Below are 144,179 nucleotides of genomic sequence, written 5' to 3'. Positions count from 1 at the left end.
ATATCTTTTATAGTTTCCGAGAAGTTTGTGGGCGTTAAAGTGGGCGTGGCAAACTATTTGAATCAATCGATAGGTATTGATGAGACCAATACATTTCAGTTAAAATTGTTATTCTAGCATAAAAACTGTAGGAGCCACAGTTTTGGGCGTTTTGTGGGCGTTAGAGTGGGCGTGGCACATTGTTGAAACAAACTTCCGCAGCGCAAGAAGCTCAGGAATCTGCATGTCAAATCCCAATAGCCTAGCTCCTATAGTTTCTGAGATATCAGCGTTCATACGGACAGACGGAAAGATGGCTAGTGATCCTGATCAAGAATATATATACTTCATGGAGTCGGAAACGTCTCCTTCACTGCGTTGCAAACTTCTGACTGAAATCATAATACTCTCTGCAAGGGTATACAAATATTAGTTTACCTCAGTAGTTTTTTTAGTTTAATGTAGTTTAATTCAACAGTTTGAATTATTATACCCGTTACTCGTAGAGTAAAAGGGTATACTAGATTCGTCCGAAAGTATGTAACAGGCAAAAGGAAGCGTTTCCGACCCCATAAAGTATATATATTCTTGATCAGGATCACTAGCCGAGTCGATCTAGCCATGTCCGTCTGTCCGTCTGTCCGTCTGTCCGGATGAACGCTGAGATCTCGGAAACTATGGGAACTAGGCTCCCAGCTATAGGATTTAGTGGTCCGATACGGCTCGTTCCGACTTATATACTATCTGCAATAGAAATACGACTTTTGTTGAAAGTTTCATCTCGATAGCTTTAAAACTAAGAGACTAGTTTGCGCAGAATCGGACAGACAGACATGGCTAGATCGACTCGTCTAATGATGCTGATCAATAACATACATATATACTTTAATGGGTCGGAAACGCCTCCTTCACTGCGATGCAAACTTTGACAGCGTTGCAACTTTTGACTGAAATTATTGTACCCTCTGCAAGGGTATAAACACATATGTTTTGCGTATGTGATGAAACATATTGTGCCTGAGGATGGCGGACAAGAAAAAATATAATTGAAATCTTGGAACAATGTTAAGGTCCATATTCTCGAGTGCAGAATAACACTTGTCGGACAGATATAGTACCTGCTAAGGTTTTCTCGAGCGTCAATGTGAAAGCTAGCTTGGACAGGAACTCAGGCTTCCTGCTAAGAATTTTTCGGCTTGATTTAATAACAGCTGATTTCTGAAAGCCTAATAAGGTGTTGTTTTCTAAAATCTGTTGCAATAATCAAAGCAAGTCCTGTATTGGCGCTATGCAGCTGAATATTGTGAGTAAAACATCACTCTGTCATTGTTTCTCGTTTTGAAAATGAAAGGAGTCGAGAAATCTGATTTGCTTTTACGACATGTTTAATTGCACTCAAAGAAAAAAACCACGACAATCTCCCTTGTTCTTGTTCTTGTTGGATCTCCCATTTGTCAATTTATTTTCCTCTCCTTTACCTTAACACGTGGATTATGATGTAAACACACTTTTAGTTTCAATTTGAAACCGAAATAATAACTGAAATTAATCTATAAGTTACAAAATGTAAATATAACAAGGAAAAACGCTATAGTCGAGTACCTCGAGTATGAGATACCCGTCACTCAGCTGAAGGGACCAAAGGGAAATGGAGGTATGCAAGCGAGATTGAAATGCGCCACCTACCCGCGATCTGAATATATGGTTATATGGGCGGTAGACAGACTTAGGCGTTATGAGCGCCACAGGCTTAGGCACTTTGTGGGCGTGGATCAATCGATAGGTAAAGACGAGACTAATACATTTCAACTAAAATTTTATATCTAGCATGAAAATTGTGGGCGCCACAGATTTGGGCGATTTTTGGCGTTAGAGTTCGTACAAGGCTACGAAATGTAAATCTGTAATCCCAACTCCCTATCTTTTATATATATCTTTTATAGTTTCCGAGAAGTTTGTGGGCGTTAAAGTGGGCGTGGCAAACTATTTGAATCAATCGATAGGTATTGATGAGACCAATACATTTCAGTTAAAATTGTTATTCTAGCATAAAAACTGTAGGAGCCACAGTTTTGGGCGTTTTGTGGGCGTTAGAGTGGGCGTGGCACATTGTTGAAACAAACTTCCGCAGCGCAAGAAGCTCAGGAATCTGCATGTCAAATCCCAATAGCCTAGCTCCTATAGTTTCTGAGATATCAGCGTTCATACGGACAGACGGAAAGATGGCTAGTGATCCTGATCAAGAATATATATACTTCATGGAGTCGGAAACGTCTCCTTCACTGCGTTGCAAACTTCTGACTGAAATCATAATACTCTCTGCAAGGGTATACAAATATTAGTTTACCTCAGTAGTTTTTTTAGTTTAATGTAGTTTAATTCAACAGTTTGAATTATTATACCCGTTACTCGTAGAGTAAAAGGGTATACTAGATTCGTCGGAAAGTATGTAACAGGCAAAAGGAAGCGTTTCCGACCCCATAAAGTATATATATTCTTGATCAGGATCACTAGCCGAGTCGATCTAGCCATGTCCGTCTGTCCGTCTGTCCGTCTGTCCGGATGAACGCTGAGATCTCGGAAACTATGGGAGCTAGGCTATTGAGATTTGGCGTGCAGATTCCTGAGCTTCCTACGCAGCGCAAGTTTGTTTCAGTAGACTGCCACGCCCACTCTAACGCCCACAAACCGCCCAAAACTGTGGCTCCTACAGTTTTGATGCTAGATAGAAAATTTTAACTGAAATGTAATGTTCTCATCAATACCTATCGATTGACCCAAAAAAAAGTTTGCCACGCCCACTTTAACGCCCACAAACAGCAAAACCCTGTGACGCCCACAATTTTTATGCTAGATAAAAAATTTTAACTGAAATGTATTGGTCTCGTCAATACCTATCGATTGATCCAAAAAAAATTTGCCACGCCCACTCTAACGCCCATAACGCTTAAATCTGTATACCGCCGGTAGGTGGCGCATTTTAATCTCGCTTTGCTGCTTGCATATCTCCATTTAGCTGAGTAACGGGTATCTGATAGTCGAGGTACTCGACTATAGCGTTCTCCCTTGTTTTTTCTTTAAATTCATATTTTTACCCGTTTGTATAATAGGTTTATAGTACTTATTTATGATTTGGATTCCTTATCTTTGTACGCAGTGCAAGTTTGTTACGCGAACTTCACCCTGAAGACCACAAACCGTCAAAAAGTTTATGAGCTAGAAAAAAATTTTAACTGTAATGTATTGTTCTCGTCAATACCTATCGACTGACCTAAAAAAGATTGCAAAGCCTACTCCAACGCCCACAAAACGTCAACAAACTTCAAGAAATCGTCCATATGAATTCTGATATCTCGGGAACTATCAAAGATAGAGAGTTGGGATTTCATTTTTAGATTCCTTAGCTTTGTGCGCAGCGCAAGTTGGACTTACTTTGCAGTGACTGGCAACTCCTGGCTGCATCACATCCACACTCTTTGTAAACAAATCTGACGTTCAGAGAATTCCGACGGATACGTCATCCAGCGAGCGGCAGCATAGGCGATAAAAATGGAAAGCTACGAGCCCATGGAGAATTTAATTCAAAACCAACGGTCACCGGAATGTCGGCATTTTTTACGTGTGCTAAGATATCATAACAAACATTATATTGAGTAAGTAAAACTCTGCTGCGTGCGTTGCTGTCGCAGTCGGCGTCGGCAACGCCGCCGCCGCCGCAGAAGCATCAACAACAATTGCGAATAATATAATACAAAAACTGCGAAGGCGGACCACCTTTAAAGAGTTCCTTGTGTAGTGTGTGTGCTTGAAACAGCTGCGTCAAATGCCGGTTCACGCATACACATACAGCAACTTTCATTCTGCGCCGACTGCGCAGTCGACGCTGCTCCCTCTGCCTCTGCGAGCTTTGTTCTCGTCGAATTTTTCAGTTCTCGTATTGTATTATTTGACGAGCTGACAACGCGGATGGACGTTCTCCGGGAACTTGGACCTCGAGTAGTTTTAGAAACTTAAATTTCAAGGAACACAATCGCTCTACCGAATTATCTTGATTGCCTTACGAAGACAAGTTTTTGAGCGGCTTAGGCTTAAAAATAATGATATTTTTGTATTTTCAAACGCAAGTGATATTTTAAAATCAATTATTTTATGTTGTGTGCACGTAACATCTAACGAAATTAAACAAGTTTTTGGAGAGTTGACAAAAGTAAAACCATGTAGGAAGTGCAAAGCATCAAATGGTTTAAGTGAAGCTGAATATCAAATCGTTCCTACGTTATAGGTACATATTTTACCACACATATGTATATACATAACAACCTAGGTCAATATTGCTTAAAGTGCCGTGTAAATGTACGCAGAGATAAAAACAACTATTGCTAGTTGCCCAGTAGATAATAAACAGCAATTACACGCACACACTCGCACATTGGTACCCACACTCGTGACTAGAAACATACATATTTATATACATATGTACATACATTCGCGGAAATCAAAAACAACGCTCAGCTTCAGAGAGGCAAAAGAAAAGCACGATTCTAAACTTGAATCTATTAAATTTATAATATCAAAGCGCGAAGGTTGTAAGCGAGTGGCTCGGCACTGCCAAAAACGAAAACGAAAACCGACTGCCCCCGAGTGCTTGACATCAAGATCGCATGCCTAGAGCTTTTCAGCAGCGCCAGCAATAACAATAACAACAACGAAACGGAAAATAAAAACAAAAGTGTTCCTCTTCTAACGGTCCCCGTGTATTTTGTAATTAAACATCGTCAAGTGAGAGAGAGAACTCTCGCAGCAATTGCGGGTACGGGAACAGGTCTAGTTGTCGAACGCGACGCAGTGAAAAAGTTTTGGCGGAAAACAATTGTCTATGGTAGATTTGCGTGCTCGGTCGCTACTTACAAAAGTCGGCGAAACTGCCACAGATATATATAAAAATAAATAACTTTTTACGGATTTTTCCCATCAATTATATGGTAAGTTGTTGTAAAATTTATGCAAATACTCACTTTTTATAACCGTTACTCGTAGAGTAAAAGGGTATACTAGATTCGTCGGAAAGTATGTAACAGGCAGATGAAAGCGTTTCCGACCCCATAAAGTATACATATATATTCTTGATCAGGATCAGTAGCCGAGTCGATCTAGCCATGTCCGTCTGTCCGTCCGTTGAGATCTCGGAAACTATAAGAGCTAGGCTATTGAGACTTGGCATGCAGATTCCTGAGCTTCTTACGCAGCGCAAGTTTGTTTCAGCAATGTACCACGCCCACTCTACCGCCCACAAACCGCCCAAAACTGTGGCTTCTGCAGTATAAAGAATAAACATTTTAACTGAAATCATCATAAATTCCTATCTATTGACCTAAAAACCACGCCCACAAATCGCCCACAAACCTAAAAAAATCGTAAAAATTAACGTTGATATCTTGGAAACTATCAAAGATAGAGAATTAGGATCTCATATTTAGATTCCGTAGCCTTGTACGCAGCGCAAGTTTGTTACGTGAATATGCAACGCCCACTCTAACGCCCACAATCCGCCCAAACCTGTGACGCCCACAGTTTTCATGCTAGATAAAAAATTTTAACTGAAATGTTTTGGTCCCGTCAGTACCTATCGATTGATCCACGCCCACTGTAAGGCCCATAACGCTTAAATCTGTCTACCGCCGGCAGGTGGCGCATTTCAATAGCGTTCTTCCTTGTTTTTTTATTATAAACAAACTATTTAACTAAATAGTAATATGATTATTAAAATGTTACTACACTCATAAAATTATTTTTAGAAACACTAGAAAAATCGCCCTAAAATTGAAATCGCCCTAACATTTAGAAAAATCGGCGTAAGTTAAGGAAAAATCGCCATAAAATATATATTTAAGCGATAATTTTTCTAAAAAGCCAATTTTGTTATATTTTTTAAGGCGAATTTTTTTGAGCATATGCTTTTAATATTTTCTCGTAGTTAGGGCAAAATGGGAATATTTTGTAGAACAAAAAGTCATTCAAAATCGCCCTTGAAACTAGAAAATTGACCTTCAAATTTGAAAATCCGTGGCCTGGCGGTCTAATGGGTTGACCTTTCAAAATATCTAAATGGTGTGAGTTCAAGCCCACAAAGAGTCAACATTTTTCTTTTTTTTTTTGCAAGTTCTTAGAATTTTATTGTTAAACAATTTTGTGTGCAAAAGCAAACAAAAATTTTAAAACACTTTAAAATAATTATTTAAAAACAAGGAAGAACGCTATAGTCGAGTACCTCGACTATCAGATACCCGTTACTCAACTAAATAGAGATATGCAAGTAGCAAAGCGAGATTAAAATGCGCCACCTACCGGCGGTATACAGATTTAAGCGTTATGGGCGTTAGAGTGGGCGTGGCAAATTTTTTTTTTGGACCAACCGATAGGTATTGACGAGACCAATACATTTCAGTTAAAATTTTTTATCTAGCATAAAAATTGTGGGCGTCACAGGTTTTCGCGGATTGTGGGCGTGGCATATTCGCGTAACAAACTTGCGCTACGGAATCTAAATCTGAAATCCCAATTCTCTATCTTTGATAGTTTCCGAGATATCCACGTTCATATTTACGATTTTTTGAAGTTTGTGGGCGGTTTGTTTGGGCGTCGCCTAGCGCGATGTGTCTGTGGTGTAGCGGAAGTGCTCTTGACTGCGATCCCAGCGGTCGTGAGTTCGATTCTAGCAGCATCCACAAATATTTTTCTTAAAAAGCAAGTTGTTTGATATTTATGTTTCTTTCCCTGATTCTCTTTAATGACTACTTTCAGTTTTTACGATTTCTAATTAGAGTATACCAACATTTAAGCGTTGAGCGGCCGAATAATAACCTTGCCTTGCCCACTTTCACCCTCTAAAATTATTAAAAAAAAGGCACTAAGTCAAATAATCCTAAAAAAAATTCCAGGAAAAGTACCCCGCAGAAAATGTTTGCCGACAACCAACAAACATGTCCAAACACTGTTTTCTTATTAAAATTTGTTTACATTTTAGGGCACTTGCTTTGTTTTTAAGGCGCTTTACCTTTGAAACAAAAAATCAAAATACATTTAAAAAAAATTTTGTTTTATTTGAGGCAATTTACCATTAAAATAAGAAAGTCAACATAAGTAAGTTAGGAAAAATTATTTTTTGTTTTAATCTCAGTCCACAGGAAATTGTAGACTAACGGCACAAAAACAAAAATACCTATAATAAAGAAAAACCAAAATGGTATGGTATTTTGGTATCGTTATCGCGAGTATTGGCAAGGTGATTTTATTCGTCTTTCTTTTTGGGTCGCGCTAGCATGACTTGTCGTAGATGCGTTCCACCTGCTGGCACTTATTGGAGTTTTCGACCGACGCCTTACCACAGTTCGATATTAAAATGTACGCATCTCCGCTGGATTTCTTTCCGATTATATGAAAGGCCCTGAATTTTGGACCGTCGCGGAAATAAAATTGAGTGATGACTTTCTACACGCATTTTAATTGGAATGGAATCTAACTTACCTACAGTATTTAAAAAGCCTCGGATATTTTTTCACCTAAACAGAAATACTTTAACTGATTTTACTACTACTGCATTTTAAAATTTTTTTCTTAACTTAAAAAAAATATTTCTAAAATTAAGAAAAATCTCCCTAAAAATAGGAAAAAACGACATGGGAAATATTTTGTAGGGTTAATTATTCTAAAATGCCAAATTGTTCTATTATTTAGAACAAAAAATCGTCTGAAACCACATTTTATATTTGAAAATCGGTGGTCTAGCAGTCTAGTGCGTTGAACTTTCAAAATCACATACAGTTGCGACATAAAATGGCACTTTTTTGCAATATTTCCAATCGTAATAAGTAGGGTTACATATGTAGTAACTAAAAAAAAGGTGGTTACGTCCACAATGCAAACGATTTTGCCACTAAGAAACATTTATAAAAAAAGTAGCAAAATTATGCGGCAACAAAAATAGCACTATTAACGGTTTTCGGTTTAAAACTTCATTTGTTCAAATTTTTTTGCTGTTTTTCGATTTGTTTTATTAAGAATAAATACTACTAAGTGAATTGGTAAAATAACGAATGAAGTAGTGTCAGTAGTAGGGTCATTAAGCGCACTGTATTGAGAAAATAGAAGGACATTCAAAAAGAGAATTTATAAAGGCAATGCAAAAGATAACTCGCGCTGCGTATAAGGCTACGGAATCTAAATCTGAAATCCCAATTCTCTATCTTTGATAGTTTCCGAGATATCCACGTTCATACTTACGATTTTTTGAAGTTTGTGGGCGGTTTATGGGCGTTAGGGTGGGCGTGGCAAACTTTTTTTGGGTCAATCGATAGGTATTGATGAGAACATTACATTTCAGTTAAAATTTTTATTTTATCATTAAAACTGTAGGAGCCACAGTTTTGGGCGGTTCAGGAATCTGCACGCCAAATCTCAATAGCCTAGCTCCCATAGTTTCCGAGATCTCAGCGTTCATCCGGACAGACAGACGGACATGGCTAGATCGACTCGGCTAGTGATCCTGATCAAGAATATATATACTTTATGGGGTCGGAAACGCTTCCTTCTGCCTGTTACATACTTTCCGACGAATCTAGTATACCCTATTACTCTACGAGTAACGGGCATAAAAATAAATGGAATGTTCAACGAATGTTTTTATTGATGTAAATTAGTTGTATGTTGCTTCCTTTTTTTCCCACGGATGCTTCGCCATCTTTCCAGCGCGGTTCCAGCGTGGTTCCCCAATGGAGAGCTCGGCGAAGATCGTTCTGGGGGTTGTGCTAAAAAGATAATTCTATTTGTACTGAACTTTGCGAGGACACGTCTGGTAGGTCCATGTAGAGAGCGAAATCCCACTGGGATCCTCCAGTGCATCTACTCCATCAGGATTTGCCCTGTTGTGGTATTGCTTCCTCCCGGTGAAGTCCCACAATAATGGCCAACACCTTGGATTAGGTGTCCTTTTTCATCTGCACTGACCTTCTGCAGGCGTTTTTGGTGTTTTCCTTCAATTTTTAATTTTTAGTTTCCACACCGCTTTTGCACGAACACCGCCAAAGATTACATTTCTTATTCTTTGGGTTGCGGCTAAAGGCGTTCATCGAAATTCACTCGCTAAATCAGGTATTTCCTCATCTGAGTACCGCGATGAAAAAAAACCCGACGAAAAACTATAGCCGCGTAATTGCCTCTCGCTCACTCCTATGGTTAGCTGGCGATTTTCGTCGATGTGAGTACTAGGTTTTATGTATAAAACTCGATTTCTTTTGCATGGCCACCACGGACACATTTTTTGACGATTTTCAAGCATAAATCGGCTGTTACTGCACCAATCGCGGCTTCAGTTCTTACGTCAATTTGTATAAAAAATGTAGGCCAAGATCTTTTCTCAAAATTCGTCACAGAGATTCGTCAACGCTTGAGAAAGACGTGTGAGAGACTAAAGTTGAGGTCACTGACTCCGAATTTCGGTAGTACATTTTAATAATTTCGACTCGTAAGGTGAATTTGTTTGTAAAATGAAAAATCTTTTTTATATAAATCAATTTCACCCGCTGTAAAGTAATCCCCTCCCGATAAAATACACTTATGCCAACGATTTTTCCAATCCTCGAAACATGCCAAATAGTCACTTTCCAGTATAGCCATCAGCGCTTTTTCGATTCTTTTTTACCTCCTCAATCGCGTACCCCGGAGTGGTCTTTTGGTCTTTTGGGCATAACCAGAAGCCACACGAAACCAAATCAGTCAAATACTGTGGTTGCGGAACGATATGTGTCGAATTTATGGTGAAACAGTCACGAAGAACGAGAGAAATTTGAGTTATGCAAAAACTAAACATTGTTGTTGTTGCCCGTAATTCTGATCCTTTAGACGACTTGCTTCACGCAAACGACGCATGACGCTCAAGTAATATTCCTTATTAAATGTTTGGCCGGATGGAAGGAATTTATAGTGACCCACACTACAAAAATCGAATAACAAACAAATTCACCTTACTTGCTGCCAACAGTAGTATATCTTTTCTTGATGAAATGGCAATCCATACTAATGAAAAATGGACACCATTAGCCAAGTCGAACGAGCCATTTCCATGTTGAAATCGGATCAGTCATTAAAAAGTTATAACCAAATAAGAATCAATATATGGCAATTTAATAGAGATTGCACACCACACGCAGCAAATAAGCTGTTTTTACTAATACGCCACCAAGCCGCTAGGGGCGCTATAGGCATGTTGGCACTGTAGGTCAAGTGACGCTATGGAAGAAGAAGATATGTGCTGCTATAAGCATAACACCATCCCTCTCTCATTGTCTTAAGCTGAGTAACGGGTATCTAATAGTCGAGGCCATCGACAATAACTATTTCTCTTCTTTTAATACCCGTTACTTGTAGAGTAAGGGCAAAGAAAATGAATACAAAGGAGGAACATGTCATACAAAAAATTCTGTCGTATGGAGGGCTCTAGCATTGATTGCTTGATTCTAGTTGGAATCTAGTCGGCCGTGGGCCTGCTTGCCATTTTGCCTAGAGACAGTGCTGCCGGGTTAGCCACTAAATGACTATTTCTGGAAAAATATTTGCATTTTTTGTATTTGCTAGCCAAAAACAAAGTCATTTTATTTTTTGTATCCAATTTTAAAATTGTCTGTAACTTTTATTTTTTCGACATTTTTGGATTGATTGAGCTAATTCCGATTAACAGTGGTTCACAAAGATATCGGAACTGAGTGCTTCGCATATGTGAACTATTTGAGATCGTTTGGTCCCTCTACATTTTTTGCGGTGTGCTTGGCTTGTTAAAATGATTAAGTGCTGTGTTAAAGATACCTAAAGTACAATATAAGCAAAGTTTTCGTGATGGCTGGCTGCAGGATGAAGAATTTAAAGACTGGAGTCGTAGGGCTTGTACAAATCCACAAAGAGCCTATTGCGCGTACTGCAAATCAACAATAAGCGCCAAAATTTATGATGTGCTCCACCAAGCCGGCTTAAAAAAACATGTTGGTGCGATGGGCGGAGTTACTCCAAAAAATAGATTGCCGTTTCTCAGACAGTCGACGAAAACCGTGAACCAGGAAGTCCAGCGAATATTCTCACAGATGAAAATTGTGAAGAGCAAACTACGCAACGCCATGAGCCTAAAAACATTAAAAGCGATTTTGTATATAAGGTTAGTTTAAAATATAATATATTTAATGGAAACACAAATTGATATAATAAACATCAGAATTTTTAACAGATATGGACTACGCGACACGAAAAATGCTGCGAAAATTATGCTCTTCCCTATAAGTATTTAACGCAAATTGCTGGAAAAGAGAAATACTCAGATGTTGATGCCGCTGATGAACTAGATCGAATAATAAGTATAATTAAAGTAATTAAACCTTGTTAACATTTATTTTTAATTTTAATTTTTGATTTTTATTTTATATTGAAACCAAGTTTTTTTTAAATTTATTTTTGATAAGAAATTAAACGAAGTTCCTTTTTAATTTATTTTTGATAAGAAATGAAACCAAGTTCCTTTTTAATTTATTTTTTATTAACTTATAAATTTGTTCCTTTTTAAATATAAGTAATCTTAGATTATTATTCTCAAATACATGGATATATCTGTTAAAAACGAACATTATATTGATTTATCCATTTTTTTTTGCCATTTTTAGCTTTTTTTTCTGGCCACTTTCAGAAAGTTTTTGGCCACTTTCGCTTTGGAAAATCTGGCAACACTGCCTAGAGGATAACACATGACTGCCAATCTAAGCTGTATGGGGATCGAATCCCGCTGTAGACATTAGATTTCTTTTTCAGGTTTCTTTATTTATTTGTTTGTATTTAAAAAATAAATCAAAAATTTGTATACTTCTTTTATATCATGATTCAATTGTTAGGTAATGTTTTGAGTTTTTAAAATATTTTTCAGGATGAGTTGTTGTTAAATTTGTTTATACTTTAAGTTTTTTGAGTTTTCTATAGTTTTTGAAGTCTTGCTTAATTATTTTCTTGTATTTCCATTTAATATTTTATTTTTCTTATATTTTGAAGAGTTTGTTACATTTTATGTACACTTTAACGGTTTTTTGTTTTTTTTTCACTTTTGCGATTTCATTGTTTTTAATTTTTTAAATGTGATTAATGTGATCATTATTTAAAGCCAAATACATTTGTGAACTGGAATTAAAAAAACATGAAAAATATATTTTTAATTCGAGTAGAAAGTTGTTGTTTTTTTAAACTTACCATTAGTTTTATTTGTGTGTGATTTGTGAAACTCAATTGACTTTCGCCCATGGTAAGATTTACATGAAGTGTTATTAAAAAATAAGCACAACAAAAATTTGGGAATGAGTGTACCACTGGCGGGTGCAGTCTTTTTTTCCTTCTTCTGTTCATAGGTCTGGAAAGTGCGATAGGACAGCCAGCAGGACCATTCACAAAGTTGAAGGGATGATACAACAAAACATCAATATATCGACATTTTTTGAATAAAAATAATATCTGTATCGTGATATTTCTATCCTCTGATATAACGAATATCAAATTATCAAAATACATTTTTGATATTTCGTAATAGGGCACACTGATCGGAAATGACGTTCAAAATGACCAAAATGCTTTTCATACCTAAATTCTTTTCTTTTGTGATTTCAAAAAGACAAATAGCTTAAACAGGGCAATACCGAAATTCCTGTGAAAAACGGTTAGGTTATGAACACCCCTGCAACACTTTTAAGTTAAAACTGTTGCAGAAAATCGTAGAAGGATTTGTCAAATATCTAAATGTCTCCGAAATGGCAAAAAAGTAAATTAATAAATTACAAAATGAATTACATTTTTTGCAAAAATACATACATAATACATTTTTAAAAAATGATATATCAATACGACATTTTTATACCCATGTAGAGGGTATAATGATTTCAGTCAGAAGCTTGCAACGTTTCCGACCCCATAAAGTATATATATTCTAGATCAGCATCTGTCCGTCTGTCCGTTTCTACGCAAACTAGTTTTTCAGTTTTGAAGTTACCGTAGTAGTGGTAATATATAATTCGGAACTAGTCGGATCGGACAACTATATCAAAAAACTATTTTTAAAAAATTGTAAGAAAAATGTTGACTTTGATGTTTTTTGCCATTTTAATTTCTAATACTCTTTTAATATTTCAGAATTTTAAACACCATTTTAGAAGTATCGAACAACTAGATCTTATGGCTCCCATAGGAATATTCGGAAAAGTAATGGAATTTTATGTTTAAACAAGAAAGGAAGTTAACTTCGGCAAGAAGTTTTTATACCCTTGCCGTTATAAGAAATAATCAGCTATATATTACAGTCGTCCGATTTTTATTAAATTTAATTTAAAATTCTTAAAAATACAAAAAAAGTTATTCCGAATAGTATAAGATAATATGTCAAAAAGCATATTATTTTCAGCTATGGCAGCAATATTATATAGTCGTCCGATTTTAATAAAATTAAATTCGAAATTCAAAACTAACTAAAAAATTGTATTTCCAAGGAGGTTTCCTATGGCAGCTATATGATATAGTCGTCCGATTTTGATAAAATTTAATACGAAATTCAAAACGAATTAAAAAATGTTATTTCCAAGCTTAGGAGGTTATATGTAAAAAAACACCAAAGATATAATTTTTTAATATTTTTTTTTCGATTATTAAGATATAGTTGTGCGATCCGGCTGGTTCCGATTTATACACTACCTGCAAAAGAAATAAGACTTTTGGGAAAGTTTTAGCCCGATAGCTTTAAAACTGAGAGACTAGTTTGCGTAGAAACGGACGGACAGACGGACATGGCTAGATCGACTCGTCTAGTCATACTGAACAAGAACATACAAGTATATACTTTATGTGGTCGGAAACGTCTCCTTCATTGCGTTGCAAACTTCTGACTGAAATCAATATAACCTCTGCAAGGGTATAATTAAATAGTTTTTCAACGATATTAGTAGTGATTTCACTATTAATTTGTCCAAGAAATAACACAACAAGATTCATAACAATTTTTGCAAATAGGAAATTACAATTTTTTCTAATATTTTAATTTTTTTGTAGACTTTTGGGAAGTCCTCCCAAAAGTTCACTTGAGTCGGAGTGTACGAATATTGCTTTTAAAGTTCCGTAAAGACCTACTTCGAATTCCTTCTCTTTAACAACGGGAACGACTGTGATCACCTTGATGCGGACAAAGAGCGAAGATATTGAGGTATTTACAAAGTGGTATGTATTGACAGTGCTGGATCTAGATACCCGCCCACAAAGAGCATTGTGATTTTAAGGAGCTACTTGCACAAACACTCGAACTCATTCAAAGATTTTTTTAGGATTTCTTTTCTCCACACTTTTCGAAAAAATATGTGAGCTATTTTTCAAAGTTCCTTAACCCCTGGCTGAAAACAATGGCAATTCTGTAAGGGTAATACACTCATTTCTCGATATCTCGAGTTATCTATGCACACAAAAAAATTTCGTTGGCTTTGTTTACAATGTAATAGTTAAGCCACAATTAACATAGTTACGTTCGTAACACACGTAGTGTGTATTTTGTCAATAGATGTCAATAGATGATTAACTATCAAAAATATTTATCCCAACCTAAAGTCTTCCATACAAAAGAATGCAACAACAACTTAACAAGTTTTCTCCAAACTAGCTAGGTCTAGCGTCTCATACACTTAGACTCCCAAGACTTTACTTAAACTCTTAAGTCTTCAACATACTTCCACACTAGCTGGAAGTCACTGTGCAAGTTTCAAGGTGCAACTAGAAATTAGTTTTTTTATTTTGTCTATAAGTTACCATGCTACTGTGACGTGTCTATGAATCTAATTAATAATTTGATCAATTTTATACTATAAAAAAATGTACTTGACTATAATTTATGGTTGGTTCCAGGTTGGCATTTTATAGCAACCTTTGTGTTTGCGTATTACGTAGGAGTAAATATTTGATTGGTTATATTGACAACTCGATTGTTAGGGATTAGGGTTAGGTTAGGGTTATACTATTATATTGTTAAATTTTACTTATCCATTTTTTGTGTGTGCTTTTATCAAACAAAAACTATTATATTGTTAAATTTTACTTATCCATTTTTTGTGTGTGCTTTTATCAAACAAAAACACCTCTTAACGAGGTAAAAATCCAGTGACGATCTACCCTTTGACAAACAAAAGTGTATGTAAGAAAATGTATTATACGATGTACTAAATAAGTATACTTTTTAAATTTTTTCATTCGGCACGCATCAATTCAATTGGGAAATTAGAAAAAAAATCTAAATAAAAAGAACGTTTGCCCATAATTCTTAAACGGTGGTATTTACACAAATTATGTTAGAAAGGCGTCAAAAGGCAAAAAAAAAATCAAATTTTATATATATGTATGTTTATTTTTGTTGGTTGCCAAGCATACTTCAAAAGTCAACTGAAATAAAAGTACATATGCAATGTAAAATTGGCTAGCGTAGAGAAACAGGTAGACTGCAGCGTCGACGCAAGCAGCGCAGCGACACAGATCGGCTGCACTCTCACACTCACATTGTGTGAAGCGGTCGCCACTCACACACACTCTCGCTAGCTCTCGTTGTTCTCTTGAACTTGAACTACACGTGGAGGGCGTGCATCGGATTTCAACTCGCTCGTTGAGTAGCAGAAACCCAACCTGTCGTAAGGAGGTCGTGCGCGAGTTATTGACAACACATAACCTATGCGCACACTGGCTCGTTCTCTCTACTCATAATCTCCCACCCCAACCTCACTAGATTTCGCTCTCTTCAATGAGTAATAACATTGCAATAGCACCAACAACAAAACCCAGTGGTTGGAGGACTAAGAGCCCAACAAAAGGGAAGGTTTCCTGGCTGGGACATTTATGCAGCAAACAAACCTGCAGTTCCACAATTCAGCACAAGCACCAAATCATCACGAAGTCATCACGAAATTATCATGCGAAGTCGGCAGAGCTGCCTTCGATGCCGACAGAGCCGAACGCAATGGTGGCGAAGCAGACGCCCTCGCAGTCGGGCACCGCAAAAAGAACGCACGTCTCCGCTGAAAAAATGCGGGTGAAGGTAAAGAGGCCCAACAATTAAAATAGCTAGATTTTTGTGAACCCTTGCACTTTAAACAATTCGACATTTTTTCGTAAATGTAAATACAAACAATTAAAGTATTTTGTGTGGGTTTTAAAATATTTGTATTTTTTACAAAATTGATAGTTTTATTATTATTATGCGAAGTTTTAAAAATATTTTTTATATAACGATTTGCATAGTTGGATTTGAAGTGCAACGGAACATGCATAGACTTATTGGGAAAACGGGACATCCCAAAAGGAACAGAACAACAACGGATTTGCGAGACCGTTGTTGTATTTGTTGCTCATTTTCTGGAAGGCACCCAGTCGTAAGTTGGGAAACGTGTCTTAAAAAAACATACATAGTTCTGGGTCGTATGTTTTTTACGCAAAGCAGCACGCATGCAAATTTACCGACGCAAATGTGCATGCTGGGTGCATTCTATTGCGGTGCCTTCTAGATGTGTTTCAGAATAATGCATCCAGAAGCATGCTCAAACGGGTATTCGGGAAAGTATTCCGAAACAAATAGTTCTGGGTCGTATCTTTTTTACGCAAAACAGCACGTATGCAAATTTACCTAGGAAATGTGCGTGCTGGGGGCAGTCTTTTGGGCACCGTCTGGGTGTATTTCAATATAGTGCATCCAGGTGTATTTTAGTGGGAATGTAAAAAAACCAAACTCAAAAAAAACTTTTTACAATCGTCTTTTTTCGGTACTGTTCTCTTGACAAACAAATAATAAAGACAAAAGGGAACATGCAAGGAAGCGAGCGGTTTTTCTTGTCTGTTGCATTTCTCGTCAGTTGCATTTTTAGTTCTGAAAAGTGAAGTTCGAGCCACGTGTTTTGAAAAAGATTGTTGCTTTCTGTCACCAATTTTACATCAATATTTTCACAGGTAAGTAAAGTGTAGATAATTTAGTTCAATATGAACACAATAAAATTACAAAGTACATGTACATTGAACATTCAAACTAAAAACATATTAAACAAATAAAATAATAATTATTTGTATGTAAATTGTACATACAACAGTGTTATTGTGCCAAAATAAATATATTTAGGGTATTCAATTGCGTTGCAAAAGTGTAAACTTTGTAAGTTTGCCAGACGAGAATTGTGAACGCCCTCTATTTTAAAACATCGTTGCAGGATATTGACGTACAAAAGAAAGCTAACTTTTAAATTTTTGTGAGAAGAAGGCTATGACCATCGCTTAGTTTCGACCTCCCTGGCTCTCTTCCTTGTGGGTTTTTCTTCCATTGAAATTGTTATTCAATTATTTTGTTTTACAGAAGACACATTTTTTTCTTTTGCATTTAAAATTCAAATTTGTTTCTTTCCTTTTACTGTCATTACCATGGATTTAAACCCAACTTTTCAGTATATTTTTAGTATTTTAGATAAAATTCCTACCCATTATTAACCCCCTATTTCTACACAAGTACAACAGATTTGTATACATAGGCTGGGGTGTTGTAGGCCTTGAAAACTATTTTGTATGGAAATTGTTGTTGGAACTGCTTACACTTTTACACTTTTCAAACGTTTGCAACGCAATTGAATACCCTAATTGTATATTTGTAATATATATACACATGTTTCAAAATATATAATATTCAATTTGCTTTATATTTTTCAAAATCGCAAAAAATGAATAGGCACACCAAGGACTGAACTGCGTAAATGACAAAAGTACATAAACAAGAAGGAAGCAGCGAAGCCCCGTACAGAAGGGAAGTTACTCCGATCAAAAATTAGTTGCGTTCTTGAATATTGAAATAAAAAATAAGTATGAAATTGAAATCCAGTTTTATGTATTCCTGGGGAAAACTTCCAGATATTTGGTTTTTGAATGCTTCTAGGTGCACCCCTGGGTACATGTTACAGGTGCATTAAAAAAGAGTACACCCAGAAGGAGTTTAGTATGTTGCTTCCAGGTGCATTAAAAAAGAGTGCACCCAGAATGTGTTTAGGTTGTTACTTCCTGGTTCATTCCAGGTATATGCTTCCAGAAGCATTCAACGGGTGCATTCTTTTTTGTCCCGCACCTGTGTAAAAAGAATGGACAGACTCATCACTTCCGGAACATCTTTTTGATGCCATTTCATAATGAAAGAACGCATGCTGGAATGCTGTCATTTACGACGTGGCACGCACCCTATTTTCGTCTTATACTTGCGTTTACTCGTTTCAGTTGGCTCTAAATTGACCAAAAAACAAAAACAAAACAAGTGTATTTTTAAGTCTCTAACAGACCAATATTTTTTTAAGCGATGAAACTAAAAAGATTTGAATGTACATATATCAACAATCCAAAAAAATACCTCTTAACGAGTTAAAAAGTAGTGGCGAACGCGCCTTTAACCAAAATTTCTGATATCAACAATTGTGACGAAAAATGATTACATTCGATAAAATATTTTAACTATATTAAATTTATGATTTCGGCTCGCAACATTAAATATTTATTTACCTACACGTAAATTTTCTGTTGTAGCGTGCCGAATACATTAATTTAATATAGTTTATTTATTTTATCGAATGTAATGTAATCAGAAATTTTTGTTAAAGGCGCGTTCGCCACCACTTTTTACCCCGTTAAGAGGTGTTTTTGTTTGATATCAGAAGTTTTTTTTTGCACAAGAGTTTAAGTACCCCAATACCATAACTAGAAGTCATCCAAAAACCAAACACACAGATTCGACCCCTAATCTTAGCTGAACGCCACCATAAATTAGACACTCTAGCGTAGAAAAGTTTTTCTTTCATTAGTTTTAAGTAAATAAATATATAATTCTAAAAAATGACTTTAATAAACTTTCACGTTTCACTTCGGCTTAACTTTATTCTAATAAGGTATGGGTTGTTTGCATTCACATTCTAATAAGAATGAAACATCTAATATGAATATTAAACTTTTTAATAACAAGTTTTATCACTTCAATTACCTATTTGGAATCTCAAGGGCTGTAAAGTTTCAGATTCCAAGAGAAATCTGTCGTTTCTTACATTTCCCGCCGAACTAGCGGGTTTTTTCAAAGTTGTAGAACAAATAGATCAAGTTTCCTATTTCGATTAGCTTCATGCAAGTAAGGGACCCTAAAACCATAACAGATTTTCCGTTTGAAAAAATCTAATAAGAATATTTTAAATCAAATGGGTTTTTTCTTGTTTATTCCAATAAGTATGATATATTTCGTATACGGAGCTTCCAAACGGTAATTTTTAGGGCAAAAAGTTAAGGAATCTCAAGGGCTATATGAGTTACAATTAAAAAAGAAATCGTTTGACTCAATTTTGAGAAAATAGTCAAAAAGAGGTTTTAAAAAATAACTTTTTATCATAGCTCTAAATCTATTATATTCAGACAATTTTACTATAGTATATAGTAAAATATATAGTATTTAGCAAATTAAATTATCTTTTCAGACATATATAGCACGTTTCTGTAGCATTAGTTGTTTAGATACTATAAGCATTTAAAATCTGTTTTTTTTATTTTCCGCTAAACTAGCGGGTTTTTCCAAAAGTCGTAAAACAAACGATTTCTATTTCAAGCTACTTTATACACCCATAGGGTTTCCAAAACCCTAAAACTAAGATGGGATGCATACAAACCCACAAAGAAAGGGACAAACATTTTCATTTTGGGAAGAAGAAGAAAATCTTGTTTTTTTAATTACTTTTGAACGGGACATTGGATTTCAACAAATGAGGTGTCATTCGACGCGTAAGAATAAAACTAGCTCCCCACCGTATCCAGCAGCTCCAATTTTCGAAATTTTTACTTTTACACTTTCACCGTCTTTTCTCCTTAGCAAATCTATATTTCGAAAGTCTTGGTATGCAATCTTCTTAGTTTTTGCGATACCTTCCGTCACTCACAATCCCTCGTTACGATCGGACCACAATGTCAGATTTTCAATTCTTCGGCTATATATAGTAGTTGTCTTCGCACGCTCTCTTGCGCGCTTCGCCACTACGTGTACTGCCGCCCACAGTGATAAGGGAAGTACATTGTTCCCAAAAAAACACAGTGGTTGGAAAAAAAAACAACACAAATATTAGTTTTTGAAGTAAGAAACAACAAAAGGTGAATATAAATGTTTAGTAATACAAATCTGTAAAAGAGCATAAAAATAAGAGATGTTTGTTGTTAAAATTCGTTCAAAAGGAACAATAACAATACGAAAGCACTATATTTACTTCTGTGTACAAAAACAAATTCATAATATATTTAAATAAAAGTCTCAAACATCTCAAATTATCAGTCGCTGAAAAAATGTTAATTTTTTTTTTTTTCCAACATAAGATGCAATGTTGAGCCCTTGGAGCCTCCGGAAAAGACGTTGCAGAAGCCAATTACATCCATAAAAACCTAAACTGCTCCAAGATAAAGCCAACGCAGACCCCTGATGCTGAAAATTGTTGGCGCCACAAGTTTGTGCGGTTTGTGGGCGTTAGAGTGGGCGTGGCATATTCGCGTAACAAACTTGCGCTGCGTAAAAGGCTACGGATTCTAAATCTGTTGGGCGGTTTGTTGGCGTTAAAGTGGGCGTGTTAAACTTTTTTTTTGGGTCAATCGATAGGTATTGATGAGATCATACACAGAGAAAATAAAATACTAAAACTGGTCATCAATCGGGTATTTTTGCATATCAATTTTGATCCGTTATGTTGCCATATCATATTCGTGAGTTCGAACATATGAAATTGATATTTTCGAACATGTCAATTTGGTATTTTTCATACCAGATTGATATGCGCACATATCAAAGTTGTGACCAAATTGTGGTATTTTTTAATATCTAACTGATGTGCTTTAATTTCAAACTGATATGCTTTCATATCAATCTGATATGCATTTATATCAAACTGATATGCTTTCATATCAAACTTATATACTTTCATATCAAATTGATATGTTTGTAATATCAATATTAATAAGTTTTGTTTTTACTTTATTGCATCTTATAAACAAATAAATATTGAAAACCCATAAGATCGCTGTAAATATTTATTTTTTATATATTTCGGATCAATTAGCACAGTCATACTTGTTTTTCGAAGACTTTTCGATGTTACGTTTGATATGAAAAACATATCAAATTAATACGCATTTATATTAAAATGATGCAAAATCATATCAATTAAAAATGTTGATATGAATCCGTATCATATTGATATGAATTCGTATCAATTTGATATGTAAAGGGTGATATGTGAAAATTGAGGAGACAATATCAAACGGGTATTGTTCCGTTTTTTTCTCTGTGTACTTATATACATTCCGACGGATCTAGTAAACCCATTTACTCTACGAGTAACAGGTATAAATAGTGATGCTCGTTCTACGATTTTGGAAAAATGTTGTTGCTCTCTGCCGCCTATTTTACATCACGACATCTATAACGACTTTTTTTTAATGCGTTTCCGAAATTACGACTGGGCGTACAAATTACTCACACAGATGAAAGACAAAATGTCATTGTATTTCGTGCCGACCGCTGCAGCTTGGTTGACTTTCTAGTGGAATGCCCATATGTGTATGAAAATGTTAGAAAAATGAAAACACCCCAGCCCTAAGTTCGGAAACGCATTCCAAAAAAAATAGTTCTAGGTCGCAGTTATTTTTACACAAAACGGCACGCATTTAAATTTTTCAAGGCAAATGTGCGTGCTAGGTGCAGTCCATTGCTGGGTCGTCTGTATGTGTTAAAATATGATCATCCTGGATCATTTTGCTGAGAATGTAAATAACAGCAATGAAATCCGAAGGTTTGCAAAGGTGTTTTTTTACGATCGTTTTTCGGTAATGTTTTCTTGACAAACGAATAATAAAGACAAAAGGGAACATGTAAAAAAAGCACACGGTTTTGTTGCTTTCTGCCAACAATTTTACATCAACATTTTCACAGGTAAGTAGGTGTAGATAATGTTGTTCAATATGAACACAATAGAGTAAAAACAAAAAAACTTCCAAAGCATAAGTACATAAATGCGAGGTACACCTAATACATATGTACAATTGTAGATATGTACAAATTATATGTATATTTGTAATATATAAAAACATGTACATACATATAAATTTAAAATTTTCTTTATATCTTTCAGAATCTCAAAAAAGGGATGGGCACACCAAGGACTGGACTGAGTAATTAATAAATGTACAAAAATAAGAAGGAAGCAGCAACTCCCCGTACAGAGGAGGCGACATTCCGTTAAAAAATTAGTTGCGTTCTTAAATATTAAAATAAAAAAATATGAAATTAAAAACCTGTTGTATGTATTCCCTTAAAAAGCTTACAAACATACCTTTTTTGAAAGTTGTATAGGTGCATTCCTGGGTACAGTTTATAGGCGCATTCCAAATAAATGCATACGGAATGAACCTTTTTTGTGTATATAGGTGCAATCCTTTATATAAATAATGCGTACAGAACGTACCTTTTGGGTGCGTACAGACGGTCTTCAAATATATACAGGTGCAGGAAAGTTGTTTTGCGTAACTTTTTCTAAAAATTATTACCCCAACCCTATATTGATTCTTACCGTAAGAAATATAAATATTTCTGGTTTTTTGGTTAGAAATCTTTCGAGTCCCAATGACACCCTTATATTTATACCCGTTACTCGCAGAGTAAAAGGGTATTCTAGATTCGTCGGAAAGTATGTAACAGGCAGAAGGACCCCATAAAGTATATATATTCTTGATCAGGATCACTAGCCGAGTCCGACTGTCTGTCCGGATGAACGCTGAGATCTCGGAAACTATAAGAGCTAGGCTATTGAGATTTGGCGTGCAGATTACCACTCTAACGCCCACAAACCGCCCAAAACTGTGACTCTACAGTTTAGATGCTAGAATAAAAATTTTAACAGAAATCTATTGTTCTCATCAATACATATCGATTGACCCAAAAAAAAAGTTTGCTACGCGCACTTTAACGCCCACAAACCGCCCAAATCTGTGACGTCCACAATTTTCATGCTAGATAAAAAATTTTAACTGAAATAAATTGGTCTCGTCAATACCAATTGATTGATCCAAAAAAATTTGCCACGCCCTCTAACGCCCATAACGCTTAAATCTGTCTACCGCCGGTAGGTGGCGCATTTGAATCTCGCTTTGCTGCTTGCATATCTCCATTCCCCTTTGGTCCCTTTAGCTGAGTTACGGGTATCTGATAGTCGAGGTACTCGACTATAGCGTTCTTCCTTGTTAAATTTAATAATTATAACTGCAAGGGTATACAAACTTCGGCTTGCCGAAGTTAACTTCAGAACTAATTAAAAAATGATATTTCCAAGCTGTAGACATTAGATTTCTTTTTCAGGTTTCTTTATTTATTTGTTTGTATTTAAAAAATAAATCAAAAATTTGTATACTTCTTTTATATCATGATTCAATTGTTAGGTAATGTTTTGAGTTTTTAAAATATTTTTCAGGATGAGTTGTTGTTAAATTTGTTTATACTTTAAGTTTTTTGAGTTTTCTATAGTTTTTGAAGTCTTGCTTAATTATTTTCTTGTATTTCCATTTAATATTTTATTTTTCTTATATTTTGAAGAGTTTGTTAGATTTGATGTACACTTTAACGGTTTTTTGTTTTTTTTTCACTTTTGCGATTTCATTGTTTTTAATTTTTTAAATGTTATTAATGTGATCATTATTTAAAGCCAAATACATTTGTGAACAGAAATTAGAAAAACATGAAAAATATATTTTTAATTCGAGTAGAAAGTTGTTGTTTTTTTAAACTTACCATTAGTTTTATTTGTGTGTGATTTGTGAAACTCAATTGACTTTCGCCCATGGTAAGATTTACATGAAGTGTTATTAAAAAATAAGCACAACAAAAATTTGGGAATGAGTGTACCACTGGCGGGTGCAGTCTTTTTTTCCTTCTTCTGTTCATAGGTCTGGAAAGTGCGATAGGACAGCCAGCAGGACCATTCACAAAGTTGAAGGGATGATACAACAAAACATCAATATATCGACATTTTTTGAATAAAAATAATATCTGTATCGTGATATTTCTATCCTCTGATATAACGAATATCAAATTATCAAAATACATTTTTGATATTTCGTAATAGGGCACACTGATCGGAAATGACGTTCAAAATGACCAAAATGCTTTTCATACCTAAATTCTTTTCTTTTGTGATTTCAAAAAGACAAATAGCTTAAACAGGGCAATACCGAAATTCCTGTGAAAAACGGTTAGGTTATGAACACCCCTGCAACACTTTTAAGTTAAAACTGTTGCAGAAAATCGTAGAAGGATTTGTCAAATATCTAAATGTCTCCGAAATGGCAAAAAAGTAAATTAATAAATTACAAAATGAATTACATTTTTTGCAAAAATACATACATAATACATTTTTAAAAAATGATATATCAATACGACATTTTTATACCCATGTAGAGGGTATAATGATTTCAGTCAGAAGCTTGCAACGTTTCCGACCCCATAAAGTATATATATTCTAGATCAGCATCTGTCCGTCTGTCCGTTTCTACGCAAACTAGTTTTTCAGTTTTGAAGTTACCGTAATAGTGGTAATATATAATTCGGAACTAGTCGGATCGGACAACTATATCAAAAAACTATTTTTAAAAAATTGTAAGAAAAATGTTGACTTTGATGTTTTTTGCCATTTTAATTTCTAATACTCTTTTAATATTTCAGAATTTTAAACACCATTTTAGAAGTATCGAACAACTAGATCTTATGGCTCCCATAGGAATATTCGGAAAAGTAATGGAATTTTATGTTTAAACAAGAAAGGAAGTTAACTTCGGCAAGAAGTTTTTATACCCTTGCCGTTATAAGAAATAATCAATGTTAGTAGCACCACGTTAAATTTAAGGATTGTTGCTAGCTTCAGTTAAATTTGTGCAAAAGTAAATTCGTAATGCTGAAAAGTTAAAATATTCTATATCCCAAAATAAACGAAAATAGGATAAAAATCAACAAAGCACAATTTTTTTTAAAATATTTATTTCATTTATTCTTTGACCGTTTCTTTGACAGCTATATATTACAGTCGTCCGATTTTTATTAAATTTAATTTAAAATTCTTAAAAATACAAAAAAAGTTATTCCGAATAGTATAAGATAATATGTCAAAAAGCAGCGAAGCTATGATTTGTTTCATATTATTTTCAGCTATGGCAGCAATATTATATAGTCGTCTGATTTTAATAAAATTAAATTCGAAATTCAAAACTAACTAAAAAATGTTATTTCCAAGGAGGTTATATGTTAATAAACACCGAAGCTATAATTTGTTTCATATTATTGTCCAACCAATTTTCCGATCGTTCCTATGGCATCTATATGATATAGTCGTCCGATTTTGATAAAGTTAAATTCAAAATTCAGAACTAATTAAAAAATGTTATGTTCAAGCGTAGGAGGTTATATGTTAAAAAACACCGAAGCTATAATTTGCTTCATATTATTTTCCCACCAATTTTCCGATCGTTCCTATGGCAGCTAATATATGATATAGTCGTCAGATTTTGTTAAAATTTAATTTGAAATTCAAAACTAATTAAAAAATGTTATTTCCAAGCTTAGAAAACCTCCTCCTATGTTAAAAAACACCAAAGATATAATTTTTTTAAATTTTCTTTTCCGATTATTCCGAGACTAGCTTGCGTAGAAACGGACGGACAGGCGGACATCGAATCGTCTAGTCATGCTGATCAAGAATATATATACTTTATGGGGTCGGAAACGTCTTCTTCATTGCGTTGCAAACTTCTGACTGAAATCAATAACCCTCTACAAGGGTATTTTGAGTATACTCAAAGAAACATTAACAGTCTTAGGTGCTCCCTCTGATATTATGACTTTTAGAAGAACAGAAACATAAACTTTAGGCAGTAAAAAGTAAAAAATCGAACTAATTTAAAATTTATAAAAAATTCTGTACGTAGGGCACTTAATAGGCCAAAAGAAAACAAGGTCAGGTTTTTTGACATTTCTTCAGGAAAAATGTCGCCCCAAAAAGTATGCAGTCACTCCAATTATAAATTTTTCGTTTCTAACGTTAATCTACTCAAAGCTTCAAGGTGTTTACACAGTTTCATTCAGAAGGCTTCCACTGAATATGAAAACTGCAATCGTGGATCATCGATTTAAAGCGAAAACACCAAGGGTTTTTAAAGTTATGTAAAAATACATCGCAGTCCTACATCAGTAAAGAGTGGGGTAAAAATGGTAAGAAAAGTTTGGTTGGACAAAGAACTGTAAATATAAAGTCATCACCACGAAAGTAGTATTATTGGAAAGCTTGATATTTTGTATAATCCAACACCACTTTGAAGTCTATTGCAGTCCTCGCAAAATGTTGCAAAATGTCAAAATACCTTTTTTAATATCCTTGACCTAGTGTTGGCGTAAAAAAAGGTTAAAATTTACTTCTGCTAAAAATTTTTCTTTTTTAAATTTGATTGGACTCTTTTGGACACCAATCTTTTCATGTCAAATAGAAAACGTTTTTTTTTAACCTCTCTTAATGATATAATTTTGGGCTTTAGCTTTTAGACGAGGAGGATCCCACTTATGTAAATTTAATTTTTTGCTTTATTGATTTATCATATCATTATTCACTGAAAATTCGGAGGTGTCAACTAATTTTTCGGACGTTCCCAATCGCGTTTTGGACCGCTTAGTTTAATAATACTACATCGTGGGTCATCGAGTTCTCGTTGACAGGATCACTGGCACCATGGAAACTTAATATTTACTTCAACAAAATCCGTGTTATCAAATATTACCTAAAAAACTATCCTTGCAACACAGGGGGTGTTTTGAGTTGTTGCAAAGTACCACTAAGACAGAAAAGCAAAAAAATGGGTACGCGTTTGACACGCAATTTTGTTTGAGATATAAATTACATTAAAAAATCTCGTGAGCGACCAATAAAGTGTGTCGAACAGATTAATTATAATTTCTTAAATATGGCATTGAAAGTAATTAATTCATTTAGTTTAGCCGCTACGGTCACAAACTATCCTTGCCCCTTAAATACCGCGTATAGATATTTAATATATATATTTTAATTTTATATTGTTTCTTAAAGATAACTACGTCTAATAAGTTAAAGTCCCACGCAAATGCTTGTATTTAGTTTTTCTTCTACCCGATAACTAAGCAACTTAACTGGTCATTCAAACACGATAATTTCCCCCAAAGACCAGTTTTAACTCACTTTATTTCAGAGCTGTTCTAAAAAAGTAACGGCAGTTAAACTTTTCTAAGAAACAGCTGCCCCTCTCCTACTCTTTTCCTTACTCATAATAGATAAATATATTTTCCCCCGAAATATTTGGTCGGTTATACCTTCAGCATGGTACCGAAAAGAGTGCGAGCGACCGAAGCGAGGGATCGGTTATCATGCTCTTGACTCCAGCCAAACAAATTCAGAAATAGTTTTTGTGTCGAATGTTAATGAACTTTTACGCTAGTTCAACGCACAGCCGAATAAACATCAGCAACAAAAACCGAAAAAGTTTCTTGACCCTTCCCTCACTGAAACTTTTGTATTTCAACATTTGCTTCTCGTGTTTAATCTCTTTTCGGAAGGTTTCCTATAAACGTTTTGTCGTTGAAGGTTGAAATTGTTCGTCGGCTTTAATAATATGAACTTTCGGATATATCCCTGAAAGTCGTAATCGATTGTCCCTCCAATATTCATTTCCTTGATGCAAATTCTTTACATTTTAGGAATATTTTTTGGTAAATAATTGTATGTTTTCAAAACTAATATCTCAATAGTAACGATAAGAACTATGCACATAGAGAATTCTTACGTTCTCATCTATGTTAAAAATGTTCTTAAAAAGAGATGGAAATACTTATACCCTTTACTTTTGATGTAAAAGGGTATACTAAATTCGTCCGATAATATGTAACAGTTAGAAGGAAGCGTTTCCGACCTTATAAAGTGTATATTTTCTTGATCAGGATCCCTAGCCGAGTCGATCTAGCCATGTCCGTCTGCTTGTCCGTCCGTATGAACGATATGATCTCGGAAACTATAAAAGCTAGAAAGTTTGGATTTGGCATGCAGATTCTTGTAGCAGGGTGCCACGCCCACACTAACTCTAACGCTGACCTGTCTAGTGGCCACATTTATTTATTTTTTGTAAAAGTTTAAATGAAATTTTGTTTTAATTATCAATATCTATCTTCATGTCAAAAATTGTTAGAATCTGATCAATTTAATATTTATAAGCAAATAAAAAAATCGTCACTTGATGGGGCTGTTGGGGGGTGTTCATCTCCATCTCCGTCGACTATAGCGTTCTCCCTTGTTTAAGTTCAAAATGTTATTAATGTGCTACAATTTTTATCTCAACTGTCCTAGTTACGAACTAAATTATTAAGTCCAGTCAGTATGTAAAATCTTGAATTAAAACCAATATCATCATGAAAATGGAACGAAATCGACTTATTTTAAGTTTTTCTTTTCTAACCATTTCGTTCTGATATTAAGAACACGCTTATTAAAAACGAAGTTTCTCAGCTCAAGAACAATGTTCTTGGTTTTTGTAGACTAATTTGGGGTACCTATAAACAGTTTAAAACAGATTCAATGATAATAATACTTTTACTTTCTAAAAATGATACCGATAGCTTGGTTACCAATTGGACTTAGTTTGACTCGTTCCATAATCTAAATGAAATTTTGTTGTACCGAAAAATTTGAAGACTCAAAGTCACAAAGCACTCAAACAAAAAAACACTCGGAAATTTCCCCTAATTTTGCTCTCAAACATTTTCCTTTTGCGAGGAAACTCAGATCAAATGGAACTACTCTTGTTGGTGGTTGGTTTTTCCGTTTCGGGGTCTATCTTTGGTTTGAGGTAGATTTTTCGGGAACTCACCCACCAGTCTCCGTTACACCATAGAACAGAAAACCTCGTGAGCGGCGATGTAAACATTTTTCGATTCCCATTCTACTCTGTTTCGTGTTTGTTCGTGTGTTGTGAGTGTGTGACGGGTCCACACCTCTAAAATGACCGACTTCTTAATGAACGGTATTTTGAGATCATTTAGAAAAATGCGCATGAATAAGGGCTCGGGTCAAGACGGTCATCACCAACACCGTAACTATCAGCAGCAGCCTCTTCAAAATGTCCAGGCCTATCAACAAACCTACTCTGTGCAAAAATCGAAGTATTTGAAAAAAACTATTAGAATCATCAAAAAGAACATGATTAAGGAAAAAATCAATCGTCAAATGAAAATTCTTGTCTAAAAATATAATAAATATAACGAGTATATAATAATCTTAAGACTGCTATTAAAGTCTGATTTTGAGAACAAAATGAAGTATACCCATTTATAAACGAAATGATCTCTACAAAATTTACAAGATATCTTTAAAAAAGGTTTTACAACTTTGAACAAAATGATTTAACAATCAAATAGTAATATAAAGACGCACATGTATAAGACACAAGATGAATGAAATCAAGAATGATTCAACAACCTGGGCCACCAAACAAATTTGGATTAAAGATGTTCTTAAAAAATCGGACACTGAGTTGCTTGATATATCCAAAACTCCAAGGAATGCCATGAGAACGTCGACGGAAAAAGGTAACTAAGATTGTGGCGAACATTTCTTTCCGAAAAAGTTCAGACAAAATAAGTTTTTCGCGACGCCATTTTGTTTCGGTATACGCAATTTTCGTTTATGGGCAAGGTGTGGGGTTCGTTCTATCATAATAACAAGACTGAGTTAGAAGGTGAAAGACACCCTAGAGCTTAATATTATCTCCCAAATATTTCTCTTACTCTATATTTTTTTTGAAAACTTAGACTGAATGTAAAACAAAGTGCGTAGAATAAGTTCAAGGGGTGGGTTTTCCCCATTATTCCCACCCTATAATGCCTTTACGAGTGTTCCAATTTCTATGATTATTATGACCGTTACTCGTAGAGTAAAAGGGTATACTAGATTCGTCGGAAAGTATGTAACAGGCAGAACGAAGCGTTTCCGACCCCACAAAGTGTATACATTCTTGATCAGGACCACTAGCCGAATGGATCTAGCCATGTCCGTATGAACGGTGAGATCTCGCAAACTATAAGAGCTAGGCTATTGGGATTTGGCATGACGTTTCCTGAGTTTCTTGCGCAGCACAAGTTTGTTTCAGCAGGGTGCCACTCTAACGCCCACAAACGGCCCAAAATTGTAGTTCCTACAGTTTTGATGCAAGAATAAAAATTTTAACTGAAATGTATTGTTCTTACCAATACCTATTGACTTACCTACCACCGCCAAAGCCTGCGCCGCCTGAAAAAAAAAGTTTTAATTGATATGTATAAGTCTCTCAATACCTATTGATTGACCCAAAAAAAGTTTGCCACGCCCACTCTAACGCCCGTACAACTTAAATCTGTCTACCGCCCACATAACCATATATTGAGATCGCTGGTAGGTGGCACAAAATTTAATCTCGCTTTGCTGTTTGCATATCTCCATTTCCCTTTGGTCCCTTTAGCTGAGTAACGGGTATCTGATTGTCGAGGTACTCTACAATAGCGTTTTTCCTTGTTTCATATCAAAATAATACGAACTCATATCAATATGATAAAAAAAAACATATAAATTACAAATTTTGATATGAGTCTCCTTATCCAATTGATATGAATACTAGACAAACTTTAATGTTTTCCATATGAAACGTGTCTAAAATAAGAAATAAACGTGAAAATATTGCATATTTTCAACAACAAACCCGTGAGATTAAGTATATAACTTGATATAATATTCAGGTTATACCTATATAAGTTCTTTGTGAAACGTATCGAGATTTTCTTTATGGTCTCAAAACGGTTTCATATTTTTATCACGATATTATACCATTTATATAAGATTTAAAAAAAAAATAAAAAAATTTATCCATTTGACAGAAGCGAAGATATATCGATGCCTTTTTGTTAAGATTATGTATAACTTTAAATTACATGGTGAAAAAAAAAATACTCCCTAATTATTATTTTTGCCAACCTTTCAGAAAAAAGTAACTCCCATAACAGTTTCCAAGCAACTTATAGTTCAAACTTAAAAAAAAATTCAATCGCGGTTTTCTGCAAATCTGCATTTTTAATTTTTATAAAAAATTAGTATAATGTTCTGTACATAATCCTTGTTAAGCCCTACAAATTTTGACGTGGGACCTCCATGGGTTTTTCCAGAATTAAAACAGTTCATATTAAATAAAAATCAAAACATTCTTTTCTTGTTATTATTACACCCGTAGAGTAAAAGGGTATAATAGTTTCGTCGGAAAGTATGTAACAGGCAGAAGGAAGAGTTTCCGACCCAATACAGTATATATATTCTTGATCAGGATCACTAGCCAAGTCGATCTAGCCATGTCCATATCTCTCTCTGTCCGGATGAACGCTGAGATCTCGGAAACTATTAAAGCTAGGCTATTGAGATTTGGCGTGCAGATTCCTGAGCAGATCTAAGCTTAGACTTCGACTTCGACTTACCTATATATTTATATATACCTTTAGCTCTAAGTTTAGATTGAGTAACAAAAGTCAGTACAGTCAAAGAATTTTGTTCTCTCAAGATCTAGATTTTTCGAAGCGAGCTTTTGCTACTCAATAAGCTAAAGGTATACATAGGTATATATAGGTATGTATACCTTTAGCTCTAACTTATATATATAAAGGTATATATACCTTTATCTCTAAGTTTAGATTGAGTAGCCAAAGCTAGCACAGTCAAAGAATTTCCTCTTCTGACACCGCAAACAAATGGTATGACTTTATCCGGCCAAGCCGGATTCGCTATGAGAAATCGGTCTTTCACTCTATGTACTCAAGTCCACGAAGTTTTAAATTTTTTAAATATGGCTTTGTATAAGTTTTCTTAGTGTTTAAACTTTTCCTCAAGCAAATCATACTCAGACCTCTGTATATGCTAAACTGCTCTCGGCGAGTAAGTAAAACGTCAAAAGTTATGTTTTAAACAAGGAAGAACGCTATCGTCGAGTACCTCTACTATCAGATACCCGTTACTCAGCTAAAGGGACCAAAGGGAAATGGAAATATGCAAGCAGCAAAGCGAGATTGAAATGCGCCACCTACCGGCGGTAGACAGTTTAAAGCGTTATGGGTGTTAGAGTGTTTTTTTTTTGATCAATCGATAGGTGTTGTCGAGACCAATACATTTCAGTTAAAATTTGTTATCTAGCATGAAAATTGTGGGCGTCACAGGTTTGGGCGGATTGTGGGCGTTAGAGTGGGCGGGGCATACTCGCGTAACAAACTTGCGCTGCAAGGCTACGGAATCTAAATCTGAGATCCAAATTCTCTATCTTTGATAGTTTCCGAGATATCGACGTTCATACTTAAGATTTTTTGGAGTTTTTGGGCGTTAAAGTGGGCGTGGCAAACTTTTTTTAGGTCAATCGATAGGTATTTATGAGAACAAAACATTTCAGTTAAAATTTTTATTTTTTATACTGTAGGAGCTACAGTTTTGGGCGGCTTGTGGGCGTTAGAGTGGGCGTGGCACAACAAACTTGCGCTGCGTACAAGGCTCAGGAATCTGCATGCCAAGTCTCAATAGCCTAGCTTTTATAGTTTCCGAGATCTCAGCGACAGACGGACATGGCTAGATCGACTCGGCTACTGATCCTGATCAAGAATATACATACTTTATGGGGTCGGAAACGCTTCCTTCTGCCTGTTACATACTTTTCGACGAATCTAGTATACCCTTTCACTCTACGAGTAACGGGTATAAAAATATATAATTTAATTAAATTTTTGTTAGGCTTAAGACAACCCCTTAACATAACCCCTTTCTTAATATCACTATTTTTTCACATTTCTAAGACATCAAAATAGCTTCAAAGCACGAATACAGAACACAATTAACAAACGGCTTCAATTTCCATTATAACTGGATTAGTAAAATTATTTAAAACGCTTTCAATAAAAAAATTGCAAAATATTGATTACACCAGTTTAAAAAAAACCGATAAAGTACGCCTTCAAGGAAACCTTTGCTTTCCGGTAAGGTACATCTCCCCGATTAAGAAAAGGGCACTTAAAATTTTTTTTATAGTACCATTTTTTTAAAGTGTTAAAAACGTTTTTCGCACTTTTTTATTTTCTAACTCGAGTTTTGATAAACCGAGTTCGGCCATCAAAGATTCATTTTAAACGTATATACCCAAGTTCAGTATTCGGGATGAGCCACCGTTAAACACTATTTTAAATTTAAAGTGTTGGGGATCGTAAGAATTCGGTGCAAGTTGTTATGCATAACGTCAGATTCCTTGCTATTACTGCTAGGCAAGCTAAAAAGTATGCGATTGCAGTTACGAGGAAATCATTTTCATATACTTTTAGCAAGGAAACTGACGTTATGCATAACAACTTGCACCAAATTTTTACGTTCCCCAACACAGAAAATTTAAAATAGTGTTTAACGGATGCTGCTCGGTCAGACGGACATGACTAGGCTATTGAGATTTGGCTTGCAGCGCAATTTTGTTTCAGCAATGTTCCACGCCCACTTTAACGCCCACAAACCGCCCAAAACTGTGGCTCCTACAGTTTTGATACTAGAATAAAAATTTTAACTGAAATGTATTGTTCTCATCAATACCTATCGATTATCCCAAAAAAAAGTTTGCCACGCCCACTTGAACGCCCACAAACCGCCCACAAACTTCAAAAAATCGTAGGTATGAACACGGATTGCTCAGAAACTATAAAAGATAGAGAATTGGGATTTCAGATTTAGATTCCGTAGCCTTGTAGGCAGTGCAAGTTTGTTACGCAAAGATGCCACGCCCACTTTAACGCCCACAAACCGCCCAAATCTGTGGTGCCCACAATTTTAATGTAAATGGGTTGTATGTATTTGTCTTGTTAATATCTATCGATTGATCCAAAAAAAAAATTGCCACGTCCCAACATTCTTACTTTTATAGTTTCCGAGATATATATTGTTCTATGGATAAATATTGTTACAATGATGATTTAATGTTTCAAATGTAATCAAAATGTTTATCAAAAATAAAATATTTACGAGCTGGAAAAAAAGAAAGACGCAATAAATAATGGACTGAACCCACACGCGGCTATAAGCCATCATAACATATGTTTAATGCGCATGTTTTTGAACGCTACACTGCCACTAAGGGCTATTTTTACGATTAGAAGAACAATATCATACAAATGGCAATTATTAAAAATTCAGCTAGATTTTTGTTTGTGAGTGTTAAACAAAATGTCTAGACTAAAAAACTTTATTCTGTTTTTTAGAAACTCTATATTGCTACAATGCACAATGGACAGAAAGTTAATTTTCTGGCAAATAATTTCTTTCCTAGGATATTTAGAAAGACGCTGTTTTTGGCACTATTTTCTTAAAATATTAAAGTTTTATATAATCTTAAAAAAAATGTATTGGGTTTTTATATAAAATAGAACATCCAATCCCAAATCAACAAATTTTACGCACTTTTCAGTTTCTTATTAAAAAAAACAAGGAAGAACGCTACAGTCGAGTACCTCGACTATCAGATACCCGTTACTCAGCTAAATGGAGATATGCAAGCAGCAAAGCGAGATTAAAATGCGCCACCTACCGGCGGTATACAGATTTAAACGTTATGGGCGTTAGAGTGGGCGTGGCAAATTTTTTTTTGGACCAATCGATTGGTATTGTCGAGACCAATACATTTCAGTTAAAATTTTTTATCTAGCATACAAATTTTGGGCGTCACAGGTTTTCGCGGTTTGTGGGCGTTAGAGTGGGCGTGGCAAATTTCTTTTTGGATCAATCGATAGGTATTGACGAGACCAATACATTTCAGTTAAAATTCATGCCTAGCTTTTATAGTTTCCGAGATCTCAGCGACAGACGGACATGGCTAGATCGACTCGGCTACTGATCCTGATCAAGAATATACATACTTTATGGGGTCGGAAACGCTTCCTTCTGCCTGTTACATACTTTTCGACGAATCTAGTATACCCTTTCACTCTACGAGTAACGGGTATAAAAATATATAATTTAATTAAATTTTTGTTAGGCTTAAGACAACCCCTTAACATAACCCCTTTCTTAATATCACTATTTTTCACATTTCTAAGACATCAAAATAGCTTCAAAGCACGAATACAGAACACAATTAAGAAACGGCTTCAATTTCCATTACATTTCAGTTAAAATTTTTATTCTAGCATCAAAACTGTAGGAGCCACAGTTTTGGGCGGTTTGTGGGCGTTAGAGTGGGCGTGGCACTCTACTGAAACAAACTTGCGCTGCGCAGGAATCTCAGGAATCTGCGTGCCTAATCCCAGTATTGTAACTCTCATAGTTTCCGAGATCTCAGCGTTCATACGGACAGACGGACATGGCTAGATCGACTCGGCTAGTGATCCTGATCAAGAATATATATACTTTATGGGGTCGGAAACGCTTCCTTCTGCCTGTTACATACTTTCCGACGAATCTAATATACCCTTTCACTCTACGAGTAACGGGTATAAAAAGCCAGAAAACGCTTTTTAATTTTTGTATTGTTAGTTGCCATATGCTGAAGTAATGACAAAAGTATGCTAATTTTTTTTAAATATTTTTGACTTATCCGAGAAAATACAAGAAATGGAGCATACCTTTAGGTATACTTAATCGTGCGTGCTTTTAATGTTTTTTGTGAATTTTTCATAAGCAGCCATTAAATAAATGATTTCAAGAAAAACGCATTTGAAAGTCCAATTCCTTCCTAAAGCGCTCCGTAAGACTTTTCGTCTCAGCACTGTAATTCTCTGTTTAATAGTTTCCGCATATAAACTATAAAGATTTCGAAAGGAACGGCCGAGTTCCATACAGTTTTAAGCGTACCTTTCTGTACCAATCACTTGAAATCCCACATGTACGGTAAACGCGACGTTCACAACATTTGAGAACAAAAAAGTGATCCCAGCACGCAAACGATATTAAAACGGAAATAGTCTGAGTCGCTTACGTATAAATTTTTATTTGCGCTTAACGCAAACAATGCGTCTTTTAAAAAGTGCTGCTGTCGTATCTTGCTAATTTTTAAACGTAATGACGATATAACAGGGACTGAAAAGTCCACTGATCTTTAGAACATGTCGTTGATATGCAATCACATTTTCTGGTATGGTTTATTTAATCATTTTTGTAAAATTACCGTTTGTAAAGCATATTTTTTAAATTTTTGTTCATTTTATTATGTTTTTAGTTAATGGCTATTAAAATAATTTTTAATTTATAGAGGATTTATTACAATTGTCATCCGAAATTCCAGCTTAAGATGCAATAAAACTTGCAACTACTAAATCCACAATTTCCGCTTTTGTATAGTTAGCAATGGTGTGCTCGCTTTGAGTTCCAAAAAGCAAATGTCGAATAGAGCTGCATAAAATCGATGGTACTATCGATAATATCGATGGTTGGGCCCCGGTGACCGCCATCGATGTTTCTCAGATTATCGCGATTATTCCCATCACTTTCAAAGGAATACGAACGCACGCAGATTTTACATATTCATATATTAAATGTAAATTAAATTATGCGTGCCAGATTGGCTTCTTCGAAGCAGTCTCCGCGGTGTGTCGCCTCCAGCCTCCAACAGTTTACAAAAAAAAAACGACGAAATACGCCTTGAAGGCGACCTTGGTTTTCCGGTAAGGTACATCTCCCTAAGAAAAGGGCACTTAAAATTTTTTCTATGGTACTGCTAAAATTTTCGTGTAAAAGTCAAACAACTATATAACCATCTCTGATTTCTAATATTTTTTCCCTTCATTATTAGACGAATTTTTAACTTTCAAAATGTGGCAAAAGAAAACTACATGCCTAAATTTCTTGAAACTTTGGCAGAAATTAGTATAAAAGGCTCCCTATAATTCATTCGGTAGTTTTCTTTAAAAAACACTTTGGCCAAAAATCGGATTGGTTGGCCAAGTGTGCAATGTAAAAATTGTTGTGTCCTATGTAGATTTACAAAAGCTTAGTCTTTTTTTTCTAAAATCAAAAGCGACTTGAATAATAAAACCATACATTTATGGAAAAACCCGTTTCTATATTTAAGAAAATTAGGTGAATTTTTCTACAGTTCATTAATTTTTTCTGTATTTTATAATTTATTATGTTATTTCAGAAAAATCATTCCTTGAGTGTAGGTATACAAATAGATTTAAGCGTAATGGGCGTTAGAATAGGTGTGCCAAACTTTTTTTAGTGTCAATCGATAGGTATTGACGAAAGCAATTCATTTCAGCTAGAATTTTTATTCTAGCATGAAAACTATGAGCGGCATAGTTTTGGGTGGCTTGTGTATGTAAAAGTAGGTGTGGCATTCTGCCTGATAAAGATCCCGACCCTGATCAACAATATATATATATTTGGATAAAAAATTGTCTTAATTCTAAAAAGCTTTAAACTTTTTTTTGTGGAAATGCACCTTACATTTTGGACAATCCAACGTAGTAGCAACAAAATCTTTAAAACTCACCTTAAATATACAATGTTCGTACCCAAAGATATAACATGTCCACACCCAACAAATCAGGCGCACTCAACAAATCAAGCGCTCAGTAGCACTCACTGCAGATGAGAATTGCTGATCAGCATATTATATGTCTCACTAACTCACCGTGTCACCGACTCAACGGCTCACTGACCCGCCAATGCAGTCAGCAAATTTTGCAGTGTCAGCCGAGCCAACTACGCAAACTGCTACCATAATCATAATTCCCTGACCTACTTTAGAATACTTTACTACTACTACTTTAATACTACTTTAGAGCTGCAAGGGAAAATCCAACAGCTCATTAAGAATTATGGCATGGATTCTGCCGACCGAAGCCACCGAGACAGCTATTATTCCGGTAAGCTAAATCAGTTAAACGATCTCTGGCAGCAGTTTTGCGACCTAGATGAAGAAGTCCAGAAAGCGGCACTACCCACTGGAAGTGAGGTACTCGTCACGAGTAGTAGCACTTAAGGAGCTGGTCGAAAAATATCAGAATGTCTTTCTGGAGAACCTGCCGACTGGAAGCGGGCTTCCGAAGGTCCCGAGACGAACTTCAGCCAACATCAAGATCACATCAAGAGATCAAGTCAAAGGATATTCCGCAATTGACACGGTGATCCGACAGTTTAAGAGAAGATGCAACGAATTGCAGTCATGATTAACATTAGCCTCGATCGCCCCAACCATCACCCCAGCCCTACAAAGGCACCTCCATTGGGCGTTACTGCGGCAAGCCCAAGACGAATTAGACAGCACACCTGGGGACGCAGCCCTGGCACACATTATACGAGGAACACGAAATGAACCTGCTTCGAGAAAACGATGCGCCAATGAGCCTAAGCTTGGCACTTCCGCCAATTAGCATTCCGGAGTTCCACGGCGAGTATCTAGACTGGCCATGTTACATAATAAACCTTATTCGGCCAGTCAAAAACTACATATTCTACAGAGTTCGCTTCGTCGTGAAGCGAGGAACGTTTTGACAGACACAGCCTTCTCACAGGGTGGCTGGTTGCGTTTGAAGGCCAGGTACCAGAAAGGAAAAATACTAGAATTCGCCGCCATAGCAAAAATTATTGACTACAAGCCAACTAAGGGCCTTACATGACACTATAAAAAACTCAATGAGTACTCTTAAAAACCTTGATGTCAGCACAAAATCCTGGGATCCGAACCTGTGTTTTTTATCAGAAGAAAACTAGACTAGCAGTCTCTAGCTGCTCTAAGGAGTTAAGGAGTGTACTGACGTTTACGGAGCGGCGCGCTTGCATGCTGGAGACGATAAGCGCTCAACCTAAAGCAACACTCCGCCATCAGTCAGTTCACAACGAAGAGAGGTGTAATATTAGTCACCTAGGACAACATAATCTTAGAGCATGTAGCCGCGACCACCAAATGGACCCCAAGGCACGGCGCCAAGCCATTATTCAAGTAGGAGCATGCACAAATGGTTTGTCTACAGCTCATAAGGTTGAAAACTGTGGATCACCTACCACTTGTCGAGTCTGCCAGCAACGGCATCATTCACTGTTACACCAAGGACCGACTAGCAATCCAGTGGCCGACGCAGTAACCATTGCAGGCTACGACAACCCTAGAGGATATACTCTACTCACGACCGCCAAGGTATCATTACAAGGGCCAACGGGTCACCTACAAAAATGTCGCCCTGTAATAGATGGTGGATCACAGGTGAATCTTATCTCAAGGAGGATGGCAGATCTGCTATCTCTTAAGGAAATGTCACCGATTGAAATATCTGGAATCGAAGGGAAAATATCAACAGCAATCAGATCAAACCTAAAGCTCTCATCATGTACATCAAGGCTTGAAACATTATTAGAGGTATTTATTATGCCCACAGTCATTACAGACCAACCGTCAGTACCGATTGCAACCGATCTTAAGAGACTGCCGTTAGCAGATCCTGACTTTCGGCATCCAGGACCCATTGACCTAACCTTAGGGGTTGAAGTATTTTCTCGTGTAATAACTTCTTGAACTAGGACCTAATAGACCGTTGGCCCAAGGCACAAGGTTGGTTATGTAATCCCTGGTTTTCTCGATAAAGAAACCTCATCTGATACGGAAATCAACCTTATTTATTTATTTATTTCGCCAACAGTTGGTACCTAAACTGGCTACATGTCTGTTACTAAACTAAATACTAAGGGACGAAAAGTAATTGTAAAGGGTTTTCTTAATTAATTCCCTGGGGGAGCATGGGTCCAGCCGCATGTGAGATGGAAGTTTGTTCCAGTAGAACAAGGCTCATTAAAAGCATAGTTAGCTCTATAGGCCGGAATAAAAAAAAGGTTCAAATGACCTTAAAGACCTACCAGGTACGAAAAAGCCTATGCTACTCAGCAATGCAGGGCAGTCTATTTTGGAGGACAGCAGGTCACAAATAAAAACTAGTGCGCTAGTTGTTCTACGATCTTGTAGGGAAGAAAGGTGCACAAGACGACATTTCGCAGAGTAAGAGGGAACCGGGTCATTAAAGTTTAGAGAAAGAAGGGCGAAAGATAGGAACACGCTCAATACGATTAATGTGTGTAGTACCAGTCGGACTCCAGACAAACGAAGCATACTCCAATCTGGACCTAATGAACGAAGAAAATAGGCTTAGTTTCGTGTACGGATCTTTAAATTGCGTGGAATTTCGTTTTACAAAACCATACATAGCGTATACCTTTGGAATTATGTAATTTATGTGGTCAATGAAAGTAAATTTGGTATCAAACATAACTCCTAGGTCCAGTTATTCATTTCTTAAGGAAAGAACATGGGAACTAATGGAATACGAGCTAAGGACATTAATTAATCGTTTGCTGTGCCTAACGTAGAAACATTTTGACACGTTCAGAGGCAACTTGTTACGAGAACACCAATTTCCCACCTTTTCTAGGTCATTTTGAAGAAGTTCACTATCGGAGATTGAATTCACAGACCTAAATATTTTAAGATCGTCCGCAAACAACAGGAATTCAGAATTTGTTATGCAATAGCTTAAATCATTAATGAAGATGATGAATAGAAACGGACCCAATGCACTTCCCTGAGGAAGGCCAGAAGTAGCCACATACGGGCTTGAGAAAACACCATTGCACTCTACTCAATAAATCCGCCCATCTAAATAAGATTTAAACCAATTTAATTGATGAATGAAGTCCAAATTTCTGCAATTTTGCCAATAGAGCATTATGGGAGACTTTGTCAAATGCTTTGGCGAAGTCGGTGTAGACTACATCAGCTTGAAGATGACTGATGAACGAGTGGATGCAAAAAACCATGTTGGTTAGGACTGATGATCCGACCAGCAAGAAAAGTTAGCTGCTTAGCTACAATTCGTTCAAACATTTTTGAGACATTACTTAGCTTTGCAATTGGCCTATAATTTGAAACAATGTTTTTGTAACCAGACTTGAATATAGGAGAAACTGTGGCAAGTTTCCATCTATGCGCAAATACGCCAGTGGAAAGAGACTTGTTGAATATCATTTTTAGGGGCTCACAAAGAACATTTATACAGTTTTTCAAAATAAATGGAGAAAGGCCATCGCAGTCTAATTTTCCTGAGTCGTTAAAACTCTCAGCCGCCATATTACAGTCCAAATCAGTAACATCTAAGCACCCAATATTTAGCATCGTGGCAATGGCACTGAGTGAATCATCGTCATTCCACAGCGAGCTCGGTTCAAAGTTAGATGCAAAGTACTTAGCAAACAGATTAGCGACCCCCGTATCTGTAGAAGCTGAAAGACTTTCATATGACATATGGGAAGGAAAGTAGGAGGTTGTTCGTTTAGAATTGACAAAGTGCCAGAATGCTTTAGGATTGGTAGTTAGTTTACACTCTATATCAGCAATATATTGGCTGTATAGGAATTTATTGAGGAACTCAAACTCACGCTTATGTTGTTTGTACCGATCAAAGTCAGCAGCATCACCGCTTTCTATGTAGCGCTTATAGAATTTATTTCGGAGATTTTTGTATTTTTGTAGTCTTTTTTTGTACCATGGTAGTCTATAAGAACTTTGAACTCTAGTTTTAGCGTATCTGCCTATAATAGTAGTGAGAAAAGATATAAAAACTTCTGATATTAGAAATATCACTACAGATAGAATCTAAACTGCTAGAATTAATATAGGTAAGAGGCAAGCGAGAACTATTTGGTGAGAAAATATAACAAGTAATTAAGATTAATAGGGGCTTGTGATGAGCATCACACGCAACTAGAGGATTATCACTGCAACATAAAGTAAGGCATAAATCAGGGTGTACAAAAATTAGATCTAGAAGCTTATATAAGTTATTAAATACTTGGTTAATCTGGACTAATCCCATACTAAGAAGCTCATCGCTGGGATTTTATCATAATTAATAAAATTATTTGTAAGATTCTTCAGTAAAGTAGTGGTACGGATACGAATAGGCTGGTGATCGGCGCTCCAAATATTAGGTGGGCAGTCAACATTAGCATTCAAAATATAACTGCACGCAGGTGAATCCACTACTGGTAATAATGAGCGAGAACGTACTACAGCAGCCGCAGTCCATTGTTGTTGTTGTTGATGGCGAAAGCATCTCCAGAGAGCACCTTCAGAGAGAGCACTCTGAGAGGCTCGCCATCCAGCCAAATGTGTCGATAAAAGTTGTTGTAGAAAGTCGAACGTCAGAAAGGTTGAGACGGAGAGCGCATAACTATTAGGCGATGAAGAGTGAGAATCCAGCCGACTAACTAGGTACTTCGGGAGAGAGGCGCAAGATGATGAGAGCGCAACTCCGAGGAGCGCTCCGATATTATAGCCAGGCGGACGACGAAAGTCGCGCACAGCGGACAACAAAAGCTCCAGCTGATGTTGTTGATGGTGCAACGGGAGAGAGGCGCAAGATGATGAGAGCGCAACTCCGAGGAGCGCGCCGATATTAGAACTAGGTGGACAGCGAATGTCGCGCAAAGCAAACAACAAAAGCTCCGGCTGATGTTGTTGATGAAGCATCAGGAGAGCAACGGAAAATTATGTGAGCGCAACTCCGAGGAGCGCGCCGAAATCCGAGCCAAGCGGACGGCGAATGTCGCACAAAGTGGACAACAAAAGCTCCGGCTGATGTTGTCGATGGTGCGTTAGGAGAAAGTCAGAAGATGAAGAGAGGGCAGTGAGAAAGGTACGCAGCTGCCGATGTTGTTGCGAAAGCGACTCCGACAAATGAGGAAGGGCTTGCAGCCGATGTCCCGCAAAAGTATCGACGCCAGTGGCGTCGAACACTAGGGGTTTTTTGATGGCTGAGTTGGCGATGAAGTTTAACCAGGCTCCGGCAAATTAGATAAGATTCCATCCCCTACCACAATGGCCCGTTCTCTATGAATAAATCTTTTGACCTTAACTGAGTTCGGCCAGAAATCGTTTTTGAAGACTGTATCGTAAAGCTGATCGGGGATACCAAGCTTGAAATTTACAAACTTTAAGCTTGGTGGACACATATTTTAAAACAGTATTCGGCTCTGTATCAGTTGCAAACTTTCCGACTTGGGCTTGTTGTTGTTCCTTCTCCTCTTATTTCGAATTTGTGTGAAATTTCCTCTCTCAATATCCAGAGCATGATTAGAAGGGTCAACGACCGCGGAAGCCGTAGCAACAGCAGCCGCATATGACTGGGGAGCTGCAGCTACGTTGGTAGGTCTCGGTAGACGAGGCTTGGAATTTACATTCTGATTCAATGCAACATCTTTAGGGGGAACGCCTCCAAGAATTTATTATGAAGGCCCTGGTATAAGCGCTTCAGGGCTTTCAATTTATCATCGAATTCATCGATTTTAGAATGCGAATCATTCGCAACCACACAGCTATCACATTGCCACAGTATATTTGGATTTAATAAGAGTTTGAGCACATCGCCCGGTAGGGCTACGCAAAAAGTATGATAGGCGCGACGGCACAAAGAAGAGCAGCGAACAGCATCCGAAGCGCGAAGCTAGGCCAATGTAACATCGGTTTTGCACTCGGGACAGCGGGGAAGTAATATAGCGAAAATTTTAAGCACGTCTAAACGCAATGAAAGCTAGATGACTACTGATGACTGATGTCTACTTATTCTGGTAGAAGACAGAGGTGATTTTGCAGAACCGAACGCTGCTTATGAGCCAACGAAAGATAATAATCCGATGAATAATAATCAATTTGATATAATAGAAAGCCAACGGCAAAATGGGATTTCACTCGATGAAGAAGGGATTCATTTAACGAACGTAGCATTGATCGATCATAAAACAAAAGAGACTGAAGATATATGTCGCCAATCAAGAACTAGAATGTTCGTACCCAAAGATGACCACACCCAACAAATCAAGCAGTTGCCAAGTTGGGAACAGAACCAGGCGCTCAGTAGCACTCACTGCAGATGAGAATTGCTGATCAGCATATTATATGTCTCACTAACTCAACGACACACTGACCCGCCAATGCAGTCAGCACATTTTGCAGTGTCAGCCGAGCCAACTACGCAAACTGCTACCATAATCATAATTCCCTGACCTACTTTAGAATATAGCTTATTATACTAAACATTACACTAATCTTCCGTGTTCCAAGTAGTATATAAGCAGGTATCAAATGGAGAATAAATCAGTTATCAACACACCTCATAACTCCGCGGTTCTACTTCCTAAATCTGGGAATAGGGCTCGTAATACACTATCTCAACTAGCAGCTAACCACGTTAGCTCACCCTCAGCGCAGCTCCAGCATCGCCTGTGGTCCGACATCGCAGTAACCATCGTTACCATTGCCGCGACGCGATCGTCCTGCCATCAAAGCGTCCCCGTGCCAGCGACAAGTGCTCATTACCCCCTTGCCCCGCGGTGTGACCCAGAAGTGTCTACTTCGGTTAGGCACAAGCATACAATATAACCATTTTCTAAAAATTCGGACAAAAAGTCGGATTTAGGGCAAATTTAGAAAAACATGTTTATGAGTATATAGGCCGTTCTTTTACAAACCGAAAGTATTTCGCAAAACTAGTTTTAACATTTTTGAACTTTTTGGAATTTTATTTTCCGTGTACTATAAATGTAAAAAAAATGTTTTTGTAATTTAACTTTTAAAAAATTTGTAAATAAATGTTACATTTTAAGAAGTTTCTCTGTTTAAAACGCTAATAAGAACAAATTAAAACAAGGAAGAACGCTATAGTCGAGTACCTCGACTATCAGATACCCGTTACTCAGCTAAAGGGACCAAAGGGAAATGGTGATATGCAAGCAGCAAAGGGTTTAAAGTGCGCCACCTACCGGCGGTAGACAGATTTAAGCGTTATGGGCGTTAGAGTGGGCGTGGCACATTTTTTTTAGATCAATCGATAGGTATTGACGAGACCAATACATTTCAGTTAAAATTTTTATCTAGCATGAAAATTGTGGGCGTCACAGGCTTGGGCGGTTTGTGGGCGTTAGGTCAATCGATAGGTATTGATGATAACAATACATTTCAGTTAAAATTTTTATTTAGCATTAAAACTGTAGGAGCCACAGTTTTGGCCGGTTTGTGGGCGTAAGAGTGGGCGTGGCACTTTGCTGAAAAAAACTTGCGCTGCGTAAAAAGCTTAGGAATCTGCACGCCAAATCTTAAAAGCCTAGCTCTTATAGTTTCCGAGATCTCAGCGTTCATCCGGACGGACAGACAGACGGACAGACGGACATGGCTAGATCGACTCGGCTGGTGATCCTGATCAAGAATATATATACTTTATGGGGTCGGAAACGCTTCCTTCTGCCTGTTACATACTTTCCGACGAATCTAGTATACCCTTTTACTCTACGAGTAACGGGTATAAAAATCGAATTTTTGAACCCATTTCATAGAGTGCCCCCCTTAAACATTCTTTTATTTATTGTTCACTGTTACCAATCAAAAAATGAAATTTAATCATCTTACTATCTGCAGCTTCAACTAACATGGTCTACTATTCCGCTAACCAGCTGCTCATAAAAACGGAGCAATCTAATCAGACGCAGTTCTGTCTTCAAGTGCCGCCCCCGCTGACGTCGACGACTTCGAGTTTGGGAGTCGGAGTGTCATCAACCGGTGGCCAGCAAGAGCAATTTGAACTGCTGCAGACGCCACAACAGCGGCAACTGCAGCTACAGCTGCAGGAACATCATCACCAAGAGCAGCACCAGTTCTTCAGCTATCAACTGGGCATCCAACAGCAGCAAAAGCAGCAGCAACATGAATGCATTACTACCAAGACTCCAACAGCAGCCCCAACCTCTCAGCGGATTAAGACAGAGCCGACCGCCGTGTTTTCAGCATCTCCGATGGTGCCGCAGGTACGCAAGCCGGTCACGAACAAACCGCAGTTTAGGTGCGACCTGTGCGGCATGACCTTTGGCAGCAAGTCGGCCCACACCTCGCACACCAAGTCGCACTCTAAGAATGTCGATCTGTCTCTGAACGGCGGAGGGGGCACGGCGGTCGTTGCGACAGTAACATCGGCTGTCATCGAGCTAAATGAAGCGGGTCTGCCGGTGGGCATCCCCAAGAGTCCGACCATTGAGCCCCTGGCCAACGTCGCTGCTGGAGCTGATCCGTATCAGTGCAACGTATGCCAAAAAACATTCGCCGTTCCCGCCAGGCTGGTAAGTTTTGCTCTAAATTAAGGTCGTGTTTTGATGGATATGGCAAACAAATCAAATCAAAACAAGGGAGAACGCTATAGTCGAGTACCTCGACTATCAGATACCCGTTACTCAGCTAAATGGAGATATGCAAGCAGCAAAGCGAGATTAAAATGCTCCACCTACCGGCGGTATACAGATTTAAGCGTTATGGGCGTTAGAGTGGGCGTGGCAAATTTTTTTTGGATCAATCGATAGGTATTGACGAGACCAATACATTTCAGTTACAATTTTTTATCTAGCATGAAAATTGTGGGCGTCACAGGGTTTTGCGGTTTGTGGGCGTTAAAGTGGGCGTGGCAAACTTTTTTTTGTGTCAATCGATAGGTATTGTTGAGAACATTACATTTCAGTTAAAATTTTCTATCTAGCATGAAAACTGTAGGGGCCACAGTTTTGGGCGGTTTGTGGGCGTTAGAGTGGGCGTGGCAGTCTACTGAAACAAACTTGCGCTGCGTAGGAAGCTCAGGAATCTGCACGCCAAATCTCAATAGCCTAGCTCCCATAGTTTCCGAGATCTCAGCGTTCATCCGGACAGACGGACAGACGGACATGGCTAGATCGACTCGGCTAGTGATCCTGATCAAGAATATATATACTTTATGGGGTCGGAAACGCTTCCTTCTGCCTGTTACATACTTTCCGACGAATCTAGTATACCCTTTTACTCTACGAGTAACGGGTATAACAATCAAAAATTACTGGCGGAAAGTTTCATATACCAAATTTTGTATGGGGATTCTTCTTTTGTGGGCTTTTGAATTGATGTGAGTAGTCTAGTCTGGTATTAATGTTATTTCTTTTGTTATTGGAAGAACGTTCAGTTATACTTTTTACATTTTACCATTTTCGCTTTTATATACTAGTTGTGACGTCATCGACGATGTTCTTGCTAGATACGGGCGTAAAATCATTACTTACAATGGTTCGGACAAGCGCAATTTTAAAAAATTTGAATTTTAGCGCCACAGTATTGGTCGGCTTGATGGCCTTAAGTGGGCGCATGGCGATGCGCAAAAATCTCTAGAATCTATTTGCTTAATCTATTTTTTTTATGTTTGTGGGCTGTTTTAGGGCGTTAGAATGGTCGTTGGTCAATTGCTTGATCCACATAGTGACGAAGCGCACCAGGAGAGTGCGACTACTATATATACACTAATACTTAAACCTACATAGATCTACATAATTTCTATTTGTTTGGGACAAAGAGCGGTATAAGAGTACAAGTGAAAATTCAGAAAACTGGAGCTGTTGGGGCCGTTGTTAGCCCAGTTTTATTCTAATGAAAGTAAGCATCGTGTATACCTCATTTATTAAGATTCAAGGTTTCGTTTAAAAGTTACTCCAAAAACAAGAACCGGGGAACTTTCCAAAATGAAAACATTTGTCCCCTTTGTTTGTGGGTATTATGAACCTGTTTTGGGACTTTATTGGTGGGGAAATTGGAGATAGAAAACTATGTTTTACGATTTTTGAAAAAACTGCTAGTTTATTTATTTATTTATTTACTTATCGCCAATGGATACCTTACCTTAATCTGTTATTGAAAATTAATAAAAAAATATTCCCTAAGGGTTTGCCTTAGCGTATCTTTATTGGCCCCCAGCTGAATCTAATGCTAGAAGGCAAAGAATTAAACAATTTAAGAGCCCTAAGTAGTGGCTCATTGCGAGCATAATTATTCCTGACAGCACGGTCCAGGAATGGAACCATGGTACGGAGATTTCTGGCAGGAACATTAAAATTGATGCATCCCAACAGGCAAGGACAATCAATATTTCCTATTAGCAGATCGTTCAGAAAGAGAAGGCCAGCAGTTGCACGGCGGTCCTTCAAGGAACAAGTGTGAAGCAGGGTGACTATCATAGGGCGGAGCCGGTTCAGTAAAATCCAAGGATTGCAATGCAAACTTCAAAAACTTTTTCTGCAACCTCTCAATCCTATTGATCTGGACACTTCCCGAGGGATTCCAAGTAAAGGAAGCATATTCAACCCTAGAACGGACAAAGGCAGAGTATACAGACAATCTGGAATACGGATCTTTGAATAATAAAGTGTTTCGCTTAACAAAGCCGAACATTGCATAAGCCTTTGGTAATATAAAATTCAGGTGCTCATTAAACAGAAATTTGTCATCAAATAATACTCTCAGATCGACAATTTCATTCAAAACAGAGAGAGGGTGGTTATTGATGTGATTCGCATAACGAACGATGTGGCATTTGTTAAGGCCTAAAACGCAAACTATTCTTGAATTACCAACTACCGATACTATCTAGGTCAGACTGAAGCAATATCGAATCATTTATGTTACTGACAGTCCTATAAATCTTGTAGCAGCGCCTGAAGCGTTTGTGCGAGCACATATACATATAGTCAACCTTAAAGTAGGCTCTATAAATACATAGGTACATATTCACTTAGCTCTGCGTTGCCAAATTAGTGGACCTCAGCTGCAGCTGTATTAGATCAGCTGGCATAAATCAGCTGCAACAGAGTCGCAATACAAAGCTCGGCTTTTGCACCGCGGCCAACAGACCCACATCCGAATTCCGGACACGTTCTTTTCTTTTAAAGCTTTCAAAGCGATCACGAGTGCGGCACCCTAAGTCCAAAAAACATACAAACAAGTGTTCTGAAAATCGAGTTTAATATTTATTTATATTTGCGGTTGCCGAGGTAAGCTGATAAATGATAACCGAGCTTAAGCGGGTTTCTGATGGCGTTCGTCTCGCAGATTTTCTTTAATCCTAGTGGATTAGCGAGCCGCATTGTTCATCCGCAGCTGCCGCAAGTGCTGGGTAGCACGGGCATCGAGGGACGCGCCCAAAAAGACGCCGGGAGATCGACGGATCCCCACAGTGTCTACGGGAGCACCCCCTGGTAGCCGTGTTTGGAGCCACGCGGTCGCCCACCGTGTCCACAGGAGCACCCTCCGGCAGCCGTGCTAGCAGTCACGCGGTCGCCTACCGCGTCCACTGGAGCACCCTCAATAGTCAACCAAGCACCAACAGTTTCCCATAGCGATCTAAGGCCTAGAGTTTCCACAGCGTTCATCTAATCTTGGCGGACGGAAAAGCCGCTTCTTTTGTAACCGCTTCAGCGGCTCTCCCTCGGTAGTTAACTGAGCGGCAGCAATTAAATAGGCAACAACCGAGACCAGCATTAGCTCGATAGTTTGTACAGAACGAATATGTAGTCCCTCAGGATTCCAGACAAGTCGGCCAGTGTTTAAATTGGCCAATACGCGAATTTTAGGGCTCAATCACGTGCGCATTGTAAATTTTCCAACGGGGTTAGGGAGAGCCAGAAAGTAAATCCGCAGCTGACTTTTGTCCATCGTCGATACACTAGTAAATAGTAAACAGCCGCGCTTCAACGATTTATTCATTGATTCGTTTTTTCATAATTACTGTAAAGGCATATAAATTCGAACAATGTTAGAATTTCCTTTACATTTAACTCACCCCGAATAAGTGCTAGATCGGTCAGAGTCACTAAATATGCACAGAATGACGCACCGAGAGAAAAGTTGAAAATTTAATTAAATTAAATAATAAGTAAGATAAAATTATTTTTGGAACCGAAAATATAGGCGTAGGTAGAACCGAATGAAAGAATAAAAATATAATCATGTAACGGGTTCAGATTTAGGAATTATTAATTAAGAAAATAGTTGGTTGACTAAATCATATGAATGCTCTGTATTTATTTAACCCTTTGCGAACCAGAGTCGCTATTCTTTTACAGTCACCGCTCGGGAGATCGATCTTTCGCCGTGGAGAGTACACAAAGTGAGTTACTACAAAGTTTTATATGTTTTCGTTAATTTATACTCGGCATTCGAATTCAATGTTTATTAAAATGGTCAAACAAAAGTAAAAGAGAACATGCACACCAGCTAAAAGCTGATTAAATTAGAGATTTATATGAACATTAGTAAAACATTTGTCGTCCTAAAGCCGAACGCGATTCATTTGTAGAAGTACGGTAAAAAAAATATAAATAAATAAATAATAATACTAGTAAGAAAAATAAAATTAAGCTGTGAATACACTGAGAGAAAATAAGAACAACATTTAGAACCAAATAATGGAAGATATTTCCTTTGTAGAGTGAGAGCTTTTTAAAACATTAAGTAAAACTTATCTATGGAATCAACAATGAAATTTCTCTATGTTTTATATATATTAAGACCCCTTATTATACCCGTTACTCGTAGAGTAAAAGGGTATACTAAATTCGTCGGAAAGTATGTAACAGGCAGAAGGAAGCGTTTCCGACCCCATAAAGTATATATATTCTTGATCAGGATCACTAGCCGAGTCGATCTAGCCATGTCCGTCTGTCTGTCCGGATGAACGCTGAGATCTCGGAAACTATGGGAGCTAGGCTATTGAGATTTGGCGTGCAGATTCCTAAGCTTCTTACGCAGCGCAAGTTTGTTTCAGTAGAGTGCCACGCCCACTCTAACGCCCACAAACCGCCCAAAACTGTGGCTCATACAGTTTTGATGCTAGAATACAAATTTTAACTGAAATGTAATGTTCTTATCAATACCTATCGATTGACCCAAAAAAAAGTTTGCCACGCCCACCCTAACGCCCATAAACCGCCCACAAACTTCAAAAAATCGTAAATATGAACGTGGATATCTCGGAAACTATCAAAGTTAGTGAATTGGGACTTCAGATTTAGATTCCGTAGCCTTATACGCAGCGCAAGTTTGTTACGCGAATATGCCACGCCCACTGTAACACCCACAAACCGCGAAAACCTGTGACGCCCACAATTTTTATGCTAGATAAAAAATTTTAACTGAAAATGTGTTGGTCTCGACAATACCTATCGATTGGTCCAAATTTGCCACGCCCACTCTAACGCCCATAACGATTAAATCTGTATACCGCCGGTAGGTGGCGCATTTTAATCTCGCTTTGCTACTTGCATATCCCTATTTAGCTGAGTAACGCCTGATAGTCGAGGTACTCGACTATAGCGTTCTTCCTTGTTAAAATTTAAGATTACCTCATACTATCCGTACCTGGTGATTATATCATATCTGTTTATGGAGAACAAACTATTGACTTTTTTTGGGTCATTAGACATCGATAGTATACATAGCCTCTTCTTATTCCTTTCGGCTATTGACATTTGCAATTGTATTCCCTTATGTCTTTGCCCAATGTCAAAAGGGCAGTAACCCGCACTGGCAACATAGGCATGAAATTTAATTTGTATTACTAAAATGGATTTAAACGAAACCATGGAGTAATTATTTCGCTTAGTCTCTGCAGGTGATGATGCGGTCGTAAAGGTATCAAAAGGGATCACGCGAATCAACATTTGGATCCAGTAATCTTAGGTAGGGCGGGCCACAGGCATAACAACATCGGCGTCTCGTTTACCGAATTTTCCTTTTTCCTTTTCTTAGTTGAATCTATCTCTCTACTGGAATTAACTTACATTCTCCCGGTTTCTCCCCATCGTCTACGATCTAATTTCGTATGTCGTCGCAAACACGCTCAATTTCTTGATTAATAATAATAGACAAGTACCAGATCTCGATTAGCAAGACCTCCACCCCGAAAGCCGACAAGCTAGAGCCGGATACTATAGCGTGCCCTGCGATGACAGATCTCTGTTCAATACTCTGCTACATAAGGTTGCACGTTACAGTTATAATTAATTATTATTATTAAATTTAGTGGCGCCCAAAGTGTAGACCTTAATGGGTGTAACTTTTTGCACTCGGTAAGACTCATCGTAAATAGATTCCAGAATTTCCTTTATTTTCCTTATTTTCTTAATACCGTTATGTCGAATCAGTTGATTTTCACCGTGTAATCTGTTTATGTTTTGGAGCGCTAGAGGAGTACAATTTTAGTTGATCTTATTGACGAGAGCTAAAAACAGGCGGTAAAAGATCGACTGTCTTTTACCTACTTTGATAGAATTTTTTTTTGGACCTTAAATTGCTTGCGGAAAACAGTAAGGAACTTTTGTCGATCTACTGGCCACGAGCAAGTAACACACGGTTAGTCTAACACAACTTTTAGTAAATTTTTCCGAAAACTGAGAGATTTGAAAAATAAACGACCTGTCTTGCGAGGGTGTCATAACCACTCAAAGTTGAAGGAAGTTGTTATTTTTTTGCTTTTGTATGAAGTTTTCTTGATTTGAAGAAAGCCGGAATGCAGACAGTGTTTATTGTAGACAGCGTTCTGTTCGGAATAATTCAATAGATTATCTTCAAACTATCTTCAATCATCTTTTACTATCTTGCTTTAACCCCTCAAATCTAAATCTCAACGAAGAGAACTTCGGTAAACATAAAATATTAATACCTTTCGACACACTGGACATATAGTGCAGAGTTTAATCAGTATCTTTTGATTATTGATCAGTTATCTTTTTAGCTTTAGTTAAAATACGCGTTTAGCATCAATTTATAGTTTTGTCTTTACTCGATTGTCAGTTGCTCTTTTTTTAAATGATACATTCTCCAGGGGGAGCGGTGCAGCGGACTCGTATATTACTTCATGTCAACACGAGTATCACAAGAAATGTATTGAGAGTCATTTCAAGAAGAGCGAAAACTGTCCCGTGTGCCTAGTGCCTTGTAGGCCAGCTGGTCCACAAACGCGTGCTAAAGGTCTGATCTTGGAAGAGGTTTTGACAGAGAGAGAAGTGAGGCAAGCCAACGCCATCTTGAGGGGTCGAGTAGTTGGTAACATGTGGAGCGGAGATTGCTCACGACTTTTTCAGATAAGCTAGTAAAGATAGTGTTACGTACGCCCTCCACATAGAAAGATTCACATAGAGAAACAACGACGAATCTTTAGCCAGGGGGAGGGGTGCATGTGACTAACCAGACTCATACTGGTAAAGGCAGAAGAAAAAGCAATTCGGCAATTCTCGGGTGTCGCGTGGCCAGAACAACGGCCACTATCGACCTATTGGTAACCATACTCCGGTAGCTGGCAAAGGGCAACAGCCGGCCGTTGACTCACAAGATAGCAGATATCAAGAAACAGTAATTCTAGGTGGGAACACCTAGCTTATCCGATCCATACTCGCAGCCAAGTAAAAGCTCTAGTCTGGTATAAAAGACCTTAGACAAATAGAGAAAGAAGAGAATCCAATTGGGTGTCTTGCTGACGGAAGCCGGCAGCTTCGACGGAAGGCGACTTTCCCTGGGGCAGTCGTCCAGTCTTCTGCCACCAGGACCAGCCACCATATCCAACAATCCTTGAGGAGAACACAATTGCAGCTCGAAATAATCTTGTGTCGAACCAGCGCCGCTATTGCCATCAAAGAACGTGGAGAAGATCAACAAAAAGGACGACATCCGACATACTGCGATGTTTGTGGACGCAGTATCCGTGATCTCCATGCTCCTGAAATTTGCTCAGCTGTAGGAACCATCCGTTCAGAGCGTAGCGACTAATAGCATACGTCGGAGAAAGTAGTGATGCAATATAAATGTGTTAATCGAGCCAACCGAAGCTAAAGTGAACTCATGCATAACCAAGGACCAATATCCTCAAATAATACAATTGGATAACAAGTGAAAATCAAGCATTCAAACATGCATTGAAATATATTTAAACCAACCGAATCAATAGGCAAAGTGCGAATCATGATAAACAATTAGAGAGGACGAATCTCTCCACCAGCCGTTGAAGAAGTCGAATGCCTCTAGCATAATATATATATATTTTGTGTTTAAGTGAATTGATATACTTTAGAACAGCCGTATTTTGGTGCACGTATATTTATATATATATATCCAATATAATATTTTCCCAAAGCCCAGGATCCGGAGCGTCGAGATCTCATCGCCCAGGATTTAAAGAGGGGGTAAGTTTGTCGGGACACGGTTCCTTTCTTATAAACATACATATATAAATATTCGTGCAGTATCCTACAGTTTTATAGACTACTATAAACTTTTGCAGCGGCGAGTAGCAGCCTTGTAGTTATTTGATAATTGCAAGAGCCCTCTGAGCGACGTTTGTAGTCGTGAATAGTCAGTATTTTGCTGATGTGTGCACCTTCATAGGTGATAAATTCGATACTTTCCGCTAATACAATAATTGTCAATTAATTTAATCCCTATATGAATTAACCAATATTATGTTATTCAACACCGGCACACGCCGACGTAAATAATATTTAATAAATTTATAATGTGAAAAAGAATTGAAAACCATGTCGTGCTAGAACTCTAACAAAGGAGGTGTGCTGACGCGAGGAGTGAAGTAGGTCAAGAACAATGACATAACTTTCGACGGACAACCTTATCAATAGGGGATCGTATTGCGCGGCCCGCGACGATCCATTGGCACACGAATGCGTGAAGGGGAGGGAATGTGGCCAAAACACAGCCCGATCGTATTGCGATCAAGCGACAGCTAAGCTTGTTGGGCAGTGTGGACTGATGACTGACGAACTTTGTGACTAATATTATTTTCCAGGCACTTTTAATATTTATTCTCGTTATGTTGGAGAGGAGAGAGGCTTACCAAGATCCCACGACCCAAATACGACGTAGCTTATGCCGGCAAATGGTGCCTGAACATCGGACGCCTCTCCCTCGGCCCAAGTCCTTGTCAGGACTCGGGCACTAATATGCCCACGTAACAGAATTGGCGCCCAACGCTAGGACATTTCATATTCCTTAAGGAATTTTACCAGGGTCCACAATCTCGATGCCTGCGGTATCGGAGTGGATATACCTAGGGATGGCATAGCTTTCATCTTTATTTGCCATGAGTAATTTGACTGTTTGATAGAACAGGGAGCTTAAATAATTTGAAATATGCGCATACTTATTTTATCTTTAAATTAGTAACTTAAAAGTCCCCAACTTCTGTGACTGTCCGTGTTGAGAGGCCGCTCAATCAGAACTTTGTCGCAGAATAGAGGCCTGACTTTGAAATGTTTTTAACCTTAAAAATTCTCTGTTTTGTTCATGGACAAATTTACCAGAACTTCCTTAAATCAAGAACTATGAGTTATCCTTTTTATAATACTATACCTACAACTAAGTGTCGACGACTACTTGTTAAAATTAACGTAAATACAATTTATAGGTGCTTTCTGGCCGACGCCACACGACGTACTACGCATTTGCTCGGTCGTTTGAATTGGTTCGAGTCCAGAAAGAGCAGGAGCGCAAGCATTACGGTAACGCATTTAGCAGTTGCGGTGCGGGTCTACTGTTCGTTTGTCGATCCAGGACAGAATGGGGGTGGGGAAACTGACAGGAAACGCAAAGCCGACGCCCTACAACGTACTAGGCATTGGTCCGGTCGTTTGCTTGGTTCGAGTCTTTGTTGTTTCCCTTGACATATTTGGGCGGTGGACGATTTTTAGTTTCTCTGGCCGACGCCCCACAACGTATTAGGCTAGTTGGTCAGGTCGTTTGCTTGGTTCGAGTCCAGAGAAATAGGAGACGGTTGTGGAGCCCGAGAATGATCGGTCAAATAACTTGTTTTCCGACGACTGGCGGGAGGGGGTTTTTGGACAGATTCCTTATCTAAACACAGCCATTCCGTTTGGAACATTTGAGCTGAATAGAAAGGGAAAGTAAGGGCATGTTAGCTTAGCGGAACCGCGTTGTGTAGAAGCGGCTAACACCCCTAGTTAGGGAAATTTATTTGTTTTTGTTTGGGTCTTAAATATCGGACGGTTCTTGACCGAAGAGAAACTTGAGAAGCAGAGGGAAGCACCCCCAGTTGATAAACATTCTTATTGTCGACTTATTCAGCGTTTACGTCGCTGACCGGGTGTTTTGAAAAGAATCACGTAAAGCTTTTATACCAACCGTATAAATGAAGGGGGCCAAGAAGAAGGTCTTATTCCAACCCAGCACCGGAAGAGTGACCCGAGCAACAACGCGCGGAGACAATCACCAACCCCGGAGTGCGAGCGCGCCAAGGCTAGGAGACTCATCTGAAAGAGAGCCGTGGGAGCTCGCACAGAATCAGCCAGGACAGGTAGATACCCTGTCTGAAGAAAACAATTTGGACCAGTATACTGAAATGGAAGGAGCCGCCGGAGGGGAGAATCTACCCCTAGGACCGCCGAAAGGAAGATCAAGTATGCTTCCCCAATTTCAGAGGCACGAGGAGGACAACTTAGAGGCTGCCGAGCGACGTGAACAAAGATTGATGGAGCTCTTAAGGCAAAGCAACGAAATGCAGCGTGGAATGAGTGCCCAGATAGAGGCGCTGAAAGCACAGATAACAGAATTGCAGTCTCCGACAGCCAGGAGACCCGAACAGAAGGGACTGCCTTCGCCGCCCCGTACTGTTCCGAATCCAACGGACAGCTTTTTGAGATACCAAGAGACCCCGCCTCTGGAACCAGTAACACAGGACATGCTCAATAGCCAGATGCACCGGTTAAGAACACCCAGGCGGATGGACACTCCATCACACAGGCAATTTAGAACAAACGAGAGGGAGTCGAGTCACCAACTGCATCCAGAGATCGATCGGAACTCATCATTCCAAGGACCGCGACCAAAAGATGTCAGATTGGACAGTTGGAACCTAAAGTTCGATGGAAGCGGACGCGGCATGACAGTTGAGTGTTTTCTATTCCGCGTGGACCGACTACAAGAATTGTATGACCTCAGCCGTCAACAAGTCTTTCGTGAATTCCATCTTCTGCTGGCAGGTGCAGCCACGAAATGGTATTGGCAGCTTATGGAAGACAAGGCAGAGGATTACGACTTTGACTACTACTCATTGACCCAAGAAATGAGACGGCATTTTCCACTACCGGAAGTGACCTTATGAAAGTCAAGGAACTAATGGAACGCAAGCAAGGACAGCACGAAACCTTCAGCGATTATGTCTCCGATATGCACAACTTGCATTTCAAACTAAAGCATAAAATCGATGAAAATGAATTTGTTGAGCTTTTGAAAGACAACATGAACTCCCGGATGGGCGGCTTGTTGCTAACATCGCCATTAACTTCGTTAGCGGAGTTCAAAAAGGAGGGTCTCCGTGTGGATCGCTGGTTAAAAAAAACATGCCCAGCACTACAAAGCTTTTCTAATAATAAAAAAAAAATCTAACACCTTCTAAACATATAAATCAAAACGTTTCTAATAAATATGCTTTAATCGATCGTCAGTTAGACAAAAAAAGAGGAAACATCAAAACACAGATTCCATGCACCAAGTTTAAGAAAGATAATAATGTACAGAATAACCTTTAACATAAAGCAACAGCAGTGAAGATATCAGCCCGGACAGCTCCGCCGATAAAACATGAGACTCTTGATCACAGGAGTGGGTCGAAGCCACACGTGAATGGGCGCCTAAAAAGGAGAAGAAACACGGAACAGACAACGATGGTCGTACGCAGATTCCTTTTGCGAAGTCATTCCATGCGGTCCGCATCGATCACTTCGAGCCTGTTACGTACGCCCTCCACATAGAAAGATTCACATAGAGAAACAACGACGAATCTTTAGCCAGGGGGAGGGGTGCATGTGACTAACCAGACTCATACTGGTAAAGGCAGAAGAAAAAGCAATTCGGCAATTCTCGGGTGTTGCGTGGCCAGAACAACGGCCACTATCGACCTATTGGTAACCATACTCCGGTAGCTGGCAAAGGGCAACAGCCGGCCGTTGACTCACAAGATAGCAGATATCAAGAAACAGTAATTCTAGGTGGGAACACCTAGCTTATCCGATCCATACTCGCAGCCAAGTAAAAGCTCTAGTCTGGTATAAAAGACCTTAGACAAATAGAGAAAGAAGAGAATCCATTTGGGTGTCTTGCTGACGGAAGCCGGCAGCTTCGAGGGAAGGCGACTTTCCCTGGGGCAGTCGTCCAGTCTTCTGCCACCAGGACCAGCCACCATATCCAACAATCCTTGAGGAGAACACAATTGCAGCTCGAAATAATCTTGTGTCGAACCAGCGCCGCTATTGCCATCAAAGAACGTGGAGAAGATCAACAAAAAGGACGACATCCGACATACTGCGATGTTTGTGGACGCAGTATCCGTTATCTCCATGCTCCTGAAATTTGCTCAGCTGTAGGAACCATCCGTTCAGAGCGTAGCGACCAATAGCATACGTCGGAGAAAGTAGTGATGCAATATAAATGTGTTAATCGAGCCAACCAAAGCTAAAGTGAACTCATGCATAACCAAGGACCAATATCCTCAAATAATACAATTGGATAACAAGTGAAAATCAAGCATTCAAACATGCATTGAAATATATTTAAACCAACCGAATCAATAGACAAAGTGCGAATCATGATAAACAATTAGAGAGGACGAATCTCTCCACCAGCCGTTGAAGATGCCTCTAGCATAATATATATATATTTTGTGTTTAAGTGAATTGATATACTTAAGAACAGCCGTATTTTGGTGCACGTATATTTATATATATATATCCAATATAATATTTTCCCAAAGCCCAGGATCCGGAGCGTCGAGATCTCATCGCCCAGGATTTAAAGAGGGGGTAAGTTTGTCGGGACACGGTTCCTTTCTTATAAACATACATATATAAATATTTGTGCAGTATCCTACAGTTTTATAGACTACTATAAACTTTTGCAGCGGCGAGTAGCAGCCTTGTAGTTATTTGATAATTGCAAGAGCCCTCTGAGCGACGTTTGTAGTCGTGAATAGTCAGTATTTTGCTGATGTGTGCACCTTCATAGGTGATAAATTCGATACTTTCCGCTAATACAATAATTGTCAATTAATTAATCCCTATATGAATTAACCAATATTATGTTATTCAACACCGGCACACGCCGACGTAAATAATATTTAATAAATTTATAATGTGAAAAAGAATTGAAAACCATGTCGTGCTAGAACTCTAACAAAGGGGGTGTGCTAACGCGAGGAGTGAAGTAGGTCAAGAACAATGACATAACTTTCGACGGACAACCTTGACAATAGGGGATCGTATTGCGCGGCCCGCGACGATCCATTGGCACACGAATGTGTGAAGGGGAGGGAATATGGCCAAAACACAGCCCGATCGTATTGCGATCAAGCGACAGCTAAGCTTGCTGGGCAGTGTGGACTGATGACTGACGAACTTTGTGACTAATATTATTTTCCAGGCACTTTTAATATTTATTCTCGTTATGTTGGAGAGGAGAGAGGCTTACCAAGATCCCACGACCCAAATACGACGTAGCTTATGCCGGCAAATGGTGCCTGAACATCGGACGCCTCTCCCTCAGCCCAAGTCCTTGTCAGGACTCGGGCACTAATATGCCCACGTAGCAATAGTTCAGAGTTCGGTAGAAGAAAGCTTTCGACGATTGGCCGCAACCCCAGCCAATTAAAATGATAATAGCGAAATAAGACCTACTTCGCCTTCACGCGCTACGAAAGGTCAAAATAGACCTTAAGAGAGGAATTTAAACAACCGAAACGATAACGTAGCAGCAAACAATGCTGGATCACCCATTTCTCATAGGAGCATTGGATCTGACTTGAACAACCGGCCGGATAAGGTTGTTCAGATCCTGAATGGGTGGAAGTTAAAGTCGGAATGTCAGTGGACAACTTTATATATAGAGTTGAGGCACTTACACAACAGACATTAGAGGGAAACTTCGCAATACTGTGCAGAAATGCCAGTGTTCTTTTCGAAAATAAAGCCTATGAGTTCTATTGGCGCTAACACAAGCCCGTGAGCAGAGTACAATGGGATTGGTTGTGTTTCGCCTTAATTACACAATTTCGAGAGGAAAGGGACGATGTAGATGTAGAGCTCATAAGAATTAGGAAGCAGAAGAGCATATCGGGATTGGTGGATCAATAAGAAGTTCCTTATCTGCTCGTAAGCTTGTACGAGTCCTAAAGAATAATTTCCGCCCAGAGATTGGGCATGAAATTCTTAACGTAGAGATCAGAATGGTTCAAGAGCTGAGAGAAATTTGTAGAAGACGCGAGGTATTCTTGGATGAAGTCAAGAAGATACATGGGTATGCACAAGCCAGCCCATTCAGGCGAGAGATCTCAGAAATAGTTCAAGACTCTAAGGAGCGAAGCGAGCAAGAAGCAGAGACAGATTTAGAAATAGAGGCGTTTTCACTTGTGTGTTGGGACTGTCGGAAAGAGGGCCACAGATACCAGAACTGTTTGGCGGAGAGGAGAGTTTTCTGTTATGGTTGTGGAGCTCCCAACACGTCGAGGTCGCCGTTCAGACCGACGCCTTCGAGTGCCTTACGAAATCAAGTGACAACGATGGAGTAAGAAGGACGTTGCTTTAAGTCGATAATCCCATTTCTTTATGTGTATTAGTAAGTAATTACCAGCTTAGCAGTCGAAGTAGAGGCAGGGAATGTGCCTTTTAGGGCGATGGAAAGGAATGCTGTGACGGCTGATGGAAGTCCTCAGCGTATAGTAGGGTGGATCTAGGTTGAGATAGAATACGCAAATGTTAAGAAATGTTTACCTATTTACATTGCGCTCTCTCTGAAACACGACTTATACTTGGGGATAGACTTCTGGAAGCACCACGACCTTCTTCCCAAAAGTTTAGCGATAGAGGAAGTAGAGTTAGCTGGAGTTGAAGCCAGTGACAGCAGTAGTGCCGATACCCATGTTTTATCCGAAGACCAGAGAAAAAAACTTTCGGAAGTTATCAATTGTTTTCCATCTTTTACGCAGGAAGGTCTTGGGAAGACTAATTTAATCACACACTCAATAGACGTGGGTAGTGCATACATAAAACAACGTCATTTTCTGGTTTCGCCGGCCGCAGAAAAGGCTTTGTATACCGAAATAGACAGAATGTTACAGTTAGGCGTTATAGAGGAGTCGCAAAGTGCTTGGTCCTCGCCAATAGTTATGGTAAGCAAGCCTGGTAAAGTCCGAATTTGTCTTGACTGCCGAAAGAAAAATAGCTTCACAGAAAAGGACGCTTACCCCATGCCTCAGATAAACGGTATTTTGAGTCGACCCGTTCCCAATTTTGCAGCTCTGGCAGCCCCTTTAAAAGACCTGATGACGACAAAGCGTAAATTTAGTTTAACCCCTGAAGCAATAAAGGCTTTCCAAGTATTAAAGAGGTGTTTAACGGAAGCGCCTGTACTGTGTAATTCAGATTTTTCAAAGCCTTTCGAGACACATTGTGATGCCAGCAAGAGCGGGGTAGGAGCAGTTTTGGTTCAGGTTTCTGAAGAAGGAGACAAGCGTCCGATTGCTTTCGTGTCGAAAAAGTTGATCAAGGCTCAACGAAACTACATATACTGTCACGGAAGAAGAGTGTTTGGCAGCGATTGTTGCTCTTAAACATTTCCGAGCGTACGTCGAAGGTCACTGCTTCCAAATTGTCACCGATCACGCTTCTCTTAAGTGGCTTATGGCCCATCGCGACTTAAATTCTCGACTGGATCGATGGGCGATTGTTTTACAACCTTTCAAGTTTCGTATCGATCACCGCAAAAGTTCTTTGAACGTAGTTCCTGATTCACTTTCTAGAGTCAACGAAGACGAGCTTGCTGCTATAGATTTACAAGATGGGCTACTTGTCGATTTAAACTTTAGTCATTTCAAGTCTGCCGGTTACAAGGAATTAGTCGATAGTATTAGCGCTTACGAGGCCAATTTCCCTGACTTAAAAGTCGATAGTGGGTATTTATATAGAAAGGCAGAACATCTGAGGGGAGAAACCCTTCATGAGTATGCATGGAAGCTATGGGTACCCAAAGAAATGATCCAAGAAGTCCTTGTTCGCGCTCATGACAGTCCTTTATGCTCGCACGGTGTGATACATAAGACTATTGAGAGACTAAGGCGTTACTACTATTGGCCCGGATTAGTAAAAGATTTAAAAGCGTATGTCAATGCTTGCGAAGTGTGAAAATCCACCAAGTCGCCGAATTGTTCTCTGCGTTCGCCGTTAGGAAAAGCTCCGGAAACAAAGCGGTTCTTCCAGCGACTTTTTATTGATTTCCTCGGACCCTATCCGCGCTCTCGAAGCGGAAATGTTGGCATTTTTAGAGTGCTCGGTCACTTCTCGGAGTATGTATTCCTGAAGCCGGTAAAAAAGATAAATACCGCTGTAGTAGTAAACTATCTTGAGAGTGAACTTTTTATGACATACGGGGTGGCAGAGACCGTTGTTTCAGATAACGGCTTCCAGTTTCGTGTCGTAGGTTTTAAAAACCTAATGCAACGGTACGGAGTATCGCACGTATTAACAGCTGTGCATGCCCCTCAACGCGTTAATCGCTCTGTCATCTCAGGAATCAGGGCTTATGTACGTTCTGACCAAAAGGACTGGGACGAAAATTTGAGTAGGATGAGTTGCGCTTTGCGTTCCTCGGTGCATTCTAGTATCGGAACGTCACCTTACTACATGGTCTATGGTCAACATATGGTCACATCGGGTGCAACATATTCTCTGCTTAGAAAACTTAACTTGCTCGATGATCGTTTCGTATTGTTTAACCGTCCGGACTCTTTCGAGGTTGTTCATACTGAAGCTAAGAAACGTATGCAGAAGATGCATGTTGAAAATGAGAAGCGATACAACCTTCGGTCGAAGGTAGTATCTTTCAAAGCCGGTCAAGAGGTGTTTCGACGTAATTTTAAGCAGAGTTGCTTCCAATCTGGATACAATGCCAAGTTTGGCCCTTCATTTGTCAAGGACCGGGTGCGCAAGAAGTTGGGCTACTGCTATTACGAATTGGAAGATCCACAGGGTCGGTTGTTAGGCACTTATCATGCTAAGAATATCCGCCAGTGACCTAGCTTCAGGCGGTATCCATCTAGGGTATGTGTATCAGCGTTATAGAATAGCGCCTGAAGCGTTTGTGCGAGCACGTATACATAAAGTCAACCTTAAAGTAGACTATAAATACATACAAATCCACATCCAAATTCCGGACACGTTCTTTTCTTTTAAAGCTTTCAAAGCGATCACACGCGTTTAATTCGAGTGCGGCACCCTAAGTCCAAAAAAACATACAAACAAGTGTTCTGAAAATCGAGTTGAATATTTATTTATATTGGCGGTTGCCGAGGTAAGCTGAAAAATGATAACCGAGCTTAAGCGGGTTTCTGACGGCGTTCGTCTCGCAGATTTTCTTTAATCCTAGTGGATTAGCGAGCCGCATTGTTCATCCGCAGCTGCCGCAAGTGCTGGGTAGCACGGGCATCGAGGGACGCGCCCAAAAAGACGCCGGGAGATCGACGGATCCCCACAGTGTCTACGGGAGCACCCCCTGGCAGCCGTGTTTGGAGCCACGCGGTCGCCCACCGTGTCCACAGGAGCACCCTCCGGCAGCCGTGCTAGCAGTCACGCGGTCGCCAACCGCGTCCACTGGAGCACCCTCAGTAGTCAACCAAGCACCAAAAGTTTCCCATAGCGATCTAAGGCCTAGAGTTTCCACAGCGTTCATCTAATCTTGGCGGACGGCTTCTTTTGTAACCGCTTCAGCGGCTCTCCCTCGGTAGTTAACTGAGCGGCAGCAATTAAATAGGCAACAACCGAGACCAGCATTAGCTCGATAGTTTGTACAGAACGAATATGTAGTCCCTCAGGATTCCAGATAAGTCGGCCAGTGTTTAAATTGGCCAATACGCGAATTTTAGGGCTCGATCACGTGCACATGGTAAATTTTCCAACGGGGTTAGGGAGACCCAGAAAGTGAATCCGCAGCTGAGGTTTGCCCATCGTCGATACACTAGTAAATAGTGAACAGCCGCGCTTCAACGATTAATTCCTTGATTCGTTTTTTTCATAATTACTGTAAGGGCATATAAATGTGGAATGCGGTACTGGAGAGATAAGGACCACTAGAAGCGGTCTCACCTACTGATCTAATATCTTTCCCTTTCTGTAGACAATATTCCTAAGTTACTCGATATTCCTAAGTTGTACTCGATACCCAGTTGCAACGTGAGTGAAAAGTGGCAACGCACCGTCATACTCACTCGCTGCCAGAATCTCGCAAAGTACAGTTCATTAGCACACGTATATTTTTGTAAAACCTAAGTTAATCAGTCGAATGTGAATAAAGCATATCATCATACTATTTTAAGTCAGCGTCATCTTTTCTAAAAGAGGACCCTGCAATTTTTGGGGGCTCAACCGAGATATAGCCTACCATTCGACTGAACTTCCACCTTGGCACAAAAACACGTGGAGTGCGTGCAGAGAGCTGGGGAAATTGAGCAAATCGGCTAGATATCTTCAAATCTTCATAAGCAATTTGGCTGGAGTGTGACAAAGAAGGCTGGTGGCTTTTGCAAAGGCAAGAACTTGGAGAACTAGCGGACGAAGTGCTGGAAGGATTAAGAGGCAGCGGATCGTGGCTGGAGATCTAGGAGAAGCAGCAGACACGGGCTGGAAGCAGTGGAGATACAGCGAGCAAGACATTGGATCTGGCGTGGTCATCGGAGCGTGCGTGCAGGATTGTGCAGGCGGAAGGCTGGTGCACAGATCTTGGCAGCAGACGAAAGCATCCAGAAAGTTCCAGTTGAGTTTGGAAGTCTTCATTGTATGTGTGACGCTACAAAAGCGGGAAGCGTGGCAAAGAAATACGACGACGACCAAAAGCGACATCATTGAGCGAATGGCTGAACTTTTGGCAGAGTGTTGCCGGAAACTTTATTTCAAGTCGTTTGTAAAGTAGTGGGGTGACATTGAAAACAAGCAGTTCCAGAGACAGGGTGGTTAATCTATTTACAATTTGCTTTTGATACTAAATTTAAAAAACATTGTTTAATCTTAATAATCTACAGGACAAAGTTATAAAATGAAGAGAAACGAGATCTTGGCATTGCGTGTTGAAGAGTTGCGTCGGAAGTTGTCGGAGTTTCAGTTGGGTTCGACTGGATTGAAAGCGGAATTGCAAGAGAGGTTGTTGACCTACTACGGTCTAAACAACGATGGTGAGTCAGAAACGGAGGATAATGGTGAAGATGGTCTATCAGTAACGTCCGCAGAAACCACTATAAATCGGCCAAACGCAGCAGGTTGGCATCAAGGACTAGGAAATGAAAGGCAGGGTAGATCATGGTTCACATTGAAAGATGTAGAGGGCAGTGTGATGGTAACCAAGTCTGGCACTATATTTTCGCCAAGAGTTCTAAGTGTTCAGCAAATACCAACGACAGGATCAGACGACAACCAGGCAGGGCAAAGTACTTGTATGCAGCTAATTAGCGAGTTCGAAAGTCTGTGCATGATCAGCACGAAAGACTCTAAGACAGTTTCGGCAGTAGATTTGGAGCATTTGAGTCAGGAAGTAGCTTCTGAAGTGGAGTCGTTGATTGATAATTACAACCCAGAAAGAAATCTCACCTCCCCAGTCGAGATGAAGATCTTGTTGACAGACGAGTTGCCTGTTTACCAACATCCGAGACGATTAGCTTATTGCGATCAGAAAATTTTCGATGACCAGGTTCAAGAATGGCTAGAGGAAGGGATAATCAAGCCTAGTACATCCGAGTTGGCTTCGCCAGTGGTGCTTGTAGATAAGAAGAACGGGAAGAAGCGCTTGTGTTGCGATTATAGAAAGTTAAATGAAAAGATTGTCCGAGATAACTTCCCAACAGCTCAAATGGACTGTGTGATCGAAAAGCTACAAGGTGGACAAGTTTTTACAACTCTAGATTTGACAAATGGTTTCTTTCCCGTGCATGTTTCTCCAGAAGCCCAAAAGTATGCATCGTTCGTAACTCAGAGTGTGTTCCTATTTGTATGAGTTCCTATTTGTACCCTTCGGTATAACCAACTCTCCAGCAGTGTTTACCAGGCTTATCATGGCAGTTATGCGTGATTCGATTAAGAACGAGGATGCGGTTGTATACATGGACGATGTGATCATTTCGAGCAAGAGTATAGATGAGTGCGTGCAGAAGTTGAAGCGAGTTTTGAAAGTGGCACAAGGAAATGGCTTGCGCATTAATTGGAATAAGTGTCAGGTGTTGAAGCGCCAAGTTAACTTCTAAGGCTATGTCGTTGAAAGTGGTACCATCAAGCCAGGTAATGAGAAAACTCAAGCAGTTGCTGATTTTCTGATTCCGCGTGACAAGAAAGGAGTCCAAAGATTCTTAGGATTGACGTCGTACTTCCGCAGGTTTGTGGAAGGATACGCCGTAATTGCCAAACCGTTGTCCGACATGTTGCGCAAGGAGGTGAGGTTCGAGTTTCAAGACCAGCAGTTAGCAGCATTCAAAAAGCTTAAGGAAGCGTTGATCAGTGGACCAGTTTTGAAGCTCTATAATCATTCGCTTGACACAGAAATTCATACCGATGCATCCAAGTTCGGATTTGGAGCCGTTTTACTTCAACGAGATCCCTGTGATAACTTGTGGCATCCAGTTTTCTATATGAGCCGTAAAACCAAGCCATGTGAGGAAAGTATCATTCCTATGAATTAGAAGTACTTGCAGTTATTGGAGCCTTGGTAAAGTGGCGGGTGTACGTTCTAGGGAAAAAATTTAAAATTATTACGGACTGTAACGCCTTTACCATGACCATGAAGAAGAAATAGATTCCGCTCAGAGTGTCTAGATGGGCGATGTACCTACAAGATTTCGACTACGAAATAGAACACAGGTCGGGTTCGAAGATGAGACATGTCGATGCGTTGAGTAGGGTGTCATGTTATACGTTGACTGACAGTTTGTTTCATGGTTTGCGGGAAGCACAGCTATTAGATGATTGGACGAAGGTGCTCAAAAGTGTCGTTGAGACCAAAGGCTATGAGGACTTCTACATAGTGAACGAAGTTCTGTTCAAGGATCCTAACAAAGAGTTGCTAGTAGTTTATTCACTCATGGAAACCGAAATAATCCAGAGCAGTCACAAGCAAGGACACTTCTCATCCAAGAAAACTCAGGATTTGATTGAGAAGTCGTATTACATTCCGAAGCTAAAAGATAAAATAGCGCGAGTGGTCGATAGCTGCGTATAGTGCATCCTTGTGAAAGCGAAGGCTGGTAGGCAAGAAAGGTTCCTTACACCGATAGCCAAAGGAGACAAGCCGCTCGTCACATACCATGTAGATCATGTTGGTTCGATGGAGCTAACCAAAAAACGATATAATCACATCTTCGTGATTGTAGATGCCTTTTCCTAGTACGTATGGTTGTATCCTACAAAAAGCACAGGGGTTGATGAAGTGGTGAATTGTTTGGAGCGCAAGGCTGTTGGTTTTGGAAATCCGTATAGGGTAGTGTCAGATCGTGGAGCTGCATTCACATCACACCTGTGCAAGGAGTACTGCGATAAGGAGAAAATCCAACATTTGCTGATTGCAACAGGCGCACCAAGGGGAAACGGACAAGTAGAACGCATGCATAAAATCGTTGTTCCGATGCTCTCCAAACTAATCCTTGAAAGCCCAGGGCGCTGGTATAAGCATTTAGGTAAGGTACAGCAGATTATAAACAACACTGAGCCAAGGAGTACCAAAGTTTTACCATTCAAACTGCTAACAGGATTAGATATGCGGAGAACATTCAGAGTATCCAAGCGGAGAACAAGAAAGCTTTTTATGCAAAAAGAAAGGTCGAAAAGAAGTTCCAGGTAAACGATTTGGTAGCCATTAAACGCACCCAGTTGGTACTGGTTTAAAATTGAAAGGAAAGTACCTAGGGCCGTATAAAGTAGTCAAAGTAGGAAACCATGGAAGATACGAAGTTGAAAGGGTAGGAGAAGGTGAAGGGCCGTATAAGACATCAACCGTCGCAGAGTACATGAAGGCATTCGGGACGAATCCTGCGTCAGAAGGGCCGATTGTGGGATGCGGTACTGGAGAGACAAGGACCACTAGAAGCGGTCTCGCCTACTGATCTAATATCTTTCCCTTTCTGTACTCCATATTCCTAAGTAACAGTCGATATTCCTAAGTTGTATTCGATACCCTCGCAAAGTACAGTTCATTAGCACACGTATATTTTTGTAAAACCTAAGTTAATCAGTCGAATGTGAATAAAGCATATCATCATACTATTTTAAGTCAGCGTCATCTTTTCTAAAAGAGGACCCTGCATAAATTCAAACTATGTTAGAATTTCCTTAACATTTAACTCACCCCGAATAAGTGCTAGATCGGTCAGAGTCACTAAATATGCACAGAATGACGCACTGAGAGAAAAGTTGGAAATTTAATTAAATTAAATATTAAGTAAGATAAAATTACTTTTGGAACCGAAAATATAGGAGTGGGTAGAACCGAATGAAAGAATAAAAACATAATCATGTAACGGGTTCGATTTTAGGAATTATTAATGAAGAAACTAGTTGGTTGACTAAAACATATGTATACTCTGTATTTATTTAACCCTTTGCGAGCCAGAGTCGCTATTCTTTTACAGTCACCGCTCGGGAGATCGATCTTTCGCCGTGGAGAGTACACAACGTGAGTTACTACAGTTTTATATTTTACTGGTTAATTTATACCCGGCATTCCAATTCAATGTTTAATAAAATGGTCAAACAAAAGTAAAAGAGAACATGCACACCTGGTAAAAGCTGATTAAATTGGAGATTTTTATGAACATTAGTAAAACATTTGTCGTCCTAAAGCCGAAGGCGATTCATTTGTAGAAGTACGGTAAAAAAAAAATATAAATAAATTAATAATAATACTAGTAAGAATAATAAAATTATGCTGTGAATACACTGAGAGAAAATAAGAACAACATTTAGAACCAAATAATGGAAGGTATTTCCTTTGTAGAGTGAGAGCTTTTTAAAACATTAAGTAAAACTTATCTATTGAAACAACAATAAATTTCTTTATATTTTATATATTAAGACCCCTTCATAAAATTTAAGATTACCTCATAATATCCGCACCTAGTGATTATATCTGTTTATGGAGAACAAACTATTGGATTTTTTGGGTCATTAGACATCGATAGTATACATAGCCTCTTTTTATTCCCTTCGGCTATTGACATTTGCAATTGTATTCCACTTATATCTTTTCCCAATGTCAAAAGGGGAGTATCCCGCACTGACAACATAGGCATGAAATTTATTTTATATTATTAAAATGGATTTAAAGGAAACCATGGAGTAATTATTTCGCTGAGACTCTGCAGGTGATGATGCGGTCCTAAGGGTATCGAAAGGGATCACGCGAATCAACAATTGGATCCAGTGATCTTAGGTAGGGCGGGCCACAGGCGTTGAATCTAGTAGTTCAATCTATCTCTTTACTGAAATTAACTTACATTTTCCCGGTTTCTCCCCATCGTCTACGATCTAATTTCGTATGTCGCCGCAAGCACGCTCAATTTCTTGATTAATAATAATAGACAAGTACCAGATCTGGATTAGCAAGACCTCCATCCCCAAAGCTGACAAGCTAGAGCCGGATACTATAGCGTGCCCCGCGATGACAGATCTGTGTTTAATACTGTGCTGCATAAGGTTGCACGTTACAATCTTTAGGTCATCCGCATAAAGAAAGAAGCTAGAAAAGTGGATACAGGCACAAATGTCATTTTAAAAATAATGAAAAGTAAAGGGCCAAGGGAGCTACCCTGAGGAAGTCAAGATGTTGCTTTATAAGGATGGGATAATGCACCACCTACTTCAACATGATAGCGTCGGTTATCCAAATACGACGCTATCCAGTTAAGAAAAGAGGAGTGAAAGCCAAGTTTGGAAAGTTTAGCCTTTAGGGCAGAGTGACAAACCTTGTCAAAAGCTTTGGCAAAATGATGAAAATCCATCAAAGTCTAGTCTTGGGGAATCATCAAAATAACTTATTGCTTCAGAAATGTCATCATACGATATGTCCAGGCTTCCAATGTTGCAAATTTCTGCAATTGAATTTAAAGTTTCCAGGCCATACCAATAATCGGAAGGTTCCATGTTCGAGAAAAAAAAGGCAGCAAACAAATTGGCAATATCGGCCTCAGTGGAAGCAACAACATCACCATACGACATTGTTGAAGGTATAGACGAATGTGATTTTTTTGAGTTAACAAAGAGCCAAAGCGCCTTAGGGTTGGCCTTCAAACTATGCTCAACTTCGCAAATGTATTTGCGTACTTGTACTTTCACAATCGGCCAGGCTGTGTTTTATAACATTTTTTGTAGTATTTGTTTCTAAGATTTTTCAATTTTTGCAGTCCCTTAGAATACCAAGGAAGCCTGTAGGAAACCCGTACCTTGGAACGGACTATGCTGTCAAGAGAATTTCTAATCGTTAAAAGAAAGGTTTTAGAATTAGTTTCAATGCAAAGGTTCGATAGCTAGGCACCCCAATTTAAGGATAGCATGCAATCCCTTAGGGAACTCAAACTAGAGGGATCAAACATATATCTAGAATCATTGTAAAATTCGATGTTTAAGCACAAGGGTTTGTGATGTACAACACAATTGGAAATCGTAAATTCAGCCAGAGTTACGTTAGAATGAACAATATAATTAATGAAGATTAAATCAAGAAGCTTGCAAATCATTGAAAATATTATTAATTTGGCTGAGGCCCAAACTAAAACAGTCGTCAATGACAATTATTTCATGCGAGTAATGAACATTTCCGGACACCATAGCAGATGCTTGAGGGTCCCACGTCCAGAAAACTGAGCTGAGGTTGAAGTCTCCTGCCACACATATGCCATCAGAGTCCTCCAAGCTAGCATGGATGTTGGAGATGTTGTCTAAGTGAGCCTGGTAAAGCCCAGAATTACTGCCAGGTGAAACATAGGAATCTTCCCGGATGAGCCAAACACCGTAACCACCAATTGGTCCAGAAGGGAGTCATCATTAAGGACTCGAATTACAGTGCAACAGAATTTACGGCTAACAGCCACGATGACACCACCTCCTCTCTCGCACTGCATTCTTCCGAAGTCTCTAGGTTAGGTTAGGTTATGGCGACTGTCGGACTATAGTCCGACACACTTAGACCTCTATGGGTCTATTGTGATACCGCATGATCTCGTTTTTTCCTTCTCTAGGGTCCCGTTTCTAGTAGCTTCAACATGCGTTAGGCTGATCAGCATGACTTCCAACCGGAAGATTTAATAAAGGCACTTTTGTTTTTGAGATTAATCTCCGATACTTCGGTAAGATCGTCGATGAAAGGACTTCCTAAGTGTTCCAGTCGGAGTCTGCATAGGGCTGGACAGATGCAGAGTAGGTGTTCTACCTATTCCTCTTCTTCCTCATCCCTGCAGCTTCTGCAGAAATCATTTTGCGGGGCTTTAAGCCTGCCGGCATGTGTGCCAACAAGCCAGTGGCCTGTAAGAGCTCGAATCAACATGCCACACTCTGTGCGGCTGAGTTTGAGTAATTCCGACGTTTTTTTTTTGTTTATCACAGGCCATGTCTGGTGAGAGTTACGACACTGTGGTGCGTTTTGCCAATGGGTGTTGTTAGTAGTTTTTTATAGTTAGCTTGCAAGTTGCGATGGGCATACCGACATTCTCCTTTCCTGGGAGGAGAGGCTTGGTGGTGCCCTGCCTGGCTAACTCGTCCGCTATGCATTTGCCTACGATGTCCCGGTGACCCGGAACCCATATTATGCTGATGACAAACTGATTTGCCATCTCGTGGAGAGATCTGCGACAGTCTGATATTGTACGGGAGTTGGTGTTTGTCGAGTATATCGATTTAATAGCCGCTTGGCTGTCAATATATATGTTTAGGTGTCCTCTTTGGAGGCTTAAGTTCCCTAAACAGGTTAGTGCTTCTTTTATAGCGTGGACCTCCGCCTGAAAGACGCTACGGTGGTCCGGGAGTCTGAATGACTTCTGACATCTTTATGATTTATAATGCTGGAGAATTTTAGCATGGCCATAAAATTGGGCTTTCCACTGCCCTGTGTCCCTCAGTCGAATAGCTGCCGATTTGGCCCTTTCCATGCCTGCTAGATCGCATTCAGCGCTTCGCTCGGGGTGGTTCGAAGGGCTCCTCTAATACACAAAGCCGCCATTCGTTGTACTTTGTTTTAGGAGTCAGAATGCATTGTTTATGCAGGGCGGTCCACCACAGAGCCACTTAACACCTCCTCCATTCAGAATCCGAATGCTGCGATATTCCACAGGAGGGGTGATAGTACACCTCCTTGCGAGATGCCTCTGTTCACTAGTCTAGTCTGGGTTGAGGTCCCTAGTGTGGCTCTAACCATTCTGCTTATCAGCAATTTATGGATTAGCCTCACCATTGGCGGCTCAACCCCTAGTTCGGTGAGAGATTCTGTTATAGCAGGGGGGAGCACGTTATTGAAGGCTCCCTCTATATCCAGGAAGGCGATCAGTGTGTATTCCTTGATGCTGAGTGATTTCTCGATGCTGCTTACCACCAAGTGTTGACTTACGTTTGGTGTAAGCGTGCTGTGCATCTGATTTTTGTGTCGGGTCTACGGTGGCCTTTACGTGTAGGCTTATCATTCTTTCAAAGCCCTTAAGCAGGAATGATGTTAGGTTTATTGGCCTAAAATACTTTGCTGTGGTGTGAGTGGCTTCCCCTGCCTTGGAAATGATCACCACCTTTGTTTCTTGCCATGCTGTTGGTAGTTATCCTACCGCCAGGATGGATTGGAAGATTTTCTTCAACCAGTTTATGGCTATTTGTCCTGCTTGTTGGATGTGAGCCGGTGTTATCCCGTCCGGTCCCGGCGATTTGTATGGTTTGAAACTATGAATGGACAATTTCATGTTGCGGTCTGATAGGAGTGGATCTAATTCGATTCCCTCTACTGCTTCTCTTTCAGGAGGATGACCTGTTTGTTGGCTCCCCGGAAAGTGAGCGTCTAGGAGCAGGTCCACGGACTCTTTACTGGAGTCTGACCATGATCCATTTGCTTTTTGAAGATAGCCCAAAGGTGCGGCTGTCTTAGAGAGTATTTTCCTGAGCCTTGCGGCATCAGATGTTTTTCCTATGTCAGAGCAGAAGGTCTGCCATGCAGTTCGTATCGCTCTTCTAATGGCCTTTTTGTAAGAGGCCTGTTCATGCTTGTAGTTCTGCCAGTTAGTGTCCTCATTTCCCGCCTTTGCTCTGTTAAACAGGCATAAGAATAGGTTCGAATTTAGAATAAAATCAAAAAGAGACTCACCTCTGTCGTTGTTGTTTGGACAACCCCACTGGGTGTGATGGGCGTTGGCGTCACAGCCTTCTACCAAACCTTTCCTGAGCTTTTCGCATTCCTCTGCCAGTCCTCTGACCAGCGCATCTGGGGGGTTTTCCTTTTCAAAGGCCAAGTAGGCCGATAGGACCCATATAGAACCATTTTGCAGCTCCAGGCTTACTGCGCTGTTGTCTCCGTTGCTGTAATTGCGAAATAGAAATATACTAAGACGCCTTTTGGCTAATATGCAGGTTCGAATTTTACCTTATTTGGGTTTAAGCATAAGCTTGTATTCCTTTGTTCCTAGTCCAGCAACCTTGCCTCCTACTATCCAAAGTTCCTGAAAAGGACTAGGTCGGCTCCGCCTTCGGTCAGACGAAGCAGAAAATCAGCAAACGCTGCTTTACTGTGGTGAAGGTTTATTTGTAGAAGTCTTACTGACATCTACAGCTTCAACCTCCACCACAGTGACGTCGGCCTCCTCTGTATAGCTGGGGTCTACGTTCTCGAAAGCCGGTCCGAGCGCTCGCATCTCTCTGCTTAGCGACGAATCAGTAGAGTAGCCGTCCTCCGGCCCACCAGGTGCCTCCAACTTCTCAGCAAGCACCTGCTCGGCTGGGTTGCCGGCAGAGCTACTAGCGGCGTTGGAGTCGCCCTTATACACCTTGATGTGTATCGCACTGAACCCGAAGTTTAGCACTCCTCGGAGCAACTGACTCCTTGTTCAGGACCATCACCGCCTGGTTGACGTCCCCTTCATGCTCCTCCACCTTGACGAATTTCCAGTCGTTCGTGGGGAGGTGCGGGTTGCATTCTTGCAACATGAAGAGGATGTCCTCCGGCGCCTTGATCGCTGCTGGAAGCCAAATCCTGGATCGGGGCCTACTGGGGACATCGCGGCAGTCTAGCGCGACGATGTTCGCCCCTTCGTAGACCTCAACGAGCTTGCTCGTCGCCTTTTTGTACAAGTCGGCCGACCGCTGACTGTCGCAGGCCACCACCTTGACGCTGCCCTGGTACCAGCCCGCGTCCATGCAGCAGGGCGAGGTGCCTGGCTTCTCCCGTACCATGCGCAGGCAAATGAGGGAAAGGGACTCCACTACCTTCCACTTGTTCCTGGGGATCCTGCCCTCCGGATTTCCCCTGTCAATTAGGCCGAGTAGGACACGGTTTTTCGTGATTTCGGCGAACGAGACCGATGGCTGGATCTTAGATCTCTTCGCCGATGGTCAGGGTAGTTCGAGGGATCGCTGCCTTTTCGCCTGAGTCCCTTCTTGAGTGGGCTTATCCTGCCCGTAGTTAGGAAACACCTTCCTTGCCCACTCTACCTTTTTTCGCCATTCAGGCGAAGGTGTGGCAACGGTGCTCCTAGTATGAGAGCGCAGAGTCTGGGCGGCAGTCCGCCTTTCTGCGTATGTGTGTTTGTTTGTTCCAGCGGGTGGCCCGAGCGCCTTGGCAGTGCCTACCGCTGCTTTAGGCGCAGATGCACCCGTGGCGGAGGCGTTTGCGGCCCTTTCGGGAACGTGGTGGTGCGGATGGTGGAACCAGTGTTCAGCTTATCCGAAGGTTTTTTGAGAGTTTCCGTCTCTGTGTTTTGTGTTGTATTGTTAATTGACTTGGTTTGTTCCATAATTGGTCCCACGAGTTTCGGAGAAGGGGAAAAGTCCGTCCGGGCAGAGATCCGCGATGCCCGGGTAAGGCGATAGTTAGAACAGGGGGTCGCCATGTCCCTGAGCACACCGTTTGAGACTGGGCTAGTTTTTGGTCTGGGCCCCCAGCCAGGCTGACTCTTGGCACGTTCCGTATTACACCGTAGTTCGGCCCGGAGTGAGATGTTGTTTGGGAGGGGAGATGGGTAGATGTTGTGTTGGGAGTGGGTTTGTGTAAAGCAACTATTTAGATGCGGCTGAACAACTCGCATCGTCGGTATTGCTTCGTTGCAATATACCCGCTGGGTGTCCGGGACTGTTACTGTTTTTACTGGGGTTTCCGTTCACGATTCCGTGTTTGACTTCTCCCACCAGCTTATTCACAGTTGGCCTCGAGAGAGGTCGTCCGCTATCCGCAGCCTGCGACCCGCTCGGTTGCCCCAGCTAGGCGACTTTGGAACCATCTCACAAGTTCCTTAGCCGAGTCCGAAGTCTCTATCTTTACGAAAAACTTGGAATAATTTAGGATCGAAGAATTCATTCGAACTAAAGTTAGAATTTAGCCAAGTCTCAACCAGTATGATAATGTCATAGTCACTGTTGGAAGTATTCATAAAGACAGACTGCGTTTTAGTTCTCATGCCGGGTATATTTTGAAAGTATATTTTCAGGCCATTATTTCCTGAATGATGGCTGTTTGAGTTTACTGCAGACAAGCCCCCTGCAGGTTGCCAGTCAGCGCATATTGTTGAAGAGGAATTCTCAACATCCAAATTAGATGTCGGAAAATAATCGATGTTTACCTACAACGAAGTTTCGATGTTTTTCAGAAAAAAAAACATCGATGTATCGATACATCGAACTTTTTTTGGGTGTAATTTTGAAAAACGTTTTTAATCCATATAATATTATAAACGAATACCACAAGTAAACCCAATGTGTAAGTTCATTATAAAAAATTATGCTTTATTTGAGATCCATTGTTTTCTGTTTTTTATTCCTGCACATTCAAAGTGAAACTTAAGCTACTCGTTCAGCACAAAAATTAAAATTAAATCACAATTCAATTAAAAATAAAATAAAAAACAGTATAAAGTTCTTCTCGAAAAACAAGAAAAAAGTAACATAACTAAAAGATAAGACAAGTCAAGACAAGTTTGTCATATTGCCACTTGCTTGGTGGGGTTTACCACATTTTATGCATTAGGCTGTCTTGCCATCAGCCGATTTGTCAAAATAGTTCCATACAGCAGATTGCCCACATTTCTTCCTCTTATTTGGGACCGTACCTTCTTCCTCTTGACAGGCAACTATATTGTTCAAAAAAAACATTACAAATCATATACATTCATATTCAAATTACTCTAATTACCATTGCTGTTCTGCTCTTTCAAAGTCTTCTCCATATCGAAGCGCCGCCAACACAAATATTTGTCGAAATCTATACCAATTTGAACGTATATTTATACCCGTTACTCGTAGAGTAAAAGAGTAAACTAGATTCGTCGGAAAGTATGTAACAGGCAGAAGGAAGCGTTTCCGACCCCATAAAGTATATATATTCCTGATCAGGATTACTAGCCGAGTCGATCTAGCCATGTCCGTCTGTCTGTCCGGATGAACGCTAAGATCTTGGAAACTATAAGAGCTAGGCTATTGAGCTTCTTACGCAGCGCAAGTTTGTTTCAGCAGAGTGCCACGCCCATTTTAACGCCCACAAACCGCCCAAACCTGTGACGCCCACAATTTTCATGCTAGATAAAAAATTTTAACTGAAATGAATTGGTCTTGTCAATACCTATCGATTTATCCTACGCCCACTCTAACGCCCATAACGCTGAAATCTGTCTACCGCCGGTAGGTGGCGCATTTTAATCTCGCTTTGCTGCTTGCATATCTCCGTTTCCCTTTGGTCCCTTTAGCTGAGTAACGGGTATCTGATAGTCGGGGTACTCGACTATAGCGTTCTTCCTTGTTTAGTTTGTTTTACTTAATTAATCAAAAATGTGCTTAGCTTACCAAGATTCTATCCTGCCAAGTAGTCATGGGTAAAGAGGAAACATCGAACATCGACGTTGAAATCCTCGATGTTTCCTGAGTTTTGGAAAACATCGATGTATCGATACATCGCCGATGTTATTTCCAGCTCTACCATAAAGTGAATATATTCTTGATCAGGATCACTATCCGAGGCGATCTAGCCAAGTCCGTGTGTCCGTCCGGATGAACGCTAAGATCTCGGAAACTATAAGAGCTAGGGTATTGGGACTTGGCATGCAGATTCCTGAGCTTCTTGCGCAGCGCAAGTTTGTTTCCGCAGCGTGCCACGCCCTCTTTAACGGCCACAAACCGCTCAAAACTCTGGCTCCTTCAGTTTAGATGCCAACAAAAATGTCAAAGAAAATTTTCCACGCCAACTTTACCGCCTACAAACTTCAAAAAATCTTAAATATGAACGCGGATATTTCGGAAACTATCAAAGGTAGAGAATAGGGATTTCAGATTTAGAATTCCGTAGCTTTGTACGCAGTGCAAATTTGTTACGCGAATATACCAAGCCCACTCTAACGCCCACAAACCGACCAAACCTGTGGCGCCCACAATATTCATGCTAGATAAAAAGTTTTAACTGAAATGTATTAAGCTCGTCAATACCTATCGATTGACCAAAAAAATGTTTGCACGCCCACTGTAACGCCCATAACGCCTAAATCTGTCTACCGCCCACATAACCACATATTGAGATCACGGGTAAGTGGCGCATTTCAATCTCGCTTTGCTGCTTGCATATCTCCATATTCCTCGGCCCCATTTGCTGAGTAACGGGTATCTGATAGTCGAGGTACTCGACTATAGCGTTCTTCCTTGTTTAACATATCAACTTCTACTCTTGGGGATATCATTCTTTAAATTTCGAATAAATTAAAAAAAAAATTGGATGACTTTATCAGATAGCTGCCATAGGAACGATCGGATAATTAATGTGAAAATAATACAAGGACCGTTAGTAAATTGAAATGGAACATTGTCTTAATATTTCTGTAATTAGTTTTCCTTCTAGACTTTTGGGAACGTTTTATACCGATTGCCTTAAAACGGAGAGACTAGTTTCCTTAACAAAATAGGTCATCGGCCATGCCATGATTAAGATGCAAAAGCTATATTAAAATTCCGTCAAAAAGTTAATCAGTTTAAATATTACCCACAATTAATAATGAATATTATTATTTATCCTTCTCTTGCAGATCCGTCACTACCGCACCCATACTGGCGAGCGGCCGTTTGAGTGCGAGTTCTGCCACAAGCTGTTCAGCGTGAAGGAGAACCTGCAGGTGCACCGCCGTATCCACACGAAGGAGCGGCCGTACAAGTGCGACGTGTGCGGACGAGCCTTCGAGCACTCCGGGAAGCTGCACCGCCACATGCGCATTCACACCGGCGAGCGGCCGCATAAGTGCTCCGTGTGCGAGAAGACATTCATCCAGTCCGGCCAGTTGGTGATCCACATGCGCACCCACACTGGCGAGAAGCCGTATAAGTGCCCGGAGCCGGGCTGCGGAAAGGGCTTTACGTGCTCCAAGCAACTCAAAGTGCACTCACGAACGCATACGGGTGAGAAGCCCTACCACTGCGACATTTGCTTCCGAGATTTTGGATACAACCACGTGCTTAAGCTGCACCGTGTGCAGCACTATGGCTCTAAGTGCTACAAGTGCACCATCTGCGAAGAGACGTTTAAGAACAAGAAGGAGATGGAGGCGCACATCAAGGGGCATGGCAAGGAAATCCCCGAGGATGAGGCGGAGGCTTCGGCTTCGGCAGCATCAGTTTCAGCGGGCTCTTCTGGTGGATCGCCCTTGCAAGGAGACAGCTGTAACTCTGAGAGCAGCAACCACTCGCCGCCCAGCTCGCCGCTGACCACGAAGATGCCTCGACAGGCACGTCAGCCGTGTGAATCCAAAGCCGCGACATCTGCTCTTCCTGTCGCCTTTTCCTCGCCACTTTCGCCCAGTTCGCTAAGCTCCACGTACTCGCCATCGGTTAGCAGCCAGGCCTCACCTCCGCCCACATCGGGTCAATACCTGCCCGTCCAATTGGAGGCGGATGCCTTAAGCCGGGACAGTGGGGTTTCAAACGCCCAGCTTGCCCGCAGCAGCTATACGGACGAGGAGCCGACAGACCTGAGCATGCAACAGGGCCAGAACCAGGCCCCTGTACCGACTGCGTGCTTTTACCAGGTCCCTTCGAGTCTTCTGGACCTGCAACCCCAAGCCCCTAACCTCACAATTAATCCCGCCCTGCTCGAAGCAGCCAATATGGCGCGTCGCCATCACGACAACGATTACCTAGAGCAAGATGAGGACGTGCACGCTGCCGCCTGGCAAATGATGCAACTTCGTCGTGGGCACGGGTCCTTACCTTCAATTGAGATCCAGGCTCAAACGACCCAGCCACACGTCCCTACTTTGCACGACAGTGACCTTGCGGCCAACTATGATGACACCCATGAAGCCACCGTTCTGATCGAGCACTTTAAGAGGGGCGATCTTGCTCGCCACGGGCTGCACAAGGGCTATGCGCCGGTGCCCAAATATGAGTAAGTATGATTTCCACTCCTACGGTCTTAAACATTTTTTACCCGGCTCTTTGGTAGAAAATACTCTTTATAAAGCTTTACATGCCCGGCAATCGATTAAATATATTTGTATAACAAAAGATTTATATTTTAGTTAAGAGATATTCGTAATCCTTTCTGTAAACACCTCAATGATTTTAAAAATACCAATATTTATACGATTCAAAGATTAAAGAAAACTTGCTCAATTAGCATATGTAAATTCATATTATTTTATTATTATATTTTTTTTTACATTTATAATATTTTAGCGCTAAAATGAATATGTTGTTAAGTACCAACCATGAAATACTAAACGACTGTCAGCTATTAACTTGATGTTTACTTCCTTTAAGGTCCGCTTTACCTAATCCGGACATCGTGCGACGCGTGGAAGCGGCAATTGGACTCCGGTCCAGCACGGAGTCACCCGAACGAAGTTCTTCGCCGGAGAGCGACTCCCTAATGATGGCCGACCGGAACGTTATGACGCTACCGCTTCGCAAGCGCAAACACTACATGAATAAATTGGACGACGGTCAAGCAGATCCCAAAAAGACCGTAAAGGGAAAAGACCCTGCCGAGGATGGGTCTTCCACTACCAGTGAAGTCGTTTCTGTTAGCGCCGACGATGGAGCTGGGTCAAAAGTGATGAGATTGAGTTCGGTCATCCAATTTGCAAAGGCCTCATAGGGGTCTGAGGCCTCTACCCAATCAGCATTAAGACTGTCCAAACAAATTCTAACTGAAATAAGTTTAAGTTTTTTTTCTGAGGTTCGAGGTTAGGCCCAGAATAAATAAAAATATGTAGAGATAGGGCATTCGAATATTTTTCAAGCAGGAAAAATATAAATGCCAAAAGTATTATAAAATGCGAAAATTTGTTTTAAAATAATAATAACTCCCTGTTGCTTTTTATTGGCTTGATCCGATTTGTTTGATTTTAAAAAATTTGGCAATGCTGTAACATTTGTATTTTAATTTGGCATTTAGGTATAGGTTTTTTCTGTATTGTCACTTAGTCAAATTGCAACCATCGGAATCGGAATTATGCATACTAATCAGAAGCATTAATAAGTTTAATTTAAATGTGATCACTTAACAAGACACAACCCAAGATATGTGAGTAATTAAACAAATACTAATAAAAACGGTATAAGGCCATATTGGCACTTTATATTTATTAATACCGGTTATACGTATTTATTAGTGTAATAAACTCTGCTCGCCAAACCTCTTTCTTCCCCTCCACCATTAGTGTCAGCACCATCTTCGACATCCTTCATCATTTTATATGCATTTTTATATTTTATATATAACGGCACATAGGCACTAAATAAGATAATAATGAAACGGAACGGTAATTTTAATTTTACAAACGGAGAATATTGAACTGATACACAAGAACAAAGCAAGCATAACTAGGTTTATACAATTTCAAACATAACAAATTAAATTAAGTTCGTCAACATACTTTTTTGTAAACGCAGATTTAATATTTAGGTCTAAATTGTAAAATCAAAAATTGCATTAAAAACATACACAATTAGAAAGTCTATAACAAATGTGTAATAAAAAATTAATATTTGTATGGAATTTGTCTTTATACCAGTACGTTAACATAATAATACATATAGGAACTTATTAAATTCCTCATTTAGTAAAATTATTTAAGAATATTATAAGAGCTCTATCTCCCAAGAAATGACAAGACTTTTCAGATCAAGCTATATTTTTAATTTTTTGTAAATATTTCTTGAAACATATTGGAAATATGCATACAGCAATATCAATAGATGTCGAAAGTAAAAGGACCACAAAATACAATCGATGCCCAAGTCTGACAATGATTATTATTCTTATTTGTTTCTTCATATCCTTTTATATGTATAAGGATACTATATAAGGATATTGTAAGGATACTATAAGGACAATAGCCTTGAATATAAAAGCATATTAAACGACAGGTAATCTGGATTATTTGTTAATACGACAGGTTGTCGTATATGCACGACGAAACCTTTGTCGGGGATCCAGTTTATGAAAGCCGAGACTATTGGTGGTAGTAATTATTTGCTGCTAAATATCTCAGAATCTGTGCTTCCTGTGTGTATCGGAAATTCATTAGAGTTCATGACCTCTTTAAAAAGTACGTCTCCTTGCAGTTATTCATGCTTAAAGAACAATTAAGGTACCTTGAGGTAGAAGCCGGCCAGCAGAACATTCGCATCTGGTTTTGTTTTGACTTTGCCAGGATAATTTTTAGTGGCGTTCTGCTTTTCCTACCCCCTCCTGCAATACTGTCAAAACATCGACATCTAACGAACGACTTTCAGTCATGACATGGCGCCCTGTTAAAATAAACTTTCGCTGCGCAAGAAGCTCAAGAATCTACTTACTAAATGACCACTTTCTAGCTTTCATCGGACGGACAGACAGACGGACAGTCGGACAAACGGAGATGGCTAGATCGACTCGGCTAGTGATCCTGATCAAGAATATATATACTTTATAGGTCGGAAACGCTTCCTTCTACCCGTTATATATTTTCGACGAATTTAGTACACCCTTTTACTCAATGAGTGACGGACATAATAAGGGTTTCTTTAAGGAGGCAACAGATTACTATTTGGCAGTGTTGTGTCTTTCAGCATTATCATTACATTTTAAATAATTTTGAAAATGCAAAACTTAATAATTAATTGCTATTGACAAAGTAATGTTAATGAAAAATAATATTATTACTTTTGAAAATGTAATGTCAATGAAAAACCAATTCATTACTTTGAAAAAAGTAATGCTAATGGAAAATCGTTGCAATACTTTTCAATAATATAATAATAGTAGCAATGCATTGCATTACTTTAAAAAAAAATAATGCCAATGGAAGCAAGTATTGTGAAGTATTGTGAAAGCAAAAGGAATGTCGCGTTTTTGCAGAGCTCCCGAAACAGTTGCTCAAAAAGTCTATTAAGTCCATAAACATAAATTATTTCTATCGGACTATAAGCCGCCTGTGGTCTGCGATCTTTTAGCGGTCAAAACGTGCGTGTAATCTCCATATTTTTGTATAAAAACACTTAAAACACATTTCTTTTGGTCGAAAGTGGAAAGATAAAAGAAAGGAAACATACACACACCTATACTGCAGTGCACATTTACACAAGTCACTCAAACTCAAAATTTATCAAAACAACGACATAATGAATGCACCAAAGCGGCTAAGGAGTGAAAGGTAGAATGCCGAAATCAAGGTAGCTCGCACATAAGACACACAATTGCTGCAACAAATTGATGCAAAATTCACGAGTCAACGAAAGGAAATCAACATGGAACTGTTGCAGCTGATCGACGACAAATTTGCAGAGCAATGGGAGTCACTGGGTAGAGAGTATCGAGAGAGCGAGGCAGGCTTTCTCAACACTCTACAGGCAAAATTCGATGCAATGAACACAGAAATACACAACCTTACGAAACGAGTGCGAGAGCTGGAAACCGAGCCAAAAGAGGTGAATACACTGAAACAACAAGTGTGTGAACTGGATGCTCAACAGGCAGCAAAGTGCAATGCACAGGAGGTCGCGGATGTTGCATGCAACATCAGTTACAACCGCAAGTCGAGGGCGAAAATTTGACCACCGTTTTCAATCGACTTTGTTTCTCCGCGAGCTAGGTCTGTTTTTTGAGTCCGACCGCGCCAAAGAAACTCACTTGTCGACCCAGTAATAATAATAAAAATGGATCACGTGCGCGAAAAAGCTGCGCTGCTGCGGGCGATTGGAGTGCACCGACAAACAACCAAATCGCAGCTGAGCTTACAGCTGATCGGTTTTGACTCACCGGCACTTATATACTTACAATTAACGAAAACAAATTACGAAATTTTTAAGCATGCCATGCGACTCAAAAAACAAAACCGCGTAGCGGCCGTCTTTACTCGCCGTGGAGACGTATTTGTTAAGCCCATAGACGGAGGAGAGGCTTACTACGTGCAAAGCTCTAATGAGCTTTCTGATCTGAGTAGTGATGTGGGCGAAATCAACACAAGCAGAGATGCCGTTTTAGAGCATAATTCATTTCGTAATTAAAATATTTTCTATCTCTATATTAGGATTTTAAATTAGTTTAATATCTTTAACTCCTGTTAGTCATTTGTTTAGGATCAGTCGCATTGTTAATTTAGTAGTTTGCCTAATTTATTGTCCTTGTTTTTTTACTTTGAAATTTAGAACTATTCACAATGGAAGAAAACCTGAATAATTTAACAGCAAATATATATTAGCGAATATATTTTTCTTGAAATACAAAACCCGATTATGGAGAAAAATCTGTTAATTGGCTGCACTTATCGTCCGCATTACAACACAAATTATGATGATCTAATCAATATTCTGACAGACATTACAGTAAACTTCACAGATGTAATCCTTGCAGGCGATTTTAATAATCTCATCTTACCAGCAACATGGAATCGCTAGGTCTGAAACCAGTAAATCTTTCATTTCCAACACACTTCAGCACAACACGTAACACATTATTAGATTTGTTTTTTGTAAGTGATGTTAATAAAATATGTTTGTATGATCAGCTAATCGTTCTGTCCTTTTCAAAACATGACCTTATATACCTGACCTATAACTTTGACCTTAACTACACGGACCATACAATATCTTATCGTGATTTTAAGAATATTAACTATATTAATTATATATATATTAATTATATAATGTTGAACGAAGCATTCGACCAGTGTGTATGGAACAATATTTACAGTCTTCCAACAGTTGATCGTCAACTTAACTTTCTACAACTTAATATTAGCCACTTATACGATAGTTTTGTTCCAGTTAAAAGTAAAACAATTCGACCGTCCGAAAAACCATGGTTTACCAATAATATAAAATTGGCAAATATAAAACGTAATGAAGCATACCAGAAGTGGAAAAGATACAAAACACCGCAACACCACAGCATGTTTGTATCTCTGACGAAAACGGTTACCAAACTAATCGACTCTGCAAAATCAAACTTTTTTAGCCAAAAATTTAAAAACTCAACCTCTTCGAGACATACATGGAAACAGATTAAAGCTCTAGGGATAGGTAAACAAAAGACATTACAGGAACTAGACGTTGACATAGATGAACTCAACCTTAAATTAGCAGAATGCCAAGTTCCTAAGGTCACAACCAACACATACCTAAATTCAGTACCTGAAAACATCTGTGATACTAGGTTTAGATTTATGTGTGTTGACCAATGTGATGTTTTAGATAATATTCTTAAAATTAAGTCTAACGCAATTGGACCTGACGATATTCATCCTAAATTTATAAAAATTCGACTTCCCAAACGTATCCCTTACCTTACGCACACATTTAACACGGCTCTTACCACGTCTACGTTCCCGGATTGCTGGAAAACTGCCAAAATTATCCCAATACCTAAATAAAACAAAGAATACCGGCCGATATCTGTTCCTCCGTACCTCTCAAAGGTGTTTGAAAATATTGTCGCATCACAAATAAATAATTTTATATCTGTCAATAGCCTCTTAAATGACCATCAATCTGGATTTAGAAAAAATCGAAGCTGCACTTCAGCCATCTTAAAAATAACTGAAGATATTCGTCAACAGACGGACAACTCGTATGTCACCTTCTTACTATTGCTGGACTACCAATATGTTGTATCGTCAAATATTTGTTCTTCGTTTGCCTATCTGAAGCGTGGTGTACCCCGGTGGTTCGGTTCTTGGACCACTATTATTCACACTATATATAAATGATCTTCCGTCTGTGCTGTCGACATGTAATGTCCATTTATATGCTGATGTTCAAGTGTATGTAAGTCGTCCCTTAAACAGAATTAGTGAGTGTTTAGATATTTGTAGGATGGAGCTTGCAAAAGTAAATGAATGGGCAAAAAACAACGGTCTTGCCATCAGTCCGTTAAAGTCAAAGTGCTTAATGATTTTTAAGAAGAAATTATGCAATATTGAACTGTTCCCCCTGATGATTAACGAAACACCAATTGAGTACGTGGAAATTGCCAATACTTTGGGTATCACATTTAATAGAACCTTGAACTGGAATGACCACGTAAACAAAGCTGTAGGCAAAACATACGGACTAATAAGATCCTTGTCACTAGTTAAATGTTCCTTACCTGTTCGTTCGTTCTTATTGCGAAGTCTTGTATAATACCCACACTCTTCTATGGTCTAGAGATCTATGCAAATTGTGATGTCACAAGTCAACATAAGCTGAAAATAGCATACAATAGTATTGCGCGTTTTATATTTAATTTGCATAGATCTGGCCATGTAACTCAATTTGCTTACAAGATATTTGATATAAGCTTGGCAGATTATATTAAAAGTAGAACAATAATCTTTTTACACAAAGTTATATACACCAGAGAGCCATCATACTTGTTTAAAAAATTACAATTCTCCACATCTACAAGAACAAAGAATATTATCTGCCTCCAACACAGGTTTCTGCTTTCAAATAGACAATTTTTTATAAATACGATTAGAACGTGGAACGAGCTTCCCAACTACATAAAAAAACTAGGTGCGCAACACTATTTAAGACAAAACTTCTCTCACACCTAAAAAATAGCAGTTATAGTCTGCTATAAGGTATCACATCCTATCTTAACATTGCAACTTATCCCCAAAACCTTTTCCTCAGTTTTTTTTAATTTTTACTTAATTTTATTTGTCATTCTAAATGTTCAACAATAAATGGAACAATGTATGTCATTAGATTTAAGAACTAATTTTGTCCAAAACTAATGCTAATGAAAAAATATTTCCTTACAGTTGAAAAATATAATGCTAGTGACTGTTTTCCATTAGAAATTATAAGGGTAATAAGAAAAGTTTTATAATTTAAAATAAAATTAATTGAACGTTGCTTGGGGTGAATTAAATTTGAAGCTAAGGCTACTTTAATCCAATCCAATTTAAATTAAATGCACCTTCGCCATTTACAGAGCTCGTGGTTTTTCGTTATTCACCACTAAAGTGCCCCATAAAGCATTGGATCAGCATTTAAAATTACATAAGCCCTTGTAGCAGTCTTTTCTGAAAAATTCGCGGTTATTCGATATTCACGTCTAGGGTTTAAACTTGCGTAATTCAATTGGTATCATAAGTAAGACTTGTAAAGCTCAAACTTGCGGAATTCCATATAAGACACCAGAGATACATATGGCCCTCTTAAGAACAAAATGTCTCATTATGTGTATAACCCTCTGTTTGATGGCCATTGGTATCACAAGGTGTACAAATTGAGGTACAAACTGAGTTACTCAAGTTGAAGCTTTACAGGTGATTTCTGAAAAACCTCGATTTCTTAAGATGGCCATATGTATTTGTGGGTTAGGTACCCCTGTGCTAGAAAATGTAATATTAATCGTTTTAAAAGAGGCGAAGAGTCAGATTTGAGGATAATAGGATAGTCTATTATAGTCGGAACATAATACCCTGAAAGCTTCATGCAAGTCATATAATGATTTAAAATTCGGGGAATGTAGTTTTTTCTTAGTCTGCATGGCTATCAAGTTCACCTCGAATAAGGTTATAAATAAAGACTGCTCCAAGCATCGTTCTGCGGTTGGCTAGGGAGGGAAAGTTAATTAGAAGTAATCTACTAGAATAAGAAGGTAAGATGAGGTTTGCATCCCAGCTTAGGCGCCTTAAAGAGAATAGCAAAAAGTTTTTCTGTAAAGATTCGATACGATCAACATGAATTCCGTATTGGGGACTCATGGCGGACAAGCGAAAAAATAAAAAAATTTCTTAGGCCACCTTTTAATAAAGCCAAGCGCACCCCTAGCTTTATTCACTAAGGACGAAATATGATCATCAAATTTTAGTCTTGGGCCCAAAAGAACGCCAAAATCGTTTACTAGAGATATTCTATCCAATGAGCCATCACTCAACGTGTATGTCGCATATTGAAGATTGACTCGACAAAATGACATTACCTTACACTTAGAGTCATTTAAAATCAGTAAATTGTCAGAGCACATGTCTGAAAATTATTTAAATCGGATTGCAAGTCGGACTAGCAAGAAGTATCCTTGTACTGCAGGCATAATTTAACATCATCTTCGTACATTTGTTATATTAGTTATAACTGAGGGAAGGTCGTTTATAACCAAAGTAAAAAGTAGCTGCCCCAGGTGGCTCCCTTGTGGGACACCAGAGGTATCGTGCAGTTACAAGAAAGACAATTTTTAAAAAGTACTCTTTGTGTTCTGCAATTTAAATAACTTAAGATCCATCTTAAAAGATCAACAAGGAACCCTAATAAATCCATTTTTCTAACCAGAAGAACGTGATTAACAGAGACAAATGCTTTACTAAATATTATATATAAGGCTTTCAAAAGATAACGAGGAAGGATGATTGGTGGATTTACGCTTAGCGTTAACAAGATTAAAAAACTTTCTCGGATTCTGAGAGAACTGAATTTTACAACGATTCAAAAAGACTTTTTAACACAGAGAGTTATGCACGGTAAAACTAGACCGAGCACTGAAGTATCTAGAACAAGTAGATTGAGAACTGGACTTCTTATTTCTTAGGTGGCTTGTTGGAGACTGACGGATAGTATAACGGAACACAAGAATTGAAAAACGAATTTACTGTACTGCAGAAAATATATATAGCATCATTCATATTTTGGGATTAGTAGAGATCGGACCAATCAAAGAATGATTCATAAAGATTTAGCAGCTGAAAGTCAACCTTGCGAAAACAATGTAATCGCTTAGTTGACTTCTCTAATTTTTCTTTTTACAAAGCACCGGTGTCAATTGAGACCTCGAAAGCAGGATGATATGGATCTTCGGGTTGAGTAAAAGGTCCTACTTTGGACAGAAAGACGCAGTCAGGATAAGTTACAAAGCACAGGTCCAGTAAACGGCCTAAGGAATTTGAGATAAAGATATATCAAGCTTACCTTCAGTGAAATCATTACGAGCTAAAAGAAGTAAGACTTTCGGTTTTTAATCTGTGGACCACGTGATTCCAGGTATATTAAAGTCTCCCAGAACTACAAGATGGTCTCTATTGGACAGCTTATTTGAGAGTATAGCAAAAGGATGATTTAAATACTCCGGGAACTCAGATGCAGGCGGTATGTAGGAGCAGGTGATATATATAAAACTACCAGCCTTACACATAACAAATTCAGTGTTATGGAGTTTTTCAACACGAATCTTTTCCAACCTGATTCGAATTCATTTACAACCATAAGTGCAGCCCAGAAATTTGCAGAACATATGGTTGAAAAGAGCTCGTTTGGAACAGAGATCAAAAAAGACAACGTGTCCCTGGCATGGGTAAAATTAAATTTATCCACAGTAATATTTTTGGCCTTTGTCTTATGTTGTATATAGTCCAACACCTCGGATGCCTTTTGGTCAGGGGAAAGCCGAGAAACAAATATTTGATGTTTTGGCAGAACCACTGATAGGGGTTTTGGTGCGGTAGATAGTGTTTCTGGAGAGCCAACTTGTGCCGGTGGAATAGGCTCAGTATTAAATGACTGTGCCATGATATTTAGTGGAGGAGGGACTGGTGAGTCAATTTCAGACGATTCCGATTACAGTTTGTCGATATCTTTTTTAGCTGCTAGTTCTAGCAACATTTGCGGATTTGCTGTGGTCGACCGTCCTTTCGTCACTTTTCGGGGGTTGCGGGGTGTTCTCACTAGACTGCCTACCACCGGTGGCATTTTTACGCTTTGGAGACTCATCCAATAGCTTGAGACCATTAAATTGTGAGTCCTGCGCTGAGAGTAACTCATCTGCACGGCGAAAACTATCTCTACACCCTTTAAGTCACCTTCAGTATGGCGCATAAAAGATCTCATCTCGTGCGCAATTTCTAGACAAGGGTGTGTAGCATATCACGAATGATTCTAACAGCAACGGAAAATGGTGGTTGTAGCTTCAAGTGGGGCACGCGCTGGTTCCGGGCCTTGTTTCGTCGGTAAAGGGAGTGGGTTTCCAACATTTCTATGTAAATTCGCGTGCGAGTTGACTGAGGTTAATTGTTCGGGGACAGAACCAAGATAGGGGTAAAGAGGGAGAGAATGCCTGAAAAGAAGGGTGCTGCCTATATGCAATGGCAGCAGCTGATGTGAGAGTGTCGGTGTCAGCAGCAAGGATGTTGTTTGCCGCTGAAATTGCCCACCCTACCATGATCACCGAAGCCATATAACCTGACACAGGTTGGTGATCCCTTCGACACACGCCTAGCTCCTAATCATTATCCTTGATGCAAGCTTCCATAAAAAAATTTAGCTTTTCATGTTTATAATAGGTTTAATATGAGAAAAGTTATACTAACAAAGGTAATCATTAAATTTTCAAAGTTGGGTATCATATAAAGTTTACGTTAAATTCATATTGAAAGGGTATATTTAAATCAAATCAAAAAATGAGAATTTAAAAATTAATTTAGAATATTAAATTTAAATTTATCACTGAGCAAGAATTTATGTCATGGGGGAATTTGTTTTATATCAAGATCATTTGAATATGTATACATTCCATCAAAATATAGAATAACGACCGGGGCCGATTACTTACCAACCATATCCGATGTTGAAAGCGCTTTTAATATGTTGTATTATTGGCTGTAATTTTTGTTTATAAATCAAGAAACTTAATTTCAATTGACTGTGGTTTGACATAGATTGGGGAAAAACACTTCCAAGGGCTTAATGGTCAAAATGGTTTTACACTAGGTTTTGGATAATTTACGTTAACTTGTTATTATAATTTTATATTTTAATTAATTAACTGATAGGACTTTAATTTAAATTAGATAAATGAATACAGATGATAAAATAATTTAATTAGTTAAGTAGTTTTTGTGTTGCTTTTTTCCGAATCACAAATCAAAACCGGGTGTTGCAGATTGGGGCCTGCTCACTTGCGCACTTTCAATAACAGGTGCACTGTGTTGCTTGTGTGTATGTCAGGGGGCGAGCTGTATTGCTTGAGTGTACTGTGCACTGTGTTGCGTGTGTATTTGCGACGAATCGTGCACTGAGAATTTCCACTCTGATTGAAACTTTCATTGCTTTATATGCACTCTCATGATTAGGTATGTAGATTGACGCCATATGGTGTATGTTGAAAAGCTGATGATAATTCTGGCGCTGATCTGGGCAGAAATTTCCTCGACATAGGGATTGGGCCGTAAGCCACGTGAAGGAGACCACTCGACTTCCAAGAATTTACATATGAAGCGCAATATTTTACGAAAACCGGGGTTTTTCCACGAAATAATAGTTAATCTTACTTTTATTTATCAATAGCAACCTAATGGTAACAGAAAACCTAAGCAAAGGCCGAGGATGACTGATATTTTGCCAGTTTAGTTTGGGCAGATCACTGAGCTTGAGTTTAATCACTGAAGAAAATTTGTTTAGGTGAGAACGATCCTCACACGGCCGCGGTCCAAAACTGAACAGAACGGATAATCGATATGCTTTAGTAGTCAGGGCTCGTTTATCATAAATTGTTGGACCAGAGTTGCTCATGAAACTCTATCGAATGCCTCTTTTCAGTGTTGTAAAGACGAAACATGGTTGCCTTTTGTTCGCCATTTTAATTCTTGGCGGCAAGTTTAAGCCCTGGCGGCAATTTTGAATTCCGGCTGACGTTGTGTGTTGCAAATTTCTTCAACAATCGCCCTACAAATCAAAGTTAATCAATCATATGTAAATGATGCTTTTTAATTTAATGATTTTATTTCCTCTCTTTTAATGTTCCGCGTGTTCTCTCTTCTACTTCAATTACAAGTGGCCTATATATCTCGACAATCAAGTTCACCATGTAATCGATATCTGTCATCTTATCGATGCTTAATATAAAGTTACATTATAGAAAGTACACACTAAAATACAATGCAAAATATAACATTATGTTCACACTTAATCGATTTAGCGTCGCTTGTGACCGGTTGTGTTTATCTTGTGCTCTGTGATTTTTGTCAATTTGTCATTAATATCTGTGATACTGGTGCCTTGCTTTGTGACTTAGTCCAACATAACCAACCGTGCTTGTGTTTTAAATCGTCTGTTTATGTTTAATTGTCTATTTTATTGTAGAAATTTTAACAAAACCTAACTCTGTTTTTAGCCTTTGCATTTTGTTATTGTAACTTCTGTACGCTGTGGTGCATTTGTTTCAATAGCTTTTGTTGTTGTTTCCCATAACTTTCTTGTAATCTCTCTCCCGTTTCTTGTCGTCTAAACTGTTGTCGTGTATATTTTGTTTGTGTTTCGCAAGCCACGCTCAGTCGACAGCCACTCTGTCGCGCTCTCTCGCTCTCGCAGTCTCTACTCGCTCTTATACTTTTGTGTTCTTGTGTGTCTACATTTTTTTTGTTTGATCCCAGTGTCAAATTAAGTGAGGTACTTATATTTCTTTTGATCATTTGGTTTTATAAATAACGTTTTTTCTTAAATTTAAATACTAAAAAATGGCTCTTTTTTGTTCCAAAAAAGATTGTCAGTTTGGATCGTCACCTAATGACGTTTTTATTTACTGTCGTCTCTGCAAAATAGTCATCCATCCAAAATGTACTGGACTTGTTGGCAGAGTAAAAGATTATATTGATCTGCGTGTTGGTTTTTCGTGGACTTGTGCCTCATGCGTTGAAATAGATCGTGATTTAGATGGCTAAGTTGCGCTGACCAATGATCGTTTTATGAAACTGTTTGATAAACTTATGAGCGTAGTTGCAGATTTTAGAGAGTTTAAGACGGACCTTGATAATAAAAAAATGTCAGTAGGGTCACCTAAGCGCAAAAAGACCGCTCATTCAAAATCTGTTCAAGTCAAGGCATCAGTTCCAAATCCCAACTTAGCTTCAAATATTTTAACCCGATCGGTAACGGCAGCTATGTCGGCATCCACTGGGGCTGGGGGACCTAAAGTTTCACTGACAGCAGTACCTATAGGTACCATAGGTTCTTCTAGTCAGCCTAAGGGTTCAAAGCCTACGCAGCTTTCTGTGCCTACAGGTGAAGTTAGCTCTATAGGAGTCAATAGTCTCGATAATCAGACGAACGATGTTCAGATTGGAACAGGAATTTCAATCTAAAAACATCACAGTGGAGGAGTTTAAGTTTCCATATGTTCGTAGGATATCTTCATTCAAAAAATTTCTGCTCCTCCGGAAGTATTTAATGTACTAAACTCTAAAAGTTTTTGGCTTAATGATGAATTGGTCATTAAAGAATTTGTTCCAAACAGACGGAGAACTAATAATAGGCCTTCCACGACAGTACTTGCGCCAAAAAACTGAGCAGTTTATTTTTGGTCTATCAAAATGTTAGAGGACTAATATGAAGTTACATAAGCTTTATGCTGACTCCTCTGCCTTTTCTGAAGACATTCTGGCCTTTACTGAGACTCCAGACTCTTCTCTGAGAGATATCAGACTCTGAAGTTCTGTCCAAAAATTTTAATACGTATAGAACTGATCGCTCTCCTCGTAGGAGGCTGGGGTGCTGGTTGCCGTTACCTCTACTTTAACATCGGAGAGAATCTACTTTCTTAATCCCAATGAAATAGATTTCGTTGGTGTTACAGATTCTTTGAAATCTTTTTCTACTTATGTAACTTGTTCTTATATTCCACATGGATCCGACTTAACAATTTATGAGCATCATTTGTCTGCAATAAAAACTGTTTTATCTCATCTTTCCGAAAGGGATCTTTTGACTGTTTTGTGTGATTTCAATCTCCCTGACATTTCTTGGTACCTTTCCACTGACTCACTTGTCTCTACCACTTTATCTGACCATGACTTCGTTGACGGTCTGTACGAATTATCATTACAGCAAGTAAGCTTTATGCGTAATTCACTTAACAGACAATTAGATCTTGTATTTGTTTTTGGTCCGTCTTAAGTCACGGTATCAAGAATTGACCCACTAGGTGTGCCAGAAGACCGGTATCATCCCACGTTAGAACTTACAATTTGTCTTCCCTGCGTTGATACCCTCACTCCTTCTCTTTCTCCAATTAAAAGTAGATGCTTTCGTAAATGTGACTTTAGTTAAGTCAACAACTGGATTTCACAATATAACTGGACAATTTTATATAATTGCTTGGATATTGAAAGTGCTACGGAACTATTTTATAGTGTCCTAAACTCTTTTTTCTGTGAATGTGTTCCTGACAGTTTTCCTCCTAAGTTAGACAGGCCACCTTGGTTTACCAATCAGTTGCAAAGACTTAGAAACCTAAAAACAAACTTCTATAAAAAGTACAAAAAGTCGGGTAGGCCATCCGATTTTTCAAGATATGTGGTGGCTCGTACTAATTTTAATGTACTTAACACTCATTGCTATTCCATGTATTTGAACCAATGTAAATTTGAATTTTCAAAGGATCCGAGGAAATTTTATAACTTTGTCAATGCTAAGCGAAAGTCTTCAGCATTGCCATCATCCGTACGATTAAACTCTATTGAGGCATCTACGGATCCCGAAATTGCAGATTTATTTGCTGAATTCTAATTCTAATTCTAGCTACCTTAATCATTTAAACAGGGCAAATTGTATTTTTTCTCCTGTAATCACCGAAAGTGATTTAGAAACCATAACGCCAACCTATTCTCCGGGGCCAGATGGAGTCCCTGGGAGTGTTCTTAAGTTGTATGCCCACACTTTTTTAAACCCACTCTTAAACTTTTTCATTTGTCTACCTCATCATCTGTTTTTCCCACAAAAAGGGGGCTGAGGTTAATGGCCAGAACTATAGAGGAATCTCCAAATTGTCTGCAATTCGTAAAACATTTGAACGAATTATTACCTCTCAGTTGCAACATTTGTGCTCCTCTTTAATATCGCCATGTCAACATGGTTTTGTTAAGCGAAGATCGACCACCACTAACCTGCTCGAATTGACATCTATTGTAATAGATGGATTTATGAAAAAAATTGCAGACAGACGTTATATATACAGATTTAAGTAAAGCCTTTGACTCTGGAAACCACTCTCTTCTTTTATTCAAGTTAGATCAGCTCGGGTTTCCGAATAATATGTTAACTTGGATTTTAAGTTATTTTAATGGTAGATCTCGGAGGATTTTATTCAAAAACGCTGTTTCAAAGATGATCTACGTGACATCTGGAGTGCCTCAGGGCAGTCATTTAGGCCCTTTGCTGTTTACTCTGTTTATAAATGATCTTCTCTCTATAGTAACTCACTCTCGTGTACTAATGTATGCTGATGATGTTAAGCTTTGTTTTTCATATAATAATATTGAGTCTGGTTTCTGCTTGCAGTCAGACATTAATAGATTTCAGGAATGGTATCAGTACAACCTTTTGAATTTAAACTATCTTAAATGCAACGTTATGACTTTTTATAGAGGTAGGCCACCGTTCATAAGTTACTCTCTTCAGAACATGTCCTTACATGGTTTGAACTGGGATCAAACGTCAGGTTGTCTTCTTACTCGAGTAGATTGCTATTAATTAATTTGCCTAGTCTAGTAAGCCGTAGAACTATGCTTGGTACTATTTTTGTGAATAATCTTATCAGAGGCGATATTGATTCTGTAGATTTGTTAAGCCGCCTAACTTTCAATGTTCCTGTTAGACTTATGCGAAACTACTATCCTATCAACTACTATCTAATTTTAGTCAGCATGAGCCCTTTCGCGTTCTTTCTAATAATTATAACAACCTATATCATTTAATATGTTCCTCATCTTCAATCCCTGTATTAAAAACTAAAATCTTAGCTCATTTGCTTTAGTCTTGTTGATCTATGATTTGTCCTGTCTTTGTTTGTTCTATGTTTCTTCCTCGCGAACCGTACTTGCCCGAAATAAAAATGGGCCCGCGCGTAACAAGCACGTGCTTGGTGACGTTTGGGCCACTTGTTTGTACTGCTCTTAGTGCATCAACGTTCAACAAATATAATACTATTTTGAACGGGTGTTTCTGTCGATTAGGAGAAGCTGGACAGCTGTTTTCTGGCGACTCTGAGAAGCAGTGGACAACAGCAGTTTTAACAGCGAATGTTAGATTTCTGCTGCTAATGTTAGCAGCACGACACTACGAAGAAGACATAAGGAGAAGCTGGTCGCGTTTATAACCGAACTTTTATATTTCCTAATTTGTAAATCAAAAGTTAGCAATTAAGTCAAAGATTGAAAGTATACAAATGAATACAACTGGTGAAGTTCAACATATTTCCGAGTTTTTATTACAAAGTGTGTGAAAGACCCCCAGAGTAGACTTCTGCTCAACTTTGACGATCGGGTGCGAATCGTCACAACATTTTGGTGGCCCATGAGGGGAACATACACTCATAACTTCATCAGCTTCCAATATTTGTAAACATACTTCAATCTTTGTGCTTACTTGTTTGCAAATCTACTTTTAATTTAAACCAGCAAAGTTACGCAACCTTTGCCACGTACATCGCCATAACGGAGCCTCGAATAACGGAGGAATCAAGAAGTCGAGGAGAATAGCGGATTCAACCCATGCCTATTGCCATCTCATGCGACACACTAGTCCCGTGAAGTTTGCCGTCCCCTTCCTTCAAAGTTTAATCGCAACACGAGCGGAGCGACTGAAACAGGTGAGTGTGTTTGTGAGAGTATTTGTGCGTGGTTTTTCAAAGCAGAGTGCAATAGGAAAACATTAAAATGGGTAAAAATGAAAGTAATGGTAGTGATTTGGCACAACAGAGCTCGGCACCTTTGGCTGTGGTCGAGCCTTTTGCAGACATGTACGCAATGCAGATGGACTTATCTTCCAGGTTGACCCAACTAATTAAAAATGCTAAAAAGGACGGTCAAATAAAGAAAACCAAATCCTACTATGAGTTTCGCCTCAACAAGCTCAACGAGCTTTCAAAACAATTTTACACAAATCATCAAGCGCTCATTTTACAGCAATGTCCACGATCGCATCCATATTTTGCGGATGCTGTTGAAGACAATTTTGACCAAGCATACAGCCACATTTATTGTTCTTTCGCCGATGAATACGAAACCAAGTTTCCAGTCCCAATACAGGTATCAGGTGATCAATCCATAAACAACACCCTTGTGCCCATTCCTGTTCCCACAATTCAGCTGCCCAAATTGCCCGTACCCCACTTTTCAGGAAATTTTGCGGATTGGCCATCTTTTTATGACAGCTTTACGCAGCTAATACATGAAAATCAATCTCTTTCAAACATTCAAAAATGTCATTTCTTGAAGCAAGCAATACCGCACGGACGAGACCAGGATATAAACCATATGGCATTAACAGAAACCAACTATTCAGTGGCATGGAACCTTGTGGTAAAACGGTACAACAACCGAAACTGCTCGCAATGTGGTCAACGGCACCACACTTTGTTACATTTCCCGAATGCTCAACAAAGTCCTTCATTGACTCCTGGAGTATCCCGACAGCATACTTCAGACTCTGGTCGGAGCGCAGGCGCAATACAAAATGCACCATCAACGCAACTTTTCAGCGCAGTTGCCTCCCATCTGAACTCAACGACCCTTCTTGCTACTGCACTGGTTCGGATCGTAAATAACTCCACTGGGCAGTCAGCTTTAGTTCGAGCTTTCATCGACCATGGCTCGGAAGGCACCCTCATCACGGAAAACATCGTTCAAGCGCTTAGACTCAAACGGCATCCTGTTCGAGCTGAGATCACGGAAATTGGTAATACGTCGCATAATCAGTGCAGGCACAGCACCGACTTCACCATAATCTCATGTTCAGGATCGGATTTTAATGCCTACGTATCCTCAGCCTTCATCCTTCGGTCACTAACAGGTAAATGCCAAAACAAAATGTAAACATTAAGTCCTGTAAACATCTCCAAGGGTTATCCTTTGCAGATCCTAATTTCATCAAGTCGGGTCGCATTGACCTACTTATCGGTGTCGACATTATCCCGCAATTAATGCTTCCGGACATACGCAAAGGGACGGTTGCAGAACCAATTGCACAAAACACACAACTGGGCTGGATAGTTTTTGGACCAGCTGAAGCAGCCCAGACGACATCAATCTCCATTCGTTGTAACTTGGCAAACCTAAACAACATGGTACAGAGGTTTTTCGAATTGGATCAGGTCTCCACAACACGACAACTCAACGCAGAGGAAAAATGGTGTGAAGACCATTTTCAACAAACTCATATCCGTCAGCCGAATGGGAAATATCTAGTTCGTTTGCCTTTAAAAACGTTGTTTGACCCCACACAGGTGATCGGCCGGTCAAGGCAAATCGCATTAAACCGTTTCCACGCTCTGGAAAGGAAACTTAATCATCGGCCAGATTTCAGTCAACAGTATGCCAGCACTATTCAAGAGTACTTTGATCTAAAGCAGATAAAAGAGGTAAAAGGTAGTGAGGAAGAACACACTAGGATCAACGCTCAAAGGCAACTCTCAATCTCTGCGTGCACCGTTCCACATCATGCGGTGATCAAAGACGACAGTTTAACTACAAGGATGCGCGTCGTATACGACGCTTCGTGCAAAACGTCTAACGGGAGGTCTTTGAATGATATTTTATGCACGGGTCCCGCCCTACAAAACGATCTTGGAGGAGTTATACTCAACTGGCGTCTCCATCGGTATGTCTTCGTGGCCGATATAACGAAAATGTATCGCTGCATAGATATGCATGAAGAAGATGCCCAGTATCAGCGAATTTTCTGGCGCGATGAAAAGGGACTCATCAAGGAATATTTTTTGACTACAGTAACGTTTGGCACTGCCTCGGCACCCTTCACGGCGATTCGAGTCATACATCAGAATGCGTCCGACGAGCGCGAACGCTATCCTCTGGCCGGGCATGTCCTTAAAAAAGAAATCTATGTGGACGATGTTCAAACAGGACACGAGACCATCGACGGAGCTCTAAAAATTCGCAATGATGTCATCGCAGCTCTGCAATCAGCAGGCATGGAGCTCAAGAAGTGGGCATCCAACCATCCAGATATCTTAGAAAGCATCCCAACTACAGATCTCTCTAACAGTAGCATTTTTAAGATAAACAATAAGGACTCCATTAAAACTTTAGGGTTGTATTGGCATCCAAACAAAGATGGTTTTGGTTTTAATCTTAAGTTTTCTCTCAATCCTATATTCACCAAACGTTCTATACTATCCACAGTAGCACGCTTATTCGATCCGTTGGGATACCTGGCACCAGTGATCATCGCTGCGAAAATCCTGTTGAAGGAAGTTTGGAGTTTTCGTATCGAGCGCAAGGATGAGCCCCCCGCATCATTAGATTGGGACGACCCATTGCCAGATCAACTCGCCGAGCGGTGGCGACAGCTCATTCAAGAGCTCCCCGACATTGAAGAGATACACATCCCTCGGTGGTTAGGCCTCGATTTAAGGCATGTCTCGACGTTGCAACTACACATGTTTTGTGATGGATCATCCATGGCGTATGCAGCATGCGCTTATCTTCGAGCTAGTTGTACGGATGGTTCCGTGCAGGTTAACTTATTAGCCGCCCGCAGTCGAGTCACACCTGTTAAGCCGCTAACAATTCCGAGAGTGGAGTTATCCGGAGCCCTGCTGTGTACACAATTAGCCGATTGGATTGTCAATCAACTTCAAGCATCACATCACACCATATCCGTACACTACTGGTCGGATGCAATGATAGTGCTGTATTGGATGAGCGGTGACCCTAGGCGTTGGAAGACATTTGTGTCGAATAGAATTGGAGCAATCCTGGAGGCAAGCTCGCCATCGCAGTGGAGACATGTTCTTACGCAAGAAAACCCAGCAGATTGTGCTACACGCGGACTCACCCCTTCCCAGCTGAAACACCACACGCTTTGGTGGAACGGACCACATTGGCTGCATCTTTCAGAGGAGCATTGGCCAGTCAATCCAGTTCAGTCCCCAAAATCAGAACTTATTTCAGGAGAGCAATCCTTAAAGCACATCGGAGCCCACATTTGTATAGAAGTGCAACCATTTATCGAATCATATTCCTCCTATAATAACCTCTTATTCGTTACAGCCTACGTCAAACGATTCATTTATAATACTCGTCACAAAAAAGCGGATAGACTCACCGGCCCTATTCAGGTATCTGAATTTCAACAGGCTTTGTTCGCACTGGTGCGGATGGTTCAACAAGAAGTCTATTCGGAAGAATTATCAAGACTATGATCCAACAAATTTCTATCCAAACACAACAAACTCAGCCAGCTATCACCGTTTCTCGACGATGAGGGGCTCATGAGAGTTAAAGGCAGACTTAAGAATGCTTTGCAGCTCTCCATGTCTCAACGCACACCAATAATCCTTCCAAAGGCCCACCACCTGACGATTTTGGTGATAAGGAACGCTCATCACAACACCTTACATGGCGGTGTGCAACTAACTTTATCTACAATTCATCAAGTTTTCTGGATCGTCAACGGTAAACAGGCAGTAAAAAGGATTCTGCGACAGTGCGTAACCTGTTTCAAACACCGGCCGTCACCATCAAGCCAACTGATGGGAGATTTACCAGCGCACCGTGTCAATCCGCCCAAACGGGCGTTCGAAGCAACTGGAGTTGATTACACTGGTGCGATTGAGATAAAGTCATCCAGATTCAGAGGTCACACTTGCTATCAAGCATACATTGCAGTATTTATTTGCTTAGCGAGCAAAGCGATTCATTTGGAAGCAGTCACGGGAATGTCGGCACAGCATTTTCTGTGGGCGCTGCAGCGCTTTATCGGACGTAGGGGTTTTTGTCAACATCTATACAGCGATTGTGGAACCAACTTTATCTCATCCGACAAGTCTCTAAAGCTGTGGACCAATGAATTCTATAAAGGAATTGAAGAGACAGTAGTTCCTGAACTTACTCGTCGAAACATTCAGTGGCATTTTAATCCTCCACATAGTCCAAACTTTGGAGGACTCTGGGAATCCAACGTAAAAGCTGTTAAAACCCATCTTTATCGATCGTTTAATGGGATTCGAATGACGTACGAGCAGCTGTCTACCATTCTTGTCCAGATATAAGCGTGCTTGAACTCTCGGCCATTATGCCCCTTAACGTCTGACTTAGATGATTTGCAAGCTCTCACCCCTGCACATTTTTTAATCGGGGACTCGATGATGTCACTTCCTGAGCCTAGTCTTAAGGATTCTTCATTAAACACAGAGTTCCTGAATGGTCAAAGGATGTTTCGCCTCTTTTGGAGAAAATGGAGTGCAGATTGGCTATCTCATCTGCAGGCGCGCCCCAAGTGGCGCCACGAAACTGACAATCTTCAGCGCACCGACATGATCATCATCAAGGATGATCGAACTGGTCCTTCTGACTGGAAATTAGGGCGAATCATCGACTTACATCCTGGGGCCGATGGGCTCGTTCGAGTAGCTACAATTAAGACCTCAACGGGTATTTACAAGAGGTCTGTGTCAAAGATTTGTCGTTTGCCCTTGCCAAGATTTACTGAAGAGTCTAGCCCAAGTACACAACCCATGCACCTTTGAATATACCCGCATTCACTCCATAACACACTTCAACCTTTTCAGAGTTTAAGCATGGTCTAAGGCTTTGAATACTGGGTCCAGTATTGGGGGCGGCATGAACGGGTGTTTCTGTCGATTAGGAGAAGCTGGACAGCTGTTTTCTGGCGACTCAGAGAAGCAGTGGACAACAGCAGTTTTAACAGCGAATGTTAGATTTCTGCTGCTAATGTTAGCAGCACGACACTACGAAGAAGACATAAGGAGAAGCTGGTCGCGTTTATAACCGAACTTTTATATTTCCTAATTTGTAAATCAAAAGTTAGCAATTAAGTCAAAGATTGAAAGTATACAAATGAATACAACTGGTGAGGTTCAACAAATTTCTGAGTTTTTATTACAAAGTGTGTGAAAGACCCCCAGAGTAGACTTCTGCTCAACTTTGACGATCGGGTGCGAATCGTCACAACATATTTAGTATATGTTCAGGCCCACTGTCCGGCGAATCTGGACTGGCCCCGCTATCCAGCTGCACCAGCTGCACCGCTCTACCGCTCTCCCGCGCTCCCGCTCTCCTGCGCTGTTCCTAGCTCCCTCCATGAAGTCTCCGCTGCGCTTTGGAGCGCAGAGCGGAGCTTAGACTAAGTTAGTTCGATTTCTGGAGTTCAACTAAATAAACCGCGGTCGTACCCCCACCTACTTTCCAAGTTAACTTTGTGCGTACTTCTTTTCGATCAAGGGGCAAATACGCGTTCGAGTGGTTTCTCCCCTACAGCTTCCGCAGCACCAGCAGCAAAACGCACAAGCAGCAAGCCACCGAAAGCCAGCGAAGCAGCCCGCCGACGCCGCCAGTTTTTCCCGCCGTCGCCTCCCACGCCATTCCACCAGCGCCACCACGGTACCCCGCTACCCCCCGGCGTACATTTTTATCCATTCGAGCCGATAAGATAAGTAAAGCTTTTCGTCTTATTAATTGCCGGTCTGCAGTCAGCCACTCGAAAATATAATTCGTTTGACTTTCTGTACGATTTGTCCAAAATCCTAGTCCGATTAAATCCGACAACGGCAATTAAAAATTACTTCGCCACTTTTTTCTTCGATTTTCCTTTTGCTACGTGCGGCCATAGTGCCAATTTTTTCCGACTCCTTTTTTTAATTGCATTTGGCCGCTCATCCATATTTACATACACATATACAAAATCGAGAAAAAATTCCAAGCTTAGAAAAAATATTGTGCAAATATAAGCCAAGCATACAGTGAGAATTATTAAATTTCTATGTTCTGCCAATTCAGGCCCCCAAAACTTTTCAAGATTTTTCACTCTGTATATCCGCAGCCGCTAAAATACTTGCACATATTTTTTCGTTTTTCCAAATACAGTCCACACACAATAAATCGAAAACTTCCACAACAACACATACCCCGCCGGCAATAATTATTTAATAAATTTAAAAACGGCGAAAATTACATACATGCAAATATCTACATACATACAAATATCTACATCTATACAAATATCTACATCCATACAAATATCTACATACCATACAAATATCTACATATATACAAATATCTACATCCATACAAATATCTACATCCATACAAATATCTACATATATACAAATATCTACATATATACACATATCTACATACAGTCACATATAATTTTTTAGCTCCACCATCCCGTTCCGACTAATTAAAGTTTTCCGTCGGCCATCCGGTAAAAAATAATAAAATAAAAAATTACACCAACCGACGTGAAAATGTTTTGGTCATTGTGTTTTATTTACCATCAAACTTTTTAGTATTTTTTTGGTATTTACTCCGTAAAATTTATTTTATTTAAACGGGAAAAATACCAGCACTCCACTGCATGCATAGCATCCTCCGTCCACCAATTTTTTTGTATATATTTTTAGTATTTTTCCCTCGGAATGTTAAATCAAATTAAAGCAATACTCCAATATTAAATAATCAACCGATCGCATCCTCCGGCCAACAAATTTTGGTATTTTTTCTTCATTCAGAAGTTTAAATAAAGGCGAAAATATTACAATTACTCCACCGGGGACTATATATATACACATAGTTGGTATTTTTCCCCCTCAATTTATCCAAACGCAAAAAATACCAGCAAAAATATACCAAACTTGATCCCAACCATAATACATATACCAAAAGGGTTAAATATTATAGTATTACTTCTCAACGGGTGATATTCGAACTCATCACTCACTGTTCCTAATCCGTATTATTGGGTTTAATTCCGCAAAGTAACCAGGTCGGTACTTGCTTCCAATTTTTATTTCTCCGATCCACTACTTTTTTTTGTCGACACCTCGTTCCACTGTTCCAGAAGTGGGCCAGGTTTCCTATTTATCCGACATAAACAAAGGCGAACAGATTCAGACCCGAATAAAGGTCATTTCTCTTTAAATGTCCGCTGGAATTGATAACAACAAGTTGTCTATTCCACCTGCCGTAGTCCCAGGCATATCCGTAGATCCGCCCACACCCGAACTAACTGCCAAGACCTCGTCGCCCCGAAAAAGGGTCACCCGTGCAAACGTCAAAATGGCACTAACACCTTCCAGATCGCTCTAAGCAAATTTACTGAGGTCTCAGATCGGCTGAGTGAGTTTGAATCCAGAGCAAACACTCCTTCGCCGATCCCTCCTACTCTTTCCATGCTGAACATCCGCCGCGAAGAAATACGCGCGTTATGGGACCGCATCAGGGCAGAATACGATGAATGCACCGGGTGCATAGCAGAAGCCGGAGACAGTGCAGCTGATAGTTTGCCAGTTCTCAAGGCTAAATACGGCTACTGCTATTCCGTTTACGAGAGATGTGGGGCTCAGATCGCGGATATGATAGCCCAGGCTCCCCAAGTTCAAGCTGTTCCTACCCAGACTTACATTCCCTCTGGATGTCGGCTGCCTCCGTGCGATACCGAGGTTTTCACCGGAGATTATCTGCGGTGGCCGACCTTTAGGGATCTGTTTACGGCCATTTACATAAACAATCCAAGGCTGACGCCAGTCGAAAAATTGTTTCACCTAAATGCCAAAACAAGCGGCGATGCACACACGATAGTGTCAAACTCCCCCCTTACTAACGACAGCTTTCGCTCAGCTTGGGCTAACCTAACTGAGCGTTTCGAAAACAAGCGGTTGTTAGTAAATAGCCAATTGAAAATACTTTTCAATGTGCAGTCCGTTAATCAGGAATCTGGGTCAGCTATCCGTGAACTTCAACGTACCATCCAGGGTTGCCTTACGGCTTTAGAAATGTCCGGAATTGAAACCGAAAATTGGGATTGCCTCCTAGTGTACATGTGCTCCTCCAAACTTCCTAAGCTCACGCTATCCTTGTGGGAACAGTCCCTGCACAATAAGGCAGAGATTCCGACGTGGCAGGAACTGAACGCCTTCCTTAGAAGCCATAGACGACGTACGGCCGTCAGGCTCGAGTCAATCTCTGCCAAAAACATCCGCCCCCACTGCAGCGCCTCGAAGAATAAATTCTTACGAGACAAGGGTAGCACCCAAGCCAAAAGGATGTGACCTTTGTAAGAAGGAAAACCATCCTGTCCGCACATATGCACGGTTCCTCCAGATGACGGTCGACGAGCGTTCGACATACATAAAGAGGAAGCAGCTGTGTCTAAACTGCTTCTCACGAGGGCATCAGCTGCGTGATTGTGAGAGCACTCATAGTTGCTTTACGTGCCGCGGCCGCCATCACACCTTACTACACAGAGGCGACTCCTCCCAATCGCCTTCGAATCCCGCCCCAAGACCCAGATCAAGACCAAGTACACCAGTTGCCACCGCTTCCCGGTCCACGGACTCTACAGTACAAAATTACTTTGCGACGGGGTATAGATCCGTCTTGCTGGGCACCGCCATAATTGACATATGTCACCTGGGGTCGAATTTTAAAGCTTGTGCCTTGATAGATTCAGGATCAGAGGCAACCTTTATTTCTGAGCGGCTGTTCAAACTAATTAAGTTGCCTCACCAGGTAATCCGAGCCCAAGTATCAGGCTTAAACCAGACAGTATCCGCTGAATCCAAAAAGCTCTGTCAGTTTACCATCCGTTCTCCGACCAGGCCTGGCTTGCAAATAAACACGACGGCCTATGTTCTTCCTCAATTAGCTGGAAACCTTCCATCTTGTCCGATTCCGCAACAGTTTCTACGGGATCTTCCCGAACTGTCACTAGCGGATCCAAAGTTCTACGAGAGTGCACAGATAGATATTCTGGTCGGGGCCGACATACTGCCATCCATTCTCCTAAGCGGCACCCGGCCGAATATTTGTGGCTTGGTTTTCGTTTGTTTTTCTACAAAGGCCATCCATCTAGAGCCTACATCCGACTTAACGACTGAAAAGTTTCTTGCCGCTTTCGCTCGTTTCGTCTCTAGAAGAGGGTGTCCTCGCCAAGTCCAATCCGACAATGGAAAGACCTTCGTCGGCGCCTCCACCGTGCTTTCCCGAGACTTCCTGCAAGCCGTTAAGGAGTCTGTGACCGATGCGTATAGTCATCAGCAGCTCACCTGGCAATTCATTCCTCCTGGGGCACCCCATGTGGGAGGCCTATGGGAAGCTGGTGTCAAGAGCTTCAAGACCTTGTTTTACAAGTCCACCGCTACGCGGAAGTACACCTTTGAAGAGCTGTCCACCCTCCTAGCGAGAATCGAAGCTTGTCTGAATTCCAGACCGCTATCTCCCATGTCCGAGGATCCAACTGATCTCTTACCGTTGACACCAGGGCACTTTCTTGTTGGTGGACCTCTTCTATCCATAGTGGAACCTGAAGTAAAGGGCGAATCCAAGTCCATTCTGAACCGGTGGCAGCACTTAAAGTCTCTCCATCAACAATTCCGCACTCGATGGAAGGATGAGTACCTTAAGGAGCTCCACAAGCGCAACAAGTGGCAAGTCCCCACAGAAAATCTGCGTGTTGGCGATCTGGTCGTCATTAAGGATGAAGAATAGACTCCGTTTTTCCGGGAGCCGATGGCAATGTCCGCTAAGTCGGCATTCGTACGACACGCGGCATTGTCAAACGTCCAGTGACCAAGGTGGTTCTTCTTCCAAGAGAGCCGCCCAAAACTACCTCGTAATGAGCCGCGTTTCTTACACACCTTAGCCCGTAGCCATTATCCAAGTCAGTGTTAATCAGCCCTGTTTGTTTGTTCCTTATCCACACTCTAAACAGGAAAATGGCTCCCCGTCCACGTAGCGCTCAGGCTCTGGATAGCAGACGTACTCGAGGTACTCAGTCCTACCGATGCCGAGTCTGCCGCGGAATCCATCCTCTTCGGAAGTGTCAGAGGTTCCTAAAGCTGAGCGCAGAGAAGCGGCTGCGGGCAGTTCTTATTAACAAGTACTGCGCGAACTGTCTCGCACACGTGCACTCCACTGGGAGCTGTCGTAGCGGTGACCGGTGCAGAACGTGCAACCGGAACCATCACACGCTGCTGCACATGCACGACCTTGTTTCCCGGAAAAAGTCCGGCTCCAAGGAAAAGTCCCGCTCCAAGCAACAGCCCGCTTCTCCGCAGCGTTCGCGCCGGCAAGATCCGCCAACTCGCCAAACGCCTGCTCCTCCACCGCGCTCAGCATCCTCGACACCAGCTCCGTCGCTCGCCGCACTTCTCCAGCGTCATAGCGTTAATGTCCTCCCGACTGCTGTGGTGATCGTCGAGACCGGAGAGAAGAAGTTCGACACCGCCGCACTCATCGATCCGTGCACCCCGACAAGCTCCATCGATGCATCCCTGGCCGCCGCGTTGCGTTTGCCGACAACGAACGTGGACGATGAGAGCATATGCACGGCGACGATTCGTTCGAAGGTCGACGAGGCCGTCAAGCTGGAGGTGGTCCTCAAGATCGAGCCGAACGTGCGCATCCGCACTCCCATCCGTGCGCTCAGTGAGAGCGTCGTCCAAAAATTTAAGGAGCTACCGCTCGCGGATGAGGTTTTCCACCGCGGACGTCTACCCGAAGGTGATACAGCCGGGCTTCCACATGGTCGACGAGGGACTGCCAGTAGCCCAGAAGACGGTGTTCGGGTGGATCGTCTCCGGTGCCTGTACGCAGGCTTCAGGTGTAGGCGGCTGGCCGAAGTTCCGTCTCCTTTATTTTTTGCAATGCTAGCGATTGCAAGGGGGGCGGAACGTTCAGGCCCACTGTCCGGCGAATCTGGACTGGCCCCGCTATCCAGCTGCACCAGCTGCACCGCTCTACCGCTCTCCCGCGCTCCCGCTCTCTCGCGCTGCCGCTCTCCTGCGCTGTTCCTAGCTCCCTCCATGAAGTCTCCGCTGCGCTTTGGAGCGCAGAGCGGAGCTTAGACTAAGTTAGTTCGATTTCTGGAGTTCAACTAAATAAACCGCGGTCGTATCCCGCCGTCGCCTCCCACGCCATTCCACCAGCGCCACCACGGTACCCCGCTACCCCCGGCGTACAGTATATATTCACATATGCTTACATTAGTATATATTCACATATGTTTACAACAGAAAGTACACACTAAAATTCAATGTATAACATTATGTGTACACATAATACTATTTAGTATGTATTCACATATGTTTACAACTCGGTCAACCTGACATATTGATCGACCTCGATCAAAATAATGTACATAATGCTACAGTCTTCTTTTATATTTGTAGCCATGGTTTTAACCTCGCAGCTTCTAAAATCCCTTTATAAGGTAACTGAGTTAATTGACAGTTATCTATATCTGTTACTTCATACCTATCGTTGTCAAAAACTGTATTTATTTTATATGGACCTCTATATTTGCCAGGTGTTACGTCTATATTTTTTATTGCCACAAAATCTCATACGCTATATTCCAATGGCGATTTCTGTTTATCTGCTTTAATAATTTCATTTCTTTTCTGAGACTCTACAATCTTTAAATTTGCTTTATCCCTTATATCTTTTAAATCTATCTTTTTGTCTTTATTTATTTTATCATCTAAATACTCATATAATTTATCAACTATCGGACCTTTTTGATCTACTCCAAAGAGGATCATGCTTGGTGTTTTTAATGTACTAGAATGGACTGAATTGTTGATCGCGCGTTCAACCTTATTTATAAGTTTATACCAATCAGCTTGATTAATTGGATTAGACAGTTTTCCTAACATCGGTGTCAGCACTCGATTTACTCCCTCAACCTCGTATTTTACTTATAACTTCATCCCTCATTTGCTCCGTTTCCAACTAAATTAACCAATTCCACATGTTTAACTCTGCTACTTCTGATTCTGACTAATTCTGACTTTGCTGACGACTCTTACGATTCTACTAATTCTGACGGCTCTGATGATTCTACTAATTCTGACTTTTCTGACGATTCTATTAATTCCGACTTTTCTGATGATTCTAATAATTCTGACGACTCTGGAACTACACACGGTTCTTCCATTACCCTTTTTACCTTATTGCTTAACAATTCCATTTGCCTACTTAAAGCATCAACATGCGGCATACTTTCGCCAGGACGGTGCTCAATTTTATAATTGTAGTTTTCTTATTACAACGACCAACGAGCAATACGGGGATTGATAGACTTTTTGCTTAATGTTTGTACTAAAGAATGACAATCCGTCACAATTTTAAAGGGCATGTGTTCTAAATATACTCTAAAACGACGAAGAGCATAATTAATCGCAAGTGTCTCGAGCTCGAAACTATGGTACATTGATTCGGCTGTAATAAAAGACTGGATGCATTTTGCCATCGTTCTGTCTCCGTTTCACGATTAGGGTTAAGTATTGAAAGTATTGGCGGAGTTGATAAACGATTTCTTAAGTCCTTAAAAACTTTCATTTGTTCTTCATCCATCGGGAACAGTCCTCCTTTCTTTAATAGTTCAACTAATGGTCGGGCTATACTTGCATAACACGGAACAAATCTACGAAAATATGAGAGCATATCTAAACAAGAGTGAAGTTGTTTTGTATTATTCGGATCAGGATAATTTTTTATAACTTCTATATGCGAATCATTAGGCAAAATCCCTTTATTGCTGACACTGTACCCTAAATAATCTATTACCTTTCTTAAAAATAAGCTCTTCTTACAATTTATTTCTAAATGAAATTTTGCAATTGTACCAAGATTTCAAAGTGTTCCTCTACTGTTCTTGTAGCTACTACTATATCGTCCATGTAAACAACAATTTGGCGATTTCTAACCAAGTCCATCAGACTGTTAGAAATAAATCGCTGAAATACTAACGGCCCATTTTGCAATCCAAATGGCATTCGTATATACTCAAAGTGTCCTTGTGGCGTTACAAACGATGTTACTTTATATAACTTTCTTCAACACCGACTTGATAGTACCCACTTTTTAAAAAAATAACCGAAAAACAATTCTTTCCCTCTAAATACTCAAGACAATCTTCTATTAAAGGCAAAGGTAAATGATCACGAACTGTGCACTTATTTAGGCTTCTGTAATCAACGTATAATCTGATTTCACCGGTTTTTTTTAACTAATACAATTGGGGAGGCAAATGGTCAATTACTCGGACGTATTATGTTATCGTGTATCAACTCTTCAATTATTTTCGAATCATCAAGGAGTATCACTTATTAGTTTTATACTCATTTTGCAAACAGGTTCAATTAATTTCGTACTTAAAACATTTAAATAACTTTCACAGATCAACTTACAGCATTTTTCTCTATTCCCAAACCCGAATTCTCTACCGATATCTAGATTTGTATTCAACTCTGTTGTAACACCTGCACACAAATAATCCATGTCATTCGTCCACTGCTCAATTTGGGTATTCTCGGTATTTAGTTGACCTTCCTAGATTTGTATTCAACTCTGTTGTAACACCTGCACACAAATAATCCATGTCATTCGTCCACTGCTCAATTTGGGTATTCTCGGTATTTAGTTGACCTTCCTTTATGTCAATGTTTATCTTATTGTCTATTGTATTATAAAACAGAGATGCACAAGAAGGAGTTTAATCAAATTTATTATTATCAAGTACTGACATCAAATTAAACTTAATATAGCATTTAACTGTGCCGCATAGCAAAATATTTCTTCCGTAAATTCACGGTATTTACTCTCGAATGGGTTGGCTAACGTGACATCTTTTGGCAAACTGGTTTTGATTACGAAGCTAACCGGGCTACCGGTATCAAAAAGAACATTAATTACTATAAATTCTGTGCATCTAAGTTCATTTATATAAAAACTTGCTAAATGTTTACCAATTATGTCAGCAACAGCTTGTTGATCTTCCACACTGACCACTGTCTGCTGCTGCACTGTTCGGGCAGCTACGGAATTGGTGATCCACGCCTCAACAAGAAAAGCAGCTATTCGGTGGACATATGGGCTTGTTGCAATACTTTATCATATGTCCCGGCTGACGACAATTGTAACATTTCACATCATGAACGCTCGAAGTACCACGACCAGCGTAAGAATTTGGCAGTGATAAATGGATTTGATAATCTCTATCTCTATCAAACGCCGACGCAATTGATCAAGAATCTCGCAAAAATAAAGTGACGCAGTAATACCACTCGATTCGTTTAATCCGCCAACAATGTGCTTAATTAAATCACGATCTTCCAACGCAGCTTGGCGTGCAATACTGCACATGGATATAAAGTATTGACAGTTCACTCTCGACAGCCTAAGCCATCGGACGTGTTCTTCCGCGTATCATTAAAGTACCGCAGCATCCCAACGCATAATCAAAACAAACGCTAAGATTGCCCCCGCTTATCTACTTCCCGATCAACGCAACTAACAATTTTGGCAGCTTTAAAGAAGCCTTAAAGTTTGTTGACCTCATCATGCCCGACCCTCCGGACATCTGGAGAAGGCACCCGCCAGACGGAGTATTCCTAATAGCGACTAGGACAAATGACGACTCCAAGTCTCTAGCTGAAGTCTCACCATTCATCATCAAAAAAACAATAGACAACACAATCCAAGGAGAAGTCACAAGTTGTAAAAAAACCAAAGACGGAAAACTTCTAATTCTAACCAAAAACTTATTACAAGCCGAAAAACTAAAAAATCTCTTCAGTCTACCTTCAAATACTCCCTACATCACTATCCCAATTAAAATAACAGAACACCGAAGCCTTAATTGCACTAAAGGAGTTATTTACTCAAACGATCTACGAGGAATTGACGAGCAAATTATATTAGAGAACCTTAGATCTCAAAAGGTTGATGAAGTTGAAAAAATTTACAAATACACCCCTGGCCAAATAACACAAAAAACTGAAAGAAATGAAACAGGTCTAATTAAACTAACATTCAAACTAACCAATCTCCCAGAACATATATACATTGGATACGAAAGAGTCCAGGTCCGCCCACACATTCCTCCTCCAATACGCTGCATCACCTGCTCGCGAATGGGACATACCGCAAAGTTTTGCAAAAATTCAGCAATCTGCTCAAACTGTGGCCTTGCAGCTCATGAAAACACAGATCAAGGTATAATATGCTCAAACAAATCCAACTGCATCAACTGCACGGAGAAAAAACTACCACTCACTGATCACCACGCCCGCGACAGAAACTGCCCAGTTTTCTTGTCACACAAGGAAGTTCAAGCAATTAAGACCTTAAATAAAGTAGACAACAGGACAGCCTGGTCCATCTACAAAAACCGCCACCACGATGGCTCCCTGTACTCCTCCGCAGCCAAAGCTTCCTCCTCTCAATCTAACCAAATGCAACCACCAAAAACTACAATAACACCTATGCAGCGCAAAACGGTAAGCTACGAATCTGATGAGTTTACCCTCCCGAACGCGTCCAATTTTGACCCAGATGAACCCATGTCATCTGGTTCCGAAATACAAGACAACAATCAGGATCACACAACAAAAAGAAAACCCAAAATCCTACCTCTAAACATCTCAAATAAAACGAAAAGACTGCTGAAAAACGATCAAAACTCTGTCATGACTAGAGCAAAACTTAAAGCCATTTCCTCTTCTGATACAAATCCAACACCAAGCCAAATCTAAAAATGACTCTAAAGATCCTCCAATGGAATATAAATGGTTACCTTAACAACTACAACGAACTGCTAATTCTACTAAAGCACCTTAATCCCAAAATCGTTTCCCTCCAGGAGACCCACATCACTTACTACCAAAACTTACCTATCCCAGTTAACTTTGAATTTCACTACACATCCTCGCACAGTCCAGATGGCGGTGCAGCAATTTTGATACACAAATCAATAGAACACACCATAATTCCACTTCAAAACTCATTCGACACCATTGCACTGGAAATTAAGTCTTTCAAAAAACTCAATATCGTTTCTTCCTACATCCCACCGAACAGAAAATTTACCGAAGCAGACCTGGAATCAATAGTCACTATAGGAAACTCTCCAACATTATTTACAGGAGACTGCAACAGCTGGAATAGTTACTGGGGTTCTCCCACAACTAACCGTAGGGGACGAATACTAGGCAAATTCATCCTGAACAAGGGCTTAATCATTCTAAACAACGGCCAACCCACTCACTTCTCGACCCATAGATCACTCACACACATCGACTTAGCATTTTGTTCACCCGACCTCAGAATTTATAGTGACTTCAAGATCAGCGACTCTCTCCAAGGGAGTGACCACTTCCCAATTACTATCGACATGTTTCCAAGCAGCAGAAGAAAGAAAGACAACTTCAGTCAACGCTTTGTGACAAAAAACGCAGATTGGAACAAATTTGAAACACTCACAAACATCCTTAGTAATTCCATCCCAACGTCAACAAATATAAACCAAGAAGCAAGTAATATAAACAAAATTATTCTTCAAAGTGCATACCAAAGTATTCCGCATACAAAACCTCCAAGATCACACCACAATGTCCCCTGGTGGAATAAAAAACTGGAAAATTTAAAAAAAGAAAAAATCAAGGCCTGGAGGACCTTCAATAGAGATATGTCGACAAATAATCTAATTAACTACAAAAAACTGAACGCCCAATACAGAAGAGAAATAAGATCGAGAAAAGCAGACAGCCTCTTTGAGCTCACATCCAAAATCACGCCACAATCCAAGCCGGAAACAATTTGGAACAAAATAAGAAAGCTCTGCGGACTCCACAAAGCCACAAATATCCATGCTATTAAAGACAACCATAGTAAAAATCTCGTTACTTGCCCGGAACAAATTGCCGACACATTTGCAAAATTTTGGTCTCTTCGCTCAGAGGACACACATTTTTCCACAAGCTTCATCGAAGAAAAACAAAAATTACTCACACTCAACCAAGGAAACACCACACACAGAACAGCACTATTTATGGAACAAGATATAAACTTTCTAGAATTCTCTACCGCCCTAAACAGCCTAAAAGGTCAAACACCAGGACAGGACAAAATAAATTATCCAATGATCCAACACGTCGCAAACCCGGTCAAAATGAGAATCATAAATTTCTTCAATAGCATCCTAAAGTCACACATTCCTCAAACCTACAAATCTAGCATAATTATCCCAATACACAAACCAGGTACGGACAAAACTTTAACAGAATCCTACAGACCTATTTCCCTCAATCCCTGCTTGTCAAAAACACTAGATAAAATAATATCGAAACGGCTATGGTGGCTTGCAACATCCAACAAACTACTAAATAGCCGACAACTCGGATTTAAAAAAGGGAAATCTGCTATGGACTGTCTGCTTTACGCAGACGCTCTTATCAACAGAGCCCTCAACGAAAAGAGACACCTCTCAATCATATCCCTAGACTTTGCCAAAGCCTTTGAAAAAATAGGGCTACACACAATCATTAACCAACTCTCGGCATGGGGCTGTGGTCCAATTATAACCACCTACGTGTCACATTTTATGTCTAATAGGAAAATCCGAGTTAGAGCCAACAATACCACTTCAACGGTACAACCATTACACAACGGCATACCGCAAGGATCCCCGCTCTCGGTTATACTTTTTCTTATCGCATTCAACAGCCTCTCCGATATTATAGACAATCACAAAAACCTCTCCCACACAGCATACGCCGATGACTTTAACATATTTATCAATTTAAAACGAGACAAAAATGTGTCGATCAACTTGAACACTCTATTTAACGAAATTAACGCCTGGTGCCAAAAATCAGGAGCAATGCTCTCTGTTTCAAAATGCAAGCACATTCATATATGCAGGAAGAGAGCCTGCTCATGCCAGGTATCAACACAAGATACGACCATCAAAACGGTTACGGAACTGTCGTTATTAGGACTACATTTTGACCAGAGATATAAATTTAAGCCCCACATTAAGAAACTACAAAAATCAATAGACAAGTCCCTAAACATAATAAAATGCTTATCCAGCGGAAAATACAATAGCCACCCACATACCTTAATCGAAATCGTAAAAAGCCTATGCATTTCCAAGATAGATTACGCCCTTTCTATACGTCAAAGAAATCTACTATAAAACCAATTAGAACCCTACTAAATTCCGCACTGCGAACATCATTAGGAGCCTTTTGCTCTACGCCAACAAATAACCTCTACCTTGAAGCAAACATCCAATCAATAGAAAATAGAACCGAATACCTAAAAGCAAAATCAATCCACACTATCCTTCAGGCCAAAGACACCCCGCTCAACCAAATCATACATCGGATCTCCAAAAACAAAAATAAAAAATACAGAAACTCTACCATCAACCAATGCATTAATAGCTGCCAACACCTTGATATCCCAACCCAAGCTCCTCAGAAGACCAAATCAATAAAACCACCCTGGCTTATGGACGAAAGCTTAGTAGACATACAATTAAGCTGTGCAAAAAATCGACTACCAACAAACATGTTTACCTAAAAAAGTTCCTGGACATCAAAGACAACCTTTTAAAGAAGAAATTTTCCTTCCTGTACACCAATGGTTCCAAAAACAAAGAAATAATAGGTCTAGCAGTCACTACTGAAGAAGAAATTGTCAAGCAAGCTGTCATACCAATCTACTCCTCTGTATACACAGCAGAGGCAATCGCAATTCTGGAAGCTGTTAGAATAGCCGAGAAGAAAAGAGGTAAAACCTGCATTTGCTCCGATTCCCTGTCAACCTTGGAAGCTGTCCTTAATTGTAACAACATGTCATTTTACACTACATCGATCCGGGACTTAATCATAAAACTCGCCCCAAAAATCATGTTGCTATGGGTACCTAGTCACATTGGGATCAAAGAAAATGAATGCGCCGACACAGCAGCGAAAGATGCAACAAGATCACCCCTTATTTCCATCCCAAATCTAAACCGCACGGACATTAACAAACTGTTAAAAACGAATATACTTAAAAATAATACAAACCTACAACAGAAAGCATCTCCTTGGTACCAAGCCATTAACCCAGAGATGATAAGCATCAACGAATATGCCAAAAACGCAAAACTTTGCAGCTTGCCAAGGAAAGAAATTACTAAAATCATCAGGCTTCGACTAGGACACACAAAACTGACACACGAATACCGATTCTCCCAGCCAATAAACAGCCAATGCCGATTCTGCACCACAGACGCCATCTCGATCTCACATATCCTTAACGACTGCACCGCATTTCAAACACATAGACCTAGTAACTCAAATAAAAAACTATCTGATCTCTTAATTAACCCTTCATATGAAAATCTTCAACAAATCCTCAACTTTCTCAAATCAGCTACTACAACTCATTTAAATTGTCAATCTCTTCCCATCCATATGTAAATTTCTAGTTATTAAGTAATTACAATTTAGTCCGGCCGAAAGTCTCAGCAACTATGGCCGATTTCTCCCTGTACCTTAAGTTTTAAACTTTTGGCAACAGAGTACAATAAATAAATAAATAAAGTATTGAAATGCAGTTTCATCACTTTTTTTCTTATGGCGTCTGAACTGCTCACATATCTCCAGTTTTGTGTTCTTACGTCCAAAAAGATCCATCGTCTGAGTTCGCAAAGCATCCCAATCAGCAGCACCTTGAAAAGCGAAGTAACTTTTTGCTGGTCTGATGAGAAGACGCCTCGCATATAACCAATAGCGATTGAGTGGTACTCCCAACACTGCATGTAGTTTCAAACTCTTCAATCCATAATTTGACAGGAATGCCATCCTCTCCCGAAAAGGGCTTCACACCGCCATTATATACGCGATATCACCCCGTGAAAAGTCTGCGGCCATTTTTGTACCAACTTGGTTCCATTCTATGTCGCTTAGCGTTGTTTGAAGTCCCGCTATTCCTCGACAATCATCAGCCAGATCCTCTCGAAACGTGCGCTCATCCAGTCCAATCTCAGCCACGTGCTACACAAGATGTTCTGCATGGGCTATCTTGTCTTGTAAGTCGGTGTCACCTCCCGCAGCTTGATCTTCAGACACGATTTTGCTTGTCTGGTGCCGCGAAACTATGCTGCCGCCAACAGCCTGACCTAGCATCACAATGTTGTTTGCAGCTGCCTGACCATGTTCATCATCCGGCCCAGCCTCATGCTTGTCGCTCATGTTGAACAAAGTGTTTGCCGCAATGCGCAATTGGTGTATGGAAGCCCCGACGTCAAAATGCACTTCGTTGGCTCTCAATAGCTGTAATAACTCTTCCTTTGATTGCTTCAATATATCAGAATACAACATGGGTACTATATGTGAAAGCTATGGGCAATCACCCCACACCTGAATTGTAAATTATGCTTTTTAATTTAATGATTTTATTTCTTCTCTTTTAATGTTCCGCGTGTTCTCTCTTCTTCTTCAATTACAAGTGGCCTATTTATCTCGACAATCGAGTTCACCACGTAATCGATAACTGTTATCTTATCGATGCTTAATATAAAGTTACATTATAGAAAGTACACACTAAAATACAATGCAAAATATAACATTATGTTTGCACTTAATACTATTTAGTATGTATTCACATATTCACAACTGTTGAATTGCTGAATTGTTGAAAATTCAACAGAATATTTCAGCAATTAAGGGAACGACCCTAAAAGTTCCCTGTTGAATTTTAAATTTTAAGATGTCTGCTGTTTGTCAGAATGTCAAATTGCCAGGCTGTGTTTACCAAAGATTATGTTTAAAGTTAAGGAAAATGCCGAGTATAAGCCAAAAAACTAAACTATTAGAACTGCTAACAGGCAGCATCCTATCAGATATCCTATATTTGCATATTTTATACGGTTGCAATTCCTCCATGTTCACAAGTGACCAGAGTTACCTTCTAACTTTTAGTCGAGAAGAGCGACAACTCTGGTTTTCAGCAATTAAACAAAATTTTCAACAGCCCCGAGGCTGTTGAATTTCTGAAATTTCTGACAGTTGACTTTGTATGGAACAGCTGATTACCAGCTGATCAAAATTCAAGAATTCAGCAATTCAACAGTTTAGGGAATACCCAGTATATATTCACATATGCTTAAAGTACACACTAAAATACAATGCATAACATTATGTTAACACTTAATACTATTTAGTTTATATTCAGATATGTTTACACATAAAAGTTTGGAAGCCATGAAATCAATTCACAAGATAAGAGTCTTACATCTCCCAGGTATTACTAGGGATATGAAGTTTTGAAAATAAAAGTTAAGGGAATTCGATAATCATCCATTGATCGGAAGGCGTAGAACTTGCCCACATAGCCTACATCCAGATTCAATTTACGAAGATCTTATTCATAGAATAGACGTTGAATAATAGAATAGGTAAAGGGAATTTGAACGAACGAAATTAGTTAATCGGAAGGTGATCGCCCCACGTTGGGCGCCAAAACAAGATATTATATATAATATAATAATGTTGTAATATGTGGTCCCAATAAGATTGTACGCCAACCTTTTCATTAGAGTTCTCTTTATTCAATGAATTCTTAACTCTATTACAATTCTTCGTACAGCTAGTGAGAGTGTAGCTGCGCCGCCAGAGACGCCGGCAGCGCAGCTTAATGCTTATGTATAGACGTATGTATTAGTAGCTGCTGGCGAAGAGTCGCCGCGGCAGAGGAGAGGTTTTGTGTTCACATGGTGACAGAGCGGTCGCGCTTGTCAAATATGCAGACTCACCACTGCCCAGTCCCAGTGCACTCAACGGCGATCATATTACCGAGCACTTGAAGAACTGTTTGGGACTTGTGTTTGTGGCTTACATATTGTGGCCAAGTGCTACAATGTGTATGTAATAATATTAATGCGAAACACTGAGTACAGTGTGCATTCGATATGTGAACATACTACATCTCGCTACTTTAGAAAAATAACGTAATTATATGAAGTTGTTTTCTTAGTATATTGATTTGCGTATAAAAAAAAATATATATATAAATATTTATGCATTTTAATTTTTAATGTTTTTCTTTTTTGTGTAATTATGTTTTTACTTCTATGTTTGGCCATACTTCAAATATTTGTAAGAGTAATGAACTGATTATAAAATAAAAGTTTTTATTCTATCTTTGTGTACTGTGTGCTTCTTATTTTTATTGTTTGAAATTATTATATTTTCGTTATCTTCTAAACTTTCTACCGTATAGTTCTAGCTCTTTTATGTGTTATATCTAAACTATGTTTACTCCCTCTAGCATAATCATCTATGTTATATATCCCTGCAAGCAAAAGGGCGATATTTCAATCGCCTGTCGTCCAGGAGTCACTTCTTAGTAACTTCTGCGCGATAGAAAGACGATAGTACACATTTTACAAAAACAAAATATACATGTGTCGCGTAGAAGTAACTTCTAAGTCACTTCTGGACGATAGAAAGACGATAGTACACATTTTACAAAAACAAAAAGGGTCGCGATCGCGAAGAAGTAACTTCTGAGACACTTCTGCGCGATAAAACGGCCATAGAACACATTTTACAAAAACAAAATATAAATCTAAGTCACTTCTGGGCGATAGAAAGGCGATAGTACACATTTTACAAAAACAAAAAGGGTCGGGATCGCGAAGAAGTAACTTCGGAGACACTTTTGCGCGACAGAAAGACGATAGTACACTTTTTACAAAAACAAAATTAATGGAAAAAACAAGCCATAAAAAGAAGTCGCGGTAATTTTCCGTTACCCCTTTTTTTCTGAAAATTTTTTGGTCTTCCCTTTGACCCACGCTATTATTTTTCGCCCGAGCGACATTTCGTTGCGCGATTTGTCTGTGTACAGTGCGGTTTTGTATCAATTTTGTGCGTTTTAAAAATATTGCTTTGTTTTTTTCTAAATGTTATTAATTGCTTAACATATTTAAATATCCCCCTTAACAAAGGGTGCAAAATTAAGTGCTTATCGTGAGCTGTACGATTATTTAAAGCTGTTTACGGGCACGCTAGCTATGGACATTACTTGGCGTGTAACTGCGGATCCAACGATTCTCAACATATTTCATTGTAAAAGGTAATGTCTTCTAGTTTATTTTTACTTTGACTAAACAAAAAAAATTTTTGTTTCTGTTTCCTTTAGAAATGGTTATTAATAAATTTCTTATGTCGACGGAGCTGGATCTAAAAAACATTGTTCCGTGTATACAAGCGGACAAAGCCCTTATACAAATAATAAATGCAAAATATTGAAAGTATAAAAAAATATGTTTTTATTCAAGTTTTTGCAATTGGGAAAGACTCTTCTAGATGTCTTCTACAAGCAAATGTAAAGTCACCTCGGAGTAACTTCCAGAAGTGACTACGGTGACACTTTTAGAAGTTACGTCGGCGATATCGCAATCGGATCGCGGAAGTGACTCCCGTCGGGAAGAAATGTGCCACTTCGGCGGCACTTCTATGAGTGACTTCGGCGACACTTCCAGAAGTTACTTCGGCGATATCGCATTCGGATCGCGGAAGTGACTCCCGTCGGGAAAAAATGTGCCACTTCGGCGGCACTTCTCGGAGTCACTTCGGCGACACTTCCAGAAGTGACTTCGGCGACACTTCCAGAAGTAACGCAGAAGTGACTTCGAGAAGTGTCGCCGAAGTGGCACATTTCTTCCCGACGGGAGTCACTTCCGCGATACGAATGCGATATCGCGGACGATCGTTTTCATCTTCTCGAAGTCACTTAATAGTGCCTTCCGCGATAGAAAATGCTTGCAGGGATATGGGGTCTATGTTTTTTATAGTATTAAATGGTTTTAACAAATTCTATGTTTTGCCAAAAACTAACTCATATGGACAGTAATCATGTGCCATTGAAGGTGTAGTGTTGAAGCAGTATTTTAACCATACGTCCCAATCATTTTTATCAATCGATATGTATGAGCGTGTGTATTCGTTAAATGTTCTGCGACTTCTTTCTACTGTTCCAACTGTCTGGTAGTGGTGTGCTGTATATGTTATATTTTTAATTTTTAAATATATGCACAAGTCGTTTATAATTGAATTTTTATATTCGGTTCCCATGTCCGAAATGAACGTGTTCATTGTACCTTAATATAAAAGATTCGAAAATAGCTTTTGCAACAGTGCTTGTACTTTTATTGGCAATTGGAATGGCAACTAAATATTTTGTTAAATTACATATTCGTGTGACCGCATATTCGTTATCATTATCTGATTTTGGTAGTGTAGTAGTGGTATCACTCTGTCGAAAGCATTTATTGGAATGTCTGTGATTGTCATAGGAGTCTTTGTATGTGCTGTCACTTTTGATTTTTGGCATTTTTGACATTTATTTATGTACTTAGTAATATATCGGGTCATACCTTTCCAATAATAACATCTTTTGACCTTGGCCAAGGTTTTAGTTATGCCAATGTGACCTCCTTGTACTGGATCGTTGTGAAATGTAGACAGTATAGCTTCTTTTTCTTTATCATTATATATTACGGTCACCGGGTTGAGTAGCGCTACTCTCAATGATTTCAGTGTCTTATTGCCTATTTTTTTTAAATCATCTATTGAAACTAGTTCAAAGATTTTTTCCCACGGTGCCAATTTTATTGATTTTATATATAACGGCTTGCATTTCAAGCCTTTGGAAGAACTGACCTATATCAAGAATTCCATTGGTAAATAAATTGCTTACATTATCAGAGTATTCCCTAAACTGTTGAATTGCGGAATTGTTGAAAATTGAACAGAAAATTTCAGAAATAAAGGGAACGACCCTAAAAGTTCCCTGTTGAATTTTCAATTTTAAGATGTCTGCTGTTTGTCAGATTATCAAATTGCCAGGCTGTGTTTACCAAAGATTATGTTTAAATTTAAGGAAAATGCCGAGAATATGCAAAAAAACAAAACTATTAGAAATGCTAACTGGCAGCATCCTAACAGATATCCTTTACTTGCATATTTTATACGATTGCAATTTCTCCATGTCGTCGGGAAATATTCTTTTATCAGTGCATTTATGTCCTAGAAAAGTGACTTTATGCATGAAAAATGAGCATTTTTCAGGATGTAACTTGAGGTTGTATTTCTTACATTTCTCAAAAACATCAGTTAAGTTATTAAGCATTTGTTTTTCTTAGCAACCAATGACTATTAGTCCAGAGAATGCTATATTCGTCATTCTCTGAAAAGATTTTGGCTCTATTTTTAAGCCGAATGGTAATCGCGTGAAGCGATACGAACCATTGCTTGTTGAGAAGGACGTTATATCTCTTAAGTTTTTTCAAGCTCGATTTGGTGAAATCCTGACATTGAGTCGAGGCATTAAAAATATTTTGCTCTACCTTGTTGGTCTAATATGTCATCAATTCTAGGTAGTGGGAACTTATCAGACAATAATTTTATATTGATCTGACGATAGTCAAATACTAATCGCCATTTCCTTTTATCTGAGTCGGGGATGGACTTTTTCGAAACTTATAAGAGTGAGCTGTTATATGCAGATACAGATGGTTCCACAATTTTATCTTTTATTAATTTTTGTACCTGGTCTTGAATTATGTCTTTTTGACTGTGAGGGCTTCTGTAGTTATTGATATAAACCGGATCTTCATCCTTCAATCTCAGCTTTTGTTTATAAAAATTATTTGTACTAAACGATTCGGTTTCCAATCTGAATGCATCGCTATGTTGTGTGCATAGGGTTGACAGTTGTGTCCGGAATTGTGAAAGAAAATTTTTGAAAAGTTGAGATAATACAGACTTTTCTTTCTTTTCTATGTTTGATTGAGCTACGTCGTAGTTCGAAAATGATTCATCTGTATTTGTTGTGTTAAGTAGTCTAACGAATGCATTTTAAGGGGATGCTATGGTATTTGCTATGTATATACCATGCTTAATTTCTTGGCTTGGAATCAATACACTGTTTTCTATTGAATCTATTTTAATTTTTCGGACAACTTGGGATTTTGCTGGCAGAATTATGGAGTTCTTGCCAGAACTGTATGTTATTGGAACATAAATTGGGAATTTTAAGTTATTTGGTCTAGTTATAAGCCAATCTTCGGATGGCTTGAAGTCTAACTGACAGTTGTATTTTTTGATATAGTCGTATTCCATGACAGGGAATGGCAAATTGTAAATTTACAATATGAAAATTATGTGGGATTATATATTTAGTAGTCTGTATCTCAATGGATATTTGTCCTATTGACTTTGTAATTTCGGATTGAATATCAGGAAAAACATCTCAATTTTCTTTGAGTATCGACATGTCTGCACCAGAGTCTATTAAAAATACAAGTTATTTTCCGGTTGCGTCATTTTTGAAAGTTTCAAATATATTTTGGCTGAGATTGATTGTGTGTAAATGTTGTTGGGAGTTTCCATAAGGGTTTTGGGCTACCCTAACATTGTTGTTGTTATTATTGTTATAGTTATAACCTCTATTTTGGTGGTTATTTCCTCTATAACTTCCTCTATTTTGGCCTCGTCCTCTATTATTGTTATATTAACCACGGTTACTATTATTGTTGGAAAGGAGGAGCGGAAATTACCTCTTACGCGGTAATTTCTATGGTTGCTTCTAATGTAAAACAAGACGGTGTTTGGTTGGCCTGTTGCATCTGTACAACTGTTTACGAATTTGGACATGGCATCATCCAATGTGTTGAATGTGCCAGCCTCCATTATAAGTTTAATCTTATCGATTGTACAGTTCTTAGTCATTGCCTTGTCGGCATGTGTTTTGCTGTACTGAGTGGGTAATTCTGAGGACAGTCCGTCACTTATGTAGGCTCCTTCTAGTGCCTTTGACAATTTCTCTACTTCTTGAACGTATTGATTGGCTGTTTTCTGTCTCTGTTAAAGATTTAATAGTTTATGCCGAAATGACATCTACTAATTCTCCTTTAACTTAATTTTTTAACTTGTCAATTATTTCTCAGATTGAATTCTCATTGTCTATTAAGATTCTTGCAAGGCCTTTTAGCTTAGTCTTGATCAGATTATCCGCTAGAGCTTCATGCGATTCCTTCAAAGAGTTTACCAAATTTAAGGAATCTAAGAAACTTTAATTTTTCTGCCTAAAGCCTAGTACTCAGATCGACGAAAACGGCGAGCTAACCATAGGAGTGAGCGAGAGGCGAATACGCGGCTAATGCTTTTCGTCGTGTCTGTTTTTCAGCGCGGTACGCAGATGAGCTAAGGAAGTATCGGAAAAATACCAGATTTCGCGAGTGCATTTTCGATGAACGCCGTTAGCCGCGACCCAAAGAATAAAAAATTTAGTCTTTGGTGGTGTTCGTACAAAGGCGATGTGGAAACTTCAAATTAAAAATGAATGGAAAACCCCAAAATCGAATGCAGGAGGTCAGTGCAGATGAAATTGGACGCCAAATCCAAGATTATGCCCTTTATTGTGGAATTTCATTAAGCAATTCCACAAAAGGGGCAAATTCGCAGAATAGTTGAAGTGCTGGAATAGATCCACTAGAGAATCTCAGTGGGAAGGAACATGCCGAGTGGGACTTCGATCTCTACATGGACATCCTGCCGGGCGCGTCCTCGCAAGGAAAGTAAGATCTGGCCAAAAGAATTTGGTTGCGTTTTACTAATAGAAGTATCTTTTCGGCAAAACCAGCAGTAATACGATCTCCGACGACCTCTCCATTAGGACTCCGGACACCACCACCACCAGGTACTTGGCAGCTTAAGCGGACCTGGAGGACCCGCTGGCTTCTGTAGGGAGGAGGAAAATAGGGCACCCGCTAAGGAACAGTTGGAGAAACCATAGCCAGCCACTGCCTCCTTTTTAAATTTCTCCAATTGATTTGTTTTCCGTTTAGCAACAAAGCCAGCTGCTTGACACTAAGACCATGCTGCATGCATTGCGGGTGAATTTTGAAAACTTCGGTCACACTACAAAGAAAAAGATTTTCGGCTAGTGAAACTCTTAGCCGATCTGAGTACTAGGCTTTACAATCAAACTCTGGGATGATTTTCTTATTCTGCCTCAGGTAATGTTATTACGGCAGGTATTGTTAAATCATTTATATTTTTCTCGTCTATATTTTCGTTGTCTTCTTCTGAATCTATTTTTTCAGTAGTATCGGTATCGGACTCTAGTTGTTGACTAGGTTCAGCCGTCAGTGGGGTATTGAGAAAAGTGGGTATAGATATATCCAAATCGTATTTTTCTTTGATGGATATAAAATTGGATCTTATCCGTAGGAATAATTTTGAGGCAAATGACCAGTGTGACTGGTTTAGTTTTTCTCTGTTATTATACACTAGCGTTCGTGCTTCATTAAAACATCCTACTACTATTTTAGCGTTTTTGACAAATATCGATCCCCATTTAAGAAATATATTGTTATTGATAATTATCATAATTGTTTGTGCGTATATGCAATTAGATCTTATCTAGACCGTTTGCTTGGCTTAGGGTCCTTTTTGTTATACACTTATTGTGAATTAGGTAAGTTTTATAAGGTATATATCCGCATAAAATTATGACAATTATCAATAACAATATATTTGTTAAATGGGGATCGATATTTGTCGGTTCTATTTTCTTAATGACGTTTGCAGTGGAGTCCACTGTTTTCGTATCGATCAATCCCATTGTGTTTATAAAACTTATCTCATTACTTTCTTCGAATTTACTTATGCTATTACTATTCATTAGTATTTCATCTTTTTTTTAGGTTTTTTTTTTAAGTTTAATATTTAAGTTTTTTGTATTTGGTTTGATTTTTTTGATTATGAGAAAAAAAATTGCATCTCTTTTACAGTGGTCTGCCAATTTGTTCGTATAGCTTTACGGGCTATACTGCTATTGGTCGGAAAGGGTTCCGCTCAATTTTACAACATTTTCTTTTTACATATATATTTTAAATTATGTCTAACTTAAGTTCCTCCATGTAATATTGTGTTTCTTCTATGCTGCATCAGCTGGTCGTCGCCGGCGTAGGGGTGGCGGTTTGCCCCCCACACTTGTAGTTCGGCTACTGCTGTCCGGGGCCTCTGGGCTCAGGCGGAACCGGTGCCGGTCATGGCACAGGTTTTTCCTTTCGGGTTTTCCCCGCAGGTCATTTGGCAGAAGGGGCTTTCCAGCGGTCCAGGACAGTCTTTCGGACACGTTTTCTCTCTTTTTGGGAGCGGAAGAGGAGGTGTTAATTTCGTACTTATAATTTTTATGGCTGAGTGAGCTGGAGTTAGTGGCTTTTTTTGCTTGAGACTTGAATTAAAAAAAAACAAAGTTAATTGTGTAGTTTTTGGGCAGTTGCCCAGGGGGGTGGTGATTGTTTCTTAAACAATAGCCACTTTACGTGCGGTATTCTTTTATTTATTTTATTCTTTACGCCCCCGCGTTTAGCCATAACTCCATCTCTACTCGCTCAGTTTTTTCCATTGGCCTCTAGATTTTATCCAGTTCCTCCAGTCCGATTTTCCGCCAGGTCATCAGATTTTTCTTCAATCCTTTGTCCTGCAATCTCCTGAGCTCCTGCAATCTTCGGATTGCATGTCACGGTCGCCATGTAATATGTGGTCCCAATAAGATTGTACGCCAACCTTTTCATTAGAGTTCTTTTTATTCAATGAATTCTTAACTCTATTACAATTCTTCGTACAGCTAGTGAGAGTGTAGCTGCGCCGCCAGAGACGCCGGCAGAGCAGCGTTCAATGCTTATGTATAGACGTATGTATTAGTAGCTGCTGGCGAAGAGTCGCCGCGGCAGAGAAGAGATCTTATGTTCACATGGTGACAGAGCGGTCGCGCATGTCAAATATGCAGACTCAGCACTGCCCAGTCCCAGTGCACTCAACGGCGATCATATTACCGGGCACTTGAAGAACTGTTTGGGACTTGTATTTGTGGCTTACATATTGTGGCCAAATACTACAATGTGTATGTAATAATATTAATGCGAAACACTGAGTGCAGTGTGCATTCGATATGTGAACATTAGGGTGGTCCAAAAAATGAAAACTGGTTCTCACCATTTTACATGGTAGATGAAGGTCTGTAAAAAATGTAATTAAAAATAAAAAAAAATTTGTTGAGGTTTAGACCTTGCGATTCGTTTTCAAAGTTTGCTTTAAAATTACTCATACGACATGTGTTCCAGCCAGAACTTTATTCGAAAAAATCAGTTTCCCACACCCGACTTTGTCAACATTCTAAGCTCAGTCAATATTAGTAAAAAATGGACAGTTCCGAAATGTTTTTGGTTGGACATCTAAAATCCGAATTTGACACAACGGATTTACATCTAAGAGAAGCGAGCAAGCGACTGAAAAAGTCCCCTACAATTATTTACATATGCTAATTTCTTTTTAAATAATAAATAAGTATATATAATTGAATATTGCCTTCTTTGTGCTTCCTTTTTTGGGTATATAAGTGTTTACAGAAGGTCTATTTATTAAACGGTGTTTTGTAAAATAATTAAAATTTTTGCGAAAATTGTAAATTCGCGTGCGAACTGACTGAGGTTAATTGTTGGGGGACAGAACCAAGATAGGGGTAAAGAGGGAGAATGTCTGAAAAGAAGGGTGCTGCCTATATGCAATGGCAGCAGCTGATGTGAGAGTGTCGGTGTCAGCAGCGAGGATGTTGTTTGCCGCTGACACAGGTTTTTGATCCCTTCGACACACGCCTAGCTCCTAATCATCTTCCTTGATGCAAGCTTCCATAAAAAAATGAATCTTTTCATGTTTATAATAAGCCCAACTCGCCATAGCGACAAGCCCAAGCCTCCCACCAGCGTAGGCTAACCAGCCACTCCAACCTGAGGGTAGCGCTAAGGCCGGTCTCGTGGTGAGTACCAGGGCAAAGGAGTTTAAGAAGGTACCACCTAACCAGGCAGGACCTCTTGAAAGAAGGAAGGCTTCTAGGATCCTCAAACGGCTGGCCACCAATCCGATACGGGAGGATCAGACATCGAAATTGGATTACCTGAAAATCCAAGAGGACATAGCCTGGGCAAAGGCAATTATCCCAGACTTCGACATCGCTATGACCACAGCAACAAGCGAGAGAGGTCGATGGAGTCAGCTCAACCAGCGAGCAAGAAGGCTAAGGTAACAAACCGCGGCACATGGTCGAGATCCTTTGCGGAAGTGGTAAAGGATCGGAAGATCATTGGTGTCATCGACCAGAGCGTTGAAGGCGGTAGGATCCCAAGAAACCATTGGGGTCTGGTTAGACGGGCCCTTGCATCAGTGGCCTTGAAAGTGCAGGACGAAAACCCAGGCCCGCCACCCGATTGCACAGATGCAGGGTGGTACCAGGGCAATGTAAAGTTGATCGCCTGCGAAGACGAGAGTGTGGCAGCCTCTACAAGGCTGCAATTACCAAAGTCGGCGAGGTCTACCCCGGGGCCAAGCTGGCAGCTGGAGCGAGGGTGTGGCTGCCGTCGGAACCATCGGAACCAGAGGCTATACTCAGCCTGCTGTCCAGGTTCAACCCAAAACTTCCGACAGACGGTTGGAAGGTGGTCAAGGTGGAGAAAACCGAGCGAGTCACCATGAGCGTGGTTATCCTCCTGAACCAGGCCTGCTTGGAACCCCTCGCAGCCCAACAACACAGAGTGAACTACGGGTTCCCTCACCGGCTACGTGTCAACCGACTCGGAGCTGACAGAGAGCCTGAAGCAGCTGTGCACCCAGGACACAACCCGACCAGGGCGCTCTGTTCTCCAGGACATAGCGGAGGAAGCGGAGGGTACCCAGCCCGAACCCAGTCCCAAAGATGGTGCAGTTTCTGCAAATTAATCTGCACCACAGCAAGGCAGCATCCGCTGCCCTCCTCACCCGCCTGGCAACAGGCAACATAGACGTAGTCCTCATTCAAGAGCCATGGATTGTTGGTAACAACATCTGTGGCGTACCAACCCCCCTATACAAGCTTTTTTACACCAAGGACAAGGGTAAAACCAGAACCTGCATTCTTACAAAGTCACACTTTAATACATTTCTTATTCCACAGTTTAGCGAAGGCGACCTTACCACGGTCAGACTGGAGCTAAACGAACACACCCATCACACCATAGCATCATTCTGTCTGGCTCACGACTACGAAGGGCCACTACCAAACACCACTACACAAGAACTCATACGCACTCACTCATCTAAGGAACTCATCCTGGGTGGGGACGCTAACTCACACCACACACAATGGGGAAGTACAAACACCAACGAAAGGGGTGAGTTACTCTACGACTATCTCCTTCAATCAAATCTATTCATCTGCAACAAAGGTAATGACCCAACTTGCATCACTAGAAATAGGAGGGAAGTACTAGACATTACTCTAATATCTGATCCCTTACTTAACCAGCTAGACGCGTGGAAGGTGGGGATCGAACACTCATTCTCGGACCACCGATACATAGAATTTACAATAAGTCTAGACTATCCTCCCGCCGAGAACATAACTAATCTAAGATTAACCAACTGGGGATACTATAAAAATCTCCTCAACAGGAACCTACTCGCTCCTCCGACACATATACGCAACCGTCAAGAATTAGATAGCCTAGTTAACACTTTTACTGATATCTGCGGTGAGGCCTTAAAAAGGGCTTGCCCAAGTAGAACAGTCAAAACAAAGCACAAACCCCCATGGTGGAACCCAACCCTAGCGAACCTTAAAAGAGAGTGTAGAACTTACTTCAATAAAGCTAAATACAACAATAGCGAATCCTCCTGGAATTTATATCATACAAAACTAAGCCTATACAAAAAGGAAATTAGAATATCAAAACGAAGAGCCTGGGCTAACTTCTGCAGTAGTATAGAATCTACTGCGGAGGCATCCAGACTCAGAAAAATTCTAGCTAAAGCTCCAGCGACCATTGGCTATCTTAAAACCAATGCTGACAGCTGGACGGAAAACAGTCAGGAAACCCTTGAACTACTGTTAGACACCCACTTCCCTAAGAACACCCATGTAGTGGAGGACCTCCACATAGAGGAGAATTTAGACGACCAGAGTATTGACAACATTTCAAACCCTGGGCGCATTCAGTGGGCTGTCAACTCTTTCAAGCCCTTCAAATCACCTGGCCCAGATGGGTTCTTCCCGGCCCAGTTACAACGGACACTAGATATGTCCCTTCCCTGGCTGACAGCCATCTTCCACGGCTGCCTTGCTCTAAACCGTATTCCAACAAGGTGGCTGGACGTTAAGGTAATTTTTATACCGAAAGCGGGCAAGCCCTCCCACACCAACCCAAAGGACTTCCGCCCGATCAGTCTCTCTTCCTTCTTGTTGAAGACCCTGGAAAGGCTAATCGATACCCATATCAGACTAACCATCGACCATAGCCTACTCTCTGACGCACAGCATGCGTACCGTAAGGGTAGGTCAACCGATAGCGCCCTCCACTCTCTAGTGTACAGTATAGAACGAGGCTTCCGCAATAAGGAATACTCTCTTGCAGCGTTTCTAGACATAGAAGGCGCCTTTAACAACGTCACCCCAACGGCGATTACTTGTGCTCTGACTGAACTGGGCATTGAGCGGCCCATAGTGGGACTCATACACACCATGCTAACCAGCAGGGTAGTGCACTCCACTATGGGACCGGCCCACTCGACCAGGAACGTCAGTAGAGGAACCCCACAAGGGGGCGTACTCTCACCTCTTCTATGGGTTTTAGTGGTCAACAAACTGCTTTCACTCCTAGAAGAGGCGGGCACAAAAGTGGTAGCCTACGCGGATGACGTGGTTATCCTACTGCAGGGTAAATTCCCGCAAACCCTTTGCAATCTAATGGAGACAGCCCTATCCACCCTCTCCCGGTGGACAGCTGGCTGTGGACTGGGAGTTAACCCGGAAAAAACCGAACTAGTTCTCTTTACAAGGAAGTATAAGGTACCAATTCTAGTTCCCCCAAAACTACACCAAACGCGCCTAACCTTTAGCAACCAAGCAAAGTACCTAGGTGTCATTCTTGACAAAAAGCTCCTCTGGACTGATAACATCCTAGATCGCACACGCAAAGCGGCCATAGCCCTCTTCGCTTGTAAAAAACCATAGGGAGGAAGTGGGGTTTCTCCCCCATGATAGTTCACTGGCTATATACTGCAATAGTCAGGCCCATTTTACTCTACGGAAACATCGTTTGGTGGCCTTCTCTAGATAAAATGTGTAACCTCCGGATCCTTCACAAGATCCAAAGAAGCGCAGAGCTCTGCATCAGTGGGGCGCTGCGCACTACCGCCACTGAGGCACTAAATACAATCTCCAACCCCTGGACCTACTTGCCAAAAGCTGGGCATCAGCCACAGCGCTGAGGCTCCGTGAAGCAGCGGCATGGACAACAGGCTCCACGGGTCACTCCAATATCCTATCAAAGCATTCACCCCTACCACGTTATACAGACTACGTCCCACCCATAGTCGACTTCGAAAGAAGATACAAAATTTATATACCCACCCGTTCAGACTGGGACAACCTCCCACATCAATTCGTAAACGCCGTCAACATATACACTGACGGCTCCAAGCTTAACTCCCAAACAGGTGGGGGAGTCTTTTCCCCCGAACTAGACTTAAAAGTCTCATTCCGCCTACCAGACCACTGTAATGTTTTCCAAGCGGAAGTGATTGCAATTCAGGAAGCCACTATCCACCTGAACACGTCTGTACATCAAGACATAGATATCTTCATCTTCTCGGATAGTCAAGCTGCCCTCAGGGCCGTCGACTCCTACACAACGAGCTCAAAAATAATCTCTGAATGCCGCAAATCTCTTCACGAGATGGCCACTCATCTGAGTATCAACCTCATCTGGGTGCCTGGACACCGCAACATTGAGGGCAACTGCATAGCAGACGAGCTAGCAAGACAGGGGACAACCGCCGATATCCTTCGCGATAAGGACACGGTAGGGATGCGCATGGCTACCTGCAAGCTCCATCTCAGGCAGAGATTGTATACTCTTTCCAACAACCGTTGGAACTCAATCTCAACATGCCACAATTCTAGACTCACATGGCCAAACTACAACACGAAAAGAACAAAAACTCTCCTACAATGTAGCAGGGAGAACATCTCCACTCTCCTAAATGCCCTCACGGGCCACTGTCTTATAGGGACTCATGCGATAAGGCTGGGTCTAAGTAACCACGACTTCTGCCGCAGCTGCAAACAGATAGACGAAGAGGAGAGCATCGAACACCTCCTATGCTTCTGCCCAGCGCATAACCTAAAGCGCTTTCAAACCCTAGGTAGCTACACACTTCCGAACCTTGCGGCCATTCAGGACGTAAGCATTCAAAAACTACTATGTTTCTTGAGAAAAACAGAATACTTCGCGAAAGCAGATAACCCATGAGCTAGGGAATCGGATATTTTCAGAGATCATGTGGTATCACAAGGGGCCCATTGTGGCCTAAGTGAGGGGACTAATATTTAGTCTCCAACCACTCCTACCTAACCTAACCTAACCTATGTTTATAATAGGTTTAATATGAGAAAAGTTATACTAACAAAGGTAATCATTAATTTTACAAAGTTGGGTATCATATAAAGTTTACGTTAAATTCATTTAAATCAAAGCAACCGAAGCCGCATAACCCGACACAGGTTGGTGATCCCTTCGACACACGCCTAGCTCGTAATCATCTTCCTTGATGCAAGCTTCCATAAAAAAATGAAGCTTTTCATGTTTATAATAGGTTTAATATGAGAAAAGTTATACTAACAAAGGTAATCATTAAATTTAAAAAGTTGGGTATCATATAAAGTTTACGTTAAATTCATATTGAAAGGGTATATTTAAATCAAAGCACTTGCTCACTTTCAATAACGGGTGCACTGTGTTGCGTGTGTGTACGTATGTCATGGGGTGCACTGTGTTGCTTGTGTCTATGTGCGTCAGGGGGTGCACAGCGTTGCTTGTGTGTATGTGCGACATGGTGCACTGAGAATTTCACAAGAATTTTCGGCGTGGTCGCCAAAGTGGCCACTCTGATTGAAACTTTCTCTGCTTTATATGTACTTTCTTGATTAGGTTTGTAGATTGTATGTTGAAAAGTTGATGATAATTCTGACGCTGATCTGGGCAGAAATTTCCTCGACTTAGGGATTGGGCCGTAAGCCACGTGAAGGAGACCACTCGACTTCCAAGAATTTACATATGAAGCGCAATATTTTACGAAAATCCGGGTTTTTTCCACGAATTATTAGTTAAACTTACTTTCATTTATCAATAGGAACCTATTGGTAACAAAAATCCCCAGAAAGGTCGAGGACTACTGATATTTTGCAAATTTAATTTGGGCAGATCACTAAATTTGTATTTAATCACTGAAGAAAATTGGTTCACCGCCACGGTCCAAAACGGAAAATTGTGGGACCGGAGTTGCTCATGAAACTCTATAGAATGCTTTTTTTCAATGTTGTAAAGACGAAACATGGGTGCATTTTGTTAGGCCATTTTAATTCTTGGCGGAAAGTTGAAGCCCTGGCAGCAATTTTGAATTCTGGCGGACATTTTAAATTGTATTGAAAATGTTGTGCGTTGCAAATTTCTTCGACAAGCGACCTACAGGTCACAGCAAGTCATCACAGCCAAGTCATCACTAGTTCGACCGGTATACCCGGCACACATGGTGTTTGTGGGGAAGACAACAAATATGCCACCCTTATATTTATAATTAATAACGCACGAATAGGTATTTTATTTTAAAATGTATAGCGTTTATTCGGAGCGGCAGACGGACTGTGAACGTGTAAAAAGCTTGGCTCCAAGATCTTCATATAGACATATGCAGGCTTACAAAGTAGTTGCTGAATAGATAAGCGACAGCTTTAGTGGTATAAGAAAGAAGGCGAAAGATAAGCAGAGAGCGCTGCAGGTGCCGTCGTACACCTATGCGCGCATGACTAGGCGCTGGCGATCTGCTCCGAACATACTCCCCCCGTTGGAAGAGGTAAGGTTCCAACTATCTCGGAATCGATGGGCAGAACGGCTAGCTTGGCGACGGCTCTCTTGATCAGACCCGTAGCTGTGCGGACCATAGCTACTCTGATGACTCCGTCCCCGCCGGGTATGACTTCCTGGATGCACCCAAGCTGCCATCTCAAGGGTGGAACGTTGTCCTCCTTAAGCAAAACTATGCGTCCAACCTTGATGTTAGACGTTTCGACGCGCCACTTGCTCCTCTCTTGAAGTAGGGACAAATACTCGCTGCTCCACCTTTTCCAGAAATGTTGCTGCATCTGGGTAACCCGCTGCCATCTGCTGAGGCGGTCTTCGCGGAGATGAGTAATGCCAGGCTCAGGAAACTTAGTGTAGCTGGAACCCTTCAGGAAATGCGCCGGTGTTAGCACCTCAAGGCTTTCAGCATTTTCTGAAATTGGACAGAGTGGACGGGAGTTAAGGATGGCAGAAATCTCATATGCAAGAGTTCTTAATTCATCAATGGCTAAGATGGATGCACCGACGACTCTGTAGAAGTGAAATTTAGCTGACTTCACAGCGGCCTCCCATAAACCACCGAAGTGCGGGGCACGCGGAGGGATGAACTTCCAATCGATCCCATCAGCCAAACAGACGGAAGATATCGATGCTGTGTGCTGCTCGCTCAAAAAGAGCTCTTTCAGATCGGCAAGCTCTCTCTTTGCACCGACAAAGTTTGTAGCATTGTCGCTCCAAATGGTACGCGGACTGCCTCTAAGGCTGATGAATCTCCTCAGCGCTGCGATGAAAGAATCCGTCGTGAGATCCTGGACCACTTCCAAATGAGCAGCCTTCGTGGAAAACAGACAAAGACGGCGATATAGCACTTGTGGGGTGCCTTATTTCTGGCCTCTGCCTTGTGATAGAATGGCCCACAATAGTCCACTCCTGTGGTATGAAAAGCTGGATTAGGCTGCACTCTATTTGCTGGAAGGCGACCCATGACGTGCTCCCAAGTAACAGGCTTCATTCGGAAACATCGGACGCATTTGTTGATAACGCTGGCGACGAACTTGCGGCCTCCAATCGGCCAGTACCTTTGCCGTAATGCGGCAAGCAGCGCCTGCGATCCTCCATGCAAATATTTCTCATGATAATAAACGATGATCGCCTTGGTGACTGGATGATCCTTTGGCAACAGTATCGGATGCCTCGTATCGTAGTCCAAGTTTGCGTTCTGAAGCCTTCCACCCACGCGAAGTAACCCATCGAAGCCGAGTATAGGCCTATAGGCCTGTGGAAACGGCTTGCCCTGGCTAAGAGATCCATACTCCTTCGCCAAGTTAACCTGTTGGATGCTCCTCAGGTGAAGTACAGTTCCAAAGTTGATCTCCTCCACCGAAAGTCGACCTTTTAACGGCGCAGATTTGGCTCTGCAATTTGATATGAATCGATAAATGTATGTAAATACGCGCTGCAACTTATCGAAAGAGTTGAGGAATTTGCAGTTTGATGAACTGTCTATGCAAACGGCCCCAATTAGAGCCACAGAACGGCGCTCTGGAAGATCCTTTACTGAGTCTAGCAGGGACGGCCAATTTGACGAGCTTTGCAGAAGGAATGGAGGCCCGTTAGCCCAAAGCGAATGTTCCAACAATTCTCTTGGGGTACATCCTCGCGATACGACGTCTGCCGGGTTCAAGTTTGTAGGAACGTGATGCCAAGACATGTCTTTCGTCATCTCCTGAATTTTCGCGATTCTGTTTGATACGAAAACGTTAAACTCCCTCGGAGGTTGCCGAATCCACGCCAACACAATGGACGAGTCCGACCAGCAATTGAAGGTGCAATCGAAATCTATGACTTCCTTGGCGTTCACGATTAGCTCAGCCAATAAAAGCGCTGCGGAAAGTTCTAAACTTGGAATTGTTAAGGCCTTCAATGGAGCTACCCTTGACTTGGCACAGAGCAGATGGACTTTCGATTCTCCATTGGTCTCCGATCGCAAGTATAGACACGCTCCATAAGCTGACATGCTAGCATCGCAGAATCCATGCAACTCAACGGAAGCCCTTGGTTGCAGTACGAATCGTGGGAATTTTAAGTTCTGTACGACCGATAACTGTGAGGTCAACTCCCCCCATGACGAAAGAATGGGCTCTGGCAGTGCATCATCCCAATCCACGTTCGCACTCCATAGAGATTGCAGAAAAATCTTAGATTTTGTGATAATAGGAGTTATTAAACCGAGTGGATCATAGAATTTGGCAATCGTCGACAATGCAACCCGATTAGTGGGTCGTTGATTGGTTGGCAGTTGAGAAAAATGAAATAGGAGCTGATCAGAAGATGGATCCCAGACTAGGCCCAATGCCTTGGCGACATCCGATCCATCGTGAAATTTGATTAACTGCTCCTTGTCGCATTCAGACTCTCCTTCTAGGGCTGCTGACTCATTCGAACACCATTTGCGAATTGGAAAGTGGCCTCGCGACAGTAGTTCCTTCACCTGACGACGAGTTTCACTCACCTCCTCAACTGAGTCCCCTCCAGATATTAAATCATCCACATAGAAATCTCTACGAACAATTTTTGCTCCAATTGGATATGATTCCTCCTCACCGTAAGAGAGTTGATGCATGGCCCTTATAGCCAAGAAGGCAGCTGGCTTGGTTCCATAAGTCACCGTGTTCAATTTAAAAACACTCAACTCTTCCCTGGAGCTCTCTCTCCAAACGATGCACTGCAAGAAATCATCCGGGTACGAGACACGCATGCAACGGTACATCTTGCAGATATCTCCACAAAGGGCAACTTTAAAAAATCGAAAGCGAAGCAGTATATTGAAGATTTTTTGTTGAATTGTTGGTCCTGCCAGAAGTAAGTCGTTCAGAGAGCTACCAGAAATTGATTTAGCAGATCCATCAAAAACGACACGAAGCTTCGTACTCGTGCTATCCTGGTTATGTACGCAATGGTGGGGCAAAAAGAATTGTGTTTCTGGCGGTTCCTTAATTACAAGAGACATGTGACCTAGGTCGATATACTCCCTCAAAAATGCTGAATACTGAGCTTTCAGGGCTGGGTTTCTATCTAATTTAGCTTCCAAACTCTTGAAACGACGACGAGCCAAGCAATAAGAATCACCTAAAGATTCGAATAAAGATGGCTTAGACGAAGTGAAGTCCTCAATTCCCCAAAATCGCTTTACAATGGCGGAAAGTGTGTCATCGGAATGATCAGCTGGGTCCTTGATGCTGGCTTGTAAAACCGATTTATGAGTTGGCATGTTCGATGATAACCCTCCAGAGACTATCCAACCAAGCTTGGTGTTCTGAAGAGTTGGCAAAGCCCTATCCAAATGAATTTGTCCCATAGAAATTAATTCGAAAAACAACCCAGCGCCGAGTAAAAGGTCAATTCTTTGTGATTGATTGAAATTGGGGTCAGCGAGTGAAATGTTTTGCGGTATCCTCCACGATGTTGCATTTATATTGAAATGGGGTTGATAATCCGTAATACTGTGAGTCACAACCGCTGTGAATGCCGCACGATAGCTTGCATCCCGTGATTGCACAAGAATATCGACAGTCTTATCAGAGATCATGGAAGATTCTCCTATCCCAGAAATCGACGTTTGCGATCTTCTGTGATTCAAGTTTAGTTGGCTAGCTAAGCGAGAGGTTATGAAGTTTAGCTGGGAGGCCGAATCTAAAATTGCTCGGCAAGGCATAAATGCTCCAATTCTATTTCTGACGTAGATAATAGCAGTTGGAAGCAACACGGAGTCGATCGGCAAAATATTTAAGGTTTTGGGTGGAGGGCTTGGTAAATGATGATCAGGATGCGATGATGTATTCGAACATGATACTAATGCTGATGAAGTAGATGGTAATGGCTGAGAGCTCGAGGACGGGTCGCATGATGGAGATGAAAATGAGGTTGATGTTGCGGATGGGTCATGGTTCATGTGTAATAATGAATGGTGCTTCATGCGACAATACTTGCAGTGAGTCGACTTGCATTTCTGCAAACTATGCCCCTTGCGCAAACAGTTGAGGCAAAGGTGCAACTTCTTTGCTTCTCTATATCGAAGATTCGGACTCAAATTTAAAAATCGAGAACACTTTGGCAAATAATGATCCCGTGCATCGCAAAATAAGCATGTCAAATGATTTGAGTTAGTAGCAGATGCAATAAGTGTATTTTGGTTATATTTGTGCAAGTTTTTTCCCACCTGCTGGCCTGGTGTTTGAGTTACCAAGGCTTGATCCAAGTTTTCCATCATCCTGCACCTCTTTTCCAAAAACGACTCCATAGCATCCCAGGTAGACAGCTCAGTGATTGACAAATCCTCTTCCCATTTTTCCCGCGTCCTCTGATCCAGTTTCCGAGTGACGATGTGAATTAAAAGTCCATCCAAAATTTGTTGCGTATTGGCCAGGGTTCGAATTGCTCGCAGATGCGAATTCATGCAATCGCTCAGCTCCCGAAGACCCTTCGAAGATCCCTTCTCGACACCCTTTAAACCGAATATTGCCTGAACATGTGCCTGAAAGTGTAAAATATTGTAATTTTTCAATGTCGCTTAGCTCATCATCATTTCCGATGACCGTAGTGAAAGTCGCAAGATAATCCGGCCACTCAGAGTAGGATCCATGAAAACGAGCAATTTCCAAATTTGGCAACCGAGGCTTCCTAGATCGAAAAGAAAGATCCGCATTATTAGTGATGTCAATAGATGTTGAATTAAGGAATTAATCCATTCCATTCGCGCCAGCAAATCAGCTTCGTCAAACTGATTAACCGCATCAGCGTTTAAATAGCATTTCATCGAGCTCATTTGCCGCAAAATAGATTGGGCTTTGACTCGGTAGTAGTCGACGTCACTTGTGGATTCATTTTGAGCCCGAACCGAGTTTTCCGTATCAGACATTTTTCAATCACGAGAAAGGAAAAAAATGAAATGAAAATGAGATAAAATAAAATGTCCGACCGCGTTAGAGGCACAAAACACCGTATACCCTTTACCGCGAAAACGTGAAGGTTAACAAGCGTCGCCGAGATGCAACGGAACCTTTAACTTGGTTGTTGTTGTTCTTGCCGTTAAATTGCCTGCCTAGCAACAGCGGGTTATGTAACTGGCAAACGAATGTATGTATGGCTATATGTACATATATATAATATGCGCTATTAACAAAGATTAAATGCGATTCACTTTGTTAAGAATTATTTGCACAACACAGTTTTGGTGTTTTTTCACAGCGCAAAATGTACAAAAAATCAAACGGCCGGCTGTGCACTTTTATATGCACATATGTATGTATGTTCGTATGTTTGTGACCGAATGCACGATAACGACAGCGAAACAAAGCGTTTGTTTAAACTATATTAAACAATCGCGAGACCGAGTTGCAGACTCCGATTAAAACTGCTATCACGTCGGGATCACCAAATGTTTATGGGGAAGACAACAAATATGCCACCCTTATATCTATAATTAATAACGCACGAATAGGCTATATTAAAATGTATAGCGTTTATTCGGAGCGGCAGACGGACTGTGAATGTGTAAAAAGCTTGGCTCCAAGATCTTCATATAGACATATGCAGGCTTACAAAGTAGTTGCTGAATAGATAAGCGACAGCTTTAGTGGTATAAGAAAGAAGGCGAAAGATAAGCAGAGAGCGCTGCAGGTGCCGTCGTACACCTATGCGCGCATGACTAGGCGCTGGCGATCTGCTCCGAACACAGGGTATGAACCATTTTTTCACACAGCCAACACGTCAACATAGCCGACAAAAGTATCCATAGTTTGTGTTTTTCGGACCACTGTACCAGAGGAATATATAGTTCGAAAATTTCAAGCAAACTGTTAAAAATGAGGAAAGAGCACTCTGTACGCTTAAGCTTTTTAAGGGAATCAGAAAAAAAACTAAGAGATGGATTGCGAGAGAGCAGGAACGTAATGCTGTTGATGCGCCTGCAAAAACAACAACACCAAGCGGGACTGTAGCTACGACGGACAACGCACAAAAGTATTCGAAAGTAATGAAATGTTATTCTAGTGGCATTATTTTTTTTTGAAAATTATTGCAATGTATTATTATTATAATTTTGAAAAGTATTGCAAAGATATTGCATTAGCATTAATTTTTTCAAAGAAATGAATTAATTTTTCATTGGCATTACATTTTTAAAAGTAATTCAATATTTAGCATTACTTTTTGGAAAAATAATAAAACCAGATTTTATTAGCATTACTTTTTTAAATTGTTATGAAATAACCAATTCATTACAAAAGTAATTCATAAGGAAGAACTCTGCTATTTGCGTCCGGTAATGCTTGAGATCGATTTATTCACAACTTATAACACCGATCATAGCTTGGACTTTATATATAAGACAATGGAGCATTTGCAACGAAGTCATTTCTTCTAATTTCTTTGGCACACCCAAGGCTTCCACGATCATTTTAATTATGCCAAGCCTAGTCGAAGACTGCTTAATAATAACGCTTCACTTGAAGATGCTCAGTATTAGGAATCATACATTTATTCTTGTGAAGGCTGTAGCGCTTGCTTTAGCAGAAGTGTCTCCACTTTTAGTTCGTGGCGACACCGGGGTGGCGCCCTCTAGGACTCGGGCGAGAATGTAGGAATATTCGGACTAAGTGAGAGCAATAGGGACAGTTGTCACCAGTTGGGCCACCGGAAAATGAAAAGGTATTATTGGGAAATAGCGGCGCCTAGAGTAAGTTCTAGCAGAGATCTGAATCTTCGGCGTCCAGAGAGTAACTTTCGGCGAATTCGGCACCTACTGACGCGATCATAAAAGGGCATGCGCGCAGCTTTTTTGTCGAATGAAGTCTGTGGAAGTCATCCCCGAATCGAAGACCTTCAAAATGTGGTAAAAACGACGGCGTTTATTTTTGGGCGAGAAAATAATAGGCCAAACGCCTATAACTATTTTATTGGCTTGAGTATTCATTCGAGAGCTTTTGCTTGGCGACATATTTTCGGCTGAGCCAGGGAGGGGGCAGTTTTTCGATCGCGCTGTAAGACGATGGACCATGGCGGATCCGCACAAAATGCCGTAAACATGCTTTAGAAATGCCTCAAAATTAGTCTAATAAATGTAAAAAATAAGGGAATAAGAAAAAATATGCAGTGAGCAATTTATTAGTTTTTGTGACCCCGGTCGTCTAAGCCGTTCTTTGGAAAATTGCGACCGTCTACTTTCTTGCATTACCTTCATCAAATAGAGGAGAGAAGAAAAATCATTAAGGACATGTGAAAAGAAAATTGTTATGTCATAAGTAAAAATTTTAAGAAGAGGAAAAACATATCTGTGGATTGTGAAGAATTGTAAAGTTCCAATCTAAGTGGTGTTAATTTTTTTTTTTTTGGCGTTTTTTATATTATTTAAAAGTTTCGTACAGAAGAAGAAGAAATAACAGTGCACCTATGTGCCCTGCGATTAGGCACATAAAAACGAATGGCATTTCCCTTGTGACTTTTTAAATTATGTTTTATTTTAACGTTCTAATTCATAATCTTTTCCTTCATTAATTCTTTAAACTTTAAAAACTATTTTTTAAATGAATAGCCCCGTTATAACTTAGAATACACCAAAAACACAATTATAATATTATCGACACACGAGGAATAGGAAAATACCATGGTGATTCTGTTTGGATTGCCTATCTATTTTCATCATTGTGAATATACCCGTTACTCGTACAGTAAAAGGGTATACCAGATTCTTCGGAAAGTATGTAACATAAGGAAGCATAAGGAAGCGTTTCCGACCCCATAAAGTATATATGTTCTTGATCAGGATCACTAGCCGAGTCGATCCAGCCATGTCCGTCTGTCCGTCTGTCCGTATAAAAGCTGAGATCTCGGAAACTATAGGAGCTACAATACTGGGACTAGGCATGCAGATTCCTGAGATTCCTGCGCAGCGCAAGTTTGTTTCAGCAATGTCCCACGCCCACTTTAACGCCCACAAACCGTTCAAAACTGTGGCTCCAAAAGTTTTGATGCTAGAAAAAAAATATTAACTGAAATGTATTGTTCTCATCAATAAGATTTAAATTCCGTAGCCTCGTACGCAGCGCCTGTTTGTTACGCGAATATGCAACGCCCACAAACCGCCCAAGCCTGTGGTGCCCACAATTTGCATGCTAGATAAAAAATTTTCAGTAGCTTTCGATTGATTAAAAAAAAAGTTTGCCACACCCACTCTAACGCCCACAAACCGACCAAACCTATGGCGCCCACAATTTTCATGCTGGATACAACATTTTAACTAAAATGTTTTGGTCTCGTCAATACCTATCGGCTGATTCAAAGAAAAGTTTGCCACGCCCACTCTAACGCGCATAACGCTTAACTCTGTCTACCGCCCATATAACCATGTATTGAGATTACGGGTAGGTGGCGCATTTCAATCTCACTTTGCTGCTTGAATATCTCTATATCCCTTTGGTCCCGTTAGCTAAGTTATGTGTATCTGATAGTCGACGTACTCGACTATAGCGTTCTTCCTTGTTTGTATAGTATAATTATAGATAAAGTTTTATAATAAAAATCAAAAATAGTCGTTATTCCTGAGCGAAACAGATACAAATCAAAAAGCAAAAATGTCTTCTGCAAGGATGCAGAAGGCCAATATAACCATTTTGTTTTCCAGGACACTCCTTTGCGTTCCTTTTGTAGGTTTATTCAAGAAATTTCAAAAAATCGGTACTGTGAAGCCGTGGTGTTCAAATGAGTTTTATTTTAATTAAAAGAATAGAAATCAGAAAAATCATTATTTTTATACCCGTTACTCATAGAGTAAAAGGGTATACTAGATCCGTCGGAATGTATGTAACATGCACTCCACTCTAACGCCCACAAACCGTCCAAGCCTGTGGCGCCCACAATTTTCATGCTAGATACAACATTTTTTACTGAAACGTATTAGTCTCGTCAATACCTATCGCTCGATCAAAAAAAATTTACCACGCCCACTCTAACGCCCTTAACGCCTATATCTGTCTACCGCCCACATTACCCTATATTGAGATAGCGGGTAGGTGGCGCATTTCAATCTCGCTTTGCTGCTTGCATATCTACATTTCCCTTTGGTCCTTTTAGCTGAGTAACGGGTATCTGATAGTCGAGGTACTCGACTATATATGTATATAATCCCAACAAATTTGAAATTAAATTAAATTTTCACCACCACGAAAAATTATCACTACGCTTTGTAATGGTTATACCGGTTACTCGTAGAGTAAAAGGGTATACTAGATTCGTCGGAAAGTATGTAACAGGCAGAAGGAAGCGTTTCCGACCCCATAAAGTATATATATTCCTGATCAGGATCACTAGCTGAGTCGATCTAGCCATGTCCGCCTGTTCGTGTGTCCGTCTGTCCGTCTGTCTGTCCGGATGAACGCTGAGATCTCGGAAACTATGGGAGCTAGGCTATTGAGATTTGGCGTGTAGATTCCTGAGCTTCTTACGCAGCGCAAGTTTATTTCATTAGAGTGCCACGCCCACCCTAAGGCCCATAAACCGCCCACAAACTTCAAAAAATCGTAACTATGAACGTGGATATCTCGGAAACTATCAAAGATAGAGAATTGGGATTTCAGATTTAGATTCCGTAGCCTTATACGCAGCGCAAGTTTGTTACGCGAATATGCCACGCCCACTCTAACGCCCACAAGCCGCGAAAAACTGTGACGCCCACAATTTTTATGCTAGATAAAAAATTTTAACTGAAATGTATTGGTCCAAAAAAAAATTTGCCACGCCCACTCTAACGCCCATAACGCTTAAATCTGTATACCGCCGGTAGGTGGCGCATTTTAATCTCGCTTTGCTACTTAAATATCTCTATTTAGCTGAGTAACGGGTATCTGATAGTCGAGGTACTCGACTATAGCGTTCTTCCTTGTTTTTTTTTTTGATTTAAAGCCTTATTATATGTAGTTCAAACCATGGCTATCCTATTTACTTATACCCATATTTAAATCCACTATGGTCTTGCATCACTGCGGGACTTGTCGGACCGAGGTCAACTCCGTCTGGAGACAAAATGATTAAGTAAGTAGGTAAGTTAATAGTCCATGAGACTCTGTTGAGATTTATTTTAATGACAATAAATATTTAAAAATTTTGACAGAAAGGTGAAAGTTATCAGTTTTAAAACCCTGAAAAGAATTTACGGATTGAGCAAAATTATTGATTTTGGCGTAAAATATTTGTTTCTAGTGATACTATAAGCGGGTAATTACGTTACGCGTAAACTCAAAATACATTTTACCCTACATTTTAGAAAATCGCCATTAAAAGCCAAGGAAATTGTTCTAAGATCAAGAAAGTTTTTCTTAAATAAAAAAAGTTTATCTTAAATGTAGGAAGTGGTTGCCATGAACTAAAATCACTCTAAAAATAAGAAAAAAATGCACTTAAATTTAGAAATTTTTTTCTAAAAAATAGAAATGCTGACGCTAAAAATGAATACCCTAACCCTAAAATGATTCTTAACCTAAAAAATAGAAAAATTTCTATCAAAAATAGAAAATGTTTCTAGAAAATATAAATGTTTTCTATAAAATAGGAATACTTTCTAAATAATAGGAACACGTGTTAGATTATTATAATTAA

General features: G+C 40.0%; 3 protein-coding genes and 2 long non-coding RNA genes across 19 annotated transcripts in view; 4 read left to right on the top strand and 1 right to left on the bottom strand.

The window, feature by feature from the left end:
- LOC139354809 (uncharacterized) overlaps nucleotides 1-11,883 on the top strand; it is a 19,867-nt gene extending 7,984 nt beyond the window's left edge. Inside the window, exons 4-7 of one of the 10 annotated variants that reach the window (XR_011605662.1) lie at nucleotides 3,137-4,961; nucleotides 10,712-11,179; nucleotides 11,249-11,386; nucleotides 11,679-11,883. This is a non-coding gene — a long non-coding RNA (uncharacterized lncRNA). The other 9 variants (XR_011605659.1, XR_011605660.1, XR_011605661.1 and 6 more) reach the window with 9 other exon arrangements.
- A 232-nt stretch (nucleotides 11,884-12,115) lies between these two features.
- Nucleotides 12,116-13,303, bottom strand: LOC139354810 (uncharacterized). The gene is made up of 2 exons (XR_011605670.1): nucleotides 12,253-13,303; nucleotides 12,116-12,183 (listed from the first exon to the last, which is right to left on the bottom strand). It is a non-coding gene; the product is annotated as an uncharacterized lncRNA (long non-coding RNA).
- A 964-nt stretch (nucleotides 13,304-14,267) lies between these two features.
- LOC108007639 (uncharacterized) lies at nucleotides 14,268-29,607 on the top strand. 5 transcript variants are annotated; one of them, XR_011605657.1, is made up of 3 exons: nucleotides 14,268-16,108; nucleotides 20,431-22,036; nucleotides 22,236-22,397. XR_011605657.1 is itself a non-coding variant. In XM_070999052.1 (2 exons), the coding sequence occupies exon 2, from the start codon at nucleotides 29,160-29,162 to the stop codon at nucleotides 29,400-29,402; it is 243 nt and encodes an 80-aa protein (XP_070855153.1). In that variant the 5' UTR covers nucleotides 14,268-16,108; nucleotides 24,818-29,159; the 3' UTR covers nucleotides 29,403-29,607. The 5 variants fall into 5 exon arrangements, 1 of the variants encoding a protein (XP_070855153.1); XR_011605655.1 differs by lacking the exons at nucleotides 20,431-22,036; nucleotides 22,236-22,397 and adding exons at nucleotides 16,861-17,013; nucleotides 17,777-17,921; XR_011605656.1 differs by lacking the exon at nucleotides 20,431-22,036.
- A 16,035-nt stretch (nucleotides 29,608-45,642) lies between these two features.
- Nucleotides 45,643-81,298, top strand: Kr-h1 (Kruppel homolog 1). 2 transcript variants are annotated; one of them, XM_065868774.2, is made up of 4 exons: nucleotides 45,643-46,337; nucleotides 68,710-68,772; nucleotides 78,338-79,689; nucleotides 80,064-81,298. In XM_065868774.2, the coding sequence occupies exons 1-4, from the start codon at nucleotides 45,654-45,656 to the stop codon at nucleotides 80,398-80,400; spliced, it is 2,436 nt and encodes an 811-aa protein (XP_065724846.2). In that variant the 5' UTR covers nucleotides 45,643-45,653; the 3' UTR covers nucleotides 80,401-81,298. The 2 variants fall into 2 exon arrangements, with proteins under 2 accessions (XP_065724846.2, XP_036677325.3); XM_036821430.3 differs by lacking the exon at nucleotides 68,710-68,772 and having other exon boundaries at nucleotides 80,064-80,894.
- Nucleotides 81,299-97,018: 15,720 nt separating this feature from the next.
- On the top strand, nucleotides 97,019-99,924 carry LOC118878459 (uncharacterized). The gene is made up of 3 exons (XM_070999063.1): nucleotides 97,019-97,553; nucleotides 97,619-99,709; nucleotides 99,773-99,924. The coding sequence occupies exons 1-3, from the start codon at nucleotides 97,019-97,021 to the stop codon at nucleotides 99,922-99,924; spliced, it is 2,778 nt and encodes a 925-aa protein (XP_070855164.1).
- Nucleotides 99,925-144,179: the final 44,255 nt, after the last annotated feature.

Source organism: Drosophila suzukii, unplaced genomic scaffold (genome assembly GCF_043229965.1).
Source record: "Drosophila suzukii unplaced genomic scaffold, CBGP_Dsuzu_IsoJpt1.0 scf_24, whole genome shotgun sequence".
Lineage (NCBI taxonomy): Eukaryota > Metazoa > Arthropoda > Insecta > Diptera > Drosophilidae > Drosophila > Drosophila suzukii.
This window is presented reverse-complemented; position numbering and strand designations above follow the sequence as displayed.

Excerpts from the sequence above, each read along its gene's own strand:
- LOC108007639 (XM_070999052.1), top strand. The coding sequence starts at position 29,160 with ATGACCGACTTCTTAATGAACGGTATTTTGAGATCATTTAGAAAAATG.
- Kr-h1 (XM_065868774.2), top strand. The coding sequence starts at position 45,654 with ATGGTCTACTATTCCGCTAACCAGCTGCTCATAAAAACGGAGCAATCT. Across the intron at positions 68,773-78,337 it reads CGCCGTGGAGAGTACACAAC|ATCCGTCACTACCGCACCCA; the intron begins GTGAGTTACTAC and ends CTTCTCTTGCAG. Across the intron at positions 79,690-80,063 it reads GCGCCGGTGCCCAAATATGA|GTCCGCTTTACCTAATCCGG; the intron begins GTAAGTATGATT and ends ACTTCCTTTAAG.
- LOC118878459 (XM_070999063.1), top strand. The coding sequence starts at position 97,019 with ATGGCATTAACAGAAACCAACTATTCAGTGGCATGGAACCTTGTGGTA. Across the intron at positions 97,554-97,618 it reads CATCCTTCGGTCACTAACAG|ATCCTAATTTCATCAAGTCG; the intron begins GTAAATGCCAAA and ends TATCCTTTGCAG. Across the intron at positions 99,710-99,772 it reads GCACATCGGAGCCCACATTT|CCTACGTCAAACGATTCATT; the intron begins GTATAGAAGTGC and ends TATTCGTTACAG.